Here is a 144,179-nt window from a genome sequence, read left to right as displayed (position 1 = left end):
GCAGGCCTCCTGTACCAGCTATTCCGCAATCTGTTCTGTTCTTGCAGACTGACAGGAGCTCATGGGAAATGGAGATGTTTAGGTAGTAACAGTGCAAGTGGCACAGATCATGAAATAGTCCAGATCCTGGGAACTACAGACTCAATTCTAACCTTGTCTTTAAACTACACTGGTCTTTTCATTTTATGCGGCAACAAAGTGTATAAAGGATTCCCACCTAATTGGTCAAGACGATGCGGACTTGGATACCTAGCTCCTCTGTCACCAAACACTCCACCTTAAATGCTAGCCAAATTACAAACTTGGGTTCGTTTGTTCATGAGATTGTGCCACATAAACGTGCCAGTCGAGAAATCGTGGAAAATCCACTTGTGTATCACAACTCCAAGTTCTTTTCAGCCTTGAGAGTCCTATTCCCCGGCTTTGGAGATTATGAGTTGGAGAAAGCAATATTAAAAATCTCTCTATAGTAATGGAACAAGAGTTCAACACCACCATGCAAACCTTAAACATACTCCAGTCAGAGATTAACAGCCTAGCATCTGTGGTGCTCCAAAATCGGCGTGCTCTGGACGTACTCACTGCCCAGAAAGGAGGAGCATGCGCAATCATTAGAGAAAAATGTTGCTTTTATGTGAATCAAACAGGTCAAGTAATATCTAACTTAAATCTATTAAAAGAGAAGATTGACATTTTTCATCAGATAAACGAAGCTCACACATTTTATTGGACTGACTTGTTTCCAGGATTGGGGGACTGGTTTAATGGAGTGTGGGGAAATGTGCTCCGATTTGTTCTTTTCTGCTTGTTCATCCTCATTCTAATCTATGTTCTTTTCTCTCTTTGCAGACTTCTTATCACCCGGGTACTAACACGATTTCTCTCTCCACAGTCACCAGCTCAGCTTTTAATATGTGAAACTTCTAGGGAAGTTTCAGAGGAGGGAACTGATGGTGCTCAGGGCAAGCTGCCCCAGGAAGCACCACTCTGGTATGCGGATTATTTCGAGCTGAAGACAATAAGGACTCAGAGAGCTCAGGAAAAATATTTGAGTTTCCCCTCCCAAACTGCCTAAAGAATTTAAAACCAAAAAAAATCTGTTTTAGGAAGGGGTTATTATCATGACTGCTATAAAAGATAATTTAGGATAGAGGTTACAATAGAAAAAGCACCAACAAGCCCATCTTATCGGGAGTCCTGTCTCTCTGGCCACATTCTTTGGATGGCCCTGCAAGGAATTGTCAGACAATCATTTACAAGGGAAGTCTCCATTTGTAAAGGTATCTCCCTCTCTGTATTGAGAAAAAGGGGGGGTGAGCTCATTTCTAGTAACTTATCAATGTGGAAGATGAGGCCTTGGGGCTGTATAATAAACCTTACTCTTGTTTACTGTGCTTTAGTGGTAATCTCCTGTAACTGACTCCCCCACCCCCAAAATCCTCCTTTGTCATTGGCTGAAAATGATATTTAAGACGAGAATTTCTGCTATTGTGTTGAGAAACGCAGTGTCCCTGCTTTCTCCCATGTATACATGTTATTAAACTTGGTATTATTTTCTCCTGCTAACCTGTCTTGTTGATTATTTGGCCAGCCAGAAGAACCTTAAGGGAAAGGGCAGAGGGAGATTCTCCCTCTTCCCCCGACATCCTCAACAAGAAAATACATCAGTGTATTTGACAAAATTCAGATTATTGATTCTGTGCTCAAGCATTTCTCTTTTAATGAGTTCTCAAATCTGGGAATTGATTCTAACATTACAGAAAGCATTGTTAAGAAACTAAATCTTTAACCACAAAAGCTAGATCACTGTCAAACGTTGGCGACACGACTCTCTTTTATTAGACAGAGAGGTGGCTGGTTTGAATAAGACACAAAACAGCTGACAAGAATACTAACATTTTGGAATTTATCCATTTGGCAAATCTAGCTAGGGTTGAAAACAGTTCTTTCCTATTCATTTGTGTTCAAGACCTCATTAAATTTGTTTGTTTTTAAATGCCCTTTAAAACTCTGTCTTGGGAAGCATTCCCTAATGAAAACCTACTTGGAGGATTAAGCTGCTTTTCTAGCTTTGTACTTGTACAAACTGAGACAGCAGCCTCTGGAGTTTCTGTTAAATATGGAAGCCAAGATCAACTCAGACATCCAGGCTGATGGGTAGAAGACCAAGAGCCGAGAACATGCCAAGTTCTGATACCAGCCCCATGTCTAAGCTGCCGTGTCTCCTTTGGAGTGAGTCACTTATGGAGGTGAGGGGGTGGGAGGATGGGAACTGTTGGTGTTAACTGCCTAGAAGTGGACAGAGGACCCAGTGAGGACCGCTCCTCATTGCTCCTCTGTGCTTCAGACGGGGTGGGACCAAATCTGCCTGGAGCGTGCTGTGGCGTATAGTGGGCACTTAATAATTGACCCCATGAGTGAATGAATGAATGAATGAAAACTTGGATTCTGCTTGACCATCTAAACTTCATCTCACACAGATTGGAGCATCAAAGAATATGATATCAGAGAAGCTTGTTCCTTTGTCAGGGCTGGCTAATTCTTTTTGTAAAATCCACTTGATTGAGATATGATTTGTGTTTGCCCATGTATATGCCAAATGTCAGTCGTCACAATCAAGAACATTTCCGTCACCCCAAAAGTTTCCCTTGTGCTCCTTCTAGTCAATTCTCCTTCACTCAGCTTCGGGAAACCACTGATCTGCATTCTGACGTTATAAATTAGTCTTTTCTAGAATTTCACATAAATGGAGACATACAGTAGGAACTCCTCTGTGTCTGTACGTATAATGTGTTCAGGATTCATCTCTGTTGTCACAGGTTTCAGGAATTTGTTCCTTTTTGTTGCTGAGAATTCCATTATTTGTCCATTCACCTGTTAATGAATTCTTGGCTGGTGTGTTAGTCAGGGCTTTCCAGGGGGGTTAGATACACATACATTCTCAGGAATTGCCTCACATGATTACGGAGGCTGACAAGTCCCAAGATCTGCAGTTGGCAAGCTGGAGACCCACAAGAGACAATGGTGTAAATTCCAGTCCAAAGGCCAGTAGGAACCCAGGAAGAGTCGGTATTTCAGTCTGAGTCTGAAGGCAAGAAAAAAAGCGATGTCCAGTTGTAGGGCTATGAGGCAGGAGAATTTTCTCTTACTCACAGGAGGGTCAGCTTTTTAGTTCTATTCAGGCCTTCAACTGATCGGGTGGGGCCCACCCACATTAGGGAGGGCGATCTGCTTTACTCAGTCTACCAATTCAGATGTTAATCTCATCCAAACACACTCTCACAGAAACACCCAGAATAATGTTCGACCAGATATCTGGGCACCCCGTGGCCCAGGCAAGTTGGAACACAAAGTTAACCATCACAAATGGTTTCCAGTTTGGGGCTATTATGAACATTTGTGTACAAGTCTTTGTGGAAACATATTTTCAGTTCTAAGAGTGCAATGGCTGGGTGTGTGGTGAGTTGTATATTTAACTTTTTAAAGAAACTGTGACGTGTTTGCAAAAGTGGTAAACAGAGAGGAAGAAACTCTGCCAACAGAGTAGTAGAGTTTCCTGTAGAGCTGTCTAATTTGGGGGAGATAAATATACATGGAAGATAAATACTTTTATTGAAAATAGAGGGATCTCAGATCTCAGATTTTCTTACATGCTGTTTTTATATGATTACTTACTTGATTATATCTTTGGCAGTTAATTCAGTGGAAAAGCAAAATCCAGAGTTCCCTTTCGGGAACCTGGGTGTGTCAGTTATTTATTGCCACGATGATGCTGCCTAACAAACAGTGGCATACAACAGTAAACGTCTGTTTCATTTATAAGATTGCAGGGTTCAGCTTCTCTGGGCTGGATTGTTGGTGTCAGCCGGCACTGCAGTCACCTGCAGGTTAGCCAGCTGGCCAGGCAGCTTTTTCATCTTGGCCGGGGTCGCTCGGAAGCTTGGCAGTTGCTGGCTGTCGGCTGATGTAGGACGCATCTGCTGGCAGAGACATGGGTGGCTCTTCTCTGGTCCGTGTGCCCGTCTCCCAGCAGGCTGACAGAGGCATGCTCTCAAGGCATTGGGAGAGGAGTAGAGTGGGAGTGGAGACACACCAGCACTTTCTCAAGCTTCTGACTTCCCATGGCCAAAGCAAGTCACACGGCCAAACTCAGAATCAAGGGGTGGGGTAAATTCTGTTTCTGAGATTTACCCATGTTGTTGAATTAAGCTGTAGTTTGCTCATTTTCATCGCTGTGTATTGTATTGCTATATCCATTGTATTTATCGTCTATTCTATTGTTGGTGGGCATTCAGGTTGTTTTCTGCTTTAGGCTAATATAGGTAAAGATGCTATGAACATACTTACACATGTCTCCAGGGCTCATGTGCAAGTGTATCTCTAGTTTATATGTCTGAGAGTATAATTGCTTTGGCATTTACATGTTCAGTTTCATTATGGAATACCAAATTGTTTTACAAAATGATCACAAACTACAAATAACCAGTATTAGTAATAAAGATTAAAAAGCTAAGAGAATATTATGAATAGCTGTACGCCAATAAATTTAAGAAATTACATAAAATTAAAAATTTCTTAATTTTCTTATTTTATAATTTTCTAAAACTGACTCCAGAAGGAAAAGAAAACCTGAAGGCTCCTATAACTATTAAATAAATTGAACCAGCAGTTAAAAATCTTGCCACAGGGGCCGGCCCGGTGGCGCAAGTGGTTAAGTGCATGCACTCTGCTGTGGTGGCCCGGGGTTCGCCGGTTCGGATCCCGGGCGCGCACTGACGCACCACTTGTCAAGCCATGCTGTGGCGGTGTCCCATATAGAGTGGAGGAAGATGGGCATGGATGTTAGCCCAGGGCCAGTCTTCCTCAGCAGAAAGAGATGAGGATTGGCAGATGTTAGCACAGGGCTGATCTTCCTCACCAAAAAAAAAAAAAAAATCTTGCCACAAAGAAAATACTAGGCCCTGATAGTTTCATAGGAAATTTCTCCCAAAGATTCATGGAACAGAGCATTCTAATCCTGTATAAACTTTTTAGATTTATCATATTACCTTTTCTATGCTAACCATTCTTTCTTGCATCTCAGACCTTTTCTTGCTTCCCGAAGTATACATCAGAAATTCCTTTAGTGAAGACAATGTCAGTAAACTTTCAGTTTTTAGTTATCTGAAATATCTTTATTTCACTCTAATAATAAGGTAGTTTCAATGTATATATTTTTGGAAATGTCATTCCACTGTCTTTTGATCTCCATTATTACGGTAAAAAGTTACTGGCTCAACGTAAGTCTAATTGTTATTCCACTGAAGTTCATCTGTCTTTTCTCTATAACCTCTTTTAAGAATTGTATTCTCTTTTCTTTGTTGTTCAGCCTTTTTATTATAATGAATCCATGCATAGATTTCCCTTTTGGATTTCTGCTTCTTGAATGTGAGGATTGCTGTCTATCATCAACTCTGGAAAATTCTTAGCCGTTATCCCTTCAAATATTGCCTCTTTACTTCTGGAACTATAATTAAACTTAGGCATTTTCACTAATTGCCTCTTTTTGTCTTTGTTAGTGGTTTTCTGTGGCATTTCCTCTAGTCCTCTTTAGCTGCGCCTAATCTGCTATTTAACCCATCCAGTCAGTTTCTAACTTCAATCAGTATAATTTTTAGTCCTAAAAGTTCTATTTTACTCACTTTTTAGTCTTATAAGTCCATTTTGATTGCCATATATTAATCCTCTCTTTGATTTCTTTAAACATTCATTTTATGCTTTCATATGACAATTCCAGTATCTTCAGATTTCATGGGTCTGCGTCTGTAGTTTATTTCTGCTGACTTTTACTCATTGCTTTCTGTGCATTTAGTGATATGTATTTGTGAGCTCTTGCTCTTTGAAACTCTTTCTGTTGGAATTTGTTGGGGTCGGGTTTTGAGCTCTGGGGGCATTATTAACACAGGAACCCTTTGTTCTATATTTTGGCTTAGGTTTTCTCAAACCACTCAAATAGTGTAAATTCTGACCACACACCATGTGAATCAAGGTTTGTGGTTTGTATTTCTCAGAAGAGAGTGGAACAAAGGTCCTCACCCTCATGAAGCAGCTTACATTCTAGTGGGGTGAGATTGATAAAAAATAAACACAAAAAAGGAGAAAATGACAATACTTAGAATCTGATAAGTGCATGCAAAGAAAAAGAAAAAGTAGAGCGGAGTAAAGGGATTGGGAGTCAAGTGAAGTGGGAAGGTTTGTAATATTTAATGCATTTGACAGGGTAGGCCTCACTGGAAAAGTGACATTTGAGCAAAGCCTTAAAGGAGGTGAGAAATATCTGAGTGGTGAGTAGGCCTTGTGTGGCTAAGGAAACACCAGGGGGTCATGCGGCTTGAGTGGCATGTGTATGGGGGCAGTAGTAGATTATGAGGTTGGAGAGGTCAGGTGTCTAATAGGACACAGTAAAAACTTTGTTTTTGCTCTAAGTGAAATGAGGAACCATTTCAGGGTTTGGGGCAGAGGAGTAATATGATCTGACTTATAAAAGGGCCACTCTTGCTGCTGTGCTGGGAACAGACCATTAGAGTGCAGGAGCAGAAGCAGGAGGACCAGGTAGGTGGCCTTACAGTAATCCAGGCTAGACATGACGGAGGCACAGATCAGAGGTCACAGTTAGTGTGAAGTGGTCAGATTCTAGACATAACTAAAGATAGAGCCATTATGATATTCTGTCAGATTCACTGTGCAAAATGGAGAGAAAGAAAGGAGTCAAGGTTTAATTTTAACCTCAGTTTTCATGGCCTCATGGGGGGCACTGGATTAAGGGTAAAGTCCAGGCCCCATCCAAAGAATTTAATAGGTACCCAAAAGCTGGCACTTCAAAGGACTACACACTCAGCTTAAAAATTAGAAGAAAAAATATGAATTAGAAATCCTTCCCTATTCCCATTGGTCTAGTGGTTAAGATTCAGTGCTCTCACTAACTCGGCCCAAGTTCGTTTCCCAGTCAAGGAACCACACCATTCATCTGTCATACTGTGACAGCTGTTTGTTGCTGTGATGCTGAAAGCTATGCCACTGGGATTTCAAATACCAGCAGGGTCACCTATGGTGGACAGGTTTCAGCGGAGCTTCCACAGTAAGGCAGACCAGGAAGAAGGACCTGGCCACCTACTTCAAAAAACTGGCCATGAAAACCCTGTGAATAGCAGTGGAGCATTGTCTGATAGAGCACTGGAAGGTGAGAGGATGGTGCAAAAACACCGGGCGGGGGGGCTGGCCCTGTGGCTTCATGGTTAAGTTTGGTGCACTCCGCTTCAGCGGCCCAGGTTTGGTTCCCAGGTTCAGACCTACACCACTCATTGGCAGCCATGCTGTGGCAGCAGCTCACATACAAAAAGAGGAAGATTGGCAACAGATGTTAACTCAGGGTGAATCTTCCTCAGTAAAATAAATAAATAAACCAAAAAGTTAAAAAAAGAAAAACACTGGGCAGGGTTCCGCTCTACTGTCCACAGGATTGCTAGGGGTCAGAATGGACTCCAAGGGCACTAACAACAACCCCACTCTGAAGACTGCAAGAAACTTTGCCTGCTTTAATCTTTGGTGCTAAGTGGACAGGGACATCCTGCCCCAGATAACTTATAACCATAGCTAGTTCTCACGCAGCCTGATTTGCAGTCTGAATTCACACTACTAGTTTGACAAAATCCCTTAACACTGAGAATTAGGTTTAAGGTGTCTCCAAACTGGGAAAAGCACCTGCAAATCCTCTCTAGAGGAATCTATCTTCATCCTTCATCTCAAAGAAACCCACAAATGATTTTCCAGTGAGTAGCTGTTGGAGAAGTAATGGTCTCTTTCCCTTTCAGCAGCAAGAAAAATTCATTTTTTTATTTACCCTTATGCAGTTCACAGATAAAACTCATTACGTGCACAAAAGAAATGAGGCTCAATGAGTGAAAATAAACAGAAACAACAGACAGCAGAACTAGACCTACGAACACTTCAGATTTTAGAATTATCAGACACAGAATGTAAAATAACTATGTTACTATGTTTAAAGAACTAAAAGAAAAAATTGAAAATATATGCGGAGAACCAAAAAATTATAATGACCAAAGAGAAGTTCTAGCAATTAAAAAATAATAATAACTGAAATTTAAAACTCAATGGGTAGATTTAACATACAGCTGAAGAAAGAATTGGTGATCTGAACAATATAGATACAGCTGAAGAAATGATCTAGAATGCTGCATGAAAAGTCAAAGAAATAGAAAGCATGAAAAAGAAGTTCAGAGACATGAAGGACAGAGAGAGAAGGTCTCATGTATGCCTCATCAATTTACTAGAAGGAAGGGAAACAGAGAAGGAGCAGAGAATATTTGAAAAGATTACAGCTGAGTATTTGCCAGGACTGATGAAAGATCCTATCCATAGATTCAAAAGCCCAATAAATCTGAAGTCAAAAAAATAAAAAATCTACACCAAGTCACATGATACTGAAAGAGCAAACACCAAAGTGTGAGGAAAAGCATCCAAGACCTTGACAATCTCACCACCCAGCATTTAGCTAACCTTTTTGCTAAAGTTGCTAACATTTTGATTTGCTTTCTTTGAGGCATATTCTAAGTTTATACTTAGACAAAATTAGGATCATACTGTATACTTATTCTGATACTTTTTACTTCTGATACTATGAACATTTCTCTGTGTTAATACATTCTCTCCAAAATCATAATTTTAAAGGCTTCATGATATTTCACCATATAAATGTATAAAATTTGTTTAAGCAGAATCCAATTTTTGGACATTTATTTCCAATTTTTGGCTATTTTAAATAATGCTTGTTGTACATAAATCTTTTCCACGTGGCTTATGAGTTCTTTAGGACAGATTCCTAAAAGTGGTATTGCTGGGGTCAAGGATACAAATTCCGTGAAGGCTTTTTTGTGTGTGTGAGGAGATCAGCCCTGTGCTAACAACTGCCAATCCTCCTCTTTTTTGCTGAGGAAGACTGGCCCTGGGCTAACATCCATGCCCATCTCCCTCCACTTTATATGGGACACCGCCACAGCATGGCTTGCCAAGAAGTGCGGCAGTGCACACCTGGGATCCGAACGGGGGAACCCCGGGCCCCCGCAGTGGAGAGTGCTCACTTAACAGCTTGCGCCACCTGGCTGCCCCCTGAAGACTTTTTGATGCATATTGCCAAACTGCTTTCCCAAAGGCTGTACTGGTATATCTTCCTGTCAGAGCCCAGGAGCGCACTTCTCCCCACATGAGAGGGCTTCTCTGGTGACTTCACTCAAGTAAGTTCAGGATAGTTTGCTGGACTTACTCCCAAAATGTTAATTCACTTTCATTTACACAGCCATCCAAAAACAAAAGACTGATGCTTATACACTAGTAAAAGAGCATCATTCACATCCCTTTTAAGAACTAAAGTAACCAAAGTCCCTTGGGAACACAAAAATATGAACATTTGAAACCCTTTTCAGCTATTTTAAAACTTTGCTTCCCTGTTTTCCGAAATGACCATGATTCGTTTACTTGAACAAAACATTTTAAAATGCAGTTGTCATCTATTCTATGCCTCCAAGAGCTGGGCAGTTGGTTTTATAATAAATGGTGGTCTTACTTTCATCACCATGTGATGAAAGGGCATTCAGCACACATTCCAGCCTCTAATCACTGTCTGTAATCTCGTTTTCACATTTCTCTCTGGTATATCCTACTCGACCCTGCTTATTAAAGCACTTTTATTGTGCTGGTTAAAAGGACAAGGGGTTGAGCAGAAACAAAAGTGAGGTCTGAGAATTGTTTTTATGCCATGTACCCAGTCCAGCTCTACAGCTAAATGATAGAAACTATCTGGAAATCAGCCAAAGCCACTTGATAGAAAACTCTGACTTCCAAAGAGTATTCCTGGTGCTTTTTAAAAGCATCGCAATTTGCCCAGGTTGAAAGAGAAAGGTCCATCTGTTCACAATGGGAGCACAGCTAGCTAAGGAGCCGTCAAACTTTCTATAAAGAGCTGGATAGTAAATATTTTAGATTTTGCGAGCCACGTGGTCTCTGATGCACCTACTCAATTCTGCCACTGTGGCGGGAAAGCAACCATAGATAATCTGTGAACCAATGGCTGTGGCTGTGTACCAAGAAGACTTTACCCAAAAACGCCTCACAAGATTTGGCCCGTAGGCAGTAGCCTTGCCAATCCCTGTTCATAAACTCAGAGTTACCCCTCAGGTCCCTTCCAACTCTGAAATTCTTTGAATCTGTCACTAGGGTTGGACCTTTGGGGTGTGTGGTATTTTGGATCTAGGTTGTCCAATATTGGCTGATGTTTGGGATGAGGGGGAGGGAAAGGGAATTCTACTATTCTCCGGAGGCAAACAGTTCATCGGCCAGTAAACCCGCCAGCTGGAGGAGGCTGGACACAGGGTTCTCTCTCTTTCTTTTTTGGCTTAGATGTTAACATTTGATTTTTTTAAAACTCAATTTCTGTTAAATTTCTTCAATCGGGTAAATCTTCCAGTTCCACAGACGTATTGACTCTGTTCGTCAACCATATGGTGATGAGAGGCAGACGATGGGACCTTCAGCTCCTTAGAGGACAGGCACACTACAGTGCGGACAGAGGAGAACCGTGGGCGCAGCCTGGCCCCCACCTCTCAAAGGCTTCTTTTTGAGGGAATATGAGTCAGAATGAATTGCCCTCTGACAACTGAAGTGCCTACTTCCAGGACAGCCTCCGAAGGGAGATTGAGTTCTGAGCTCTCCTCCTGCCTTCCACCAGCAAAATTCTCAGAGGGGTCAATGTTCCTTTCTCAACCTCCTAGTCTGTTTGACCCCGAGACCTCCCCCTCTTTTTTAACTCCCAGCCCTGCCCCATAGCAGTGTGTTTACTGACCATCTGGCTCCTGTTGTGCCCTATTTGTCTCTTCTTCTTAAATGTGGTCATTCCCCAAATTTCTATCCTTTGTTCTTTTCCTTTAAAGTTATCCTTCTGAGATCTCATCCACTTCTAGGTCTATATTTCTTTGTGATCAGCTCCAATCTCTTTCCCTTGAGCTTCAGTCTTCCACCTAGATCCCAAACTCAACATGTGGAAAGCTGGATTTAGGATCTGCCGCAAACTTGGTACTCCTCCTAGTGGTGCTGCTTCAGTTTGTGGCATCTTTCATCATCCCAAACTCAAAACTTAAAAATCACTGTTCACTTCTCCCTCTCTTTCCATCCCAAATCATACCCATTCTTCTGTCCCAGCTACTCTGCCTGGCAACCCTCATTTTCTATTGCTGCCACCTATTCCGTGGCCATTTAACTGTGTTCTCTGCCTGCAGACTGGCCCGCATTCAGCCAATCTTGAACAAAACCACTCAGATTAATATTTTAAAGCTCCATTTTTAAGTCACTCAACTATTTAAAAACCATCTGTGGCTTCCCATTTAAATAAAGCTTTGAGGCTCTCCAGAATCCAGCTCCATGCTGTTGCTGGGTTTCCCAGTACCATTTCCCCACATGAACCCTGCCCTTCAACAAATGTGGACCATTCATTGTTCTTCTAACATCCCTAACGATCCCTTCTTCAGTGACTTTGCTTTTTTTAATCTCTGATAATAGAATGTCTTTCCTCTGTCTTTCCCTATCCACTCCTCAACTCCAATTTAAAATCCAATCCCTCCATGATATCTTCCCAAATCACTGTGGCCGAAAAGTTCCTGTACCCTCCTACACCATGGCACTCAGCGGGTGTTCCTGCCGCCCCATGTGTCACATGGCGCCTGCGGGGCAGGTACCTCTCCTGGTAGGTGATGAGCTCGCTGAGGGCAAGAACTGACTGTTCTATAAGGATGCTTCTCACACAATGCCTTGTCCATTGTAGGTTTCCAATTAATATTGATCAAATGAATAAGCATGAATGAAAGAGGAATATTGTTTTTACCATTCCTGGAGACAAGATCCACAAAAGCATTTTTGTTTGAGGTTTTTGTGTGTCTGTGTGTCTTTTAATCCATTTCACAGACTAGCATAGAAATGTATTTCATTGGCAGGTCTTAATAAATATAAAATTAATCTTAACAACAACAACAACAACGAGTAAAACAGAATGGCCCCTTCCCAATGACCTTAAGCTTAAAAACATTTTTAAGGGTGTCATAGTAAACTACAGAAATATTTTATATAATCAATAATCCTCAAAGGAAATATATAAAGACACAATTTATATCAATAAAAAGGTGGAATATAAACATAATTGTATTTACATACAAATAATATGAACATATGGATAAGGACCAAATGGGGTAAATATTGATATGCTACAAGGATGAAATTTCAGATGTATTTGTTGTATTAAAATGTTTCCCCTTTATGGTTACAATTTACTATTCTTTACTGCTATTACAAAATAATCTGACCCCCCAAATTTTTAAATCTAAAGCAGAATATTTCACCAAGAAGAATGAGAATTGTCCGGAAAGCTGTTATTTAAAAATCCTAACTCCAAAAAGTAATGCATCACTTTCTACTGTCTCTGATACAAAAACTCCCATATCGTTTTTGCTTCGTGTCCTTGATTTCCTGCAGTGCACCAGGATATGTTTCCATCAGCTTTTCATTACACAGTGTCAATACGTGGCTGCAGTCCTTTGTGGTGTTAACCAAAAGCTTGACCACATGATTGTCTCAGACATTTAATTCAACAGGCTGGAGAAGCTTCTGGTCAACATCATCAGACTAGGGGGAGAGAAGAAAAAAGAAGAATGAGAATTTAAACAATTACCTCATTTCAGAAGGTTTGGTTTTTCATAGAAAAGTCTTTGAGCAAAACTCACCTAGGTTTCGAGGGCTTCTAGAAGCTACCACAGAATTGAGATTTCAGTTATAAAATAAACTCATTTATTTGCTGACGCTCCTCCATGTCACTAGCTGACAATGTCACTCAAACAAAGCAATCCATCACACATTGCCAAAGAGAAAAATTCTTTCCTTCTTTTACACGTTGGGGAAAAAACAGTTGTAAATGATGCCTGATCAATACGTACAAAGCATTCAAAATGTGAGGATTTGAAGTTGCTTGAATTATCCACCAACTTTCATCAAAACATATTGTTTTCTTACCAAAGAAGCAAGCTCAAGTACACCCTGGTGGTCTCAGGAGACAATAGATAATACTTAAATATAGATTTCTTTTTTCCTTCAGGTTCGAGAAAAAGGACACAGTTTTACTCCAGCAGCTTTTTTTTTTTTTTTTGGTTAGGAAGACTGGCCCTGAGCTAATATCCCATGCCAACCCTCCTCTTTTTGCTGAGGAAGATTGGCCCTGGGCTAACATCTGTGCCCATCTTCCTCTACTTTATATGGGATGCTGCCACAGCATGGCTTGACAAGCAGTGGGTGGCTGGGCCCGGATGGGAACCTGGGAACCCGGGAACCCGGGCTGCCACAACGAGCGCGCGCACTTAACTGCTGCGGGCCCCCTCATGCAGCTTTTCAACTGAAGAATTTGGTAAGCCCAGTCAACCTCCTGCGATAATACCAGTAGCTGCTCTTACTTAGCGCTTCCCGTGTGCAGACAGCGCAGCCTCTGCCCCGCCTGCGCGCACACTGGACTCTGGCCGAGAGCCAGGCGGCCGGCTGGACGCATGCCAGTCCAACGAGGGGCACTAAAGCCTGACCAAAAACGGAACCATCAGGGAAAACGCGACTTGGCAGAACCCCTCTCAGCAAGAGTGCACGCGCGGTAGGAAGAAGTGCTCTCATCCGCCGTCTGGGGAGACGGTGAGAGCCCCGAGGGCGGACCCGCAGCACCAGGGACGCCCCACTGCCTCCGGGGCGGGCCTGAGCTGACGGCCGGCGTCTGCCTGCTGCCTGCCGTGTGCACCTCTGAGGCCAGAGCGGACTCCTTGAGGACCCTCAGGAAGAGGCTGAGTCCTTCCTCCTGGCCTCCTATGGACTCACCACCTCTCGCAGGCCAGCATCTCTGTTAAATTAAAACTGAGAAATGTCTAAAGAATATTATTTTGCGGCCGCCCCGTGGCTTAGCGGTTGGGTGCACGCGCTCCGCAGCTGGTGGCCCGGGTTTGGCTCCCGGGGCGCGCACCGACGCACCGCCTGTCCGGCCATGCTGTGGCCGCATCCGCGTGCAGCGGCTGGAGGGATGTGCAGCTATGACATACAACTGGCTACTGGGGCTTTGGGGGGAAATAAAATAAATAAATAAAATCTTTAAAAATATATATATATTATTTTAAGGGGGTGCCCACCCAGCCACCCCGCGGCTCAAAGCCAGCCCTGCTTGCTGTGTTTCCGGAAAGTTGCTATTATTTCCAGACTTAAAGGCGACTGCGGTTCACAGTGCGGGCCGAGGGGCAGCTCCGTGGGCCTGCACCCAGACCCCGGCTGCCTGAGGCGCCCTGCAGAGTCCATGCCCGCCCTGCCGCCGGCGGGGGAGGGGAGCACACGACCACAGCCCGGGAAGAGGCGGGGCACACGACCACTGCCCAGGAGGAGGAGGGGGAGCACCCGACCACTGCTCGGGAGGAGGGGGGGCGCACGACCACGGCCCGGGCTGTGCCCCGCAGAGAGAGGCAGGTGGGTCTGCCGACACACCCGCGGAGCCGACAGGGAGCACGTGGTCAGGAGCCGCTTTCCGGAGCGGACAGCAGGGCGGTGGAGCCAGCCCCGAGCGGACACAGCCGGTGGTTCAAGAGCCGCCCCTGCACGCGGGCGGCGGCAGCGGCCCGTCCTGGAGCTGCAGAAACGGGCGCCCGCGCGCTCTGCATTTCCCGGCGCTGCCTCCGTCTCTTCGGGTTCGGCTGTGCCCGGCAGCGGCGGCCAGGCCCGGCCCCAGGCCGCCGCCAGCCGCCGCCCCGCCTGACCTCCGCGCGCGCCCTCCGCCCCTGCTGCCGCGGGCCCCTCCCGGCTCCGTCCCTGCTGGAACCCTCTCCGCGGAGCCTGGATCGACGCGGGGCCCCCCGAGCCCTCCTGCCGGGTGCTTCCGCAGCCCCCGGCGGCCGAGCCTCAGAGCCAGCCTGTCGCGGGCCTTGTTCAGCTGAATTCAACAGCAGGGCTTGGAAATGCAGCTTAGAGGTCAGCTCCTCCGCGGCGGTACAGCTGTGGACGCAGGAAGACAGGAAGGGTGTTCACAAGATGCTGGGCAGTCCCACTAGGCCGCTTCACCCTCGTTCCCGGGGCCGCAGGACAACGCTCCCTCACTTCGGAAGACCGGTTCCAGCTCTCTGTGATGCTTTCCCTAGTGTCCTCTCACAATATGTCACAGACTCTTTCTTTCCGTCTGTCTGTCTCCCCTGTTGGATCTTGGGGAATATTTTGAGGAAATACTATTTATCTTTGTTGACTCCGTGCCTAGCAGGCCTAATACATAGTAGGTCCTCAAATACTCCTTGAATGAAGTCTAATATGCCCTTTCAGCAAGTCACAGAATGCCGCGTTCAAAATTGCTCTTTGATATATATATATATATGTTTTTCTCTGGTGTGAAATAAAAGAGCAAGATAGTGTCCATGTAATACATAAGATAAAGTTAGGATAGATACCTTTGGCATAGTAAATAATAAATAAAATAAAATTCCCAAAATATCTCATTCTCAAGCTTATGTTTAAGTCATCAGGCGTGAATTAATGTTCTTTCTATCAGAGACTCATATTTGAATGCACCAATTTTATTAAATTTAAATTTTCTTATTGTGATAAAATATACACAACATAAAGTTTACCATTTTAGCCATTTTTAAGTGTACAGTTCAGTGGCATTAAGTACATTCACTGTGATGTGCAGCCATCACCACCATCCATCTCCAGAACTTTTTCATCTTTCCAAACTGAAACTCTGTCCCCATTAAACAATAATTCCCTATTCTGCCTCCTGAATTCTCTATTCAGCCCCTGGAAACCACCATTGTACTTGCTGTCTCTATGAATTTACCTATTCTGGTACTTCATATAAGTGGAATCATACAGTGTATGTCCTTCTGTGTCCAGCTTATCTCACCTAGCATTAATGTTTTCAAGTTTTACCCATGTTGTAGCATGTGTCAGAATTTCTTTCCTTTTGAAGGCTGAATAATATTCCATTGAATGGATATACCACATTTTGTTTATCCATTCATCTTTTGTTAGACATTTGGGTTGTTTCCACCTTTTGGCTATTGTGAATAAATTTAAAATTTTTAAGTAATACATTTAAATAATTTAAAAATAAAGCAGTACAGGGCCGGCCCTGTGGCTTGGTGGTTAAGTGCGCGTGCTGCGATGCTGGTGGCCCGGGTTCGGATCCCGGGTGCGCATCGAGGCACCACTTCTCCGTTCATCCTGAGGCCGAGTCCCACATACAGCAACTAGAAGGATGTGCAGCTACGACATACAACTATCCACTGGGGCTTTGGGGGGAAAAAATAAAAAAATAAAATAAATAAAATCTTTAAAAATAAAGCAGTACTAAAAGGCATATAACAAAAACTAGCAGTCTCCTGTCCTACTCCTGATTTCTGCCCTTTTGCTCCCCAAAGGCGATAACTTTCATATCATTTAGCTCTTTCTTCTGGTCATTACAGCTGTATTTCTAAATATACTTGTAGTGCCTTTTCTTGAGTTTTTAAATTTTAATGTAATCTACTGACTCCCCATCATAGAAGAGGTGGCTCTCCTACTACACACACCCTTCACATATCCATACAGAGACGTCTCCTCTCTACCATTGTCCCAATCCATCACACATTTTGGTAAAATATGTTTCAGTTTTTATAGTACCATGTGTGTTAGTCAGGGTCCAGCCAGGAGACAGAAACCACACCAGTAATATGAACAGAGAAAATTTAACAGAAAGAATTGTTAACTGTTAATTAGGGAATTGACTACTAAAAGAGATAAAGAGAACTCTAAAGAATACAGAAATATCAGGTGTAGGGAGCAGCTACTATTTCTAGGACAGAAGGAGAGTGCCCAAGGAAAGGTAGTTCACCCAAATAAGGGCTGTCTCAAAGAGCTCCCTCCCTTAGTGCAGCATGTGGCTGTGGCCTACTGGGTGGTGGAGAAGCTGTATGAGGTGCTGAGGCTGCTGGGCTGATGCCCAGGAAGCCACCACTGAGTTGCCAGTGAAACTCACTAGGAAGCTGCCCACTGAGGATCTGCTGGCTGTCTTGCTGTGAAAACAAGCACACCAAAGCCTGAAACTCAAGACAAGCACCTTCCTCTTGCAATGTCCTCCAGTGCCCTCTACTGACAAGGCTTGACATTGTGACATCAACAAAGGTAATGTTGACAGGGTCCAGCTCCAATATCACAAAGCAGGGCAGAGGGGGGTGGACGTGGGGCTGCGGGGCAATTCAGTGATAAGCAGCACACCATGGTTATGGAACACACTTGTCCTGAAACCCCCTTCACCAGCCTCGTCTCTCGTCTGGGTTGGATCTCCTATTTCCTAGCTGTGTATCTTCCTCTTTCCTCATTTACAATCTCATTTTGGTGGAAGAGAGTCACTTCTTGACAAAGCTTTCAAAGAGGCAAACTTTCTGAGAATTTGCATATCTGAAAACGTCCTTACTCTACCTAATAGTTTGGCTAGGTATAGAATTCTACACTGGAGATTCTCTTCCCTCAGAATTTTAAAGGTGTTTCACTGTTATATTCTAACTTCCAGCACTGCTGTTGAAAAACCTGATGACATTCTGATTCCTGTTCTTTTGTATGTGATCTGATTTTTAGATTTGTTTTTCTTTACTCAGTGCAACACTTTAGGATCTTTTCTTCATATCCAGATTTTTGAAATTTCACAATGATGTGTCTTGGTCTGAATCTTTTTACATTAATTACTCTGGGCACCTTGTGCCCTTTCAGCCTGAGTAATCCTGTTCTCCAGTTCTGGGAACTTTTCCCCTATTATGTCTCTGCTATTTTCTTCCCCTGCACTTTCTCTGATCTCTTTCTGGAACTTGTAGTTGTTTGATGTTGGACCTCCTCTAGTTGCTTGAGTTGAACCTCTAGTTTTCTCCTCTTTTCTGTCTCATACTTTGCCCTTTTTCATCTTTTGCTCAACTTTATGCAAAATTTTCAACGCGTTATCCAGTCTTTCTACTGAATATTTTGTTTCTGCTATAGTATTTTAATTTTTCAGTCTTTCTTGTTTAGTATTCCTTTTTCATAGCCTCTGATTGCTTCCTTTATGTTTATCTTTCTTTGAATATCACTTCTAATTTTTTTTTAAAGTTTTCTTTTGCTTCCTACATTCTGGCTTTTTCTTCCACCTTCCTTTTTATTTTATTTTGGTCTCTATCTTTCATGTTGAAAGCTTTCCTCAAAGTCCATTCTTACTTGAGTGAGAAAACACCTGAGAGGAAGTTCTGTGGGCACAAGTACTTTTTCCTGACTCTCAGAGTTCAGGGTGAGTTCACCGTGCAGGTTGTGATGTCAGCAACAGTAGGTATCTCTGTATTTTGTCTCGGGCTGGGCTGGTTCCCAGAGAGGAGTCCTCATATCTTCTTCCAGAAGGGCTAGAAGCCTGGTCTCAAGCATCCTGGGCACCCAGGGCCAAGGGCTCAATCCTTCTGTTTCCAGAGTAGCCTTTCACTCCTGCCTCAGTTATGCCTGGTATCTGAGTCCCAGGCCTCTCTGTCTCACCCTTCCCTAACCTCCTGAGGTTTTGTTAGCTTATCTTTTTGCAGACACATAAGTTTAACTTTCTAGAAACTGTAGTGCAGTGATTAAGCACACAGTCTCTGGAGCCCAGACAGCCTATGGGAACTGTAGTTTCATCACGTACTAGCTGGTGAGCTTGGCAAGTTATTTAGCCCCTTTGTACCTCAGTTTCTCCGTATGTAAAGTGGGGATAATAATGCCCTGTGATAGCTGATAGCAAGGGTCAGCACACTACAGCCACAGGCCGAATCTGGCCCACAGCGTGTGAGCTAAAGATGGTTTTTACATTTTTAAAGCGTTTGCAAACAAACAAAAAAACTCAAAGAAGAACATGCAACAAAACCTTAAGAGGCCCACAAAGCCTAAACTAGTTACTATCTGGCCTTTTACAGAAAAAGTTTTCTGATCTCTGGCTTATAGGGTAGTTGTATTAACGGAGTTAATGCACTTAAAGCGCTAGAACAAAATAAAGTCACTCATCCATTGATTCCCCAGGTGCAGATATCTGTATTTCATACACGTAATGGAGTTTTCAGTGTGTCAATGGCATTTAAAGCCAGTGAGACCACAGAAGAACCCCAAAGGATTAAGAGAGAAGAGGTCCAAGAACTGAGCTCTGAACATGCCAACTTTAAGAAGTCAGAGGATAAGGAAGATATTAGCAAAAAGCACTGAAAAGAGGAGCTATAAGAAGTAGGAGGAAAAAGCAGGCAAATGTGGAATACTGGAAACTAAGTTTTAAAAAGCATTTCAGAAAGGAGGAAGTGAACTGCAGTTTTAAGTGCTGCTGTTGAGCTAGGTAATATGATGACTAAGAATTCCTCATTGGATTTAACAATATGGAGGTCGTGGGTGACATTAGTGAATGCAGTTAGTGGAACAGTGGGACAAAAACCTTCTTGAAGTTTAAGAGAAAATAGAAGAAGAGGAATCAAAGACCATGAGGAGAGACAACTCTTTTGAGGACTTCTTCCCTTTGTAAGGAAGCAGAGAAATGGGGCCATAGGGAAGTAGAGTTAAAAAGAGGATTTTTTTACAGATGAGATCAACAAGAAATAGTATGCTAATGGAAACAATCCATATGCTTTAGGTGAGTGAATGTGATGGTGGGATTGATGGAAATCTCTTTTGATTGCTTTAACATTGCATTAATCTTTCTCGTTGACGTTAGAAGCAAAGGAAGCAGCTGAAGCAGGGGTTGGCAAACTGCAGGCTGCAGGCTGTCTTACCCACCACCTGTTTTTGCAGGCACACTAGCTAAGAGTGTTTTTTATATTTTAAATGGTTGGAAAATTAATTTAAAAAAATATTTCATGACACAAAAATTACATGAAATTCAGGGCTGGCCCTGTGGCCTAATGGCTAAGTTTGGCGCACTCTGCTTCAGCAGCCCAGGTTCACAGGTTCAGACCCCAGGTGCAGACCTATGCCACTCATCAGCCATGCTGTGGCAGCAACCCACATACAAAGTAGAGGAAGACTGGCATAGATGTTAGCTCAGGGTGAATCTTCCTCAGCAAAAAAGAAATTACATGAAATTCAAATTTCAGTGTCCACAAATAAAGTTTTATTGGAATATGGCCATGCTTTTTCATCTACATGTTGTCTCTGGTTGCTTTTGCACTACCAGGGCAGAGTTTAGTTGCAATAGAGTAGTATGTGGTGCTCTCCTAGCTTTGGGCTGCTACTCAGTGACATAGTTATAACATGATGACAGTGTTTCAAGTGCCACGTGTATTGCCATTCACCAGCATTTTATTTTATTTTACCAGTGCAAACCCATCATGTCAAAACAATTAAAGTGTTCTTCGAATGTCACACTTCTAAGGCATAGTGGGGTGTGCATTGTTTTGTTATTGAATTAGATGGCATTGTGTTTATTATGCAGTGACACTATAGCTGTGCTAAAAGAATGCAATATCCATCAACATGACCAGACTGAGCGCTCATCACGATATTTCCAACCCACAGGAAAGCAATGGTCAGAAAAATTAGAAAACTTAAAATGGAATATCTCATTCCAGCAGAATTTCCTCACAAAAATGAAAACATTCAAATGAGGCTGCAAACAAAATAAGTTTCCAAGTGGCTCATTTGTTATCCAAGCAAGCCATTTAACTATGGTAAATTAACTAAATCATTATTTGATTGCAGCAGCCAAAGAAATGTATCCAGAGAAAACAAGCTTAGCCTTTTGGCAAAAGAATTGCTGAAAGAGTTAAAGAATCATTTAAAAATTTTAAAACAAGACAAATGTTTTCAAGTGGCTTTTCTTAGCTGTTGATGAGTCAAAAGATTTTTTTACCAATATTACTTAGTTGTCTTTTCAAGGAGTCAATGCCAAGGCTGAAGTAACTGAAGAATTAGCCTCTATGAATAGTCTCTAGATAACAACTACAGGCAAGAGTATTTTCAAAGAAGTTGAGAAAACACTAATTCGGTAAAACCTGAAAGTGGAATCTGCTAAGATGTATGCAACTAATGGTAGCAAACATTTGTATGGAGTAGAAAAAGTCTTAGTTGAAATGTAAAGGTTTAAAGCTTATGCTTGTTCATGGTATCATTCATCAGGGGTACTTCGCAGTAAATATTTGAATTATCACGTGTTACTGAACCAGTAGTGTCAAGGATGAACTTCATTCACTCTCGTGGACTTAACCATCATCAGTTCTGTGAATATTTGTCAGATAAGAAAAGAAGCTGAATATCCTGACTTGCCCTACTACACAGCAGTCCAATGGCTTAGCAGTAATAAGGTAGCATTGTGATGTTCTGAGTTCAGGGCCAAGACTGACATTTTTCTGAATGAGAAGAACCACATTCAACCACTATTACTGAACACTGAATAACTTTGAAAATTAACTTTTGGGCCGGCTCCGTGGCTTAGTGGTTACGTGCACGCGCTCCGCTGCTGGCGGCCCGGGTTCAGATCCCGGGCGCGCACCGACACACCGCTTCTCCTGCCATGCTGAGGCCGCGTCCCACATACAGCAACTAGAAGGATGTGCAACTGTGACATACAACTATCCACTGGGGCTTTGGGGGAAAAATAAATAAATAAATAAAATTATAAAAAAAAAAAAGAAAATTAACTTTTGTTGCAGGCTTGATAATATTTCTTAATAAATTCAACCTAAAATTACAAGGCAAAACAATGCTTATATGCAAAACATATTGCAGTAAAGTAACTCCAACAACTAATATTGCTTGAATCACAGGTACCATCAAGCTGCTTCTACACTTCTCATGCTGTCAAAAGTTAAAAGAAGCAACATCTCCATTCCCACACACATTTACAGAAAATATATTTTCCAAGCTCAAACTACAGTTCCAGCTGTGTTTTTCAAAGATCAATGCAAGTGTGAAGGAAATTTCCTTATTTCAAAATTCATTTAACTGTGCAATTGAGGAGATTCCATCTAATCTTCAATTGGAAGCGACTAATTTGAAACATAATGACATGCTAAAAGGAAAATATCAAGAAAAGAATCTAATAGAATTGAATAAATGCCTTCCAAGTGATGAGTATGCTTGATTAAAATCATGCTCATGGACTGATATCAGTATTTGTCAGTACTTATGTTTGAAAAGACATTTTCATTTATTTTTTATTTTTTTATTTTTTTAATTTTTTCCCCCAAAGCCCCAGCAGATAGTTGTATGTCATAGCTGCACATCCTTCTAGCTGCTGTATGTGGGACACGGCCTCAGCATGGCCGGAGAAGCGTTGCGTCAGTGCGCGCCCGGGATCTGAACCCAGACCGCCAGCAGAGGAGCGCGCGCACTTAACCACCAAGCCACGGGGCCGGCCCTGAAAAGACATTTTCAAAAATTAAATACATAGAATCTAACAGACAAACATTTGCAATCAATTTTGATGATAGTGAACTACTAACTTTGAACCCTGCAATTAAGCAAAATGGATACTCCCCCAAAAAGCATTCCATTCTTCTCAAAAGCCCAACAAACAGGCTTTTCTAGGTTCCTCCCTGTCTACCTCCCTGTATTAAAAAAAGTTGTGCTCAATTATTATATTTTGAATTTTGTTAATACAAAATTCGTGGAAATTTGTCTTCTCTTGTAAGTACTTATATAATATCCTTGATGTTGTCTACAATATTGAGTCTGGTCCTTTACAGAAAAAGTTTGCTGACCCCTGAGCTTAAGGATGGGGGAGGTGTTAGAGATTTGAGGAGAGAGAAAAAGGTATGAAATAGTAACCTAAGAGAGTGAGACAATGAATGGACTAGAGCAGTGTTGGTCATGATTGTGTCTCTCTCTCAGGCACATTCAGCTACAATGTGCAGGTGAGGGGCAGGCAGAGGAAGTGCTCTGGGTGTGGCTATTATTGCCCTGATAAGTCCATCTCCACCTAGCCATCTGCTTTCTATCTTCCAAAATTTTGCTGCATGCTCACCTATTAGTTTTGTCTTGGCATATGCTTATTACATTTATTTTATCAGTGAAAAGCAATTCGTGGATGACTGGGATAGACTGGAAGGATTACCTATTTCATATGTGTAACAGTAAATGGACAGCAGAGGGGTTAAGGAGTACACATGATCTTTCCCATATAAAGACCTAAATTTGGATCAGAGCTCCACCACTTGCTAGTTGTGTGACCCTAAGCATTTACTGATCTTTAAACTGGGGATAATATCAACAATATTTCATGAGTTGTCACGCAGAAAGCACTCCAATAACCATAGTCATGCATCACATAATGACATTTCAGTCAATGATGGGCCCCATATATGATTGTGGTCCCATAAGATTAGTACCATATAGCCTAGGTGTGTGGTAGGCTATACCATCTAGGTTTGTGTAAGTACCATAGAGGAGGAAATTTTCCTCCACTCTTCTAGGTTCTTCTGGCTGTTCTAAAAATTAAATTGACATGAGAGAGAGTAACAGGAGAAAAACAAACATAAGTTTAATAACATGTATACATGAGAGAAACTCAGGAAAACCAGGTAACCTGTCAAAATGACTGAAGCCTTCACCTTGAATACCATCCTTGGCTAAGGACAAAAGATGTTGTGGTGGGGGAGAGTCAGGCACTTCAAAGGGAAAGAAGACAATTCACAGGTAGTTGAAAAGGAGCAAATGTTTGGAAAATCAATGTTTGGCCAGACAGAAACAGAAGAACACAGAGAGGAGCCCAACAAACAGGCTTTTCTAGGTTCCTCCCTGTCCACCACCTAGTTCATATTGTGCTAAGGTGATAGCTCGCTTCCTGAGACAAGTTTTTTAAATCTGAATTCTTTTTTTTTTTTTAGATTAAGAAAGTTCTCTTTAATTCCAATTTGCTGAGAGGTGTTTTGTTTGTTTTAAAATAATAAATGGATGTTGAATTAGGGCAAATGCTTTTATCTATTAAGATGATCATATGATTTTTCTTAGTCTGTTGCTATAGTGAATTACATTGATTGATTTGAAAATGTTGAACCAACCTCCATTCTTGGGATAAAACCAACTTGGTTATGATATTCTATCATTTTGGTACGTTACTGGAGTTGATTAGTAACATTTTATCGAGAATTTTTACATTAATGTTTCTGAGAGATGTTGATCTATAGTTTTCTTTTCTTGTGAGTCTTTGTCTAATTTTGGTATCAGGGTAATGCTGATCTCATAAAATGAGTTGGGAAGTATTTCCTTCTCTTCTATTTTCTGGAGAAGCTTACATTACAGTGGTATTAACTGTTCCTTAAATGTTTGGTAGAATTTGCCAATAAGGCCACTTGAGCCTGGAATTTTCGTTGTTGAACTGTTTTTAATCACAAATTCTATAATCTGAATTCTTTTAGGCAGTTAAGGGGGAGGTAACAAGAAAAACTTTCTGAGTCTTTTGTTTCTTAAAAATAATCAGCCTAAGGAGAGTGACATCAGCATCATGGCAGAGTGACCTCTTCCGTTAGTCTCTCCCTCCTAAGATATAATGAAAAGGACATTCATAAAGCAACAGAGGACATTCACACAACACAACAGACGTCTGAAAGATCCACACAGTCATACGTATGAAGGTGGGGCTGCTGGACACCCCAGGAGGCAGTGGAAGGAAGTAAGAGGATCTCCTCTCCCTACCTAGTGGCAGCAATCTAGGGTGTGGGACCTCACATGGCAGCCAGTGCATGACTCTGAGAAGAGAAGGGGGAAAAGGCAGCCCTCCAAAGGAATGATTTCACTCTCAAAGTTGCCTCACAGCCTGCAGGAATGCTCCACACCCAGGCAGCTAAGCAACTGCAGGGGCACCCTCACCAAGCTGAGCAGCCCAGGTGGGCAGCCAGTGAGTGCAGAGTGGGAGCACACGTGGGAAAGAAGGTGCCTCCTCTCCCCATCCTGCCTGATGCACCAGCTCGGCTGATTGGCCAGGGCAGGGGAACTGCCCCAGAGTGCCTGTGCCTACCTGTGTATAGCAGTGGTGGCCAGATGCAGAGAGTGAAAGTGGCACAGCTTCCAATGGACGGGCACAACTGCCAAGAGTCGCGGAAGACTCAGAAAACACAGCTCCTGCCCCTCAGTGGTGGCAGGTGTAATCTGTGACCAGATACTACCACTATGCGACAGCAGAAGTCCACTCCATCAAACAGTGTGAAGAAATGTATTAACACTCCAGACCAGAAGGAAAATGACAAGTACCCAGAAGCCAATCCTGAAGTCACAGAAATTTACAATCTAAATGACAGAAAATTCAAAATAGTTATCATAAAGAAACTCAATGAGTTACAAGAAAATTCAGGGAGATAGTTCAATGAACCCAGGAATAAAATTAATGAGCAGAGGGAATTCTTCACAAAAGAGATTGAAACTATAACAACAAATTAGAAATGCTGGAGATGAAAAACACAATGAATGAGATTTAAAAAAATCCAGAATCCTTAAAAAACAGAGCTGATATTATGGAGGACAGAATTAGTAATTTAGAGGACAGAAATATAGAAATGCTTCAGATGGAGGAGGAGAGAGAACTAAGACTAAAAAGAAATGAAGAAATTCTCTGAGAAATATCCGATTCAATTAGGAAATGCAACATAAGGATTATAGGTATTCCAGAGGGAGAAGAGAGGAGAAAGGAGCAGAGGGCTTGGTCAAAGAAATAATAGCTGAAAACTTCCCAAACCTGGGGAAGGAGGTGGAATTACATATAAATAAAGCTGATAGAATTCTTAATTATATCAATGTAATAAGACCTTCTCCAACGTGTATATTAGTAAAACTGGCAAAAATCAATGACAAAGAAAAAATATTAAGGGCAGCAAGGCAGAAGAAAATAACCTACAAAGGAATTCCCATCAGGCTTCCAGGGGATTACTCAGCAGAAACTTTACAGGCTAGTAGAGAGTGGAATGATACATTCAAAACACTGAAAGACAAAAACTTTCAGCCAAGAATACTCTATCCAGTGAAACTATCCATCAGATATGATGGAGAAATAACTTTCCCAGATAAACAAAAGCTGAGAGAGTTCAGTGCCACAAGATCCCCCCTACAAGAAATGATCTAGGAGGCTCTCATACCTGAAAAAAAAAAGAAAGAAAGAAAAGGTTTACAAAGCCTTGAGCAAGGAGATAAATAGACAAAATCAGAAAATTGCAGCTCTCTATCAGAACAGGTTAGCAAACACTTAATTATAACATTAAAGATAAAGGGAAAGAAAGCACCAAAAATAACTATAATCACTTCATTTTGATCACAAACTCACAACACAAAACGGAATAAGTTGTGACAACAATCACTTAGGGAAGAGGAAAGGGACGGAAGCTGCTTAGACTAAGGAGATAAGAGGCACCAGAAAATTGACTATCTCATCTACGAGATCTTGTATACAATCCTCATGTTAACCACTAAATGAAAAATCAGAACAGAGACATAAATGATAAATAAAGAGAAAACTGAGAAAACCACCATAGATAATCATCAAACTGAACTGGAATTCAGAAACACATGGGATGAGAAACAAGAGAAATACAGAACAACCAGAAAACAAGTGATAAAATGGCAGTATTAAGCCCTCATATATCAACAATCACTCTAAATGTAAATGTATTGAATTCTCCAATCAAAAGACACAGAGTAGCTGGATGGATTAAAACGCAAGACCCAACAATATGCTGCCTCCAGGAAACACATCTCAGCTCCAAAGACAAACACAGGCTCAGAGTGAAGGGATGGAAGACAATACTCCAAGCTAATGGCAAACAAAAGAAAGCAGGTGTTGTCATACTTAGACAAAGTAGACGCCAAGGTAAAAAAGGCAATGAGAGACAAAGAGGGGTAATATATAATGAAAAGGGACACTCCACCAAGAGGACGTAACACTTATAAATATATATGCACGCAACACAGGAGCACCAAAGTACATAAAGCAACTCTTAATAGACCTAAAAGGAGAAATTAACAGCAACACAATAATAGTACGGGACCTCAACACCCCACTTACATCAATGGATAGATTATCCAGACAGAAAGTTAAGAAGAAAATAGTGGAATTAAATGAAAAACTAGACCACATGAACTTAATAGATATATATCAAACACTCCATCCAAAAACAGCAAATACACATTCTTCTGAAGTGCACAGGGAACATTCTCAAAGATAGACCATATGTTGGGAAACAAGGCAAGCCTCAATAAATTTAAGATTGAAATCATCTCAAGCATATTTTCCAACCATAATGCTCTAAAACTAGAAACCAACTACAAGAAAAATGCTAGGAAAGTCACAAATATGTGGCGACTAAACAGCATGCTACCGAACAACCAATGGATCAATGAAAAAATTAAAGGGGAAATCAAAAAACATCTAGAGACAAATGAAAATGAAAATACATCATATCAACATTCATATGGAATGCAGAAAAAGCAGTTCTAAGAGGGAAAGTCATAGCATTACTGGCCCACCTCAACAAACAAGAAAAACATCAAATAAGTAATCTTAAACTACACCTAAGAGAACTAGAAAAAGAACAAACAAAGCCCAAAGTCAGCAGGAAGGAAATAATAAATATTAGAGCAGAAATAAATGAAATAGAAACAACAACAAAAAACAGTGGAAAGAATTAAGGAAACTAAGAGCTGGTTCTTTGAGAAGATAAACAAAATTAACAAACCCTTAGCCAGATTCACTAAGAAAAAAAGAGAGAAGCCTCAAATAAATAAAATTAGAAATGAAAGAGGAGAAATTACAATGGATACCACAGAAATACAAAGGATTATAAGAGAATACTATGAAAAACTATATGCCAATGAATTGGACAATCTAGAAGAAATGAATAAATTCTTAGACTCATACAACCTCGCAAAACTGAATCAAGAAGAAATAGAGAATCTGAATAGACCAATCACAAGCAAAGAGATTGAAAGAGTAATCAAAAACTTCCCCAAAAATAAAAGTCCAGGGACAGATGGCTTCTCTGGAGAATTCTACCAAACATTCAAAGAAGATTTAACCCCTATCCTTCTCAAACTATTCAAAAAATTGAAGAAGACAGAACACCTCAAAACTCATTCTATGAGGCCAACATCACCCTGATCCCTAAGCCAGACAAAGCCAAAACAAAGAAGGAAAATTATAGGCCAATATCACTGATGAACATAGATGCAAAAATCCTCAACAAAATATTGGCAAACCAAATACAGCAATACATTAAAAGGATCATACACCATGATCAAATGGGATTTATACCAGTGATGCACGGATGGTTCAACACCCGCAAATCAATCAATGTAACACACCATGTTAACAAAATGAGGAATAAAAACTACAAAACCATCTCAACAGCTGCAGAGAAAGTATTTGACAAGATCCAACATCTATTTATGATAAAAACTCTCAACAAAATGGGTGAAGAAGGAAAGCACCTCAACATAATAAAGGCCATATATGACAAACCCACAGCCAACATCATACACAAAGGGGAAAAACTGAAAGCGACCTCTCCAAGAACAGGAATAAGACAAGGGTGCCCACTCTCGCCACTCTTATTCAACCTAGTACTAGAGGTTTTGGCCAGAGCAATTAGGCAAGAAAAAGAAATAAAAGGTATCCAAATTGGAAAGGAAGAAGTGAAACTTGCACTGTTTGCAGATGACATGATTCTATATATAGAAAATCCTAAAGAATCATTGAAAACCTATTAGAAATAACAACTACAGCAAAGTTGCAGGGTACGTAATCAACTTAAAAAATCAGTTGCACTTTTATACTTTAATAACAAACTAGCAGAAAGAGAACTCAAGAATACAATCCCATTTACAATCACAATAAAAAAGAATAAAATATCTAGGAATAAATTTAACCAACGAGGTGAAAAACCTATACAATGAAAACTATAAGGCATTATTGAAAGAAATCAATGGTGACATAAAGAAATGGCAAGATATTTCATATACATGGATTGGAAGAATAGACATAGTTAAAATGTCCATATTACCTAAAGCAATGTAGAGATTCAATGCAATCCCAATCAGAATCCCAATGACATTCTTCACGGAAATAGAATAAAGAATCCTAAAATTGATATGGAACAAAAGACCCCGAATAGCCAAAGCAATCCTGAAAAAAAAGAACAAAGCTGGAGACATCACAATACCTGACTTCAAAATATACTAAAAAGCTATAGTAACCAAAACAGCATGGTACTGGCACAAAAACAGACACACAGATCAATGGAACAGAATTGAAAGCCCAGAAAAAAAACTACACATCCACAGAAAGCTATTCTTCAACAAAGGAGCCAAGAACACACAATGGAGAAAGGAAAGTCTCTTCAATAAATGGTGTTGGGAAAACTAGGCAACCACATGCAAAAGAATGAAAGTAGGGGCCGGCCCAGTGGTGCAAGCGGTTAAGTGCGCGCGCTCCGCTGTGGTGGCCCGGGGTTCGCAGGTTCGGACCCGGGTGCGCACTGACGCACCGCTTATCAGGCCATGCTGTGGCGGCATCCCATATAAAGTAGAGGAAGATGGGCACGGATGTTAGCCCAGGGCCAGTCTTCCTCAGCAAAAAGAGGAGGATTGGCAGATGTTAGCTCAGGGCCGATCTTCCACACACACAAAAAAGAATGAAAGCAGACCATTATCTTAAGCCATACAAAAAACTTAACTCAAAATAGACCGAAGGTTTGAAAGTAAGATGTGAAACCATAAAACTCCAAGAAGGAAATATAAGCAGTACACTCTTTGACATCAGTCTTAGAAGAATCTTTTTGAATACCATGTCTACTCAGGCAAGGGAAACAAAAGAAAAAATTAACAAATGGGACTACATCAGACTAAAGAGCTTCTGCAAGACAAAGGAAACCATGAACAAAACAAAAAGGCAACCCACCAACTGGGAGAAAATATTTGCAAATCCTATATCCAATAAGGGGTTAATCTCCAAAATATATAAAGAACTCATACAATTCAACAACAAAAAAAATAACTTGATCAAAAAATGGGCAGAGGACATGAAAAATTTTCCAAAGATATACAGATGGCCAATAGGCACATGATAAGATGTTCAACATCACTAAACATGAAGGAAATGCAAATTAAAACTACAATGAGATAATCACCTCACTCCCCTTAGAATGGCTATAATTACCAAGACATAAAACAACAAATGTTGGAGAGGATTTGGAGAAAAGGGAACCTTTGTACACTGCTGGTGGGAATGCAAACTGGTGCAGCCACTATGGAAAACAGTATGGAGATTTCTCAAAAAATTAAAAATGGAAATACCATACGACCCAGCTATCCCACTACTGGGTATTTACCCAAAGAACATGAAATCAACATTTCAAAGCAACTTATGCACCCCTATTTTCATTGCAGCATTATTCACAATAGCCAAGACGAAGCAACCCAAGTGCGCATCAACTGATGACTGGATAAAGATGTGGTATATATACATACAATGGAATACTACTCAGACATAAAAAAAGACAAAATTGTCCCATTTGCAACAACATGGATGGACCTTGAGGGTATTATGTTAAGTAAACTAAGCCAGACAGGGAAAGACAAACAGCATATGATTTCACTCATATGTGGAAGATAAACTAACACATGGACAAAGAGAATTAGTGGTTACCAGAGGGGAAAGGGGTTGGGGGTGGGCATAAGGGGTAAAGGGACACATATGTATGGTGACTGACAAACAATATTGTACCACTGAAATTTCACCATGTCATAAACTATTATGACCTCAATACAACTTAAAAAATAAATAATCAGCCTAAAATAATCCTCACGTTAAAGAGACACATTTTGGGGTGGCAAATTTTGATCCCCTTCAGTACACTCCATGATGTTCACAGGACAGTGAAATCGCCCAACGACGCATTTCTCAGAACCTATCCTTGTTGTCAAGCGACTCATGACTAGAGATCTGGGGTGAGTCCCAGAGAGCTGTATTTTATTGGTCCACAGATTTTTTAAAATGAAATGGAATTGAATGAAATAGAACATAATAAAGATATTTTCCTCATGAAACTTGTTTTGTAGTCACGTGTATTGGGTGGCAAAGATAAAATATATTTCTTACGTTTTCCAGTCAATGTTTGAAAGCCCTCCTCTAGGAAACTAAGAGAAACTCCACTTCTGTGGAAGTATTTGTTGTTAACGTGAGCCTATTTGTTTTCTTTTTTTTTTTTTTAATATTTTTATAATAGTTTTATTATTTTTTTTAATTTTATTTATTTATTTTTTTTCCCCCCAAAGCCCCAGTAGATAGTTGTATGTCATAGCTGCACAGCCTTCTAGTTGCTGTATGTGGGACGCGGCCTCAGCATGGCCGGTGACGCGGTGCGTCGGTGCGCACCCGGGATCCGAACCCCGGGCTGCCAGCAGCGCAGCACCCGCACCTAACCGCTAAGCCACGGGGTCGGCCCCCTCCTATTTGTTTTCAAATACCACTTTCCTAATTCTATCTACCTTGAGCTCGAGAGTCATGAACTGTGGAGACACGTGCTTTTCCTTTTGCCATAAGTGGCTAGTCAAAACTAATGTGGACTATTTGAGATAGACGTATTTCTCTGCCTGTTTTCCATAAGTTTGAGGCTTTTTTGTTGTTGTTGTAAGAATGGCTGTGGGAATAAGATCAACATGTACTAAATCCATCCCCAGGCAATAGGTCCAAAATCTGCATTTTAACCAACTTCGCAAGTGACTTTTACGTGTTTACATTTTGAGCACTACTACAAATCATCAAGCCCTACATCCTAATCCCCTTGGCCCTCATAAATGGAAGGCTCCAGGTACTCAAGTGGTACTAGCATATGCAGGGCAAATCACACACACAAACACAAGAGACAAGTGTTCAAAGGCACACCAAAAATTAGGCGCTATTTCATGGATCACAGGTCCTGCTTTCAATGGTTCTTTTATTTTCAAAGTTCTTGAATTTGAAAGTACTTTTAATCATTAATTCATTCAACAACTATTTCTTAACATCTAGTATGTGCCAGGACCTTCTCTAGGTGCTTGGGATACAACAGCAAACAAAAAAAAACTCCCTACCTCCATGAGCTTACATTCTAGTGAAATATATTCTGCTCTTGCAACATGGTGGCTGATGAAAACTCTATCAGTTTAAAACCAATTTAAACTGAAACTGAATTGAAAAGACTAATAACCTTTGAGAGCCTTCAGTGTGGTAGACGTTCACTGCCATTTTCCAGTCTGCCTCTCTCTCTGCATCCTAAGAGCGGTTGGCACCTCTCCCTGTCCGGAATCGGAACTGGATTGGTGTAATAGAGAAATCTGTAACTGCAGTCAGAAGTCAGAGTTAGGCTGAGAATACGACCTCGATAAATTACCTGACCTGAGCAGTTTCTTTACTTTATAATACAAGTGATCGTGCTCACTAAGGCCTAAGTCTCTATGTTATTCTGACATTCCATCACACTTTCATTTCTCCCCAACTAGACTAAGTCTTTGCGAGGAGGGCCTGGGTCTTATATCCTATTGTGTTCCCAGCACCTGGCTTAGTGTGCCTGAAAGAATCATCACTCAAATTTTGTTGAATGAATAAATGATTGGTTCCATGACTTGACTGCAGCTATTCATAAAGGTGTATCATTTTCATGTAAAATAATGATGCTACAAATATTGAAGCAAAATGGAAAGTAAAAGAAAGAAGTTATTTTTAAGTTTCAGAATTCAATAATGGTTCTAGAACTGCCATTTATATATATGCCTGTTCTATGCATCCATTGCATTTTTCTTTGTATCAAATATGCAAATTTTACAGATACTTCAGTTACTCTACCAAAACTAAGCAATAATAAAGTACTCGATATTTTTATTAGAAGGAAAATACCAGATCTGACATTAGTTTTTACTACAGGTCTGCAATTCCTGTTAACAGCAATTCTGAGACCTAGAAGTCTGAAAATCTAGTTTTTCCTGTTTATGACAAAAACTGATCTGAACTATGTAAAGCTTTCTCTAACCATACATACTTTACCCTAGTTACTACGAATATCTGATTTATTGCTGCAGAAATATTGTTTGGTGCTACCCCAGGCCCCATTGAGGGTGTTATGTAGTCCACAAGCATATATATTTTTGAAAAGAGAAAATTCTGAATTCTAAAACCCCCAAGGACTTCTAAATGATAAAGGATTATAGTATACTTACATAAACAAAGAGCAATTGAAGTCTTGTGCTGTGTACTATTGCCATCTGCTGACATCAATTTAGAACTACAAATCTATTCTAGTGGAAAGCTTTAATCTTGCTTATACGGTTAAGAGTAGCACACCCATGAGTTAGAAAATATTTCAGAGATTCTATTTTCAAAAGCAATTGCTATTAAAACATCCTTAGTGGATAAAGTTTTTAAAAACATCCATAATACATTGGACCTTGCATGTTCCATCCATACCATATAACCTAAAAGTTGAATTACTCACCTTGATTCAGTGTGGTTTAATACCTTCTAGAATTATCTCTAATGCATAGTGAGGGTACCCCAGCTACCCCTTTGGGTGCTATTTTTAACTACTCTTGTAATGAATTGGTCTGAAAGCCAGAGATAAGGACTAATGCCATCAAAAGAGAACCATTAAAATAATCAGAAATTGCTCCACTGACCATTTCTAACAGAGCTAAAAGCAATGTCAAGGTTACAAGAATGTTTGATAAAATCACAGGTGATGGTAATTCAATGAAACCTACTCTAGATCATAACAGCCTTTTACAGTATTTCTTAGTGTCCATAGTCTTCTCTGTCATCATCTAGTATGAATATATTCTCTATATATTCCCTAGGAGTTAAATATATGTACAGCAGGATATCTTGTTTACTCCCATAATTTTAAGCACTAATGCCTTCTTAATCTTTTCTTTTCTCTTCCTCCCTAACTACCAGGGTTGGCAGTGGTTCTTTGGCACGAAGGAAATATGTAACAAAACTTTGTTAAGTTTTGTGATAATGAATTTTCATGTGCTGAGTTTACTTCTGAAGAGTTATCTGAATAGGACGTACAAAATTAGATCTAACACTCTCTGTGTAAGGCTATTTTAAGAAAGATTTTTCCCCTCTCCAAGAAAATGTTTCTAAATAAATAAGGACTCAGACATAAATCTGCATAATTCACTACGAAGTATCTTCAGTATAATATCAACTGTGATTAATTTTAAACTCCAGAATCAGAAATCAAGGCAATGCCTTCATTTTACAGATGAAGAAACTAAGCCCAGACAGAATCAAGTGCCTAGTCGCAAGTCCCAGGAAGAGCTCTAATTGTTCTTTCCATTGCACTACAATAGTTAGGATTTCCACCTCCCCTCACTCAATGACTCTGACATGGACCCACATGGCCTGTGGCCCTCTCTTTGGTTCTATTCTTAATATTTTATTTTACAGATTAAATCTTAGCTTCTCTTCAGTTCTTGTTTGTCAAAAGGCCTAAATTCGTGAACTTGCTGAACTCAGTAATTAATTAGGACATTATCTGCCCAGACTTTAGGAACAACTTTCTCTTGACCAGTTCATTATAAGGCAGAGGATCACAGCAACTCATTTTGGGTATTCCTCTAAGATCTAGCTTCTAAGTAAAAACAAAATGGTACAAATTGAGAAACCCCTTTAAGTGTTTCTACTCTCAGACCCAGAGTGATACAGTTAACCTGTGCTGGACATCAACTTTTAAATTTATAAGATTTTGTTAGTAGTATCATTTTCAAGTATGATATACCAAGAAACAACAAAAAAGTACTTAACACTGGAAAACAGCATTAAAAATGGTGTATTCCTAAGAACACAGTAGAATGGAATAACTGAAATTCAAAGAACTTCTCTAAAAATGATTAAGGGAACTATTAAGGGGGAAAATCCAGAAGTACTGTAATTTAATTAAAGAAATTTATTCTTTAAAAATATTTTCATGTACACTTTCAGGACTATGTTGTTCGAGGGGAACAAGATTATCCTACAGCCAATGTTAACTTAGAACATAAGTGACATATGTATAACAATACATTTTGGAAATAACTGGCAAAATATAAGTGTAAATTTTTATAGTGATTTAAGACTGCAAGATATTTAAGATCTCAGATTAAATGGACCCACATTACAGCAGTACAAACCAAAAAGTTGCAATTTTATGACTTCTCCATTACTGTAATCCTTGATACTGTGCATAAAAGAGGGACCCTTCCCAAATCACAATTGGCCAGAACAAAGTGGAGTTCATCAGAAAAACAGTGATGAAAGTTTGAATGCATAGTACAATATGCATCCTCTGCCGATCTCCATATGTTTAACACGCGGCTAACAACTGCATATAATAAAAGAAACAGTTGAACTACTACTTAAACAAAAACTATTTTTATGGCCAAAAAAAAAAAGTTGAGCTTCTTGCCTAGAAAAATCCTTTAATATCTTATACGTATTACCTAATACAGTTAAAAGCCTAAAAAAATGTGTTAACGAAGATTCAATTTGCATGGGAAATTCACTATTCTCAACATGGATAAAAACTTTTTCATTGGTTCACTTTAAACCGCAAAATTGTCTTCAGGAAAAAACATATAGCATCTCCAATACACATCCAAAGATAATGAAGTTATATTTACAGGATGCTATAATCAGAAATCACTAAGAAGCAAAAAGAAACTGCTATCATTTTACTGTCCTTTTTCTCAGCAGTTAGCTACGACCACACAAACTAAGGAGACTCAGGAAGTATAAACGTGTATTCTAGGCGAAATAAGCTTCACAGGACAATTAATTCTCATAAAATAGTATCTTCTTTTTTCTTTTCCCCCTGAGAGTCAAGTTTATCATTCCTTGGATTGCAATTAAGACAAAGACAAGAGCTCTAAATCCTCACTCATGTCAAGATCAAAGTTATGTAGCCATTTCTGTTTAGAAAAGTGAAAATGTACAATAAATGTGCTGTAAATACCAAGACAAGGTGCTTAACAGTAGTACCATGGCAGAAATCTATGGTTTTTGGTAAAATATACAGTAAGTGACATTTGGGAAAAACTTTATTGCTCTCGATGGAATATAATAGCACCATTTTGAAGAATAAAAGATGGTTAGGATTAACCACCTTTTAATCAACAATATGCATTTATAGGAAAAGTGCTTAAAGTAGTAGTTCTGGAAAAAGGTAAGTATGTGGAAACTTTTGTGTTACATATTTTAAATAGACAATGAGCAATCTATTTTAATAAAGTAATATCAGATTTGCTAGTCAGTCTGATTATCAAATCAACAAATATAAAATTAAGGGACAAAAACATTATTCAAACTTATAAAACAAGTTAGAACATTATAAAGTAATTTTTATGCCAAAAATATTTCTGATAATTATTGCTTAAATATACAGTGATTACACTTGTGAAATTTTCCAAACCATGATTGAGAAAATTTTTTCTGAATGTTAACATTTATCCTAAGGAAGAGAGAAATATCTAAGGGATGGGTAGACATTGCCTAACCACTGTGGAAAATAGCCCAATTTCCCCCCAACAATTATAAAGACTAATGTCACCATGGTGATTCACAAATTAGAAACAAGAAAACAATATGACTACACACATGCCATATGAAGTCAGCCAAATTATTTATGGTAATTTGCAGCTAGCACTTTGCTCATGCTTTACAAAGCAGAATTTTAAAGTTAACTTCCTTGTTCTAAATGAAAAGGTCTGAACGGATAAATTGCTATGCAGAAGCAAAAAGTTTTTTAAATGTAATCTTCTATAAGAAGTAATTAAATTTTAAAAGCCAAACAATCTAACAAGAAGTGTGATTTCCTTTGAGATATAATTTATCAGTTTCTTTCCTTGTTTTTCAATCATCTCAAATAGCAGAATTACTACACTGGTAATCTTCATGGTAAAATGTGATACTATCTTATTTAAACTAGTTTGACTTTCTATAACAATTATTTCAGGAGTGACATTTCTAAAAATAATTTTATCCAATGTATGTATGCATCAGTCATATTTGAGGGCAGGCACAAGAATTCTAATAAAATTGGTAAAGTTTTAGAGTACTACTCAGGTATTACAACATGATCTGTATCCTCGTGTCGGGGGGATCAAATTTCTATAAATGAAGGGAACTTTGGATACTTAATGTTTGGCATAGAAAAGAAAACAGGATTTTATACTCTCAACAGACATTTTTACAAAGAAAATGTCTCGATGTTTTCAACATTCTTCAGATATATATGTGTGTGTGTGTATATATACACACACACACATATATATATATATATATACACACACACACATTTTATTATTGACTGGGGTAATGCAGAAAGCCACAAATAAGAAAAGGACACTAACGTTTTAATAAGGGGCAAAAAAGTTGTTTTCACCAGTATAGATTCACATTACAGTACACCAATATTGACAGCATTCTCTTGTCTATTTTGGTACAGAAGATGGTATCTCTCTACATAATCTTGTAAGGCTTCAGTAACTAAAATGTAAAACAAAACAAACAAACAAAACTCCCAAAAAACAAAACAAAAAACCCAGCCTATTAGTTTACAGTTTATTTAAAAAATTCTGAAAGACACTGCAAGTTCTAAACTTTTAGTAGTGCTACCCATACACACCCATCTGGTCAAGAACCCAGTAAAAGAGTCCCCTTTTCAAGGAAGCTTTGCAACAGTAAAGTTGTGCAATATGGATGTTTCTTACTACAAGAAAAAAAAATTAAACATGGCACATTCTCATTCATATTTTGTAATGTAAAAAGTTACAAACATACCTAATCAAATAAATAATAATAAAAAAAGAATTTGAATGTATTTGTTAAGTATCCTAAAACCACTACATAGAATAATGGCAACTTGCACTCACAGATTATTTACATGGTAATACCCAGTGTGGGTACACTGCTACAAAACTCAAAACAGAAGGAGTAAACTTGAAATGTTTTCCGTAATAAAGATCTAGCAGCATGACTATCTAATGCTGTTTTATCCCGATTGCTTCTGAAACGCTCCTTTTTAGTCTGTGTCTTCATCCAGTTCATAATTGTCTTTATCATAAATATCTTTTACTAAAAGAACCCGTACGAGCATATTTTCCAAGGTATTTCGGTCCAGTGAAGCAGATGTATACCAGACAGGGCTATCTGTAGAACCAGAGCATTCTGGTTGCAAATAAAAAACATCCATTCTCTGATTAAGATTCTGTGGACTTGGGGAGAAAGGAAAAAGTCAATTTCACAGTATATATACAAAATTCCCCAAAACTTTTTCTTCTTTAAGAATAATTCCACTACCACTAACAACATTATGTGGTCAGACTATATGCCCCATTACCTACATTAAATATTCTATCATAAAGATATTTTGAAAGTTAATTTCTGTGATAAAAGATTATTTTCCATCCATAATTTAAATTCTGTATTTCTCTGAATCCAAGAAACTACCAATAGAAACATTTTTTTTTTTTTTTTTGGTGAGGAAGATTGGCCCTGAGCTGACATCTGTGCCAATCTTCCCCTATTTTGTATATGGGACGCCGCCACAGCATGGCTTGATGAGCAGTGTGCAGGTCCGTGCCTGGGATCCAAATTCGAGAACCCCAGGCCTCCGAAGCGGAGTGTGCAAACTTCACCACCACCCTACCAGGCTGGCCCCTAGAAACATTATTTTTAATCATTATTTTAATAGTGCCATAAACGAGTAAAATGCTGCCAATTATAATTTTAAGATGCATCAACTATAACATCCCAGTCAACTGCATCCCATCAGTTATGCATCCCAGTTTCAGAGATAGTAAAATGTGTCTTAGAATTGATGAAATATGGTAGCACATGAAATAAAAATACTTAACAGCATTACCCAATAGAAACTTAATTTTTAAAATACCAACAAGATAATATTGAGATAAGGATTTCCAACTAACAAATAGTTACTACCATTGGAAGATCCTGATACTGTTGCAGCCAAATAGCGCCACCCCAAACCATCCTCAGAAATATTACTATCATCCTATAAATGACATTGTTTTTATGAGTTCTTGAGAGCTAACCTGATAATATATAAAACTGTTTACATAAGAAAATGCATTCTGAGTTCATGCTAACCTTTTGAAAATTACAGAGTGCACTCTTAAAATAACGGACAAGCATAAAATACTTTATGGTCTAAACATTTCACTAATTTAAAATTTTTTAAAATGTCTGTTGGTATCAGATTAAGGGAAAAAGCCGTGGTATAGTTCAAAAGTATGGTATTTTCAGAACACTATTATCTCTCTCAGACCTTCTTAAAGGGCTATTTTCTCTTAAATGGAAGTACTTCATTTTCATCCTCACCTATCTATCCTACCTTTGAACATACCTTTTCATCAGGTGGTGGCAAACTATAGCCTATTAACTTGTTTGTGTAAAGTTTTATTATAACATAATCATTTATATATAGTATATGGCTGCTTTCTGGCTCTAAGAGCAGAATAGAGTAGCTGTAATACTCTATAGCCAAAAAGCCTAAAATATTTACTATCTGACCCTTTACAAAAAAGGTTTGTGCCCCCTGCTTTACAGTCATTGGAATTGCTATAATTTATAAGATGACAATAATAGTAGTAATTTCATTAGAAGAGAGCTATTTCTTAACATATGCTTGAATCCTAAAGCATGAAGTAGAAGCTGGGTATTTTATAAAAATGAGATTAAAAAAGTTATAACTGAATGGACTTAGATATAAATGAGAAGAGAGAGAAATCAGTAAAAAAAATGTCACCTCGGGGCCGGCCCCGTGGTGTAGCAGTTAAGCGCGCACGCTCTGCTGCTGGCAGCCCAGGTTCAGATCCCAGGCACCCACTGATGCACCGCTTGTCAGGCCATGCTGTGGTGGCGTCCCATATAAAGTGGAGGAAGATGGGCACGGACGTTAGCCCAGGGCCAGTCTTCCTCAGCAAAAAGAGGAGGAGTGGCATGGATGTTAGCTCAGGGCTGATCTTCCTCACACACACACACACGAGTCACCTCTTGATAGTGTTAAATTCAAGGTAACTAACTTATACTACCATTTAAAAAATTAAATATCACTAACACTTACCTTTTAGATAAGTAGCATTCAAACATTTTCACAGGACATCTAGAAGGATTGGCTGTATTTTCAATTTGTTCAAATACTGGCTCATCATCTTCATGTTTTCTTTTTCCAGTAGTAATTTTATCTTAAAAAAATATAAATTACATAAACTTCCTAAGACCAATCTTGAAGACAGACAGTACTTTTACTCTATTCACTCCTAGTATCTGCTACACCAAAGAATGGGACTAGGTGTCCTTCAGAGTTCCAAGTTGTGGCTTCTGGTAATTTATAATTTTTCAAACAAAATGAACTGATATGTTTTAAGAAGATATAAGTTGTCTTATTTTATGAAAATGACAGTCCTTAGGTTCTTAACAAGTGACCCAGGTGGCCTTTAGGTGGTCTTTAATAAGGCAAGGTTTGGCTAGCCCTGCCACAGACAATCTCAAAATAAAAACCTGTTACACTACCTTCATTGTCTGTTCCACATAAGGAAGACACTTGGTATCGAAGACATGCTTTGTTTTCCATCGTTAAAGGATTTTTTTTCCAATGCCTAAACACAGTGCCAAAGGAAAGTCTTAAGTGTTGTTCCACTGTTTTCAGGCCAAAATACTTAGTGTTAAAGTAGAACAGGGTGTTCAGAAGAGCTACTGGAGAGTGTGATCCTAGTTGTTTTATCCTCCAGAGATAATCTTCTTCAACTCGAGAAAATATTGACCCTTAAATAGAGAAATATTTTAAAACAATTATAATAAACAAAATAGTTTTCATTTAACCATCTAGAAATAAAGTTAATTCAAGAACAAACCTATTCTAATCCTCCATTCACACTAGGTCAACTGGAATGAATTTCAGAATTACCTATGCAGCTCTCTAACAACACAGAGGCTAGGGAACACACTAGATTAGGGAACTAGCATCTCTGGAGTAAGGGACTAGATGTTTGCTTCTGTTCTTCTGCAGGACAAGCAGACAATGGTTAGAAAGGAATTTAAATCTGTAGAATTCCTGAAAAAAAAAAATAGGTGATTTCCATTCACAAACACATTTTCTTTACACATATAAAACAGAGGTTTCTTAGAGAAATTTACATCAGAATCTCTACCAGAGGGCTTAAGAAATAAACATCTAGTTTCTTCCTCCAGAGAAAGTAGGACACATTTATTACAAAGTTCTTCATAAACACTAGTTATCAACCATATTCATTTCTAGTTCAACAAAAGATGAACAGATGAGTTCATGAATAAGTACTCTGAAAAGTATGCTAATTTAAATTATTTCTTAATTATTTTTAATATACTTTCTGTAAAAATAAAAATTCCAGTAGCAAGTTAGCAACACTTTCATTTAAAAGAGCATTACCATCTGGAAGAATGCTTGGTTGCCAACTTCGGAGTATTTTATTCAATTCTTGCTCAAATGTCTGGTATCCTGGATCAATAAATATGTTGTCTTTTCGATTACTACCACACAAGTACTATAAAAAAAAAGAAATTCTTGAAGGAAAACCAGCTAATTATAAATAGTGAATATATTACTTATACTCTGTATTTCTTAAGAAAAAAATAAAGCTTATGTGTAAGAAAAACAAGCATACTAATATAACACGAGAGATTATTGGCTTTATCTATATATCTAGAAATCATAAAGAATCATGAATTACCAATTAATCCTTTGCTTAAAAAATTCAAAGCTGAAATACACCCAAGAACCTAGAATGTGAGAACTGGATGAGAATCTTCACAAAAAAACAGAGTATCTGGCTCCAGTGTTCACTATATAGTACATGGAGGAAATAAAATTAAAATTTAAAGTAAGAATAATTAAACTATCAATAATTAAAGAAAACTTCTGAATGGTAAGGATGGGATGAAGTGCTCCTTTGTAGCTGTCTGAAGACCTCTTCTAGCATTGGGACTTTGTAAGGCTAATGTTTTTTTCCTTATTGCCTCTCTATTCGTAACTTTCCTGTGAGTCATACAATTTACCAATCTTATTACTATGACAACAGTGCGAGTTGTTAAAAAATGATTTAAACACTAAAGTTTGCAAAGTCTGTCTCCAATGGATTTAAAAATAAAATAATGTAAAAATAAAATGTATGACAACACTAGCACAAAGAATGGGAGGTAAGAATTGGGAATACATCGTTGTAAGGTTCTTACATTATACATGAAGTGCTACAATAATATCTGAAGGTAAATAATGATTAATTGAAGATGCATATTGTAAATCCTAGGGCAACCACTAAAAAAACATTTCAAGAGGCATAAATAATAAACCAATAGTGGAGATAAAATGGAATCACAAAAAAATAACTAATTCAAAAGAAGGCAGAAAAGATCAAGAAAACAAAGAACAGATACAACAAATACAAAACAACCAGCAGGATGATAGATTTTAATCCCATGATAGCAGTAATTATATTAAATGTAAAAGGTTTAAACCAGGGTCAGCAGAGCCTGGAGCCAAATCCCCACTGCCTTTTTTGTAAATAATGTTTTCCTGGAACACAGACATACTTGGCATTTGCATATTGTCCAAGGCTGTTTTCATACCACAATGGCAGAGTTGAGTGCTTGCATAACACAAACAAGTATGGGTGTAAAGCCTAAAACATTTACTATCTGGTCCTTTATTTTTAAAAAGTTTGTTGGTCTAAACACACCAAGACAAAAACAAAAAAAAACAACAAGGCCCAACAACATGCTGCCTACAAGACATCTACTTTAAATATGGAGACACAGATAAGTGAAAAGTAAAAGGATGAAAAAATATATACCACACATACACTAAATAAAAAATTAGACTAGAGTATCATCATCTGAGTTGACCTAATGTTACTCCTACTAGTCAGAAGGAAGATTAGTGAGCATAATTTCAAGATGATAGAAAAAAAATCCCTAACTAATGCCTTTCAAAGAGATTGTCAGTCCAATTGCCTGACAATCAATGAAGTGACAATGTTAGATCCGTCTCCTGCTTTTGGGTTAGTCAGAGGGCAGAAGTTCTAAACATACCATTTCCTAAATTATCTGGAAATCCTCAACATTATGACTGTAGCATTAACTGGTTAAAATACAATACCATGATCCAATTATTTAATGGGACTAGAGATAGTTGTGTTTTTTTTTGTGTGTGAGGAAGATCGGCCCTGAGCTAACATCTGCCAATCCTCCTCTTTTTGCAGAGGAAGACTGGCCCTGGGCTAACATCTGTGCCCATCTTCCTCCACTTTTTATGGGACGCCACCACAGCACGGCTTGCCAAGTGGTGCGTCAGTGCGCGCCTGGGATCCGAACCTGCGAACCCCAGGCCATTGAAGTGGAGCTCACGCACTTAACCGCTTGCGCCACCAGGCTGGCCCCAGAAACAGTTTTTTTAAAGTTGGGTTCCTAGGTTTTTTTAAAATGTAAACTTAGTGCACATTATATAAAACAATCACAAAAATGAAATCCTCATGTTTTGAACAGTAATTTGTATTTTTGTTCTTACCATAAAGCAACATACATAATAAAAAATGAGGGAAATGATCCTGAAATAATTTTCAGCTACGAATCTAACAACAAGGGGAAAATCATTTCCATGGACATTCAGAACCATAACAATAACAAGCCAGAACTATGAAGCTCCCAACACAGCTCTACTCAAAGCAGGTCCTAAATGAAGTGCCACACTCGGTCCTTCTGAAAAGGTTTCCTTAGCAATTCAGGATAAATTAAAAGATCTGCTGCCCTTATTGTTACAGAAGGAATGATAATATGCTTTATTAGTCGTCGTTGTAGTATGAGAAACAATACCATATAATTATTGTTGTTGTTATTTTCCATTAAAGGCAGTCTCAATTTATCAACACCTAATCTGTCCCATCATTAAAGCCTGCAACCAATGGAAATCTGGTGAAGCAAAAAAAAAAGCTGTGGTTTCAGAAGCAGAGCAAAGGAGAAGCCATCAAAGACAGCAGCACCTTATAGGAAGTAACCCTGGAGAAAACACTTTGACAGAACAGGCCTGTCTGAATAGTAGTAATCTTAAAAAATTATCTTCACAGGAAGTCTTTTATTTGAAGAAATAAGTATCCTCTTTCCAGAATATAAATTCCTTTATAAAGGTTCTGGTCTCTCATTTTACTTAGATTGCTTTGGAACAATATTTGAGAGAACTAGAGATCCATAGATAACTTTGGAACCATTGTACAGAACAGCATTAAACAATAAAAATATAGTGGGGTCTACACATATAATTTTAAATTTTCTAGTAGCCACATTAAAAAAAAAAGAAAAGGAGGAAAGAAACAGGTATAATTAACATTTTACTTAATCCAATATATCTAAAACACATAATTTCAACATATAATAATATAAAAATTAATGAGATATTTTATATTTTTTTAAATACAAATTCTTTGAAACTTGTATTTTATACTCAGAGCACGTCTTACTTTGGACCACCTGAAATTCAAGGGCCTTGTTTCTTACAGATTAAAAATGCAAAGCAGCACACTGGTAGATATCTATTTACTTAAGTAGAAATTCCGGTATTGGGATTTGAGAAGTAGAATGAAAATCTCACATAATATAGTTAACAGGTAGTTGGAAAGCAAATATTTTAGAAAATAAAAGACCATGAACATGTTTGTCTGCACATGTACTGTCACCAATATGGGAAATATGTATTGTTTCAAAGAATATTTTGAAAAGCTAGCTAAGCAACAAACCTATTATGTGTAACAATATGCATAACAATTTATAAAATAAATGTTGGCAATATAAGACACTCATAATTTGAGGGCTATTAGATATATTTAAGAGATTCTACTTATAAGTCTCTAAAATTGGTTTTTATTAAATGCTATTTGCATAAAGCTTCATTAAGAACAATGTAAAATAATCCACCATTAATTTAGCTACAAATCTGTAGTTCTGCGCAATAATTTGCTTCAATGATAATATTCCAGCCTTCAGCTGCCTACCTCCAAGAAAGAATACCGAGTATGATCTTTAAAAACGCTTAAAACCTTTTCATGTTTCACCCTGGATAAAAGATGAGATCTAAGCATTTTATCAAGGAATACACGACCTTTGTGACATGACTCTTACTTACTTCATACCCCACCCCACCCCCAAAGCTCTCTACACTTCACATTCTATATTCCAGCCATGCCAAGCAGTTCCTGGAAAACTCTGCCTTTGCATATATTTCTCTCTTCTTGGAAGGCCATTGTTCTTCCCTCATCCTTTCTGCCTAGTAAATTTCTATTATACTTCAAACTGAATTTAAAAGGTCTTCTCTACTGTTCTATTTTCTCACATTACATTCTTAGGTAGAATCGATTAGTCTCAGTTCTGTACCACCAACACACTATACCATGAGTACAGCACTGTTTAAATATTACTTGTCCATATACTTCAAATCCTTGAGCAGAGCATATTATAGTGGCTTTTAAGTCAAACTGCTTAGCGGATTCAAAATTTATGAGCTACTTAACTCTGCTTCTTCATCAAAAAATGGTGATAACAGTAAGGTTGCTAAGAGGATTAAATGACATGTCAAGTACTTAGCACATTGCATGGAAAACAGTAAACAGTCAAAAACTGTAATCTCCAAAGTCTACTCCAATGTTAAATGTTCAGCATAAAATAAGCACTTAACTAACGTTTCCTGAATGAACCAATTAAAGAAGGATTAGCAAAACTCTGAATCCACCACATCACTGCTATGAAAAATAAGGCAAATTTAAGGCCCTTCTCAATCAAAAAAAGATTAAATAAGTTTTAAAATGTTATATGTATTTTAATAGAATTTAATTATCAGAAAACTATTTACATAGAACTCAAATTAACAAGCCATATAAGTGAGTTTACCACATTTTTTAATTTGGTTAATGAAGTTGACACTCTTCTTAAAAAAAAAAAAAAATTCCTCCAGATAAAAGACCCAGTACGTAAAAAAAATAAAAAATAAAAAACCTTGGAAAAAATGTGGGGATAACAAAGAATTACATCTAGAATAAACAAGGAATTCTCACGAACTGACAGGGATAAACAACCCAACAGACAAAGGAATAATTCACAGAAAAGCAAATCTAAATGGCTGATAAACATCAATAGAGCCTCAATCATTTTGGAAAGCAATCTGGTGATATCTTTTAAAATAAAAAATACCTGTTTCTTATGATCCAATAATAAGCTCATAGAAATAAAGGCACCAATTCTTTAGGATAATTATATAAGATTTGAAGGAGAAGGGGAAGAAGGGTGTACACTGTTTTTTTATATCAGCGAAATTTTATAAAACATGCAGTTAAGTCTGTTCCAGCTGACTCAGAGGGACTGTCACAATGTACTGGGAAAGAGAGGGAAGGAAAGTAAGACGCAAGCGTGTATAACATGCTTCCATGTCCTTAGCTGACAAAACTTCTATATCTTTTGCCATGTTCATAAAAAACAGAGAAGCATACACATCTAGCTAAGTGTGATGGGGTAGGGAAGATTAAGGAAAAAGGGTATCCACAATTCCACTTAAATTTCATGTGAGGGGCAGGTGTTTACATATGTAAGACAGTCTATGAAAGAATGATCATGATTGTGGGATCTCATATAATTTTCTTTCTTTCTTCCTCAAACATTTCCATATTATGCGAACATTTAACAATAACCATCATTCCTTATGCAATGAGAAAAAAAATGAGCTATTTTGTTTGTAAAGGAGGGGAAAAAAAAGCTCTGCTCCCCTTTCATATGGTAGTAAATATACATAATTATGTCTACTTTCTCAATACACAATTGAGTATAAGTGAGTACAACTGAGTATAATACAAAAGGCAGAAGTGGCTACCTACTTCCATGTACATTCACAAGATCTAATCCTTACAACTAAAGATGTTATTCCTTCTACAGACATATCTAATAAAAGCACACTTCTTCTTCAACATTATCTTATTTTTATTGTCAGATGTGGACAAAATCAATAGATGAGACCGAAAAATATGCACAATCTTCCAAAAATAGCTTCTGTTTCTGTACACACCCTTGAAGTAACATTAAACAGCAATGATTTCTGGAAAGTTTACTTTATTTATCTTATTTTTATATTGAGTTTTAGGATTATTTTTAAAGCTGCTTATAAATACCACACAGTCTTCTACAAAAATTAAATCAAGTCTCTGAAAATATGTCTGATGATGAGAACAAATAGTAAAACAAGTTTTTTCCAATTGTGGCAAAAATACACAGAACATGAAATTTACCATCTTAACCATTTTTAAGTGTACTGTTCAGTAGTAAAAAAATTTTTTTGAGGAAATATTTTTTTAGTACATAAAGAACCTATTTAAAAAAGGAAGGAAATTCTGACATATGCCACAACATGGATAAACTTTGAGGACATTATGCTAACTGCAATAAGCCAGTCACAAAAAGAGAAATATTGTACGATTTCACTTACATGAGATACCTAGTCAAACTTATAGAGGGTAGAATGGGGAGTTACTGTCTAATGGGTATAGAGTTTCAGTTTTATAAGATGAAAGAGTTATGGAGATGGATGGTGGTGATGTTTCCACAAGATTATGAATGTACTTAATTCCACTGAACTGTACACTTAAAAATAGTTTAAGATAGTAAATTTCATGTTATGTGTAGTTTACCACAATAAAAAACTGGGGGGAAAAATCCTATTTAAAGACATATCTTATAATCATTCATTATGCAAACCAGTTAGCTCTGAAACCTCTAATAGAATTTAGAGTTCTAATATTTAAATAATCCATCCAATAAAAAGCAATCCAGAGATTCAACTTCCTGTAATAGGGTTATGAGGAGATCAGCCAATTCCCTTTACTTAAGGAAAACGAAAATACAACATATAAAAATTTGTGGAATGCAGGTAAACTAGTTCATAGAGGAAACTTTATAGCTTTAAATGCTTTATTAGAAAAGAAGGTCTAAAATCAATGATCTTAAACTGGAAAAAAAGAACAAATTAAGAAAAGAAATAGAGATCAGAGACAAAATAAGAAGAGAAAACAGAAAAATAATAGAGAAAAATCAATGAAACCAAAAGTTGGTTCTCTGAAAAGATCAATAAAATAAAACCAATAAACCTTTAGCTAGATCATCAGTACAGGCAAACTACAATCCTAGCTCCATTGGGCTCAATCTCACTAGCCATTTGTTTTTCACAGCCTGTTAACTGAGAACTGTTTTTTCACATTTATAAGTGGTTACATTTTAAGTTGCTATCTATATAGCTACATAATATCCTAGATTGTTGCCTCTTGGCCTGCAAAGCCTGAATTATTTACTATCTCACCCTTTAAGAAAAAGTTTGCTGATTTCTGAGCTAGACTGTTCAAGAAACAAAAATAAGGCACAAATTACCAATATTAAGAATGAAAGAAGGATAAGCACACCCTACAGACATTAAAAGGACAATAGGTGAGGGGTTGGCCCGGTGGCATAGTGGTTAAGTTTGCATGCTCCGCTTCTGGCGGCCCGGGGTTCGCAGGTTCAGATCTTGGGCGCAAACTAAGCACTGCTCATCAAGCCATGCTGTGGCAGCGTCCCACATAAAGCAGAGGAAGATGGGCATGAATGTTAGCCCAGGGCCAATCTTCCTTAGCAAAAAAGAGGAGGACTGGCAACAGGTGTTAGCTTAGGGCTAATCTTCCTCACACACACAAAAAAAGATAATAAGTGAATATTATCAACTTTAACAAATTTGACAACTTTGATGAAACGCATAAATTTCTCAAAGGACAAAATTGCCAAAACGGACTCAAGAAAAACAGGAAACCTAAATAACCCTACACCAACTAAAGAAATTGATTTTGTAATTTAAACCATGGCCTAACTCTGCCAAGAAAAAAAAAAAAACAACAAAAACCCCAGCACCAAATGGCTTCACTGGTGAATTCTATCAAACATTTAAAGAAATAATACCAAAACTCACAAATTCTTTCAGAAAATAGGAGAAAGGAACACTTCCCAATTCATTTTATGAGTCCAATACTATCCCAATACCAAAGCCAGGGAAAGACAATACTAGAAAACTATGGACTAGTATCCTTCATGAAAATGTGCAAAAAACATTAACAGTAAATTAGCAAATCTAATCAGCAATATATAAAAAGAATAATATGTCATCATCAAATGGAGTCTATTCCAGGTATTCAAGGTTGATTTAACACCTGAAAATTAATTGATATGCCATTATTAATAGAATAAGAGAGAAAAACCATATGATTGTCTAAACAGATGCAGAAAAAGCAGTTGACAAAATTCAATAACATTTATGATAAAAACTCTTAGCAACAAAATAAAAAGTTGTTAGCCAACTAGGGATAGAAGAGAACTTCCTCCACCTGGTAACATGATGCTGTCAAAAAACCTACAGGCAGCATCATAGTTAATGGTGAAAGACCTTCCCCTAAGGATTAGAAATAAGGCAAGGGTTTCTGCTCTCACCACTTCAATTCAAAGTTGTGTGTGTGGTGGGGGAAAGGTCCCTAACCAATGTAATAAGGCAAGAAAAAGAAATCAAAGACATGCAGATTGGAAAAAAAGAAGTAAAACTGTGTTTATTCATAGATGATGTGATTATATATGCAGAAAATTCTAAGAAAAAGAAAAACCTACTACAACTAATAGTGAATTGGTACACACAGAATATAAGATGAACGAATATACAAAAATCAGCTGTGTTTCTACTGTATGATCTCACTCATATGTGGAATATAAACCAACACATGGACAGAGAAAACTGGACTGTGGTTACCCGGGAAGTGGGGGTGGGGGGTGGGGGGTGGGCACAAGGGGTGAAGGGAGTCATATATGGGGTGAAGGACAAACAAAAATGTACAACCCAAAATCTCACAATGTTAGAAACCATTAAAATATCAATAAAAAAAAAAAAAAAAAAAAAAAAAAAAAAAAAAAATCAGCTGTGTTTCTATATGCAAGCAACGCCAGAGGAAACAGCTAACAGAGCAAAAAACATCTGACTTTAGGGCAAGCAACTAGGTAGACTAGAGATGGGTGGGGCAGGGAACCCCCATTTTGTTGTCTTTTATTACTCTTTAAGGTTATATTATCTACATACTAGTTTTTAAGCTCAATGTCCAGCAGAAGCCATTTTTATATGAAATTTCATACAGAACTCCAAAACACATCAAAAAGTAAAGCTGGATTAAAATAACAGAATAAAAGCCCAGAACTCAATCCCTCCTTCCTGCTGAGTTAATTTGGCAGAATCTTAGTGCTCTCTTCAACATTTTAAAAAATGGTTGATCTAGACAGCAGAACTATTTCTAAAATGATGATATAAATGTTCTCTTTTATTTATTTTTTTTAAAGATTTTATTTATTTATTTCTCCCCCCTCCCCCCAAAGCCCCAGTAGATAGTTGTATGTCATAGCTGCACAGCCTTCTAGTTGCTGTATGTGGGACGCGGCCTCAGCATGGCTGGAGAAGCGGTGCATCGGTGCGCACCCGGGATCTGAACCCGGGTTGCCAGCAGCGGAATGTGCGCACTTAACCGCTAAGCCACGGGGCCGGCCCTCTTTTATTTTTTAAAAAGGCACAGAGTTATTCTTTGTGTCCCACCATGTTATATAAGTACACACACATGCACACACACACACACACACACACATACAGACAATAAAAAGCAGCAGAAAACCAGGTCTATAAGTCTACTGTATAATAGTCATGAGAATCGCCCAAGTCAATGAGTGCCTACTATGTGTTCAGCATGGTGCAAGACACAAGAGTAAGACCCAGCTCCTATTTGCTCTTAAGGGGATTTATATGTAATAAATAACTTATTCTGAAACCAGAGGATTGAGATGCTTTCACCTACAGCCAGCATTGTATTTATAAATGCTATTCTTGCTCTTTTTTACTACTAGGTAGAATAAAACAGAAAGGGGAAAAACACACAGGTCTACAAACCCTGAGACAAAACCACTGAGGCCAGATAACGTTTTGCAAATCATAATGTTTTCGATTTTACAGAGGAAACACAGGGCATGTACGTAATTATATAACATTCCTAGAGTCTTCTAGGGAAGGGCCCTATACTTGTTTAGAAACACTAACAATTCTATAGTTAATATTCTATGAATCAAACAACAAGTGTAACAAAGACAACAACAGCTTCACAACTCTTCAAGTCAGTTTTACTGCCAAATGAGTTTTCATGAAAAACTCGAGGGTAAAATCACTAGTTTTCAGAGGTTTGGGATTTTGCTATGGTGAACCTATTATCACCATCTAAACATGAGGCACAAAGTACACGTAAATCTGTCAAAGAAGAATAAGAAAAAGTAAGACCTGCTATATTTCTTTTAGGTTGCTACTGCAAAATATGTGATGGTCCTTGAATACACAGCAATTTACAGTACACAGGACAGTACAATACAGAGTATCATGTGCTACTTCCCCAGTACTGCTTATATAATCATAGGCAAATTTCTATCCTGAAGAGAATGTAAGTGAAATAAAAACTAAGACAATTCCAGTTGTCCTCAGTAATTTGTTTCAGTATCTACCACCTCTTAGCAGCATAACATTAAATTTTAGGCCTATACATAAAACCCTACATAAAAAGATCTCCTTCTATCATTTACCACATTTAAAAATACATAGGATGTGAAGCTAGGATCCTTCGTAGTCTCTGGGCTCAAACCTGTACAATTTGTTCAGAACGAGAAGTTGTTACCCAAAGCTGATCTTCATGTCTATTATGGAAAACAGACTCATGTGAGATTCACAGACATGTGGTTAAAGTTTATCTAAAACCTTTAAAGAATGATCTCCTTTTATAAGATGATTCCAAAGAACTAATGAGTAATTACACTATTTAACAAGTTAGAAACACGTCAGAAGTGTACAATGAAACAGCCCTACTTTTGCAGAGAGAAGAGATTTTTCTGCTTACATGTATATCAGCATGGATCTATATAGTATACATATATAGATCATGCCTCAGAATGTAAATTAACTTATTTGCAATTGTAAGGAGGAAATGATATCATTTTGATTATCATATATATGGTAACAAATATACACCTTTGTCAGTCCTGTTACAAAAGAGTTTTGAGTGGCCTGTCCATAACTCTATTTTTCACATACATTCTTTTTGGTTTTGGTACACAGTTTTGGAGAACTTGAGGATTTCAGAAACATGTCACATTACACCAGAAACACCTAAATACAAAGTAGCTAAGAAAATCCTTTGTAATGTTCTAGTATTTTCGAATAGATTAAATTCTTTCTTGTTTTTCTTGGTAAGCCAATAAATCATCATGTTCCATAAAGCTAATATTCTTGAAGCATAACATTTCTCTCTCCAAGAACTACCACAACAACCTTTCTTATTAACATTATATATATTCAAAAGTAGCCATTAAGTTACTGACCTCCTGTATTCCAAGGCAAAGATAATAGATGCTGTCAGGAGCATAATTCTCTCCATTCGGCCGTCTGATCTCATTGACAAAATGGGCTAACCCATAGTTAAGCTCAGCTGTGGTGTGAGAGAGTAGATCCTCTTTTAACTTTACTGATTTAGCTAAAAAGAAATTAAAAACTTAGTAATTATTATTATTCACTGTCAAGATTAAGAAACTTTCTGAAATTTATTCTACATGAGAACTTAGTAAAATAAAAGCTACATTTAAATGTACTTAAAATGTTCTAACCTACATGTATTTTTTTTTTTTTTTTGTGAGGAGATCAGCCCTGTGCTAACATCCGCCAATCCTCCTTTTTTTTTTTTTTTGCCGAGGAAGACGGCCCTGGGCTAACATCCGTGCCCATCCTCCTCCACTTTATATGGGTCGCCGCCACAGCATGGCTCGCCAAAGCAGTGCGTCGGTGCGCGCCCGGGATCCGAACCAGCGAACCCCGGGGCCGCCGCAGCGGAGCGCGCGCACCCAACCACTTGCGCCACCGGGTCGGCCCCTACATGTATTTTTTTTAATTAAAGGTAGTTAATAAATATCTTGATTTTAAAAAGGACGTAGGGCAAACAAAATCAGAATACTTACGAGATTTTAGCTCATCTAATACCAGAAGATCTTCATCAAGTTGCCTAGTTTTGACCCAGTGTTTCCACGCGTTTACACCATACGTATATTTGAAAGGAAAGCTGCATTCTGAATTGTCAGAACTATCATCATGAGACTGGTATCCTGATACAGCTTTTCTCTTGGCTCCCTATTAGCAAAACACCACTGTAAGATTTTCTTTTTTTAAGCCTATATTATTTCACGACTTCATGTAACCCATCTCTCAACAAATGCAAATCAAAGAGAAATATATTTATATGCTTAAAATTGACTAGTATTCCTGAATTTGAGAACAGTTACCTATAAAATTACTTGAAATATATCTCCAAGAATGCCATATTTCTACATAAACCACTTTGTACAACAAAATCATCTTAACTTCTGCTGTGAGAGTCACTAATGAGGAGAAAATAATTAAATATAAGACGTAATTAATAAACTAAAAATCTAAAATAAAAGGATTCTAAATATTAATGTAAGAGAGAAACTGAAGAACTTTTCAATGACTCTACTTTATAGAGAATGACCACTCAACTCCTTTTCACTGTTTTTGTTTTTTGGGTTTTTTTTTGGTGAGCAAGATTGGTCCTAAGCTAACACCTGTTGCCAATCCTCCTCTTGTTGCTTGAAGAAGATTGTCCTTGAGCTAACATCTGTGCCCATCTTCCTCTATTTTGTATGTGGGTCACCACCACAGCATGGCTTGGTGAGTGGTGTAGGTCCGCACCTGGGATCTGAACCGGTAAACCTGGGCTGCTGAAGTGGAGTGCACCAACCTTAACCACTCCACCACGGGGCTAGGCCCCTCCTTATCCCTTTTTTGATGGCATTGTTTGCTACACAAAAGTTTTAAATTTTGATGTAGTCCAATTCATCTATTTTTTCCTTTTGTTCCTTGTGCTTTGGGTGTCATAACTAAGAATCAATGCATAACCTAAGGAAATAATGAAGATTTAGGCCTATGTTTTCTTCTAAGAGTTTTATAATTTTAGTTCTTAAATTTAAATCTTATGACCCATTTTGAGTTAATTTTTGTGTGTGGTGTTAAGTAGGAGTCCAACTTCATTCTACTACAGGTACTCCTTTTTCAGTTTTCTTTCTTTTTGGGGGGAGAAATTTGTGAAACTCATCTTTCTTTTCTTTCTTTTGATCTTTCTTTATGTTGGAAATTAGACATATAGAAAGTTGTTGATAAAATATTTAAAATAGTTACACCTGTTAATACATTTAGATTTGGTCTGCCTGAATGATTAAACTGTCTAGCATGTCTTCCTATGTGTTGGCATGCTTAAAAAAGACCAGATATAATAAACTGTGTACCTCAATCTCACTGATTAGTCTCATCAAAAATAATGGTAGAATAAACAACTCCCTGAAAATACACTCAATTCGTGTCAAAGAATTGAATTCTTTTTTAACAACTATGTCAACCTTTTATCAAGACAAAATTAAAAAGAAAAAACTAAGTGGCAATAATATTCACTCTTCTTCTATGAAATTACAACTAAATCTGAGACATTTTTATAACTTAGAAATGAAATAATAAAGACTTTACCTCTCAAAGTCTTTTTAAATCTAGAAAACAAAAATAGCTTCCCATATTCTCAGGCACCACGGAAGATGACTGTATCCTCACTCTATAACTATATAGAGAGAGATTAGGTAAATGCAAAAATACTGTTAAATTTTATACCTTTTTTTTAGATCCAGGTCTAGGCTGTTCCTCATATTCTTCTCCAAAAACAGGTGGTAATAAAAATTCATTTTCCATATCAAGCTCCTCAGCAGCTGACAATTGAATCAGAAGAACTTTCATTGCAAACAGAATAGCACAGGCTTATGTCACACAGCCAACAAAGAACTAACCACAGGATGTAAACAGGCACTTGTATATGGGGATAACCTGTGTGCTGGTGTGGAGAGTGAATGATTTTCTGTACCTATCATGGTCTATGAGTTATGCTAAACCTGTTCAGACTATTAAAAAACATGTATAATGAATATCAACACAGAATTTTCACGGAAATGTTTAAGACATCAGGCAAATTACTACAACCCAAAATTCAATTATAAGATCTAAATGATTTCAGCACAAATCTGTTTCAATTTATTAAATCTTTTCAAAAATAAAATGCTTTACATTCTATTCAATGTGCATATTCAGGGGCTGGCCCCGTGGCTTAGTGGTTAAGTGTACATGCTCCGCTACTGGCAACCCAGGTTCGGATCCCGGGTGCGCACCAATGCACTGCTTGTCCAGCTATGCTGAGGCGGCGTCCCACATACAGCAACGAGAAGGATATGCAACTATGACATATAACTATCTACCGGGGCTTTGGGGAGAAAAAGGGGGGAAAAATGTGCGTATTAGCCATCCATAGATTAAGAAAATAAGTAATGAAAAATAGAATACCTTTCTTTTACAACAAAAGATATGAAAATAATTATTTACCTTTGAAGGTAAACTTAATTTTCAAAAAGGTCTTAAGAAAAATACTATCAATATTTCTTTGTGTGTGTGTGTGTGTGTGTGTGTGAGAGAGAGAGAGAGAGAGAGAGAGAGAGGAAGATCAGCCCTGAGCTAACATCTGTGCCCATCTTCCACCACTTTATATGGGATGCAGCCACAGCATGACCTGACAAGCAGTGCCTCGGTGCGCACCCGGGATCTGAACCCCGGGAACCCTGGGCCACCAAAGCAGAGCGAGCGCACTTAATATGGGCCAGCCCCTACTATCAATATTTTATGCAAATTTTTTAAAAAGACACAAACACTTCTTTATTCTTTTCTCTATCTTCAAAATTTTCTATAATAAATTACTTTGAGAAAGTTTCTTTTCAAGGCTCTAAGAAATTCTTTTTAAGTCACTACAATTCAATCCTGTGCCTCATTTCACAAGTTAACTGTTGAGTTTTATTTGGGTAAAAAAGAAAAGACAAATATGAACAACAAAGGTAATGACCCAAACATTAAATGGTTAATGATCAGAACCAGAGTTACGGCTCCATAACTAAATTCCACAACCATAGCTCACACTGAAAGAATAATAGCATTTTGAGTACCTCTGGGAAAATCTATTTCAATATCCAAATCTGGTTCATACGGTACATCAGGCATGTTGGACTGTGTCTCTGGACCAGAGTTCTTCAAGAGATCTGAACCAATTACGTCTGTTTCAATAATTATACCTGTAATCAATCCACAATATCATAAGAAATCAAAATAGAAAACCTCAACAGTACCTGTATTTAATCTGGCAAAAGGAACTCATTTAACTGTAAATACAAAATAAGAATAAATACTTATATAAACATGTCATAAAAGGAAAAGGCATATAGCTATCTTGAAATGTAAACTACTATAAACTTTATTAATCACAAGTACACAAAAAATTTTAATCCTCTAAGTTTTTGACTGCCTCTCTTCAAAAGTTAATAGGCGTGCTTCGATAGTAGAACAACTCTGATATGTAGAGTATTTCTAAAAGCAATTTCTTGTCAAAAATAAACTAATGAGGGTGGATAACTGTAATTTTCAACATTCTTTTTGAATTGTGACCTAGGTTTTCCACATCATTCAATATATGCTTATTTACAACTGTCTTCTAATGTTCTGATCAGTTGCTTTCAAATGTTTTTGTATTGCAATCCACAGTAAGAAATGCACTTTATCCAGTTGAGGGTGGTAGTAGGAGACAGAAAGACAAACGTAGACACATGCACACACACACTGGAAACAAAGGTTTCACAAAACAATACCCTTTCTAGGATGAATTCACACTGATATTTTTTTTCCTGTTCCATTTCATTTTTTTAAAAAACTGGTTGCTACCCACTAAATTAATTTCCCAACCCCCTAACCAAGTACTTTACAAACACTGTCACATTATGAAATAATTAGAATTTATAACGTTTCTACTGTGCTCCAGGGTAAAGGGAATTAAGCAGCTCATGGTTGAAATAGGACTCTGGGTGTCACCAGAGAATTAAGGGTAGGACTAAATATTCTAAGAGAAAGAATCATCCACAAAACATTCATCATCATTCATCTGGCAAGCACTAGCCTAAGAGAAGTTAGGATCAACACTGGTTTAGACAATGCAAATTACCTTATTAGCATAATCAATAAAACAAAGTCGGGAACAACCATTACAAAATAAAGAGTTTGGATCACTGTTAAAGCCTACTGCAAGTTAGTTTTGTGACTGAGCTAGTCCATTAAAACAAGAACAATTTTGAGTTGATTTCACAACTCAAATCCTGTTACAATTGAAACAGAGACTGTACAAATTCCTGCTGGAAACGGGGCTTGGCATAATAGAGCACCTGGCTAGATACAGTGCGGCTCTCTTGATATAAAACACATTTTTGTTGCAATGCTTCCCCGACTCCCACATCAAGTTGAAGCACAACGACATGCCCTGGAACAAACTATATCAATTACAACACATATTAAAAACCCAAGGCGTAATAGAGTGTAGCTCACTGTTGATGTTGGCAGCTTCTGTTTTCCCCTCATCTTCAGTCATCATATCTGTCATTGTAAGCAACTCTGCATCAAGAGGATCTGAAGAAACTTTGCTTTTTAGCTCCTCAACTGCTGCAGGGATCTTCTCACTGCTGTCCAATGAGGCAGGCAGAAAAACAGGAACTGGCACCTAATTAACCAAAGGATTTACTGTTAGGTTTACTCAACACTAATAGGTATTTTTCCAAATTAAAAACTACTCTGACATATGATCTACTTTATAATACCATACTGGATAAAAGCTTTGGAAAGAATACATATCAAAACTAAGATATCAAGAAAACTCAGAATACAAGCAGCTACTTTTTAAAATAAAAATAAAAATTAAACAAAACAATTTCTGAGGTATTTCTGTCCCCAAGGGGTCTACAGTAGCCAAGCGCTGACACAGTGTCCTGAGTATTGCAAATGACTTACGATGAAATAATGTAATGACATTTTACATGGAACTCTATTCCATGTTTCAGTTCTAAACCTTACAGCTTCACAAATCTTTCTAAAATGAACTCAAATGTAAAACACAGTATGCGTAAAGCAGTCATAGAAATCTGCTAAACTTCACTCTCAAGGATGAACATATACCTGATTAAACACAAAGCAACAATGACAGAGATTCCATCAAACCTAAGTTAACTGTTGAAGAAAGGCAAAGACTCAACCCTCTGCTTTTACTAGCTTCACTAAGGTAGCAACTGCAACAACATTCTCCCACCTATGTCTGATAAATCTCAAAATGAAAAAGAACTTAAAATATGACTTACAGGAACAGGAACTGTAGTGGGAACAGGAATGTTCTGACTGTACATGTGCATAGGTACTGGGATATACACAGGCACAGGGATAGGCACTGGGACATATTCTGTCTTCCAATTATCATCTAAAAGTACAAAGAGTGTGTAAGGAGCAATGTTAACTAACACTGAAATATAGCTGCTCAATATTAAAATAATTTGGTAACAAAGAAAACTTTAAGTGCCTCAGTATCCATTTAAAAGAAATTCCCAGTTTTCATAAAATTAGGTAACTTAACAAAATTGAATGCAGTAGCTGTTCTAACTTATAGAAAGCACAAAGAGAATTTAGACTTTTTTTTAACAGAAAGAAAATATCTTTTAAAAACTTTATATAGTTTCAGACACCCTACCAGATTCGCCTCACAACTGTTGCAAAAAGGTTTATTTCATCAAACAATTAGAACACAGCTAACATCTAAATTAGAAGAAAACATATTTTAATTACTGCACCTCACTCTGACAAGGAAACAGAATTATCTTCATTACAGACCACACTTAAAGATGAATTTCTCAAGAGAACACTGTCACTTCAGTGGGTCTTGGCCTCAAGAACATTTTTGATACAGCATTTTTTCACTGGTGACATAATTTGTATTCTAGGCTTTTATCAGAGATTGATTTTCACTGATGATTTTAAACAATATGCTGTATTCTCAAGGTAATATATAAAATTGGATAAGCAAAATCAAAAGAAAATGACCAAACAAATCTATTCTGTAGCCTGTTATTTGAGAAAAAGCATGAATTTCTTTAGGTAAGGTATAGGTATAGGGAAGCATATAAGTCAGATTTTCCTAAGTTACCTGTCTGACAAGATTTGGTCTGCATGTGAGGTTTACAGTAAGTAGCTTTTGTCATTGTTAAAGGTTTGCAAAGAACTGCTTTGTTCTTCATCTCTTTGTTAGGTGTTGGAGAAGGAGGTGGTGCTGAACCCTATAGAGAAGCAAAGAGAAACACTGTATTTTTGCCTCTAATTTTTATTACTTCCTGGTGTTAATGAAATACTGGTTTCTAGGTCCTGCAGAGGGAACACACAAGAGTGGAAGAGTACAACCAAATTATGCTATTATTACTATGTTTACCATAGTCTTAATCTGGTAGCATCAAGATGAACCTATCTTAACTACTGGCAAAGCAGTAGTAATCATTCATTTTACAGATTTGTGTTACCTTCAAAGGATACCATCAGCATATTTGTAAAAAAACATTAAAAGACAATTCTCACTTTTAAGTACAAAAGCAAGGTTGTTAACCTGAATTTTAAAAATAATGAGACTCTTTTAAATTTATTTGAGAAAGAAAAAGGTTCCTGCAGTTACCATGGCTATCTGGTACTCTATCTCCCTCTACTGGATAAACAGCTTATATATGGTACTAAATTTGAAAAGATGAGAAAAATGAAAATAATTACCAAAAATATTATCAAACTTTAAGTTGTGTATTTCCTGTGTCCCAGCAATTGCAATTTTAGAAACTTATCCTGTAGATACAGTCTCTCAAATGTTTTTACTATGTTCACCATAGCATTTATTTGCAATTGAAACACACACACACACACACACACACACACACACACACACAAATAAAATCTAAAATAAGCTGAAGACCTGTCCATAAGGAACTAGTGCTCTCCATACCACCTATTGATACGGGGGAAAAGGTACAGAACACTAATACAGTCAATTCTCAACATCTGGGGTAGTCAAGTTCTCTACAGTTGTCCCGAACAGTTGCCATGAACACTGAACCATTGCTCCAAAAGGAAATACAGGGTTAGGTTCCCGAGAGCCTCTGGTCACAACATTCTCATCAACAGATCAATGCATAACCTTGTTTATGTCGAAACACACTTTATTTAACATCTATTTCTTACAAATATTTAGATGCAGTATTTCTTTATAATACATTACGATTACAGCATTTTTGTGTAATGTTCTCTACCATACTGTGATTATTGACTTTCACTCAGACATGTACATACACATGCAGATACAGTACACACATACTGTACATTGTATAGTAATGCAAATAAAGTCCTGAAAAAAACCCAAAGATGAAGCATTTAACGTTTTATAAAAACATTAACATCTTACTATTGGTAGAGCTGCATAATGTACAATGGGGCAGTGCACTGTGTGGCTAAACCTCTCAACCTTGGTGTGCCTCAGGACAACCAAGGGAGATGTTAATGGAATTTGTTCTGCAGAAGAGGAAGATGTCGATGAGGGTGGCATGGTGACACCTGGCAGTTCTACCTCAGGAGTTTGGCTCTTGCAACTTGTTGACAGTGTCAGCGATTTTCCCTCCCAAACTGGCTTCAAAAATTAAGTCAGCTTTGTCTGCTTGGCCTTTCACCTCAAATCTTTTAAGCATCTTGATATAAGACACAAACACAGTAGTGCTTAAATTTGAGGCTTTGCTCAAGCGTAGAGTCACATTCTTCCATGTCACTGACAATTTTTCCCACGGCAGAATTCCATTCCAATATTTTAGCTGCTGTTAGAGGGACAATTTTCGGGAGCCTTAGGCTGACTTTCGTCACCAAATCTGACACCTTGTTTTGCCGTCTTGTCCAGGTCTTCATTGGTGGCCTCTAACTGTCTTCTCTGCCAAGACTTCATCCACCTCTTCTTCCTTCATGTCCCCAAAGCCCTCTCCACTTATTTGCGTACAATACGCATTATGTTTTTAACACTGTTCTTTTTATTTTCTTCAGTAACACCTTCAAAGACTTCGAAGTTTTTCACACAATCTGGTGAAACATTTTCTTAACAGTTATTCACAGTAGCCTGCTTGATGCTGTCCTAAGCTGTGCCGGCATAATCAATAATGTTGCATATAGTGACTGACTTCCAGTAGTCTATCATGGTGGTTTCCTTGTTGGTGTTGAGATCCTCCCAAGCTCTTTCATGAAGCAGGCCTTGAAAGCTTTAATTATGTCTAATCAAGAGCTGGATGAGAGACAGAGTATTTGAGGGCATGAAAAAGAACTACACTGAGGTGGGCATTTTGGAGTTCTTCATGGCAATGGGTATTATACAACAATAAAACCTTGAAGGCAAGGTTTTCACTCTGGAGATAGTGTTCAACATCTAGGATGAAGCTGTTGTGAAACCAATTCTGGAATATTTGAGACACCAATCATGCTTTTTTGTCCCGCCTACAATGGATTGGCATAGATTTAAGTTTTTTCCCTTTAACTGCTCATAGATTTTGGGCTCTGTACAGCATAAGAGGTTTGCACTTAAAGTTACCCTTGGCACTGGCACACAATAGCAAGGATGCAGGGTTTCTGAATGATTTGAAACCAGGGGCTTTCGAGACCACTTGTATTACTTCGGTTCATTTGCCAAAGATTTTACAAAAAAACAAGTCAGTCTCATCAGCGTTGAAAAGCTGCTTGCCCATATAACCCTTTTCCTGCAAAACACTTAGCAGTTATTCTTCCACAGCATCCTGATCTGCAAAATCCGCCTCTCCTGCAACTTGAACATTTTTTGCACCATATCACCTTAAAATGTGTGAGCCGGCCTGCACTAAGCAAGAAAGGTTTAACATTTTCCTGATCCTAGGTAATATACTGTGAGCAGAAAGTCTCAAAATAATGCTGTTCACTATGCTTTTTTTAAAATCAGTCATAAGCTCACGAATCCACAAATTTGGTTACTATCTCATCTTTTCCATAGCTTCATCACGCACAACAGATTTTACTTTAGCACTTGGAGTTGCCTCATCTACAGACTGGCGAATTTCTCATTCCTTTTTCTGGATGTATCATATTGTTGATTCATAAACACTGAACTCACACCCAACTGAATGAAGTTCACCTAAGACACTTATTTCCTTCCTAAGGCACACAGCAGCCTCCTTGTGCTTAGGAACACAAGAGAGAACTATGTGTTCTATGAGAGAACTATGTTAGTACTATGCTTGGGGGACCTTTTGAACAGCAAAATCATCAACAAAAAGCACAAAAATACATAAAACGTGGCACTAATTAGACTGTGAAAGGGATACTTGTTTATGGTATGAGCTGAGACAAGAAGGTAAAGCCTTGCCCTGTCCGACCTTGGCAGGAAGATGTGCCTCAAGTGACTCATTTTTCATCGCTCTGCACATGTCTATAAATGACTTCGGAAAGTGCCAGGGGTATTGATTAGGGGTTACAAATAAATTTTAGGCAGTACGAAAATTTGCAAATATAAATAATGAGGATCAACTGTACTAAAACAAAGCACTAACTATTTAGAAGTTTATCTGTGCATATTTAAAGGTCTGGAAGGGTATAAATAAAAAAAAACCTGTTTATGGTGGATATCTTATGAGTTACAAATAAATACATAAGCCAAGGGGGCCAGTACTGGTATGAGCTTATTCTAGATTCATCAGGATTTCAAACCACATAATTAATCAAGCTATAAAAGATAAGAGTCGTGAACAAAGAGCTAGGGAACTTGGTTCTAACACTGCTGCTGTGTAACGTGAAGCAAGTCACTCAATCTCTTGTGCCTCAATTTCCCCAGCTGTAAAATGAGCAGAAAAATTTAACAACTATTGAGTATCTACTACATACCAAGCACTGGGTAAGTTTGGTCTGAACTGGAAAATACTTTAGAATCCTCACTTAAGAACAAGGGGTCCAAAATCACAGATGTTCTAGATTACTCAATGTTTTGTCTCCTGTCATTCTGCAAATATTACATTATGTCAATTGAACTATGCCACCTGGTGAAAACCTACACTTGATAATGCTTCTTACTTTTCTACTAGTCAATAGTCAGGATCTATACCTATTTATAATGAATACTGAATAAGGACACAAAATAATAAAAATTATAATGGCAAAAGCCATCACCTGTTGAGTATTTGCCATATGCCAGGGACTATGCGCTAGAGACAATGTTTGTGTCCCCCTAAAACTCATATGTTGAAATCTAATCCCCAATGTGATGATATTGGAAAGTGTGGCCTTTAGTTGCTGTTAAGGTCATGAGAGCAGAGCCCTCATGGATGAGATTAATGTCCTTATAGAAGAGAACCCAGAGAGATCCCTTACCCTTTCCACCATGTGAGAACACAGCAAAAAGATGGCCATCTACGAACCAGGAAGCAGGCCCTCACCAAACACCATATCTGCTGGCACCCTGATTTTTAAGACTTCCCAGCCACAGAACTGTGAGAAATAATATGTTGTTAATAAGCCACCTCATCTGTGGTATTGTTTTATAGTAGCTCAAACAGACTACGACACTATGTAAAGCACCAAAGTTACCTAACTCATGATAGGAGTTATTAAATCCTCATAACACCATAAGAGGTAGGTCTTTTTGTCACTCCCATGTTACAGATGAGGAAACTGAGGCTCAGAACTTACACAACCTGGTAAAGGTGACAGAACTAAAAGTTCGAGTAGATTCAACTGATTATATTCTTAATCTCTATATATACTGTCTCTATGAGGTCTCGAATATAACAGCTACCATGTCCTTAGCACTTACTGTGTGAGAAACCTGGGGTAGGTACTATCTTCATCCTCATTTCACAAAGAAGAAAATTCAATCAAAGAACAAGACTTGCCCAAAATTATATGGCTAAGCTCTCATCTTTTGAAGTTTATGGGGGGCGGGGGGGGGGAGGGTAATTAAAAGATTCCAAAATCCTAAAAAGAAAAGATGGGAGAGGACTTTGTAAGACAAAAGGCAGTAGCTGCAATGGCAGACTGACTTATCCTTCCCTACTAATAATCCTCCCTCCATCCTTCTGTCTGTCATATAACATGGTTCAAGTGCTGTGAGAGGAGAAAAGTATTTAATATTGTGCTGGTAGAAGGGATTTCTTGAAGCCTTGGTCAAAAGTGTGCATGTCTGAAACAAGGTTGAGGGGTTGCTTTTTGGCTGCACCAAGATAACAAAATAGGGAGTGATCATCTCTATATTTCTCAGCATGGATGAAAAGTGCCTGCTATTAAAATGAGATGATTCAGCTGAATACTTTTATGTACTTCTGAATTACCTGACTTAAAAATACATTTCCACAAAGTGGGGACACACAGGGGAGGAAGCAAAGGAGAAAGCACTCTTACTTTTCTAGGATTCTATTAACATTAAAAATAAGAACTGAATGGAATAACACAAAAACACCAATCTTTCACCTATATCAGTGACCCTAAACTGTCGTTACATATTAAAACCACCTGAAGAACTTTTCAAACATACAGGATTTCTCAGTTGGGGCCCAGACACTGAAAAGTCCCCAGGTTATTCTAATGTGTAACCAGAGCTAAGAACCACTGATTTATTCTTTCTTATCAGGACAAGAACGAGCCCAGAGAATTACTGTGATGCCAATAAATGACTCCTGTAGAGCTCCCCCTGGACACAGATGCCAGAAATACCAGTATCCCAACACTGGTGATTATTGCTAGACTTAGCACGCAGAGGGCAGGCTCACTGCTCTTCAAAGTGTGGAAAAATGCTCCCTCTTCCCTTTCTTCATTACACACTAATGGCCACTTTAAAACCTACAAAAGTCTTCAATTGCTAACATAAAAGCAGAATTTGATGTATTACACTAAAAGAAAGGAAAAGACTAAAGAAAAAAAAAAAGCAAATAAAAAAACCCAGGACACATTATGGAAGTATTTCTCAAATTTTAAAAGTCACAAATCCCAGCCCCAGCATAGATCCTCAGATCCCTACTTGAGAAATAAATGCATATCTGGCCCAGCCTATCCTTTCTCCCTCATTTCCCATGATTCCACTCCCTTTAAGCTTGGCACTAATGAACAGTTTTGCCAAAAATACATGCCCTTTGCACATTATTACTCCTCCTTTTCATCCCTATCTACCTGGAAACCTTCTACTCAACTGTTTAGAAGACTTTTCACAGCTGCCACGAACAGATACAGTCAATCACTTCAAACATACTATTGCTACTGTCTTAAAGATGCATCTATTATGAGTGCTTCAACTCAAATACCATTTATATGTCTATCTCCCCCAGTGTAGGTTTAGGCCATAATTAATTCACCTTTATATTCCCTAGCATTATGAAAGTACCTGTTTTAATACCAGGTAATTCAGCTGCATACTTCAACAGTCTCAACAGAAGAAAGTAAAAAAATCTTTTATTATGATCAGATCAAATTGGACTAATTATTTTTTTATCCCCACATTATCAAAATCAATATTTAGCACTTAAGCAATACTTACTGTCATTTTGGTTCGGGACGTCTGACAACCCTGATCTAAAAACATAAACAAATTTAAAATAAGATAAATATTACTTTCTTCAGAATTTTCTAAATCCGTATTTCTCATTAAGTTTTAATGATTTTTACAATAGTTACTGAAGAAAATATTTTAAGCTATTTTAAGTAAAGAATATAAATTTGAGAGCTGAAATACATAGCTAAATAAGTGGAATTAACTCTTTTCACATTTTGTCCTCTCAGAAAGTAAACATTGCTTTGGGGACAATATTATGTTCTTAAATTTAACTCTTAAATAAGTCACAACTTCTAAACAATTTTTATCGTTCCTCATAACCTACCCCGAAGCACATACAATTTGCTAAAAATAGTTTTCATTTAAAATTGAAGATGAGGAGCCGGCCCCGTGGCTTAGCGGTTAGGTGCACAAACTCTGCTACTGGTGGCCCGGATTCGGATCCCAGGCGTGCACCGATGCACCGCTTGCTGAGGCGGCGTCCCACATACAGCAACTAGAAGGATGTGCAACTATGACATACAACTATCTACTGGGGCTTTGGGGAGAAAAAGGGGAAAAAAAAAAGGAGGAAGATTGGCAATAGATGTTAGCTCAGGGCCGGTCTTTCTCAGCAAAAAGAGGAGGATTGGCACGGATGTTAGCTCAAAGCTGATCTTCCTCACAAAATAAATAAATAAATAAATAAAATAAAATTGAAGATGACACATGATAGGTAGATGAATTTTTAAAAATTTTTGTTATAATTCTGTTTAGCTTCTCTGTGTCTCCAACTGGACTCTATTGCTTCAACTAGCACTAAGTTTTTAGAAGAGAATAAAATAAAAAGCAATACATCTAGAGAAACATCATACAGGGCACTTCCACCCAAAGAAACTACAGAAGTTGCTGTTAAACTATCTTCAAAGGCAACTATTCATTATCATTACTTTGAATTCAGATCTAAGAAACCAAAGGATACTGTATAGGTTTTTCAAGTTACTACTTAAATTATTACATACCATAATGTAAGTTTTCAGGTCCTTTCTGAGTTGTCATGTTGGGCTCGTTTTGCTGACAGTAGAAACGTAATAAGCAATGTTGATCACAGAAATGTTTCATTTCCCCACGCCACTGCACTCTCTCTTTAAGAGATCCTTGAGATTTACAACAGTCACACCTTGCAGCCTTAATAAAAAAAAGAAAGTATCAGACATTTCGAGTTAGAAAGTTTAAAAAGTCAGATATGTATTTTTAAAGATTTCTAAGTTTATCAGTGATTATTGCCAAATGATAAAACAATGTCTGATAAAGAAAAAATAAAATTATAATATAAATCGTAAACATACAGTAAAATCCACAATAAAAGTAAAAAAAAAAAAAAAAGGTAGCAATTTACCTAATTGTCAAAATCCCTTTCTATACTTACCAGAAGTCAAAGACCAGCAGTACAAACATAGGATAATCAAAAGGGGAACATTGGCAGACCAAACTGGTACAATATATTTTAATGTTTTGAGGGCCATAATGATATACTGATAGAAGTCTCCTACAATCATATTACATTGAAAATCTCTGATTAATGGATCAATTTCCCAGGTTCAACTGATAGTTCATAATAAATCAATTTAAAGAAGTTGTATAAGACCAGAATAATTTTGAAGCTCTTATGATGAGAAAATGATGGATGTTAACTTGAATTATTTTTGTTTCTCAACAGTTTAATATAACAAATCTGAAGAGCTCTAATAATTACACTAATTTAATTTTAATAACAAGAACTTCAGTTCATGTTTTAAAACACTCCATGTTTAAATGTTTAATTAATTAAAAAACAATTACATTTTAAGACAACAAATTTGATCTATATCTAGGAAAACAACCAGCTCTGACTGGTCTGCCAATATGCAAAATAAAACCGACTAAAATTCATACATTAAGAGTTATACTTTATGATGATGAATCAATACTCTAGAGACAAATTTTTATCTTTTAGTATCCCCTTTTCCCTCCATTTCGCCCATTTTCACTATTTCTTAACATCTTAATGAGTGAACCAAAAGATATAAATGATTAATTTCAAATATAGTTCCTTTAATAATTAAGTTTCTGATCTAGTTAGAGTAGAAGTAAATTACTATAATTTTTTAAATTATCCTTTGGTTTAACTAACAACTTAGAAGTTTTGATAAAGCAATAAATACTAAATATGTTGTAGTTCATAATAATCATGGCTGTAGCTTTTCCTCATTACTCTAAATAATCTAAAGGTTATACTGTGGGCTTTGAAACCTCTCACTTTATGTCTCAACAGGAGTTCAATGAGTACATACTATGTCAAAATTCCTAGTCAGGAGTATTAACAAATGATTGTGTTGGTAAACAGGTCTTATATAACAAACATACCCCAAGGTTAGAACACAGGCTCTTTTTTTTCTCCAGGTCAGGTATTTCTCCTGCTGAATAAATGTTAAATGAATGAAGATTTGTAGTATAAATTATGACTATTACGTGATGCCAATATCACATCTCTTGTCCAAAAAACTGAGCTCAAATCTTACACTGCTGCTAATATTATGTGGTAACCTCAATAACATTAACAACTTAATATCAACCAAGTCATTTTTACTCAATAATGAAAAAAGTCCCTATGTAAAATTTTCACCAGTCAAAAACTGTTCCTTAAAATAACCATTAAAAGATTCCAGGTTTCAAGTTTTTTCCCTTTTTATACTTTATACTCAAAGAAAAGACAAGGGCACCAAGGAAGGAACTGAAAGCTTAACACTCTATTCAGGAGTCTCAACAGTGCAAGAACAGAGCAAAAGTGAAGCTGTAGCCCAACTACCTCATTCATAGAGAATCTGAAAAATAAAAGCCCAGCAAGCTATATCTAATCTCTATAATCCTCACAACATTACTAGAAACTAAGGTCCAAATAGGTTAAGTGATTTGTCTAAGGCAAAATATTAAAAATGCAAAGACACGATTCAAAGCAGGCAATCCAAGTCAAAACCTGGACTTTATTTAGTACACCAAGTTATAAAGACAATGGAAAGACAGAATGAGTAAATATAACTAGAGAATAAAAATCCTAATAAAAGTAAAATGCTGCAAGAAGGTTCTCAATGTAACATCTAAAATCCAAATCAATTTGTATAAAACATATTCAAATCACTACATGTACTAGGCTGACTCTTAGTATATGTATATTACATATCAGATCTCTTGTTCAGAAAATTGTGAGCTCGAATCTTATATTGCTGGTAATATTATGTGGTAACCTCAATAACATTAACACTTAACATCAACCAGGTCATATTTTACTCAATAATGAAAAAAGTCCCTATGTAAAATTTACACATTTACACAATATTTAGAAGGCCACGGGCATAAAACCAAGCACATTCCACCCAAAGAATTGGAACAATGAAATCACTTCATTATTTTGTAATTATAGACATTTGGATTTTGTAGTAACAATACTTAAAATTCCTTTGTTCCAGAAGATTCAAAATAAATTTAGATGATTTCTCTCTATCCGGAAAAAAAAGGAAGCAAGATTAATGCCAATTTGCAAATGGAAACAAAATGTGTATATATTTTTTCAGGAAAGAATAATAACAGAACTCAATACTGATTCCAAATTTAATGCCATAACCAAAATTTTAGAGCTTGTGAACCTCTTTTGTTTCTTGTTTTTTCTTTTACAGCCACTAATGCAAACTCCTGGTAAGTGTTTGGAACTGAACTAAAATACAACGACTAATCTGAAAACATCATTAATGACCATCATTCCTTACCAACACCACTCCCAACCACAAGAGAGAACTCTTACGAAAGGTTAACATTTCTATAGCATAAGAACTGAAGTGTGACTTAAGTCTCTGGTTTAAAAGGTTTTCCTGGGCCGGCCCCGTGGCTTAGGGGTTAAGTGTGAGCACTCCGCTGCTGGCGGCCCGGGTTCAGATCCCGGGCGTGCACCCACGCACTGCTTCTCCGGCCATGCTGAGGTCGTGTCCCACATACAACAACTAGAAGGATGTGCAGCTATGACATGCAACATCTACTGGGGCTTTGGGGGTGAAAAAATAAATAAATAAAATCCTTAAAAGGTTTTCCTATCACTGTGGAAAATTGGGAATTGTATGTTATTTTGCAAAAAAAAAAAAAAAAAAAAAAAGGCCAGTGATTCAAACAAATCTAAATAATAGGCAGGTACTAAACTCTTAATTCAAAAACCTTAATCCAACCTCTCAGCTAATACAGAAATCTCTTCTTAATAGACAAAAGATCATTCAGCCTGTACTGACATAGTCCCTTACATTATTGGACAGTTTCAACTTTTCATTTTTAGTTGATGTATAGATACACACACACATCCTTGTAACTTTCCCATTCACTTGTTCCCCATTTCATCATTCACATCTAATTTTGTAAGGGGGAACCATGAACATAAATGAATTAGGGGATTTTACCGTCATTGTAAAAAGGCATTCTTTATGATATCCCAATATATCTTTCTGAGTACAACAGAGTTATTAAAAAAAAAAAAAGAATGCAGTGATAAAAGAGTAGGTGATTGGGCACTATGCAAAGCATTTAAGTGATAGGAATTCTTCAGTCACCCAAAAAGCACATTTAAAGCAAGAATATTAGATATTCTTTCTCAAATTAATTTTAAAAAACAATTTTTTTAAAAAAATCAGTATTTCTAGCAATTTATAGACAAAAACAGAAAAAATTTAAAAGCCCAATAATATTTTTCATTCAGCTATCATTTTATAACTAAAATTTACTAAAACTTTAAGTATTCATTTAATTAAAGCCCGTAAGTCATACAGTTAGACTATTACAGGGTGTTTGCACTAAAGAATTTAATATTGCTACCATTCACTACGGGTTTGTAAAACAAATCAAAACTTGTGTTAAAAAACTGTAATCTGAAGTAACAAGTTTAAGAAAAGCTTATTAGTAGTAGTAAGAAGTACTCGTACTCGACGTACTAGTACTTTCTTGGGAAACAGTGGACCTTTTGAATTATCTTCGCTATATATCAAACACCTGGCTATTACTGCATTACAATACTAAATCGTTTTTCTCCAAAAATTTTAAACTTACAGAAATCAAAAGAACTATCCTCCCATCTGGTTTCACATTATGCCTGGAAACATTTACTTTGAGGAAAAGTAAAATCTACTTCCTTCTAAAGAGTTATCTGGGAGAAGAAAAAAACAATTTTATTCTCAGCATTTTTTGGTTGCATGTTTTCAACATATTTTATATTCCAATTTAGAAGAGCGAGTATTTAATAATCCTGTTTTAAATCCAAAAGCAAACCATTATACAGACCAGAAAACACAGATATTCAAAATGTCTTGTCAAGTAAAAGAAACATAAGTAGTTAACTTCAAAATTATAATACTAAATATTTAAATTAAATTTAAATAAATGAAACTGAAGTTATTTATACTCTAGGTAGTCTCTCAAAATTGAAGCACAAAGACAAGAGAAAGTAAAACTCAATGCATATGCTCCTTCATGTGCAGGCAGCAAATGTTCATGACTAAAGGTAAAGTAACAACTGAACTGGCTAGCTGTTGCTTTTAGTTTCCCTGATGGGGCACTTTTTTTTAATTCCTAATAAAAGCTGGACTGACTTTTTTTTAATGAACTAAAGGACAATTTAATGAAAGTAAAGGACATTTTTTAATGAACTAAAATCTAAAACTCTGTAATCCTAAATTGAAAAAGTGGAAGCAGAAAGAAGGTCAAAAAATAATTTGGTTGGGACTCTATTTACCACATGTTCAAGATGATATGATGCTAGCAGTGAACAGAAGGGACTCATGAGAGGTATAAGAAAGTACAGTTTGATTCAATTAGAAAGCACACGGAACAAAGTTATTCTTTGATTATAATACTGGCTGTCTCCACAGAGAGGCCAACGACGAATCAGGAAGGACAACTCTTTTCTTCATTTTGAAAGTTGTATTCCTATTGATCATATATTTAATAAAACATCATTGTTACTTGCTTTACAAATTCACCGAGTGACAAAAATTTTCTTACCTTTATTCCTCAGATTAGTACAGTATGTAATAGTGCTATTGTGTATATTATACAAAAATGTATTGGTTTTAAAATAAGAAGAAATAATAATAAACATGTGTTTAATGTATAGAATACTAACATTAAACATAAACATAATTATAGCTGGTTATTTAACTAACATATTCTTATGTGCTGAAATGCACTGCCTCACTGAAATTTGATCATTGCACGATGCATGAATAAAAACATTATATGCAATTATCTTTTAAAATAAATAACAGAAGGGCCGGGCCGGTGACTTGTTGGTTCAACGCACGAACTCTGCTACTGGCGGCCCAGGTTCGTATCCCGGGCACGCACCGACGCACCGCTTCTCCGGCCATGCTGGGGCCACGTCCCACATAGAGCAACTAGAAGGATGTGCAACTATGACGTACAACTATCTACTGGGGCCTTGGGGAGAAAAAGGGAAAAAAGGAAGGAGGATTGGCAATAGATGTTAGCTCAGGGCCAGTCTTCCTCAGCAAAAAGAGGAGGATTGGCATGGATGTTAGCTCAGGGTTGATCTTCCTCACAAAAAAAAACAAAACTTAAAGTTTTAGATTCATGATTACACAATTAGGAAGAAATTTGTATAATAAAATAATGACAGGGAAATCGTCATTATCACATGGTAACAACTTCTGTATCAAACAATAAAATAAATGATGAAGAAGGTAACAGATAATAATAAAATGAAATTTCACATTTGTAGCCACTAAATAACAATTGTTTTGAGATTTATCCAAATTTTCAAAAATAAAACCACATAAACAACGGAGAAGGTGTATTTGTGTACGCTAAACTAAAATTGAGCATTTAAAGCCATTCAAGTAACATTTTCTGAGTGATTTCTCAAAATTGCTACTGTCTATAATAGAAGAAGACATTGGTTTAGACTAAAAGGTATGTACCGAGGGTGTTAGTATATTTGTCCTGTGTGTTTCTAAAATTTGAACCTTAATTCTAAGGCTTAAATTAGTTAGAAGCAACAGTAAAATAATGAAGTAACTTAAAAGTGCACCAAAACTCCTAGCCGCGACAACCTCTTACAATTTGGAAAGTATCTTCCTCTTTAAAAAAAAAACAAGTTAGTTAACATGTGGAGATATCTCGAGACAAGATGGCGACGTAAGCAGACTTGGAACTCACCTCCTCCCGTGGACACAGCCAATATACAACTACTCATGGAAGAACTACCCGAGACAGAACTGAAAACTGGATAAGAGGAACTCCTGCAACAACGGACAATCCTAACTGAGGTAGAAGAGGCAGAGGCTCCCTTCTGGAGAGGAAAAACGCCGCCTTCACAAGCCGCCAGCTTCACGGCCACTGGGAGCAGCTCACAGGTACGCAGCCCTCCCTGGAGGCGCGGGGCCCTGAGCCAGGGAGCGCCCCCGCTGTGGGCATTTTGTGGACCCAGCACAATCCAGACCAGCGGCATAATATCTGACTTTGCCTGCTACTAAAACATTTGGGAGCACCCCCAGAAAACCCGGTTCACAAAGAAACTAAAACCGGCTCTTGAAGGGTCCATGCGCAAACTCACCCGTTTCAGACAGCATCCTAAAATCACCAGAAAGAAAACTGCAAAAAGAGACTCACCTAATAGGCCCTGAGTGCATTTCGGTGAGGGGTGAGACCTCTCCAGGGACTGGGACATTGGCGGCGGCCATTGTTGTGGCCTGGTGTGGGCGTGCTGACACAGACGCCATTGGAGTTCTCCCTGAGGCCTGCAAGCCCAGGGTCTGCCCCACCCGCTACAGCACCGATTTAATCCAGCTCAGCCAAGGCGGGCAGCCCACCCTAGAGACTGGCCCCACCCAACAACAAGCCCTCAGGCAACTTGTGGGCCTGCATAGATTGGTGACTGGATTCTCGGCAGCCTGGAAACTGAGGCCACTTTAGCGGGGCAGGGTGTGCACAAGGAGCCAGTGGAGAGTGTGGGGCGCTGGCGGAGCGTGTGGGGCTCCCACCGGGGAGAGACTGGGTGCGCTTGGGGAGGTCGGGGAGCGCACACGGGGCAGGACTGTGTTGACTGTGTGTGTGGACCTGTGGGCGGCAGGGCTTATCAGCTGCATAAGACTTGTGCTTCTCAAAGAGCCACATACGGGGTTTGCCCCACCTTCCAAAGCTTGAAACCATTGGGTGCTCCTGTGCCTGAGGCCAGCCCCACCCAGCTGCAATCCTCAGCGAGCTGACAGGAGACCTAATAGGCTAAAGGCTTACAGCAATTGTAAGGCCCTGAGCCTAACAACCTGCCACGCTAGGGGCCTACTCACTTAAAAGAAATACTGCAACTCAAATGTGGTATTAGAACTTGCAGCCAACTGTGCTGGGGCTGCCCACACCTGATAAAGAGACTGAAGGGCCCACAACAACTACAAGCAGCTGAGCATTACAACAGCTAGCCAGGAGCATAACTCGGCCTCCCTGGGTGCCTACAGGGAGAGCAAACAGGCCACAACAGAAGGACACACGTAGCCCACATAGGGGTCACCCCTGAAACACTGAGAACTGAGGAAAGCACACTGGAAGCCTCCTAAGGCATCACTTACATAAGGTCACCTATCCAACAGCAGGAGACGTAGCTGACCTACCTAATACGTAGACACAAGCACAGGGAAAGAGGCAAAATGAGGAGGCAAAAGAATACATTCCAAGTAAGGGAACAGGACAAAACCCCAGAAAAGGAACTAAGTGAAACAGAAATGAGCAACCTACCTGACAGAGAGTTCAAACTAAGAGTGTTAAGGATGCTCACTGATCTGGGGAGAAGAATAGATGAACTCAGTGAGAATGTCAACAAAGAAATGGAAGATATAAAAAAGAACCAATCAGAAATGAAGAATACAATACTGGAAATGAAAAATTCATTAGAGGGACTCAAAAGCAGAGTAGAGGATACAGAAGAAAGGCTCTGTGAGCTGGACGAAAGACTACAAGAAATTACCCAAGGTGAACAGGTAAAAGAGAAAAGAATTAAAGAGAGTGAGGACAGTCTAAGGGACCTCTGGGACAACATCAAGCACACTAACATCCGTGTTATAGGTGTCCCGGAAGGAGAAGAGCGAGACAAGGGGGCAGAGAATCTATTTCAAGAAATAATAGATGAAAACTTCCCTAACCTAAGGAAGGAAACAGACATCCAGGTACAGGAAGCACAGAGAGCCCCAAACAAGATAAACCCAAAGAGGCCAACACCAAGACACATCATAATCAAAATGTCCAGAATTAAAGATAAAGAGAGAATCCTAAAAGCCGCAAGAGAATGTCAAGTTACATACAAAGGAAACCCCATAAGGCTATCAGCTGACTTCTCAGCAGAAAACTTACAGGCTAGAAGAGAATGGCATGATATATTTAAAGTGCTAAAAGGAAAAAACTTACAGCCAAGAATACTCTACCCAGCAAGGTTATCATTCAAAATGGAAGGAGAGATCAAAATTTTCCCAGACAAGCAAAAATTAAAGGAGTTTATCACCAAGAAACCAGTGCTACAAGAAATGTTAAAGGGACTGATTTAAGGAGAAAAGAGAAGACCACAAATAGGAAAAATTATCTATTTCCATGATAAGAACGTAATGGATACAAATGCACAAAAAAGAGCTTAGATATGATATCAAAAACATAAAAGGAGGGAGGAGTGGAGTTAATGAGTACAGCTTTCAGACAGAGGTCAAACTAAAGTGACCATCAATTCTGTATAGAAGAAGAAAGGAACAGAGAAGGACTACTAAAACACTGAGGAAAAAAAAAAAGTTAAAAAATGGCAGTAAGTACATACTTATCAATAGCTACTTTAAATGTCAATGGACTAAATGCTCCAATTAAAAGGCATAGGGTGGTTGACTGGATAAAAAAACAAGACCCATATATATGCTGCATACAAGAGACACACCTCAGACCTAAAGACACTCACAAACTGAAAGTGAAGGGATGGAAAAAGATACTCCACGCAAATGGCAATGAAAAGAAAGCTGGGGTAGCAGTACTCATATCAGACAAAATAGACTTTAAAACAAAAACTGTAAAAAGAGACAAAGAAGGGCATTACATAATGATCAAGGGAACAATCCAACAAGAGGATATAACACTTGTAAATATCTACGCACCCAATGTAGGTGCACCTAAATATATAAAGCAATTATTAACAGACATCAAAACAGAAATAGACAGTAACACAATAACAGTAGGGGACTTGAACACTCCACTTACACCAACAGATAGATCATCCAAACAGAAGATCAATAAGGAAACATTGGCCTTAAATGACACACTAGAACAGATGGACCTAGTAGATATATACAGAGCATTCCATCCGAAAATCGAAGAATACACGTTCTTTTCAAATGTACATGGAACATTCTCCAGGACTGATCACATACTAGGCCACAAAACAAGTGTCCATAAATTTAAGAAGACTGAAATAATACCAAGCATCTTTTCTGACCACAATGGTATGAAACTAGAAATCAACTATAGGAAGAAAATCAGAAAAGCCACAAATACGTGGAGATTAAACAAAATGCTACTGAACAACGACTGGGTTAACGAAGAAATCAAAGAAGAAATCAAAAAATACCCGGAGACAAATGAAAATGAAAATACGACATGCCAGAATTTATGGGATACAGCAAAAGCGGTTCTAAGAGGGAAGTTTATAGCGATACAGGCCTATCTCAACAAACAAGAAAAATCTCAAACAATCTAACAATGCACCTAAAGGAACTGGAAAAAGAACAAACCAAGCCCAAAACCAGTAGAAAAAGGGAAATAATAAAAATCAGAGCAGAAATAAATGAAATAGAGACCAAAAACAATAGAAAAAATTAATAAAACCAAGAGCTGGTTCTTTGAAAAGATCAACAAAATTGACAAACCTTTAGCTAGACTCACCAAGAAAAAAAGAGAGAAGGCACAAATAAGTAAAATCAGAAATGAAAGAGGAGAGGTTACAACAGACACCTCAGAAATACAAAAGATTATAAGAGAATACTATGAAAAGATATATGCCAACCAAATCGACAACCTGGAAGAAATGGATAAATTCTTAGAATCATACAACCTTCCAAAACTGGATCAAGAAGAAGTAGAGAATTTGAATAGACCAATCACCAGTAAGGAGATCGAAACAGTAATCACAAACCTCCCCAAAACTAAAAGTCCAGGACCAGACGGCTTCCCTGGTGAATTCTACCAAACATTCAAAGAAGACTTAATACCTATCCTTCTGAAACTCTTCCAAAAAATTGAGGAGGGGGGGAAGCTCCCTAACTCATTTTACGAAGCTGACATTACCCTGATACCAAAAGAGACAAGGACAACACAAAAAAAAGAAAATTACAGGCCAATATCACTGATGAACATCGATACAAAAATCCTCAACAAAATACTAGCAAATCGCATACAACAATACATTAAAAACATTATACACCATGATCAAGTGGGATTTATTCCAGGTATGCAGGGATGGTTTAACATTCGCAAATCAATCGACGTAATACACCACATTAATAAAATGAAGACTAAAAATCACATGATCATCTCAATAGATGCAGAGAAAGCATTTGACAAGATACAGCATCCATTTATGATAAAAACTCTGAATAAAATGGGTATAGAAGCAAAGTACCTCAACATAATAAAGACCATATATGACAAACCCACAGCTAATATCACCCTCAATGGTGAAAAACTGAAAGCTATCCCTCTAAGAACAGGAACCAGACAAGGATGCCCACCGTCACCACTCCTATTTAACATAGTACTGGAAGTCCCAGCCAGAGCAATCAGGCAAGAGAAAGAAATAAAAGGGACCCAAGTTGGAAAGGAAGAAGTGAAACTGTCACTATTTGCAGATGACATGATTTTATATATAGAAAACCTTAAAGAATCCACCAGAAAACTTTTAGAAGTAATAAACGAATATGGTAAAGTTGCAGGATACAAAATCAACATACAAAAATCAGTTGCATTTCTGTACACTAACAACGAAGTAGCAGAAAGAGAAATTAAGAATACCATCCCATTTACAACTGCAACAAAAAGAATAAAATACCTAGGAATAAACTTAACCAAAGAGGTGAAAATCTGTACACCGAAAACTATAAAACATTTCTGAAAGAAACTGAAGACACAAAGAAATGGAAAGATATTCCGTGCTCTTGGATTGGAAGAATTAACATAGTTAAGATGTCCATACTTCCTAAAGCCATCTATAGATTCAATGCAATCCCTATAAAAGTTCCAACAACATTTTTCACAGAAATAGAACAAAGAATCCTAAAATTTATATGGAACAAAAAAGACCCCGAATAGCTAAAGGAATCCTGAGAAAAAAGAACAAAGCTGGAGCTATCACACTCCCTGATTTCAAAATATACTACAAAGCTATAGTAACCAAAACAGCATGGTACTGGCACAAAAACAGACACACAGATCGATGGAATAGAATCGAAAGCCCAGAAATAAACCCACACAGGTATGGACAGCTCATCTTTGACAAAGGAGCCAAGAACATACAATGGAGAAAAGAAAGTCTCTTCAACAAATGGTGTTGGGAAAACTGGATAGCCACATGCAAAAAAATGAAAGTAGACCCTTACCTTACACCATACACAAAAACTAACTCCAAATGGATTAAAGACTTGAATGTAAGACCTGAAACTGTGAAACTTCTAGAAGAAAACATAGGCAGTATGCTCTTCGACATCGGTCTTAGCAACATCTTTTCAAACACCATGTCTGACCGGGCAAGAGAAACAATAGAAAAAATAAACAAATGGGACTACATCAAACTGAAAAGCTTCTGCACAGCAAAGGAAACCATCAACAAAACGAAAAGACAACCTAACAATTGGGAGAAGATATTTGCAAACCATACATCTGATAAGGGCTTAATCTCCAAAATATATAAAGAACTCATGCATCTCAACAACAAAAAAACTACCAACCCAATTGAAAAATGGGCAAAAGACCTGAACAGACATTTCTCCAAAGAAGATATATAGATGGCCAACAGACACATGAAAAAATGTTCAAAATCACTATCTATCAGGGAAATGCAAATCAAAACTACAATGAGATATCACCTCACGCCCGTCAGAATGGCTATAATTAACAAGATAGGAAACAACATGTGTTGGAGAGGATGTGGAGAGAAGGGAACTCCCATACACTGCTGGTGGGAGTGCAAACTGGTGCAGCCACTATGGAAAACTGTATGGAGATTCCTCAAAAAATCAAGGATAGAACTACCATATGACCCAGCTATTTCACTGTTGGGTATTTATGCAAAGAACTTGAAAACACCAGTGCGTAAAGATACATGCACCCCTGTGTTCACTGCAGCGTTATTCACAATAGCCAAGACTTGGAAGCAACCTAAGTGCCCATCAAGGGACGAATGGATAAAGAAGATGTGGTATATATACACAATGGAATACTACTCAGCCATAAGAAAAGATGAAATCCAGCCATTTGTGACAACATGGATGGGCATTGAGGGTATAATGCAAAGCGAAATAAGTCAGAGGGAGAAGGTCAAATACCCTATGATTTCCTTCATTAGGTAGTAGATAATAACAACAATAAACAAACACATAGGGACAGAGATTGGATTGGTGGTTACCAGAGGGGAAGGGGGTAGGGCAGAGGGTGAAAGGGATAATTCGGTACATGTGTGTGGTGATGGGTTGTAATTAGTATTTTGGTGGTGAACATGATGCAATCTATGCAGAAATAGAAGTATAATGATGTACACCTGAAATTTTTACAATGTTATAAACCAATGTTACTACAATAAACAAAAAATTATTAAAAAAAAAAAAATGTGGAGCTGTAGATATTCAAGAACTGCACTGAGAATTCTTACAATTCTCCTAAGTACATAGTACCATTTTACACTAGTCACTTTCATTAAGTGAACTAAATATTCTACATATTTCAACCATTTTACTGTTTGTTTCTTTAGCAGTATTTCACAATTTTGAAGTTATGATGACATCTGTATTCACACGCTTTAGAACCACATCCATATTGAAGCTTTAGCATTGAGATGGTTTTCCATGTTATGGACAGAGGAACTAATAACTTTTTCTTGGGTAAAAGCCAAGAAACTGAAGCCCAAATTTGCACTCATTTTCTTACCCAGAAAGAAACCAACGCAATGAAGCAGAGGGGGTTATCTTAACTTTTTTAGATTTTAATAAGACACACACATCACACACATGCTGATTTACAGTTTCAAATTAAATGTTTTTGGTCTCTATGCATATAGTGTCCTTTCAATTTGAAACTCTCCAAAGATCCACAATTAGAAAGACAAAAAAGAAAAAAGTGTTTTAAAACATATCCTAAGTATTCAAAACAATTACCTGCTAATGTTTAATACTGACAAAGCAATCATCAAAAATATTTCTATTAAGTAAAATAAAGACACAACAAATTTTAGAGAAATAATCTATTTTGTTAAACTACACTGCTGAAAATACAGATATATCCTAATTTTGGGTAATATCTAAGTTATAAAACAAGTAATAATACTATTTCAAGTTATAAACAACAAACTGAAATGACAAGAATTTTAATGAATTGTATCATCTGGGCCAGGCCTAATGTGTGTGCATTTTTAAAATAAATAACCTACCATACTCGTAATGGTAATAACTACAATGTTTTTTTTAAACACTGGTTAAGGTAGCTGCTGTAATAAAAATTTTGAGTTACTTGCCTTGTAGTACCAATCCTGAAATTTTTTACAGCAGTCTTCACTACAGAAATCTCTCACAACACCGTCAAGTTCTTTGGTTGCTCCCTTCTTACATAGTTGAGAGCAATAGTTGCAAGTAACACATCTCAATCCCAAACGTCTTGCAAAATCCTGTTTGTATAATAGTTTGCAGCCTGAAAAATATAAGGTTTTAATATTAAAACAGAAAACACTTTTTGAGGTGAGAAAGAGCTTATAAGTCAAATAGATCATTAGCTTAGGAAAGGATCTATAAATTGACATATAAAGTCCTTTCTCTCCTGATCAAAACTGTGAAATCTACTGTGATCAACACCAACCTGTAAAAATTGGAACAGAACATGGAATACTATATTAGATATCACATGGGTTCAAATAATTAATGCTCTAAGACATTCAAATCTAGTAACATCTCAGAACTTCGCTCTATTTAAATATAACGTTGCTTAAGTATCATATAGTAAACACACCATAAATAGGCATTTTAGAGAAATCAAACAATGTAGTCTGTTGATAGGCATTAAGTAAACAAGATATATTTGGCTAAGTAGGCATTTTAGCTGAATTTTTCTAGCCTTACCTGTCTCAGTCACCCTACATGGACTCTCAGGGAAGTATAACTGGTTTATTGACTTGTCCAGAGAAAACATTTTGTTATTCTATTCCTCTAATAAACTATTTCTTTTACCTACTACATAAATACATTATTTTAAATGTTTTTACATATCAATCTTATTTATTCCCTATAATATCTCTATAAAGATTAAATAATCTTCCACGCTTTTATTCATGCTATGCCACGTAAGAATAACCCTCCACTCATGTATTTACTGAAATTCTACCCATCCTTTAATAAGGAGCTCAAATTACACCTCCTCCACAAACTCTGCCCTCATCAACCTAATTTTAAATGATCTTTCCTACCTGTGAACTCAAATTGCAATTGTTTTCTATATAATTTATTTGGTAATTATTTACATACTGTCCTATAACTTCTTTTCTGTTACCTTGAACTATAAAAACATTTTTAATATTTTACCTTTATTAGCTTTCTCTTTCTAACTAGATTTTGATAGCAGTACCAGGCATTATATGTTTTGTTATTTCTGACAGGTTCCAGCAGAGAACTAGGTGCACTTAGAGAAAGCACAAAATATATTATTAAACAGGAAAAAGACACATATCCTTTTTAACCTTTTATTGCCCATCTTAAGTTATGAGTCCCTCCAATTGAAAATTATGTTCTTAAATGTCAACTATCTAGTGCTGCTACTTGTCTATTCATTCTAGTAAAATCCATATAATCCAAATGGTACAAGATCATTGATATGTATGTTAGCCATCAACACCAATACATTTAGACTTATGAATACATTTAGACTTATGAATAACTAAGAGTGTCACTGCACAAAAACTCAGGTGTAAAAAGAGTTAAATTAATGCAGAATCAATCTGTTCAAAGAAACATGTCACTTTTGATTATAGCTGTGATCTTAACAGTAAACATGGTTACCTTTCATTCCAGATGAAATATACCAATTAAACCTATATAAACAGGAACGTCTTGTTTTATAAGCAGTACTCTCTTACATATATAACCTTATACGTGATATGTATGATATATAAACGGAGGCACTAGTTGAATGGACTGATAATCTTTTGATATTGCTGTCATTCTCTACTGCTGGCATTTGGGATTTTCCAACCTTTTTCTTGCCCCTAACCAGCAGTAGAAATCCATAAAAAAAAGTGGATCCAGGAAAAAAAAAAAACTAACTGGAAAATAAGAGATAAGGATAGCAGATAAGAAAGCTGGGAGTTCAGTGCCTGGGGCCAAAAAAAAAAGAAGGAAAGAAAGTGAAAGCAGCTTAGACCAAGAATGTGACATCTGGGGAAAAGTAATAATAACAAGAGCCCAAATCCCATAGCTACAATCCTGGTTTCCTCTCTCTGCAGAATTAGAATGAGAACTGGAGTTCATTTCTATAATTTGCTGCCTGACACCAGAGCAGCAAAAGTATAAATGAGAGGAAAGAGAATTCTCCAATGTACTATTTAAAAAGCCAGTGTCAATCCTTATTCCCTGTAAGTATTCACTTACTGTATAAGTAGTGGTGCCACATGTGATTTTCTTTCTAGTATATTGAAAACCTTTGTAGGCTAGGCAGTAAGCTGGGCAAGGAAATGGATCCAATGGAACATAATTCTAATCCACTTGGAAAAACAACTTTCAGATCACAATTTATAAGTTTTGAAATGACACGGTATGATAATGCTCTTATTTTATCCTCAAAACTTCCTTTTAAAGGAAAAATAGGTTACCAAATTTTTAAAGATAAAACACCTTGAGGCCCAGAGGTCTACAAATACATATAAAATTAACAAAACAAGTCTGTAAAAAAGCGAACTCAATTTTTTTGTTCAGCTATGCTAATCTGTACAGCTACACTGGACATACGTAGTTATATATTTTGGCAAAAAATTAACATTTAATATTAATAAGAGTATGAACAACAGTGTATATACACTTGCCTTCACTACAGAAAGGTCTCTTAACGCCAGAGAAATTTACTGTTTCATGAAGAGTCTTCTCCTCTTGACAGTATTCGCAATATGTAACTATGCAATGCAACTTCTTATAGTCATCTGAACAAGTTTTGCTGCAGAATTGATGCACTTTGTTCTAAATGCACAATGGGAACCTTGGTAAGTATATGACAACCACCTCAAGAACAAGTTTAAGAAATAAACAAGCCACTTTTACAGAAACAAAGTTAAATCATTTACCTACTTAATGTTGTAATCTTGGAGGATATATTTCCTATACGCCACAGACACCCTGTGTAACTAATTCACTGCTATATTTAGAGACACCTCCACAAAATTCTATACCATTAACTACCCTAAAATTACTCCATGAAAGAGTTCAAGTATCACTAAAACAAGATGGCAGTCTGGTGTTGCTAAGAGAACTGGTAAAATGAGAAGAAAGCAATTGAAGATATAACATGGGTATGCCACAAAAAGATGAGAATTATGACATTAATAATGTTTTCACTCAAAAAGAAATATTCTTTGTTGAGTATAGTCAAGTAGGCTCAATCACATTTCTATCACTGCTTAATAGTAAGAGACCTATTAGGGGTCAAGTATCCAATTTGGGGCCATCATACAGTGTGCTGCTAAGCTTAAGACGGAGTTGGTTTCCTTGAACAGAGCAAGGTTAGAAATTATTTAGTTATTTCTCCCGGCCCCAAACCCACAATAGCCAGAGCTACTTTTCAAATATCCAGCCAAACAGGAACAAGTTAAAACTTGCGGGGCGGCAGCTTATCCCCCTCTGTTATTATGGAGGATGTAGGCTAGGTCTAAACCATCTACCTAACACTTAGAAAAGATATGTGAAGACCGAAACAAGAAAGGTGAAAGAATGTAGGAAGCTACTCAAGTAGTAAGGCAATCATCATGGAAAGTTGCCCCATCATGGACATATAACTTATAAGAGGAAAAGAGCAACAATGAAACCACAACTGCCAACCATGGAATGAGAAGCAAGAGGCCTCTGAATTCTCAATCACCTGGGCGACAGGCTCAACTCTCATTCAGTTTGATGATGTTTCTTAACTCCTTTCAACACTTAACTTCCATGTAAAAAAAAGCAACACACCAATGAGACTACAAAAGCGGAGTAGCACTAACACAGAGATGGTGGAAACGACTTCATTTTCATCTAGTTATTATCAAAATTCAGTTTATGCAGGATCTTCATTTCCTACATGATACAATTCTATGTCCTTGCTTATGGATATCTTTCCTCATTCCCCATCATTCCTTTATTCTCTCTTATTGGGGCTTCAATATTCTTCCTGTTGTGATTTAAAGAGGGTATTAGCCACTAAAAATCATCACTAGGTGCCAACAACAGTCTCAAAGAATAACTGGTTTAAATGCTCTTGAGACAGCACCAAACAAAATAACAAACTAAAAAATGTTCTAGGGACTAACGTGTTAAAACAATAAAATTTCATATTTCCAAAGTACTTTAGAAATCATGTAGTCCAGTTCTGCGTATCACCTTTTGCCTAACACTCACATACTAAGTGACTTGCCAACAGCCACTAATAAGTTTAGGCTCAAGAGCAGTCTGTTGTTAGTACTCCATCTTGTACACCATTTTATTATATACTCCATGCCCTCAAAAAAGGTGAAAATAAAGAGTGGCCAAAGATGACATTGCTCAAGAAAGAAATGTTCAGCCAGAGCCACCTTGTCCATCCATCCATATATTACTGCCCTCTTATTGAAACAAAAATTAATGATCACAGTTTTTGCAAAAAGATATGGCAAAGTAAATTAACAGACTAGTGAAGGCAAGAGTGATGAGAAAAGAAAAATAAATTTACATTAGGGTTCTTTTATTAAAACACAATTATAAAATGTCAAATGACAACATGGTACATGACTAATAAATTCTAATTTTTACAGGTAGCAGGCAATACAAGATATAGTTCACAGAAAATATTTATAAGGATGGGGGGAAATATGTGAAAAATACTGTACAGATACTCCAGATATGTAACTAAGCAAAATGACATTCTGTACACTATTATGAACATAATATACAGTGAATATGATTTCAATAATTTTTTGTGTGACCTAAAAAGAAACAGATCCTTTGTTGGTGCCACTCTCACATAAATAAGTAAATAATCCAATCATCACAAAATCTTAAAAAACTAATCTTTATCCACTAAGGAATAGATTCTCAAACGGAAATGCACAATTATTTTACTAGACTTTTATTTTAGCACTAAATAATGTACATAACAAAATATGACTTGCCTCCCATTCCAGGATTTCTGGCTTTGAACAAAAAGAATTTTTGCAATAGTTGCATTTCAACTGAATATCACTTGGGGCTACAAACTGGCCATTTGGAGATGACTGCATACTTAGAGCCTAAAATAAAGAACAAAACATACTGAGTCCAACATGGATTTTAGCATTTTTATTTGTGACTGTTGTCAAATACCAACTATGTCCAGAAAATAGTATGTATTTTGCTTAAATATTTCCTCAATACATAAAATCACATTTCTGAATTTTGTCTTTAAAAATTATACTAGGATACTAACTTAGTTTTACAAAATTGAAATTCATTTTTTACCACAGGATTACCGCTGTGTATTTAAAATAAAATAATATGAAAAAGGAAAAAACATCATACCGTTCAATTATAATTTTTTCTCTTTAAGAAAATGTAAACAAATAATAGTGATGCTAGTTAACCAAGTTCTGAACTAGTAAATAAATGCTTAAAAAACCTAGCTCCTAGTTCTCTCTCCAATAGCTAATTTACTAATGATTTGTCCCACTTGCCTTATTACCACCATTTTCATTTCAAGTCCATCAGTGAAAACAGTCTATATTACTTTTTAAAATTGATCATTTCTTATACAAAGGTAGAAAAAAAAGATTTGCAGACTGGTATTGATACCAGGAATTTATTTTAGTTTTATTAAATTTTTAAAAGTTAAAACAATTTACAGAATAGAAAAAGATATAAGCATATATGGGCTTAAAAATTTCATTATAATTTCCAACCTGAGTGGTGTGTACACTGATATTTATCATTCTTTAATCCACATTACATACAATCTTGTAAATGTGAAATAGTTAATGAAAATTTTTTCAAGCTGGCAGTGGAGGGAGAAAATAACATTTATCATTTTAAAAACTTCTATAAACGTTGTACAATACAATTAAAATTTGTGAGAAAATAAAACATGCGGATTTAAGACACTATCAGGTGAATAAATTCATACAATAAAAACCAGCAACATTACCCCTAGTGTTTCCAAAAACTTGAAGTCCCCCGAAGTTAATTATTCTTTCAAAACAAATGAAATACTATCCTATTATCTTACTTTGAAATGGAAAAACATCTAATGAAGACAAAGTTCAAAATCTATGGTTTGCTTTAAGATAAGAGAAAGGGAAAAATGCTGCTTTTCTATTTGTCAACTTTGTACTACTTTAATGCAGAGTCACAGAGTGATGAGGCTGCCCATAGGCTTATCTGGATGCCTATCTCCTCAGAAACGAGTCTAAATCAAGTGTTTCTTTAAAATATACAATGTACATATATGAATGGTCTCATTAAATCATGGATAGTAAAAGTTTCAATTAATCAAAAAAAGTAGTTAAAACATTTTTAATCAACATTCCAGTTCACCCAACATCAAAAAGGAATAAAGGAAATTAAAATCTGACAAGTAGCATGTCAAGTAGAAGCACACTTATTCTCTCATCTAATTAATCCTTATTCCTTAATTTCTAGTTTAAGAAAAGCCAGCAAGTCAGAAGGAATATTTACCACTCTAAGGATGTTTCAATGGCCATGATTCCAACTTTCAAAATAAAAGTTTAGTCTTGAATGTGGTTTATCACCTAAGCTCAGTAGAGGATATAACTATTAACAAAAACAACATTCATCTGGCTGAATTCGAAATCACCTCAATTTAAATGCTAGTAACTGTAACATACTTAAGAAACTGTATTTTCAGTTTAATTAAATTAACATAGAGCACAGTGCCTGCAATACAGTAGAATTGTTGGATGAATTAACTCATGAAGCATGGCTTTATGCACTCATTTAAACCTTTGAGTAATACTGTGAAATTTTCACATGAAACAGGTAAATCTACTCATACCACTTAACTAATGCTGAGTCCCCTCTAAACTATTCCTTCCTAGTGGTCAACTGGTTTAAGTTTGAATACTTCCAGTAATACTACCTTCTGAGACTAACTGTGCTTCAACAATGAAGAAGAACTATGTCAGCAAGTTCTTCTTTACATTTACCAAAATGAAAAATGTCTCCCTGAAACTGATCTTGTACTAAATTAGGGCCAATTGTAACAAGTCCAATCCCCTTTTTACATGGCATATTTATAACATACGAGGAAAACATTTATGCTTTTCACTTCCAGGCTAAATACACCTATGTCCTTCATTCATGTATCATAAAACAGAATTCCCCATAAGAGTCACATGTTATTCAAACCACCTACTAAGAAAATACTACATGTAAGGCACTGAGCTCAATTATATCAAAACTTATTTACCTTCTAAGTCTATATCATAAGTAACACTTAAAAAGTTAATTAGATTTTCTGTCGTAGTAGAGAGCTGGTGCAACTGTTTACTGTGACGCTAGAATCTTCACCCTCCAATTTGACCCTCAACAAACTATGTAAAAATTAGCACATTAAATAAAGATAAAGCATATTACACTGTTTATTTTCTATGTGTAGTTTATTGGGGGCGGGGGTAACAATAACAATAACAAACCTGAAATTTAGCCACACAACTGGAATTGCAAAAGTTATACAGTTTTCCATCAGGCATTGTGGCTTGATATTGAGGTAACGAGTTTCGCTTACAAAAATGGCAAATAATTCCCAAACCTAGGAGAGAAAAGGTACATATCTGATTTTTTTATAAAGCAATGAAAGGTAAAAAAAAAAGCAAACTTAATCGACCTCTGAGAATAGTTTAATGGAACCTTCCGTAAACTATTCTTTTATAAATTACCAAGATTATTTATACCTTAAAAAATACTGTCATAAAAGAAGAGTCTGCAGAAACATGAAACAATCTCGGTGTTAATAATGTTTGGATGGAAAAACAATTTTAGCTAAGAACATTGACATGGACAGAACTTCACCAATAAGTGAAAAATTAAAAGAAATATGGACTAATCAAAACTTTATTAAAAATCTTTGCAGTAAGAAAGTTTACTGTGATAATAAAAATAAACAGTTTATGCAGTTAAAAACAAGCATAAAAACAAAGTTAAAGGAGAAAGAGTAGTTAAGAAATTAGTCATGTTATTAAAGTTTTTTAACTTCCAAATACCTGAAACTTACTTTGTGATTTTGCATATTTTGTCTTGTGACTGTTCATGCAAGCAGTTGAACAATATGGCTCCATATATCCATTAGGACCTATACACTGAGTCATATCAAAAAACCTGCACTGTGTTCGGCAACCAGTACAGGTGGTCAGCTTTCCATATTTCTAAAATTGGAAACATAAAAAGATAATTAAGAAAAACACAGTTTAACTAGAAAAAAAAATACTGTATTTTTCGTTACACTTGCTCTTTCTGCAAAACAATTCTGTTTATCTCTAATCAAGTCTGGTGGGTCAGAAGTCCTCATCTGGATGCAAACTGTTAACTGCAATGCAGCTAACTTAGCTTCAAACAAAAGTAATGATCTCAGCTAAGTCTCCCTCAAAAATAGTGTTTTTCTCCATAAATTTAGTTTAACACAATCCCTACAAACTGGCAAGTAAAAACTGAAAATCAAAGAAACGTACAGTGTTTTCCGTTTACAATGACATATTTCCCTGTCATTTGACAGAAGAAATTAATGGACCTACAAAACGTAAGGCTTACTAATCAAATGACTACAGTCTTTCAGAGGAATAATTTGAAGATGTTAAATACTTTTTCCATTGAGTCACCACTGTTACAAGCACTTTTGGTACTTCTCTTAAAACTGTTTTACCTATCTACTACTTTTAAAACCTCATTTAACCAAATAAAGTATAAATTTTTTTCCTCCTCATTTTATCTTTCTATTCCATTCCATTCCTTCTCCTCTTTACTGTTTCATTTTATTTGTATTTGTATTCATTTTATTTGTTTAAATCACAAATCAGGAATGCTGGCTAGTCTTTTTCATGTATTTTTACACAGTCCTTAGTACTCTAGCACTTAGTACAAACTTTGCATGTTTGCAATAAATATCTATATTTTTTACTGTGGCAACATTGGTTTATAACATTATATAAATTTCAGATATATAAATTATAAATTTTTTTTCTACTTTTTAAAGTAAAAAAACCTCATTCAAAATGATTTTTTGGCTATTAACTATAAGTTAATAATTAGTCAATAGATAATAATAAAGTCAGTCCTTCTGCCAAGGGTGAATATTTGCCAATACTGACATAATTCAAAGAAACGAAATAAAATACAGTCACATGCTGCATAACATTTCGATCAACGACTGACCACATAAACGACAGTGGTCCCGTAAGATCAGTACCACAGAGCCTACGTGTGGAGTAGTCTATACCACCTAGATTTGTGTTAAGTACACCCTATGATGTTCACACAATAATGAAATTGCCTAACAACACATTTCTTAGGCTGTATCCTGTTGTTAAGCAACGCATGGCTCTACATGAAGGTAAGACCAAAGGAGGTATACTTTGAAAATTACTAGACAAAAGCAATATCATGGAAATATAGACAGTCTACAAAAATACAATTCAGATGAACCAATGTGCTTGTATTAAAAAATTAACTTGACAGTCACAATTAGAAATCAAACAAGGAAAGGCAAGCCTTTAAGTGCAACTTATATTTGATCTCTTCTGAGTGGTTACAAAACTGTCATAATCAGTTAAATCAAATATCACAGATCATGTTGCAAAAAAACTGTATCCATCTTTCCACCCTACGTTAAGATTATTTTACTCATCTTCATACCCAACAGCATCTAGTATAATATGATGATATAAGAAGCCTCAAAATGTTCCACGGATGGATGAATAATAGATGTCAGGGAAGATGACAATCAGGCCAAAAATAATATAAAATGGGCAAACTGCATGGATAAATTTCATGAGCACCACAGCATTTTAGAAAATAAAGGTAATAAATTGAAGGTAAAAACAAATAACTAACATCAACATCAAAAAAAGAAAAAGTCTTTCTCAGCATACAAGAAATAGAACAGGTATGAGAAAACATAGCTATTTATTCACCAGGAATGTACATTATATTCATTCTGGTACCACAAAAAATAACCCATGCTGCCTATTCCTCATTTACTCAAATGTCACTTAAAGGAAGCCCTAAGTTTTACTTTGCAAAGTGAAAATCAACTCATTCTTCAATCTCTGATAGGCTCTTATCAACAGCAAAAGAATGGTAACAAAGAACAAATAAGAACAACTGCAAACAAGGGCCAGCCCAGTGGCATAGCGTTTAAGTTCGCGCGCTCCACTTAGCCGGCCCGGAGACTGCAGGTTTGGCTCCCAGGCGCACACCGACCCACCACTTGTCAAGCCGTGCTGTGGTAGCTTCCCATATACAGCAGAGGAAGATGGGCATGGATGTTAGACCAGGGCCAATCTTCCTCGGCAAAAAGAGGAGGGTTGGCAACAGATGTTAGCTCAGGGGTGATCTTCTCACAAAAAAAAAAAAAAAAAAAAGAATAGCTGCAAATACATTAAGTCCAATTACGACTCTCCCAATTTACAAGAACAAAAGAGGAGAATGCTCTGTATTTTTTGTTTGGAATAACAACACGTTTTCCTGAGACCTATATTATAATTTAAGTTTTTATATTGGGAAAAGGATCAAAGAAAACATATCAATAAAACAATGGAAGATAAAAGAATGTTTAAAATCTGGCACCACAGTACAAATTAGGAACACTAAAAATATCAGGACACTTGCCATTGTATTGCAGGATTACAGAGAGAAAAATAAAGCAGTTCCCAGTAGATTTACTTATGAGACCTCCATGTAGCAGCACCTATAAAGTATTCTTTTACCAACATAAGTGAAGTCTAACCATCTAATCTAATCTTGGATTAGATTTTTTTTTTACCTTATTAGAAACATCCTTCAAGTTGACAATGATTTTATTGGGAGAATGGTTAAGTAATTAGTAAGCTTTATGACGTACCAATAAAAAGTAGACCAGTTGAATTGGGTCAAGTAAACAAGGAGCTAAGCAACTGGTCCACACTGACAAATACTTTTATCTGAAGAGAATGAGAAAGTACTATCAGAAAGATAGAATCATTAATATTGAAAATATTTTAACACAGCCACTTTCATAGCCACCACTACTTCAAAAGCAAAACGACCCATTTAATGGAAGAACAGAAGCAAAAAAGGAAATATACATTCATGCCATGTTTTCTCTGCTTCATATGTAAACAATCAAAATAATCATATTTAAACTTTATGCATCCTATAAACATGAATTGAGTGATTTAAAGGAATGAAATTAAGTGGAACAAATTCACAATTAATATACTCCCCATTCAGGCATGGGAAAAAATAAACCTACTTATAAATTCAGTGAAAAAAATGAGCTAAAATTGATTGAAACAAGATATAGTAAGGTAAATATACGGCGGAGTTTATGGCAAATTGGCTCATTTTCAGTCTACTAACTGAAAAACAGTGCCTTTCTTTTTACTTTAACCGATTCCACGTGAATAACAAAATTAACTATCACATGATTTTAAAACTTCCCAATTTTTCCTTTTACACATCAGTAATACATTTCATTTAGTACATTTTGACCAAGTGAGTAGACCACATGGGAACGTGCTCAAGAGATAAAGGCTTGATATACTTGTTACTGCACATCTAATCTAGGAAACGGGTACAAAGATACGGTCTGCACAGAACCTACTTCCTAGCCATGTTCAAATACAACTTAAACTTGGGTCCATGACGTTGTATAGAAAAAAACATTATCTTTATATTCATTAACATCTAAATGAAATGTTACATTCTCGTTCATTCTAATTGGAGGCAACAAACCACATCAGTCTTGGCAGAACCTGTGCCTTTGTCAAAAATAAAAATCCCCAGCTTTTCATGTAGTACTGGCAGACAGCTCAATGCATCATCTGTGTTCAACATTACTTCAAAAAATTATAGTTATTAACCACTATATCTTATTACTTAATGCATTGATAAAGTATATATATTACATTTCAAAATTTTAAAAAATATTGATAACTGTATTTTGATATAATTGGTTCTAATTATAATCATAGATATTTTATTTTATGCATTTAATAACATTCTGATAATTAGCCTATCCATATTACCAAGGGAGTTCAAAGTACAAAAATAGTGAAGAATTCTGATTAGAAGGAGATAAAACTTCAACAATGACATGATATTGTACTAAATTTTATACTAAGTGAAGATTAAGAGACAAATTCAATAAAACTTATACTCCATTTATTCACTAAAGTCCTGAAATTACCTGTTGCAAGATGTTTGTGCAGAGAAAAAAGGTCTAAAAGATATACACACAATAATGTTTTACTTTTCTTCACTATTGCATAGTTTACAATTTTTCTTTCAACACATATATACTACTTTTGTAACTTAAAAATTTTTCTAATTGACAATGGATGCTAAAAATAGTGAGTGAAAAGTTTGCTGAGCAACAGGATATTTACATAGTATCAAATATATCATCCCCAAAAACTTAATAAATACAGAGGGAAAAACAGCAACTTTACCCTAGAGAAATCTGACAGACCTCCCCTTGACCAAGTGAACCCAAGTAACATACAGTCAATAATAATAACAAACAGATATCAATCACGTGCCTCCTGGTAGAAGGAAACAACATCACTTATGAGGTATTCACGCCAAAAAATGCACTACCTCAATCTAATCTTGAGAAAATATCAGACAAATCCAAACTGAGAAGCACTCTACCAAATGCCCTAAAGTATTAAAAAATGTCAAGGTCATTAAAGACAAAGACTGGGGAACTGTTTCAGATTAAAGCAGACAGGACTTCCACTCCCAGCCATGAGTAAGAGACTAGATTTAACCTCTCACCTTTAATAACTGGAAAACTAGACAAAAGATATGAAACAATGCACTGCTCAAAACACGACATAACTCATTATATAATTTAAAAAAATCAACCTGTAGAAACAGAATTAGAAATGACAGATAGGAAAACAGTAGACAAAAAAGTTAAAAGAGCTATGATAAATATGCTGGTATATGAACGAAATTAGTAAAGAAAACATGAACGTAATGAGGCAAGGAAGAGAAGATATAAAAAAGACCCAGATGGGGGGCCGGCCCGGTGGCGCAAGCGGTTAAGTGCGTGCGCTCCGCTGCGGCGGCCCGGGGTTCGCTGGTTCGGATCCCGGGCGCGCACCGACGCACTGCTTGGTAAGCCATGCTGTGGCGGCGTCCCATATAAAGTGGAGGAAGATAGGCACCGATGTTAGCCCAGGGCCGTCTTCCTCAGCAAAAAAAGAGGAGGATTGGCGGATGTTAGCTCAGGGCTGATCTCCTCACAAAAAAAAAAAAAAAAAAAAAAAAAAAAAGACCCAGATGGAACTTTTAGAGATGACAAATACAAGATCTAAGATGAAAAATACACTGCATGGAACTAACAGTTGCTTAGAAAAGATTAGTAAAACTAAAGATACAACAATAGAAACTATCCAAAATGAAGCAAGGAAAAAAAGACTAAAAAATACCTCAATAAATAGAACCACAGTGACCACAGGACAATAGCAGGAAGTCTAATGTATCTGGAATTGGGATCTCAGCAGAAGAGAGGGGAAAAAAAAGCCAAAAATTTTTAAAGAAATAATGGACTATGATCCTGGATTGGATCCAAGGTAAGAAATAATATTTTTCCATTTGCTGTAAGGGACATTAATGGACAAAATTTGAATAAGGTACACAGATTAATCAGATAGATATTAATATAAAATTCCTTATTTTGATCATTGTACTAGTTATAATTATTCCTAATTGCATACATTTATTATTCATGTACTAATTTATTCATCTGGATTAATGGTAATACAGATTTGGAAATTTTTTTGAAAAGGTTTATCTTTCAGGTAGGCACAAAAGAGAGGGACACTTTTATATCCTATAATTAAATGCCTATTGTGGACAAGGTACTATGCATTAAAAAATTATATCTGAAAATAATTTTTTAACAACATAAATACCTAAAAGCAAATGAGCATATCACAAGAAAATACATGTAATCTTTAGTGAAATAAAAGTCTGTCTGTGTCTTAGAGATAAAGTAAGAAAACAATCATCGGACACATTTTAAGTTCATAAATTTTAATATACTTGAAAATTTCCATGATCTTTCAGATGCATAATAAAGAGAGTAGCAGTGCATAAAATTATCGGGGCCTTAACCCCAGTTACATTCCTGCTTACCTCAGGCTGCATTAAGAAAGAGTCCTGCATGTGATCTCGAACCTCCTTCAGGAAGGTTGGATGGCTACCTACCTAAAAAAAGATTTTAAAAGACTTCGTAAAACCATCTTTAAAAAACCATATAAAAACATAAAAAAAAAAAATCTCTGCTAAATTGAAAGGTAAATAAGCAATCTGTAAAAGTTGATTCTTAATTGCCTGTTTTGTGACTTACAAACTCATTCCAACTTTTAACAATGCCTATCTGTCCTATTCCCAATGCTACTGCCCAACTTACAGAAAAATTAATATATAATTTTGATTATCGTATAGAAGAACATCACCTAATGATAAAACAATAATATAATAACGTGGTAAGGAATTAAAAATAGACCCTTAGATTTGACTCACCTCTAAGTGAACCTTGCAAAAAATCTCTTATTTCTCTTAGATGATAATATATTCTAAGATCTCATTAAAGTCTATTAATAATACTTCTAATGATATCTCAAAGTCTTCTAAATTACATGATTTGGAGATTACACAGTTACAATTTTCATCATCTGCATATACGTTGTTTAGGGAACTCTTTTTAAAACACATGACGGGGCCGGCCCCGTGGCTTAGCGGTTGAGTGCGCACATTCCCTACTGGCAGCCCGGGTTCGGATCCCGGGCGTGCACTGACCCATTGCTTGTCTGGCCATGCTGAGGCGGCATCCCACATACAGCAACTATGACATACAACTATCTACTGGGGCTTTGGGGAGAAAAAGGGAAGAAAAAAAAAAAAGGAGGAGGATTGGCAATAGATGTTAGCTCAGGGCCTGTCTTGCTCAGCAAAAAGAGGAGGACTGGCATGGATGTTAGCTCAGGGCTGATCTTCCTCACAAAAAAAATAAAACTAAATTAAATTAAAAAAATAAATAAATAAAACACGATAGGTTCCAGCACATTCTTACTCTTTGCAGAAAGCGCCCTGCTTTCCATGAAAGTCAAAATACTACAGATGAAAATGGAAAATACTGAAAGACAAGTGTTAAACATTATACAGTCTCCACTGCCAGGATCTAGATTATTAATTACCTGTATCAATATACTCCAGAAACTAATTAAGCAATGGGAACACAGATAAACAATAATGGTAGCCCTGTTAAATGTTAGAAAGACAGGTCAAAAGATGAGGGGAGGGCAGAGTCAAGAAAAGATCACCATACAATTTTAGTTCCCAGGCTACAGGAACAGAAGATATTCACTAGAACACCTTGGGTAGTGGCCTCCAGACATGTCTGATTGCGTCCTTTATCAGTAACACGTATGCATGATTTCTCATTTATTTACTTATAAATTATGAACACACAGTATGCGAATTATAAAACATAAGAAAGTAATATTTTAAAGCATGAAACATGAAACTATTTTTAAATAATTTTTATTTTATTTAATGATAGTACAAAGATTATTTTCCGTATCCACTAGAGTGGAATCATTTGGTGTCAGTGGAGGCTCTATGGAGCACAGTAAGGAGATACTCCCTACTCCTCCCAGTCAGGGTGGAATCAGTCGAAGTGTAGAGGGGAGCTGGAACTCCACACTCACCCAGCAATAACAAGGAGCTCCTCTCCCCTCCATGGGTATCAACAGAGGCCAACTGGAGAGCCTCGACTTCTAAATCAACCTAGTAATAATGAGGTCGAGCCCTCCTTCCCCTGCCAGGGCAGTGTCAAACAAAGCCAGCTAAAGAAGACGGTTTAAATAAGATCCAGAGGGCCGGCCCCGTGGCTTAGCAGTTAAGTGCACACGCTCCGCTACTGGCGGCCCGGGTTCGGATCCTGGGTGCGCACCGACACACCGCTTCTCCGGCCATGCTGCAGCCGTGTCCCACATACAGCAACTAGAAGGATGTGCAACTACGACATACAACTATCTACTGGGGCTTTGGGGGAAAAAAAGGAGGAGGATTGGCAATAGATGTTAACTCAGAGCCAGTCTTCCTCAGCAAAAAGAGGAGGATTAGCATGGATGTTAGCTCAGGGCTGATCTTCCTCACAAAAAATAAATAAATAAATAAATAAATAAGATCCAGAGTGTCATAACATAAAACCCAAAACGTCCAGGTATCAATGAAAAAAATCACTTATCCTACCAAAAACTAGGACAACAACAATTTAAATGGAATAGACAATCAACAATGCTAATACCAAAAGCGTAGAGATGTTAGAACTACCTGACACAGATTTTTAAAGCAGTCATAATAAAAATGCCTCAACAAGGAAGAAAAACACACTTAATGAAAAAATAAAAATCCTCACCAAAGAAATAGAAGATATAAAGAACCAAATGGAAATTCTAGGACTGAAAAAACACCAGTAACAGAAATTTTTTTAAAAAAATCAGTGAATGAGATATGTCAAAAGACCACAGTGAAAATGCTCCCAATGGCCAAAGCCAGAAAATTTTGAGCAACAAAATAAATAAAGGAGTACTAAATCACAACCTAAAGTATAAAATAAAGATCCATGAGTCCACACAGCTATTAATAAATGACTGAATAAATTCTTAAGTATAGGAGAACAGACAAATCTCCTATGCAGAAAAATTTCAAGTATCTATGTGCTCTACCCTTAAAAGAGTGAGTGACTTCCTTCCAAAGAGTACAACAGGGAAATGGGGTTGGGGGTGGGAGGGTAAAGGAGAGTGTTAACTTTACAATGGAGAATCTTGGCAAATGCTACTTCAGCAAGGTAATCAATTTCAACAGTCATAAATCATATTGATAGACGTACCCTTGTTATGTGATGAAAAGGGCAAAAGTGTGAAAGGTAAACACCTCTGTGATCTTCCTCTTAAAAACCCATAGCCCCAGTCTGTCTAATGATGAAAAAAGAACATCAGATGAATTCCAATAGAGGGACATATTACAATATACCTGACTCCTAAAAACTGTCAAGGTTATCAAAAGCAAAAAAAGTTTAAAATGTCACAACCAAGAGAAGCCTAATGTGACAGGATTACTGAATATAATGTGGTATCCTGGACGGGATCCTGGAACAGAAAAGGGATGTTATGTAAAAATTAAGGAAATTCAAATAAACTATGGACTTTACATAATAATAATATATCAATATCAGTTCATTAATTGTAACAAATGTATTATGCTAATTTAAGGTGTCGATAAAAAGGGAAATGAGGAGAGGTTTTAACATGAGAACTCTGTACTATCTGCTCAATTTTTCTGTAACACTGAAACTGTTCTAAAAAATTAAGTATTAGTAAAAAACAGTAACAACAATAACAAAAACCCCAATGGATGGAACCAGGAGCAGAATGGAGAAGACAGAGGAAAGAACAAGTGAAAGGGAAAATAGAAATTATCCAATCTGAATAGAAAGAAAACAGACTCGGAGGGAAAAATAAAAAAGAACATAGCCTCAGGGATCTGCAGGACTATAACAAAAGATGTAACTTGCATGCCATTAGAGTCCCAGAGGGAGAGGATAAAGAGGACACGGGTGAAAAAGTACTCAAAGAAATATGTGAAAACACTGTAAATTAAAAGAGAAGCCTAATAGATAGAAGAAGCTGAGCAAGCTCTAAGAAGGAAAAACTGAAAGAATCACCACAATACATCACAGTCAAATTTCCGAAAAAAATTAATAAAATAATAAAATTAAAATTTTAATAAAAATAAAGACAAAGAAAAAAATCTTGAAACCAGCAAGAGAAATGACATACCTATAAGAGAAATACAAATGGAATGACAGCTTAGGAAGACAGAAAACTTTTAGACAATAGCCCCTCTCCGTCATCCAAACACCACAGAAAAAAATGTAGCACTAACCTCACCCACACCAGAAAAGGCCAAGTGGAGGGCCTAGTCTTCCATCTTGGCCGAGTTGCAATAAGGTGCCGCACCCCAGCAACCCAGCCAGGGTGATGTCAGAAAAGGCCAAGTAGGGAGCCTGAACTTCTACCCCATCAGGAAGTAACAAGGTACCCTATCCACCTACCCCCTCAATATGAGAACTAGTAGAGAGAGTCAAGACTCTCACCACAACTAGCAGTAACAAGGCCAAAACTGAACTTACGGAGTCTGAGGAGAACAAAAAAAAAGAATCAAGAAAAGTGAACAAAGCCTACGGGACCTATGGGACAGATCAAGCAGATCAACATGTGCATTATGCGAGTCCCAGAATAAGAACAGACAGAATAAGACAGAAAGATTATTTGAAGAAATAATGGCTAAAAACTTCACAAATTTGATAATGGACACAAATCTACAAAGCTAAGACACAAAACAAATTACAAGCAGGACAAACTCAGAGAAAGACACAACAGAACACATTATAATCAAACTTAAAAGACAGAATCGTGAGAGCAGCAAGAGAGAAGCTATTTGTCAAGTACAAGGAATCCTCAATAAGATTTTCCACCAATTTCTCATCATAAATCATGGAGGCCAAAAGGCAGTGGGGCAACATGTGGAAAAGGCTGAAAGAAAAAAACTTTCAAACAAGAATACTATGTCCAGCAAAACTATTATCCAAACATGAAAGAGAAATAAAGACATATCCAAATAAAAGCTGAGGGAATTTGTTACCACTAAACCTACCCTACAAGAAATGCTAAATAGTCAAAAAGACTTACGCTGAGATGAAAGGTAACTAGACAATAACTCAAGCAGAATGAAGGAATAAAGATCTTTTTTTTGTGTGAGGAAGATCAGCCCTGAGCTAACATCCATGCCAATCCTCCCCTTTTTGCCGAGGAAGAAAGGCCCTGAGCTAACATCTATTGCCAATCCTCCTCCTTTTTTTCCCTTTTTCTCCCCAAAGCCCCAGTAGATAGTTGTATGTCATAGTTGCACATGCTTCTAGTTGCTGTATGTGGGACGTTGCCTCAGCACAGCTGGACAAGCGGTGCACAGCTGGACAAGCAGGGCGCGCCTGGGATCCGAACCCAGGCCACCAGTAGCAGAATGTGCGCACTTAACCGCTAAGCGATGGGGCCAGCCCCAGGAATAAAGATCTTTAGTAAAGGTAATTACATAAGCAAATATAAAATGCAGTTATTATTGTTTTTTTGGTTTGTAAATTCGCTTTTTATTTCCTACATATTTTTAAGGACAAATGCACAAAAAATAACTGTATATCTATGTTATTAGGCACACAATGTTTAAGATGTAACTTATTAAAACACAAAGGGAGTGGGGCTATATAGGAGCAGAGTTTTTAAACGCCAGTTATTATCAAGTCATATTGGATGGGTATAAACTTAGGATGTTAAATGTAATCCCCATGGTAAACACAAAGAAAACATCTAAAAATTATACACAAAAGGAAATGAGAAGGGAATCAAAACAATTCATTAAAAAAAATCAACTAAACATAAAAAAAGGCAGTAATGGAGGGACTGAGTTACAAAAAAGATATTAGACATATAAAAAACCAAAAAGAATAATGGCAAAAATAAATCTTTCCTCATCAGGAATAACTTTAAACGTAAATGGATTAAATTTTCCAATCAAAAGGAAGAGACTGGTAGAATGGAAATAAAAAATGATCCAACTGTATATGCAGTCTCCAAGAGATTCGCTTTACATCCAAAATTACAAATAGCAACATGATGGAAAAAGATACTCCAATAGTAACTAAAAGAAAGGTGAAGCTGTTAGACTATATCAAACAAAATAAACTTTAAGTCAAAAACTGTTACAAGAGACAAAGAAAAACAATATATACTGATAAAAGGGTAAATTTATCAAGAAGATATAACAACTATAAACAATATTGTAGACAATTCTACATAACAGTTAGAGAATCCAATACATACACCACTTTCAATAATGGATAGACCATCTAGACAGAATTTCAATGATTAAATACAGGATTTGAGTAACACCATAAAACAACTAGCATGTAGAGTACTCCACCCAACAACGGCAGAATAAATATTCTTCTCCAGTGCACATGAAATATTCTCCAGGATAGGGCCGGCCCCGTGGCTTAGCGGTTGAGTGTGCGTGCTCTGCTGCTGGCGGCCCGGGTTCAGATCCCGGGCGCGCACTGACGCACGGCTTCTCCAGCCATGCTGAGGCCGCGTCCCACATACAGCAACTAGAAGGATGTGCAACTATGACATACAACTATCTACTGGGGCTTTGGGGAAAAAGAAATAAATAAATAAAATTATAAAAAAAAAAAAAGAAAAGAAATATTCTCCAGGATAGACCATATGTTAGGCCACAAAAAAGTCTCAATAAATTTATAAAGATTGAAATCACATAGAGAAATCTTTTTGAATCATAATAGAATGAAACTAGAAAATGAACAACAGCAGAAAAACTGGAAAATTCACAAATACAAGGATATTAAACTACACACTCTTAAGCAGTGGGTGGAAGAAAAAAATCACAAGGGAAATTTAAAAATACTTCGATGAATGAAAGCAAAACACCACAAAATACCGAAAATGATGGGGTGCAATGCAAACAATAACCAGTGGAAAATTTATAATTATAAATACCTATTTTTAAAAAGATCTTAAATCAATATCCTAATTTACATCTTAAATAAACTGAAAAAGACAACTAAACCCAAAGCTAGCAGAAGAAAGGAAATACAGACAGTCCTCAACTCACGATGGTTCGACTCAGGATTTTTTGACTTTATGATGGTGCAAAAGCGACATGCATTCAATAGAAACCATAGTTCAAATTTTGAATTTTGATCTTTTCCCAGGCTAGCAATATGTGGCACAACACTCTCCTGATGCTGGGCAGTGGCAGCGAGCCGTAGCTCCCAGTCAGCTACGAGATCACAAAGGGAAACAATGGGTACACTTACAACCATTCTGTACCCATACAGCCCTTCTGCTTTTCACTTTCAATACAGTATTCAAGAAATTACAAGAGGGGCCAGCCCAGTGCCGTAGCGGTTAAGTTCTCGGGCTCTGCTTCGGTGGCCCAGGGTTCGGAGGTTTGGATCCCTGGTGAAGACCTATACATCGCTCAATAAGCCATGCTATGGTGGTGTCCCATATACAAAATAGAGGAAGACTGGCATTGATGTTAGCTAAGGGACCACCTTCCTCAAACAAAAAGAGGAAGACTGGCAACAGATGTTAGCTCAAGGCCAATCTTCCTCAAAGAAAGGAGAGAGAGAGAGAGAGAGAGAGAGAGAGAAACAAAGAGAGAAAGAAACAAAGAAAGAAAGAAATTAACATGAAATATTCAACACATTCTTATAAAATAGGCTTTGTGTTAGATGATTCTGCCCAACCATACGCTGATGTTAAGTCTTTTGAGCACGTTTAAGGCAAGCTAGGCTAAGTTATGATGTTCAGTGTATTAGGTTTATTAGATGCATTTTCAACTTATGATAGGTTTATCAGGACATAACCCCATCGTAAGTCAAGGAAGATCTGTAATAAAGACTAGTGTGGAGATAAAATAGAGAATAGAAAAATAGAAGAATCAATGAAACCAAAAGTTGGTCATTTGAAAAGATCAAAAAAGTCGACAAACCGTTTAGTTTAGACTAAGAAAAACGAAAGATACAAAGAACAAAACAAGGAAATGAAAGCAGGGACAATACTACGGACATTCCTGAAAAAAAAGGATTGTGAGAAAATGCTATGAACAATTAATATACCAACAACTTGGATAATCTAGATGAAATAGACAAATTCCTTAAAACACACAAACCACCAAAACTGACTCAAGAAGAAAGAGAAAATATCAACAGACCTGTAAAAAGTAAAGAGATTCAATCAGTCATCAAAAACCTTGCAATACAGAAAATCTCAGGACAAAATGACTTCACTGGTGAATTCTGCCAAACATTAAAGAACTAACAAATTCTTTTCAAACTCTTCCAAAAGTCAGAACAGGATGGAACACTTCCTATCCCTATTCTACTAAGCCAGCATTACCCTGATTCCAAAGATAGAAAGACATCACAACAAAAAAAATTACAGATCAATATCCCTTATAAATATATATACAAAAATCCAGAACAAAATATTAGTAAACCAAATTTAGCAGCACATCAAAAGTATTATACACAATAACCAAGTGGGATTTACCCCAGTAATGCAAGAGTGGTTCAATGTAGGATAAGCAATGTAATACACCACACGAATAGCATGAAGGTAAAAACCACATGATAATCTCAAATGATGAAGAAAATTATCAACAAAATCCAACACTCTTTTATGATAAAAAATACTCAACAAACTAGGAATAGAAGAAAACTACCTTAACATAATAAAAGCCATTTATGAACAACTCACAGCTAACATCACACTCAATGGTGAAAGACACAAAGCTTTTCCTATAAGATCAGGAACAAGACAAGGATGTCCACTTTTGCCACTTCTATTCAACATAATAGTGAAAGTTCTAGCCAGAACAATTAGCGAAAAGAAATAAAAGGCATTCAAATTGGAAAGGAAGAAGTAAAATTATCACTATTTGCAGATGACATATAGAGGAAATCTCAAGGGATCCACAATAAAGCTGCTAGAGCTAACAAATTCAACTAAGTTGCAGAGTACAAGATCAATACTCAAATATCAGTTGCATTTCTAAACACTAGCAATGTAAAACCTGAAGAAGAAATTAGTATAGCAATTCCATTAACAAAAGTCCCTGAAAGAAGAAAATACCTAGGAATAAATATAACCAAGGAGGTGAAGACTTGTACACTTAAAACTACAAAAGACTGCTGAAGGACCATTAATGGGAAGACATCTCATGTTCACTGCTGAAATGTCAACACTACCCAAAGCAATCTACAGAATCAATGCAACAATTATCAAAATTCTAATAGCCTTTGCTGCAGAAAAGGAAAAGCCAATCCTTAAATTCATATAAAATTGGAATGGGTCCACAATATCCGAATGATCTTGAAGAAGAACAAAGTTGGAGAACTCATTTTCTGATTTCAAAACTAAGAGCAAAATCAACAGCAAAGTGATCCAAAAAACTACTGTACAGCCCAGTGTTCTCCTGTATATGGTTAAGCACTAGCTCTTGGGAGGTGAGGGAATGCACGATAATTTGTAGCATTTGCTGTGAAAATACTCCCACTATGGCTATTTTCAGGCTACCAAGAAGAAACTAAACCATGAAATTGGTAAGAGATGCACAGAAGCACACCACTACACATACTATTTCCATCATACAAATACAAGAGATGTAAATAACCTTAAGAGCACAGGTAATATTAAAATGTAATAAAATAATTAGGAAGTGTTAAGTTTTGAGTGTTGTTTTATTTGTTTTCAATATAGTTATGGTCTGAATTGTGTCCCCCCAAAATTCCTATCTTGAAGCTCTAACTCCCTAAGAGCCTATATTTGGAATAGGGACTTGAGGAAAGCAGTTCAAGTTAAATGTAGTCCTAAGGGTGAGGTCCTAATCAGATAGGACTGATATCCTTGTAAGAAGAGAAAGGGATACCAGAGACCTCTGTCTCTCTCTTTTTGCACACAGAGAAAAGACCATGTGAGGACACAGCAAGAAGGAGACCATCTACAAGCCTGGAAGAGCGACCTCACCAGAAACCAACCCAGAAAGGCACTTTGATCTTGAACTTCTAGCCTCTCGAGCTATGAGAAAACAAATCTCTGTTGTTTGAACCCTCCAGTCTTCAATTTTGCTATAGCAGCCCTAGCAGACTGATATAAATATAATTTATCCAGCTTCTATAGTTTAATTTTTCATAATGGGTGTTTTTAACAACTGGCTCATGGAATTCCTGAAAATTTAACTAATGCAGCCATAAAAAGAACGAGGAAGGTCTACATACACTGATAAGGAATGATTTCCAAAATACACTATGAAGTGAAAAATGGAAGATGCAGTATAGTACATACAGTATGCCACCTTTAAATAGAAAAAAGAGAAACTAAGAATGTATTATGTATTTCTTTAATTTTTCAGAAAGAACAGAAAACATAAAATAGTAAGAAATGAAAATCGATACCTATAAAGGATGAGTAGGAACCAAGAAGAGAAGATAGAAATGAGAGCTGGACTTCTCTAAGTGTATCTTTTTATGCACATTTTACTTTTGAACCATATGGATAACCTCAAAAATAAACTAAATAAAAAAGACCTTAAAATTGAAATTAACCTTAAAATTGAAATATAAATAAGATAACCGGGGCCGGCCCAGTGGCGCAAGTGGTTAAGTGCACGCGTTCCCCTGTGGCAGCCCGGGGTTCGCTGGTTCGGATCCCGGGCACACACTGACGCACTGCTTGTCGAGCCATGCTGTGGCGGCGTCCCATATAAAGCAGAGGAAGATGGGCATGGATGTTAGCCCAGGGCCAGTCTTCCTCAGCAAAAAAAAAAAAAAAAAAAAAAAAAGAGCAAGATTGGCAGACGTTAGCTCAGGGCCGAACTTCTTCACAAAGAATAAAAACAAACAAACAAAAAAAGATAACCATTCCTAAACTCAGCTTAAGCAATTTGAAAAGCCATATTTGTAACCCCTCTCCATTACCCAAAGAAAATTCAAAAGAGGAAGTATTCTGGTAGCATCTACCTTTATATATAAAATCACAAGTTTATTTCCAATAATCTACACATATTCATTTGAGATATGTCATTTCCAACATGTGAAGACAATAATGGAATTATTAATGAAATGAGATTCCAAGATAAATCTCGCTAATAAATGCTGTTAGAGTAAAACTATTACAGCAATTTAAAACACATTCAAAAGAATGGCCAATTTTGACTCGATCATGAATTACCTGTTTGTATTCACTGACACAACTTTGACAGCAAAACCTTTTCTGTTGACCATCAATCACCAGGACATTGTTTCCAGCACCTTTGCTGGGCAAGTACTCTCCACACTGTTCACAGCAATTCATTATTAAACCATTGGCCATTCTGTATCTATTAAAGCAGTGGTCACTGCACAGCTTATGAGTCATATTTTTAAAGCTAACTTCATGGCGAATCTAAAAGAAAAAGAACAAGTAAAATTTAAAAAAAAAAATGAGTATGACAAGTAGCTAAATAACAAGGTGCTCCAACAGAAAGAGAATGCCTCAATAATTTCTCAGTGGAAGGTTTCTTTATGGAAAAGGATAGACAAAGTACATTTTCACTATCCTTTGAACTATTTTTATACACACAAGGAATACACATATGGCCCAGGGGGCAAGGAAGGGAACCACCAGTGACATCACTACAAACTTCTCTAGAGGTATCTAAAACTGATAGGAAAAAATCCAGTTTGGATAGTGCTAGTTTTGAACAGACTGGAAATCTTTAGACATCCAAAAGGAACTATAAGTACACTGCTCTAGAAAAGGGAGGAGAGAGAGAACCAATGTTATAAATAATTTAAATGAGGTATATATACACAAGGTTTCTTTTTCTTTACTCAAATGCAAAAACTTTAATACCATATTAACAATGTGAAGTTTATCAAAAAATATTCCCTCCACTTGTTCTACTTCTTAAGCAAGATTGTTGTCTTTCCTGTGTAATCAGCCTATTTGTGTAAACACTCTGGTTTTGTCTAGAAGTACTGCCAACCTCAATAAAAAAGTCACTTAATACTATATTTTAATTTTTTCTAAATCAGTCTCTCTATGGAAGAATGGGATTACATAACGGGATATTGGTAAGATAGATTTTATATATTCTCACTTTTAAGGAAATATACGGGCCAGCACTGTGGCTTAGCGGTTAAGTGCGCGCGCTCCGCTGCTGGCGGCCTGGGTTCGGATCCCGGGCGTGCACCGAGGCACCGCTTCTCTGGCCATGCTGAGGCCATGTCCCACATACAGCAACTAGAAGGATGTGCAACTATGACATAACAACTATCTACTGGGGCTTTGGGGGAAAAATAAATAAATAAATAAATAAAAGGAAATATACACTGATGAAAAAGTACGTCATAACTGTTCAAGTTAAAAATATTCCCATTAGCTAGAACTAAGTGATAAAGCACAAAAATACAAACCTCTGTTAGTTTACCACAAATTGTACATCTTGATTTATTTAGAGCTCCTTTAGTAGGATTCTGCTTGTCTTCATAAAGAGACAAACAAGACGTACTACAGAATTCCTGGAAGGACTCACTTGAATCCACTTGAGCAACAATGGTTCCTTTCATTGTAGTTATATCTCTGAAAAATGAGAGGAATAACTTAAGTAAAATTCTATTTTAAAATAAATCAAATACACGAGTAATAACTGACACTCTTAATTTTCATAGATTGAATTCTGGGAATCAAACACCATTTTTAGATCCATTAAAGCATTTTTACTATTTAAAAACTCTTGGCAATAAAATATGAATACAGAAGATTGAGAAGCAAGACTACCTTATACTATTAAATCCTTGCCACTACCGAATTTATCTTCAAACAAGGCTTTCAGATATTGGGGGGAAAAAAAGACTGTTATTATTTATATTGAGTTTAATGTCAAGGCCTAATTTACTGAAGTATAACTTTACAATACCTATTCCTTTCCCAAGGGTAAGCAGAAATCATGAGATATCTAGGTTACAGGAATATGACATACATTCTACAGAGGATAATTAAATACACCCCCATAACCCAAAATAACTCCACCTACCATTCTATACAACTTTCCAACTGCAATCAGAAATGTCAGTAAGTGACCATATTGACAACCTTTGAAGTTTCCCTTAATTCTGAATTTCAAGATCGCAGTATACAAAGCAATCTAAAAACTGTATAACAATTGTTTCAGTAATTGAATTCATTAAACTTGTACAGAGCACTAAGCCCTTTGCAAAGTTCTAAGATCTAAAAATATCTTCACAAGCTTGGGCTGCTCCAAGAGATGGTACAGAAAATCCACCTGGTTTGACCTTGCACATAATATACCATTATTCCACTTACTTTTAACTAGCGAAACTAGGCCTAAAAAATAGCAGAAGAGAAGATTCTGTCTCTCCAAAGCTGTCAAAAACTGGTACCTAAGTCTTAAAACAGTGAGTATTCTAATAACTTAATGTTCAAAACAAACATAAACACATAAAATCCAAAGACTTGCCAATTTTAAATAATCTGAATATAAACATAGTATAAAATTTGACCTATACAGAACTAGTCATATATAAACTGCTTAACAATTTGACCCAGCTAGAACTAAATTCTTATAATTAATAATGTAAGTAAGCATGTATGTATTTTCACAAATTCAAGTTCAGTGAAGATTACAGACAAAATTAAAGGGCCTAGAGTATCTAAATCAACCCCAAAGCCAATCCAAATGCAAAATCTTTTCATCATAAGCCACCTGGGCTTGACAGAGAACCCTCCAAAGCCATTACAAAAGAGTTTGGCTTTAAGATTCAAACAACTAGCTTACCAATTTTTAAAACACAGTAATTCACCTCAAGACATTTTATACCACCAACATTCAACCATATGGAATTATGTTGAAAGGTAAACCTTACTTTTTACACATAACACAGAGTTTCTTTGGAGCAGGCTTGTGGGAGAAGGAGGAAAGGCAGGTGGTAGAACAAAAGAGGTGAGCAGATCCTTTTCGTTGATAAGCTGTCTGTCCCTTCTGTAAAGGTTTTTTGCAGTTTGCACAAGTGACTTTAACTGGTTTAGTGGGTTGCTGTTGGGCAGAAGGCTGGAAAATCTGTTTAGGAAGCGAGGCCACTGGTGATAAAGAATCCACCCCTGGCTGTTTCTGATTACGGGGAAATGAAGCTGACTGGGAGATCCAAGAATCTTAAAAACAAAATGCACAAGAAAGAGTAATGAAACAGGTATTTACAGACATTGAAATTTACATCAGAGAAATAGTTTTAACTTCCTATTTTGTACAAGTTTAAGACATTACTAAGGCAGCAGTATAGCAAAGAGGTAGAGGACAGAAGTTTTGCAGAAAGAATGGCTGGCTGACATTCAGGCTCCATCACTTACTGCACTAGGAAATTACTTAAACTCTGTGCCCAACTCTTCTCTAAACTGGAAATGGTACCAACCTCCTACAAATGATAACATTAAATAATACATGTAACAAACCATAGTGACTAGCATATAGGAAACACTAAAAAATATTAGACGTTAGTTATTAAACAGGAAAGATAATTTACAGAATATTACTTCAAGCAAGGAATACACACACCAACATAAAAGTATAACAAAATCTTGACCAACCAGAACCTTTGGCAAATATGATACAGGTCTGATAAAGTTTATGTATGATTATATTCAAAACATCTTTTTAAGAACAGCTTTTCTATATATATGTTTAGTTCCATGGCCTCTAAATATACCGCATAATATCAAAGAAATTAGAGTGTTACAGAGAAATGATGATGTTAAGGCAACATAATGTGACCAATCCAACACCATATTATGCTACCACTACGAGCAGTTTCAGCAGAGCTCAGCATTAAAAGATGTCTAACATTAACACTAGAATGCAGAGTTATTCATCTTTTCTCTCTCTTTTTTTTTTTTTGTGAGGAAGATCAGCCCTGAGCTAACATCTATTGCCACTCCTCCTCCTTTTTTTTTTTGCCCCCAAAGCCCCAGTAGATAGTTGCATGTCATAGTTGCACATCTTTCCAGTTGCTTATGTGGGACGTGGCCTCAGCATGGCCGGAGAAGCGATGCGTCGGTGTGCGCCTGGGATCAGAACCTGGGCCGCCAGTATCGGAGCACGCACACTTAACTGCTAAGCCACGGGGCAGGCCCCATCTTTTCTCTCTTTAATAGTAAGCTTCTTTGGTACTTAGCAGGAGGTCTCCAGCTTACAGTACTATTACTGTTCCACAGGCCTCTCAGCACACTACCAACACCACAACATTTTTTCATTTTGAAACCTTTCAAGCCATTGCTTCTAATTTCTTCTAAAAAAAGAATTTTTTTCCTTTCTAGTGTCTTCTGATTTTTAAACTTCCATACAGAAAAGCTGCACTTGCATTTGAAAAACAATTTTCTTTTCCTTCCACAGGAAGAACAAATACATCCAGAGCTCAGGAAAACTTCTTTACTACCAAGACGGCAATTTCCGGGTTCTGACCCAGTCTTATCAACCGAATGGTTTCAAGGGGCTACATACACTGCTATTCAAATTGTACCTTACTCCACAATATCCTTCCAGAAAAGTATACACTTTACACAGAGTAAACAGAGTGCATTCCAGGATCCTGCTATTCTGCTATCATCAGGGTATCTGACCAATTTTAACAAATAGGTAAAACTACTAATAAACACAAAGAAAGGAAATCACCGAAAGAACTGGCAATTCCATCTTATAAAGGGCCTTCAACCAAAAAATTATATTCCAACATATGCTAGAAGGAATAACTTTTTGCAACACAAATAATGGCTCCTTAGGATTATTTTGTAGGCTAATTATTTGACTATATATTCAAAGGAACCTATCTAAACGTAAGGGACATCTGTTAATTTTGAAAAACACACTTTCTTTTTCTTCCAACTTAGTTTTAGGCCCTATATAAATAATGTAATAGCTCTCTTTATCTATATTTCAGCTCTTATATTTCCCCTACTTTCAAGTTTTCTCATTTTCCAACATCAAAATACTTTTAGGAATAAGAAGGGACCTAATCACTTTATCTAAACCCTCTATTTTATAAGGGACATCAAGGGATAGCATTTTAATTTGCCCAAGTCACAACTAGTCCAAGAGGCAGCATAAATAGCCAAGATTTTATAACTCTCTATTACAAATAAAAACAGCACACAAACACAAGTCTAATTCATAAACGCAAGAGTAAGAGGTGTATTTGTTTAGTTTTTCTGATGAGTACTTTACATTCCCTTGTCTAAGAGTCTGAGTAAACAGGAACACAATTCTTATAATATATCCCTTTGACCGAGCAATATTCCTTAAGAAATAAGTATCCCAAGATACATATCCTCTTAAAGGGGAGCAAGAGGGGAGAGTTTGCAAAACTATATTATATTATGATCTCAGGTTAGAACTAAATGTACCATTCTCAATGGTGAGACTGAATATTTTCTTTTTCATACTCTTAGGTTTTTAATACATTTATAATTACAAGAAAGATAAAGTAGTTATTTTGAAACTAATTTGAGCATTATCATTTCTTAAACTTTTATGTGATCCATAAGTTTACAATGAAAGACACTCTAATATACAGCTGGTAGTAGTATAAATTGGTAAGAACCTGTGGAAGGCAATATGACAATATATTTCCACAACTTAGAAACACTCATACAAACTCACACATACATTCCACACATGCACTGACCTACTACAAATATATATATACACATATAGGTGGAAAGGGTCTTGGAGAGCATAAGAAATTTTCAAAACTGAGAAATAAGGAATATATTTCTTTCAAAATCACTATAAATCAGATATATTTTTTAAACCAAAAATCTTTGGAGGGACAGGGGTAGTGATATCCTTTGGCCCACTAATTTCACTTCTAGGAATATACTCTAAAGAAATAATCAGAAATTTGAACAAATATGTTCATCATAGATCTACAACTACCAAAATATAGGAAACAACTGCAAAAGCCGCACATGGGAATCGTATATACAGACCCATTGTGCAGCCATTAAAACTTTTGTGTATAATGTTAAAGGTATGAGAAAATACAATGTAATATTAAATCAGGAGAAAACAGGAAGCAAAATTATACAGAGTTGCATTTCAACCAAGTTAAAAAATACAAAGCAAAAGGACTGACTCCAAGTATTAACAGTGGTAATCTTTAGTTAATAAGACTATAAGGGATTTTTTTCCTCTTTTTTGTGAGGAAGATTAGCCCTGAGCTAACACTTGTTGCCAATCCTCCTCTTTTTTGCTGAGGAAGATTGGCCCTGGGCTAACATCTGTGCCCATCTTCCTCTACTTTATGTGGGACGCCGCTAGAGCATGGCTCAACAAGCAGTGCATAGGTCCGCACCCAGGATCCGAACCTGTGAATCCTGGGCCACCAGAAGCAGAGTGTATAAACTTAACCACTATGCCACCAGGCTGGCCCCATCTTCATTTTTTAATTATAGATTTTCCAAACATTCTTCAATAATTAGACATGAATCTCGTAACCAAAAGAATAACTAAAAAATAAAAATGATTAGCATTTCATAGAGCATTCTACACTTACTAGGTTTTAGTCATTTCTTAATATTCTCCACAATTCCTAGGCTGATAAAGTTGCTAACGAGCCTAAAATGATGAAAGAATGAAGCAGACACAGAGAGAGGGATATGAGAAAGACAGAGGTAGACAGACAGGCTTGGGGGCAGAGGTGAAAGGAAAAGGGACATAGACATGGTCATGAAAAAGCCACAGAGTTCTTATAACTTCCCTATTTTAATGTTTTCACAGAGCAAAGCTGCCCACAGAAAAATTTTTCAAATCGTCAAGAAATTTACCAAGCTTCAAATATTAAAAAGAAAAGTAATACAATGCTAATAAGTAAAAATTAAAATCAGATAGGCAGTCAAAATTAAACATAGGGAAAGTAAAGACAAATCTAAACTCAACTGTTATATATTATATTGCTCCTTAAGTGTGCTACTTATCTTACTGTTCTCTATTTACATATTAAAACAATACTACTAAAAATATATTAACAAAAAATGAGTATATGACATAAGATATCAAATTGTTAGACTTTAGTGGTGGTGAATGTAAAGAGTATTCTTAAAAATTCTTTAGATCTAAATTTCTGTGGTTAATTTTCTAATAATCTGCAGAGAAATACTCTACATGGTTTGACATCTCTTATTAGCTAAAATTTCAAACTTAAAAGTCAATAAAATAAATATATCTTACATGAATAAAACTAACTAAGGTAGCACCAATTACTACAATAAAAAAGAATCAGCCAAAGTTCAAATTCATTTATATGGGGTAGTAGATCACTTACTGCTTACCAGGATTATGATGAGTTGCAGATTCTCCATTCTGAAATACATCTCCTGCCACATTCATTCTACCAGGATTAAAAGGTCCTACTGCAGTCTTGGTCTGTGAAGTCAAAGATGGGGTGTATGTTTGTATATTAACACCAAAATTACTTGACTGCAGTCCGTTAGAGACATCTCCCAAGTTCGTATTCTGCAGTGATGTTACATGTGTAATCATTAAGTTCATATCTCGCCCGTCAGTATTTTCTAATTGGCCATCATTCACAGAGCTTACACCTGTTTCTAAGGTTGTAACATTAGCAATCTGAATTTCAGAGTCTGGTTCTGTGGTGATACCACTATTACCCATTCCTGCATTTACCTTACTTCTTGAAAAACTGGAAGTAGAGAAATCCACATCATTGGTTCTGTTTTTAGTCTCAGGAGGTCTCCGTTCAATAAAATTGGAGGAATTTTTCTCTTGCCCTTGATTTGTTTCTATGTCCTCTTCATCATCAATGACAATTGTCTCACTTATATTTCCCTTCTGAGAAGCCAACTCTTTTGAGGAAGGAAGAATTTTGGAATCATTTCCTTGTAGTTCTTCATTTTTTGATGATGTAAATGTTATGTTTCTTGGATCAGTTACCACTGGTGCAGAAGGTGCCGGAGGTTGTACAGGTTCGATAAAAACAACATCATCATCATCTTCCACTGATGAGTTTTGAAATTTATTAGATCTAGAAACTAAAGGATTAGATGGACTACTAAATGAATTTCCTACATTCGTGAGACTAGTTGCCATGGCCGTACTCCCTAATAAAACAGGAGTCTTATCAGTCAATTCTAATCCTCCTACTGAACCTGTGTCCATGCCAAAGAACCTGTTAAGAGATGGAAAAAAGAAAAAGAATACAAATGTCAGTATGATTTTTTATGTTATTCTAATTGAAGAATTTTTTAAAGGTACTTTTACTTTCTTTTTTATCCTAAATGAGAATGATTCTTATCTAACATCCAGGAATACTTTGATATCCATTCTGTGATCTTCTCTCATTCACTAATCATTTCATATATTTTACATGTGAACTTCTTGCAATATAAAAAGGTAATTCTCCAATTTTCAGTAATATGCAGTATATTCTCACCTCCATCATCTCCTTTCCACCACACTATTTACCCTATAAACTTTTAACACTGAAAATACAGATAAATCCTCCTACACACATCTGAACAGGAAAATAACCAAAAGCTGACAATAAAAATCCCTTCTCTATACATTTATCCCATTTATCCACTGTATTAAATAAAATGATATGGTCTAATCCCTAATCCCTTACTTCACCTTTTTTTTTTAATCCCTTCTTCTCATATTCCCTGTCTCCCATGTAACTGTATGATTAAATCCTTCTGGGAATCTGAAATCTCTCTTGACCCTATTCACAAAGTTTAAATCCTTACTTGCCAGACACTATGCTGTGTGCTTAATATCCATGTATCAGGCTGAATAATGGCCCCCAAAGACATCAGATCCTAATTCCTGGAACCTGTAAATGTTACCTTATATTGCAAAAGGGTCTTTGCAGATATGATTAAGGTTAAGGATTTAAAAATGAGATTACCTGGGTGGACACTAAATGCAATCACAAATGCCCATATCAAAAGGAGTTGGAGGAAGACTACAGACACAAGAGAGGCAATGTGACCATGATTGGAGGAGACCAAGACAAGGAAGAGATTCTCCCCCAGAGACTTCAGGGGAAGCATGGCCCTGATGACACCTTGAGCATGGGTCAACTGATTTCTGACTTCTGACCTCCAGAACCCTGAGAGAAAATTTCTGTTGTTTTAAGCCACCAAATTTGTGGTAATTTGTCACAACAGCAACAGGAAATTAATACAATCCACTTCTTAGTTACATCTTCAAAACAACCCTTGATATAGCTAAAATATTTGTCCCATTTTAACGATTAAGAAATTGTGGATTAGAGGGACCAGCCCAGTGGCGCAAGCGGTTAAGCATGCGCGCTCTGCTGCGGCGGCCCTGGGTTCGCTGGTTCGGATCATGGGCGCGCACCGACGCACCACTTGTCAAGCCATGCTGTGGCAGTGTCCCATATAAAGTAGAGGAAGATGGGTATGGATGTTAGCCCAGGGCCAGTCTTCCTCAGCAAAAAGAGAGGATTGGCAGATGTTAGCTCAGGGCCAATTTTCCTCACAAAAAAAAAAAAAAAGAAAAAAAAAAAAAAAAGAAATTGTGGATTAGAGATGCTACCTAACCTGCCCAGTCACACAGCTAGAACGCATACCTAGGTCTTTATAACTCAATAGTCCAAACTCATCATTACCCTGCTATATTCAACTAATATTTTCTCAGCACCTACTATATACGCAGGGCTGTGCTGAAACCAAAGAGACAGTAGAGTTGACAGTAAAGAGATAGAAAAGAAAGAAAATAAGTTCTTGACCAGATGGAGACAATGAAGTCATGGGCACAGGTGGTAGCAGAACTAATCTTGAACATGAATCACCTCAATCTCAGAGACTAAACAGAGGAAGAAACAACAACAACAACTAGAAGGGAAAAAAATGAAGGGTGAGTATATATAGCAGGTAAATTTGCAGATGGGATGGATGGGAATTTGACGTTGTTTATATATGGTAGCCTCATTTTCACAGAGTAGGTTTATCTGAGAAGCTGATGAGACAGTGGTTATACCAGTCTTAAAGACTGGTTCAAAAGCCCCAATGCCAACTCTTAAACCCTCTGTAATCCTCTTTCTCTAATAAAGTCACTTAGTCCAGTTTAAAAAAAAAAAGACTGGTTAAAGAACACTTACTACTTCATATATATTGCCATTTGCTTATATTGCTATAAAGAGCCTCTGGAAGGATAAAGAAGACAGTAATATAATTATCACTTTGGCAGATGGGTGACAGGGATGGAGAAATTGTCCACTGTATATTTTGTTACATTTTCTTAATTTTTGAACATGATTTCTCACTTCTTTTTAAAGCTAAGTTTATATTTTTTAAAAACAAAATGATAATAGAGTGAACAGTAACTACTTTACTTTGGTGATCAGAGAAGAACTCTTTGAGCAGGTGACATTTACACTGACATCTGAAAAGAAAAGAAAAATCCAACTGTGGGAAAATCAGCAGAAGGGCATTCCAGGCAAAGAAAACAACTCCTGCAATGAGGTTGGTGAATTCAAGCAAGAGAATAAAGGCCAATGTGGCTGGAACAAGGTAGGTGGGGAAGAATAGTATGAGATGAGATATAAAAACAGGCACAAAAAAACTCACCAAGGCCAACAAGTTAAATCATTAATTGCATACAACAAAGATTTACAGAGCACCTAGTATACAAAACACTGCCTTAGAAAAATCTATAAAGAAAACAGGTAAACATCTCTGCCATCAGAAATCATGAATTCTGAAGGCAAGAGTTTGGATTTGCCGAAATAGGAAACGTCACAGTGTTTTCACCAAAAGGCTGACATAATCTCATTTATATTTTAAATAGATCACTCTGGCTGTTATGTGGGAAATGGATTATAAGAGAGCAAGAGTGGAAGCAAAGAAACCACCTAGATGGCCGAGATCCAAGTGAGAGATGACAGTTGCTAAAACAAGGGTGGTGGTGACAGGAGATGGAAAAAACTGAATAGATTAGGGTTTTTTAAAGAGTAGATCTTGGGGCTGGGCCCCATGGCCTAGTGGTTAAGTTCAGCACAGCCCAGGTTTGGTTCCCAGGCGAGGACCTACACCACTTGTCAGCAGCCATGTTGTGGCAGCAACCCACATACAAAATAGAGGAAGACTGGCAACAGATGTTAGCTCAGGGCGAATGTTCCTCAGCAAAAAAAAAAAAAAAAAAGTAGATCTTACTGACATGAAAAGATCTACAAGATATCCTGTTGATTGAAAAAAGTTACAGAACACAAAGAGTATTACTACAATGTTATGCATTCCCCAAAACCCATACACAGACACACTATAATCTTCCTGAAGTACGTATATTTTTATGCAAATTCATGAAGGAAAAAAACTCTGGGAGGATCACACCATACTGATAGAAGTAGTTTGCTGAGGAGCAAGGAGTTTGAGTAGGGGAGGTGATCAACAAGTTGCACTTTAATTCTACATTAATCTAGAATTTCAGGCAGCTCAGCACCTAAATGAAGAACTGAGAAAAAACAGGAGTCGGTAACAGAAGATGATAGGAAGTTAACAAAGCACTAGTTAAAGATGAAGGGATTATCAATCTCCAGACACAAGAGGGATAGAGAACAAGCACTTTTCACAGACATTAAATACAGGTACACCAATTTTTTAATGAAACACTGTGGACAGACCATAAGTAACTTGTCTTCTCCTTGAATGTCTAGAGCCTAAAACAGTGCCTGGGGGCAGAGTAGATTCAACTGTCTCAAATATTTACAGAAAGGCCAGGCCAGAAGGCAAAAACCACTATGTTCACTTTAACTACCAGAGTTATTTTTAAGAAACATCATTATTTAACTGTGAAGGTATACAATCTAGTCTCTTATTTTACATGTATTGTGTTATTCTCTGACCATTAAGGATCCTAGTTAAACCAAGTTCCAGTGTCTGGAGGGCACCATATCCCATTCAACGTAGTAACAAAAAATGAAATGTTTTTAATAACTTATACAATATTTTATAGGAAACGTTTCGTTTTATTTTCACTTAACTATGACAACAATCCCTTTGAGTTAAATAAAACAGATATTAACTTTTTTCTATAATAAAACAGTAGCTCAGACATTAATTAAAACTGCCCAAGTTTCCAAGACAACATCAGGATTCAAACACTGTGTACAAAGCTCAGTTCTAAAACTAGTCTTCATTCCTCTTAGAGCAAGAGCTGTGTCTGTGTCAGGTTGGAAGATATGCTAATATTGGAAAAGGGCAAAAGATACATTTATATCTGCTTTAACAAAAATGGATAATTCTATTTTTTTTAATTTTATTTATTTATTTTCCCCCCAAAGCCCCAGTAGATAGTTATATGTCATAGCTGCACATCCTTCTAGTTGCTGTATGTGGGACGCGGCCTCAGCATGGCCGGAGAAGCGGTGCGTTGGTGCGCGCCCGGGATCCGAACCCGGGCCGCCAGCAGCGGAGGGCACGCACTTAACCGCTAAGCCACAGGGCCCGCCCAGGATAATTCTATTTAAAAACTTAAGGGGTTGGGCCGGCCCCGCACCTTAGTGGTAAAGTGCTCGCCCTCCGCTGCTGGCGGCCCGGGGTTTGGATCCCGGGCGCGCACCAACGCACCGCTTCTCCGGCCATGCTGAGGCCGTGTCCCACATACAGCAACTAGAAAGATGTGCAGCTATGACATACAACTATCTACTGGGGCTTTGGGGGAAAAATAAATAAATAAAAATTAAAAACTTAAGGGGTGACTATTCTGCTTTACCCAAAGATCTACAAATTACCATTCTATATGCTAAGACAATTTAAATATATTTTCAAAACTTAAAATATATACACCATTAGTCTAAAACAGCTCCTCAATAAAGAAGACTTCTTTGTGGTAAAACAATAATGTATGCTAGGGGAAACATTCACATAAGGCTTTCACTTAAGTAAACATGAGAAAATTTTTAACATTACTGCTATAGAAAGTTTTAAAAGTTGAAATATGCTGACTAACACTTTGGTTCAAAATTTTCATAATTTATTCGATTAAATTTTTTTTAAAAATACAAGTAGTTCATCCAGTAATAGTCAACATTTATTTAATGCTTAGTAAGAGCCAAATATTCATGTCAGTTACACATTAAAGCAACTCCATGAAGTAAAATCATTATTATCTCCCTTATACAGACTCAAAATAAAATACACAATCCTCAAAAGTAAGCTGCCTAAGACCGCAGCAGGGAAACAGTAGAGGTCAGGATTTGAATACTCATTAACTACTAATATGTAATTAAGTACTGAACCATAAAATAATATAGCACAGCTCTGTTTAAAAAAAAAAAAAAAAAAGACTGCAGCCATCCAATAAAACAATAACCAAATCAATATTAAAAATACACAAGTTTCAAAAGGAAGAAATATCAAGCCCAAAGTCCCAGGTTAAAGGGGATTTAAAAAACAAATGAAGTTGAACTTGTAGTTAAGATTCATTTGCCACAGGTAGGAAGTATCCTCATAAACGTAACAATTTTCAGAGGAATGAGGCATAAATCTACTGATGTTTGAAATGCATAGGCTTTTAATGCATGAGTTCTCTGGATCCTTTCTATGTTTTAGTGTACCTAAAACAGAAGACAACAATTTCCAGGACAGAAAAGCTAGAAGTGACTTCACGGCACCCTCTTGTGGCTGCTAGGTATCAATTCACTCTTCTCAGAAGAAAACAGGGGAGCACAAAATACGACTTTCGTTACCACACAGATAGTTCTACGTAGTAATTCACTTCTCAAAACAAAATAACTACTCAATTATAACACTTGTTTTCAAATCCTACACTGTAAACAAATTTGGTCACTTCTATACACTAATGAGAATATGTTTCAACCACCAAACATTTATTTAGTCCTATAAAGAAAAGACAATCCAATTAAAAGTGGTCCATTCCACATTATCTAAACAAAATCTACTCCATCTCACGTTTCTACATCAAGTCAATTCTAATTAGCTATTTTAACATTGAGCACATTTTAACTTCACTTTAACTTTAACTTCACTTTAGCTATTTTAACTTCACTTCTCTGAGCTTCAATTTTCCCTAGAGTAAATGGTATAAAAATAGTTCCCAAGTTTTTCTTAGAATTCAAAGAGACAGGGCCGCCCCGTGGCTTAGCAGTGAAGTGCGCCGGCTCCGCTACTGGCGGCCCAGGTTCTGATCCCAGGCGCACACTGACGCACCGCTTCTCCGGCCATGCTGAGGCCGCGTCCCACATACAGCAACTAGAAGGATGTGCAACTATGACATACAACTATCTATTGGGGCTTTGGGGAAAAAAAAAAGGAGGAAGATTGGCAACAGATGTTAGCTCAGAGCTCGTCTTCCTCAGCAAAAAGAAGAGGATTAGCATGGATGTTAGCTCAGGGCTGATCTTCCTCACAAAAAAAAAAAAAAAAAGAATTCAAAGAGATAACTGGATGTGAAAATTAGCACACTGTTAACTCCTAAACAATCACCGGCTAATTTTTGCCTGTACCCCAAAATTTTAGTAAATTTACTGTAAGTAATTTTTAAGCTCCTTTGTGATACTCCATCATTCCTATGGACCAAATGTTTGTCCCCCTCCAAAATTCATATGTTGAAATCCTAACCTCCAATCAGTTGGTACTAGGAGGCAGGGCCTTTGAGAGGTGATTATGTCACCAAGGTGGAGCCCTCATGAATAGGATTAGTGCCCTGTTAATAAAAGACACCCCAGAGAGCTCCCTTCCCCATTCCACCACGTGAGGACACAGCAAGAAAACGGCAATTGATCTAAGAACCAGGAAGCAGGCCCTCACCAGACACCAAATCTGCAAGAGCCTTGATCTGGGACTTCCTAGCCTCCAGAACTGTGAGAAATTAATGTTTGTTGTCTATGGTATTTTTATTACACCACCAGCCCAAATGGACTAAGACAATCATCATAAAGTATAAATGCCTTCACAGTTTTATTTGGTGTTTATTTTGATTCAACGAGAATCAATTAACACAATACCTGATGCTCTCAGGGAAAAAACAAAGGTGGTAGTTAAAATATAAAAGTTGACATTCATAACAAGAAAGTATCAGTATTTTCGAGAAAAGTTTATGAACTTTCAAAAAAACAAAATCACAAAGGCCGGCCCTGTGGCTTAGCGGTTAAGTGTGCGCGCTCCATTGCTGGAGGCCCGGGTTCAGATCCCGGGCGCGCACCGACCCACCGCTTGTCCGGCCATGCTGAGGTCGCGTCCTACATACAGCAACTAGCAGGATGTGCAACTATAACATATGGCTATCTACTGGGGCTTTGGGGAGAAAAAGGGAAAAAGAAGGGAGAAGGATTGGCAATAGATGTTGGCTCAGGGCCGGTCTTCCTCAGCAAAAAGAGGAGGATTGGCACGGATGTTAGCTCAGGGCTGATCTTCCTCACAAAAAAATAAAAAAATAAAAATAAAAATAAAGAAAGTTAAAAAAAGCAGAGAGAAAGCATTTCAAAGTGATTCAACAAAAACATTCATCCTTTTCTCACTGATAAGCTTACCTAAGAGCTTTCTAGGTACCATGAGAGTTACAAAGAAAGCTAAGGTAAACGCATCTCTATAGCAGAGAGTATTAGCCAATATGTGTTCATGGCACTTATGACAGTTCTGAGCCAGTATGACAAATTTAAAATTTTAAGAATAAAAATTCTTAATAAAATAGGAATAGATAGATGTATAAATATACATAAAATATCAAACCAAAAGATATCATCAAACTTAAAGAGAAATATTAAAGCATTATCATTTAAGTCAAAAATAAGATGAGGATATTCTTTATTATTACCATATACAGCACTGTTCTGGAAGTGCCAGCCAATGTGATCACAGTCATGCGCTGCATAACAACATTTCAGTCAACAATGGACCACATATATGATGGTGGTCCCCTAAGATTAGTACCATATAGCCTAGGTGTATGCAGGCTATACCATCTAGCTTTGTGTAAGTATAAGTACACTCTATGATGTTCACACAACGACGAAATCACCTAAGGACGCATTTCTCAGAATGTATTCCTGTCGTTAAGCGGCACATGACTCTATGTGAAAAAGAAATAAAGAGATATAAAAATTTGAAAGGAGGCAAAGTGTCATTATATGCAAATTATATTAGTCTTTACCTCAAAGACCCAAAATATTTACCTGAAATACTACTACAGTGAGATAATTTAGTCAAGTGCTGTGTATAAAACTAACACGTAGAAATTAATATTAAATTAACAGGATGGCCAATTAGAGACAGATATAAAACTTACTTCCATCCAAAGACCAACTAAATAAGATTAAAAAAAAAAAAGACAAACCCACAAGGACAGGGAGAATAGGGGAGAATTCAACAGCACCAAAATTTTGGAAAAGGGAGAGCAGATGAGCATGGATTCATGGTAACGGATTTAGGAGGGCTCAAAAAGGCAAACTCTGAACGCACAGTAAAGAAATTTCTGAAACGACTAGATTACAAATGAAGTTAAACTCGCAGTTAACATTCACTTATCATGAGATAGGAAGTATCCTGATCAACATAATCATTTCCAGAGGAATAAGGCAATAGGTCTTCGTAAGTATGACATAAAAAAACATAGATGAAGACAGATAGGCAAAAGCGGAGCGGGAAGCTGTAGGTATGGGTCCCTCCATTGAGCTGCATGGAGTACTGGAACCAACTATACTGGATCTCTGAAACCTGACTGGACACTTAAAACAACCAGGGGAGTGCCTGAGAAAGAGCCTGCTGATCATTCATAAGCAAGCAGCATGCATGATCCAGTGACTATCTTCCATTCCTCACTCCAGTTTGGTTATGGGGATAGCTTCCTGCATTCCTGGAGGGTCTGGCTGGACACAAGACTGGCAGTGAGGAAGTTCTAACAAATCTGGGATAGTGCATCTGGGGTGGGTGGTCTGAAGCAAATGCTTCTCTTGGTTTCAACCTTCTAGGAAGTAGCAGATTTCCCGGCGGCATCTATCAGATTTAATTAGACACAACCCTTTATTTCATTCTTTTTTTTCATCCAAACATTTAAGGAAATTTTTGTCAGGTCAGTAGCTTACCACAGGGATAACAGAGCAGGAATTTTAATGACCATAAACAACAAGAAGTACACACTTTGCAAAAAAAAATAGTTTAGAAAAAGTAAAAAATGAACAGTGCTATACCTCAACAACTAAAAAGCAGCAATCTAGGAAGATATCAAGAGTTACACATAATATACTCAGAATGTTATAAAACATACAAAGAAACAGAAAAGTATGCCCAATTCACAGGAACAAAAGAATGTGACTGAGGGCCCAGCCCAGTGGCATAGTGGTTAAGTTCTCGTGCTCTGATTTGGCGGCCCAGGATTTGCAGGTTCAGATCCCAGGCATGGACCTATATATCATTCATCAAGCCATGCTGTGGTAGGTGTCCCACATACAAAATAGAGGAAGATTGGCACAGATGTTAGCTCAGGGTCACTCTCCCTCACAAAAAGAAAAAAAAAAAGAATTTGACTGAAACCATTCATAAGGAATCTCAAATATTGGAATAATTAGACAAAGACATTAAATCAACTATTTTAAATATGCTCAGTGAGCTAAAGGAAAGCATGAACAAAGAACTAAAGGAAATGAGAAAACAATGTAGGAACAAAATGAGAAAATAAATAAACAAATCATAAGTAAGCAAGCGGAAATTCTGGAGATGAAAAATACAATAACAGAAATGAAAAATTCATTAGAAGAAATCAACAGCAGATTTGAGCAGGCAGAATCATCAGTAAACTGAAAGACAAAATAATTGAAATTATCCAACCTGAGGAGCAGGAAAAAAAAGAATGAAGAAAAATGAAGAGAGTCTGAGGGATCTGTGAAACACCACCAAGCATATCAACATATGTATCATAAAAACAGAAGGAAAGGGACAGGAATACTTTAAAAAATAATAGGTGAAAACTTTCCAAATATGATGAAGATAAATATACACAACCAAGAAGCTCAACAAACTCCAGGCCTGATAAACTCAGATATCCACACCAAGACACATAATAATCAAATTGCGGACCCCAAAGAGAGAATTTTGAAAGTAAGAGAAAAGTGACTCATCATATGCAATGGATCCTCAATAAGATTATTTAGATTATCAGCTTATTTCTCATCAGAAACCAGGGAAGCCAGAAGCTAGTGGGATGACATATTTAAAGTGGTGAACAAAAAAAACCCTGTCAACCAAGAATTCTATATCTAGCAAAAATTCCCCCCAAATTAATGAGAAATTAAGACATTTCTAGATAAACAAAAACAGACGGAGCTAGTCACCTACCCAAATGAAATGCTAAGGGAGTCCTTCAGGCAAAAACAAAAACACACTAGAGAGTAAACTGAAGCCAAAAGAAATAAAGAACACAAGTGAAGTTACTATACAAATCAACAGAAAGCCAGTATTAACATACTTTTGGTTTATACTACTTGCATTCCTATGACTTAAAAGGCAAATGCATAAAACAATAATTATCAGTATATGTTAATAAGCACACATATAAGGCTGACCCGGTGCATAGTGGTTAAGTGCACGCACTCTGCTGCTGGCGGCCCAGGTTCATATCCTGGGCGCGCACCAATGCACCGCTTGTCAGGCCATGCTGTGGCAGTGTCCCATATAAAGTGGAGCAAGATGGGCACAGATGTTAGCCCAGAGCCAGTCTTCCTCAGCAAAAAGAGGAGGATTGGCATGGATGTTAGCTCAGGGCTGATCTTCCTCACACACACAAAAAAAATTAAAAACGTTTGCGCTAATAGGAAAATACTGCCAACCAAGAATACTATACCCAGCAAAATTTTCCTTCAGAATCAAAGGAGATAAAGAGTTTTCCAGACAAACAAAAGCTGAAGTTCATCATCACTAGACTAGTTTGATCTTACAAGAAATGTTAAAGGGAGTTCTTCAAGCTGAAACAAAAGGACACTAATTAGTAACAGGAAAACATATGAAAGTATAAAACTCACTGGTAAGGCTGAAAAAAATATTTTAAATTTTGTGCAAAGAATACCACCAAGACAATGAAAAGACAACCCACAGAATTTGAGAAAATATTAGCAAATCACATACCTGATAAGGGATTAATATCCAGAATATATAAAGAATTCTTACAACTCAACAACAAAAAAAAACAAAACAATTAAAAAATGGTCAAAGGGCTTAAATAGATACTTCCCCAACCCCAAAGAAGATACACAAATAACCAATAAGCACATGAAAATATGCCCAACATCATTAGTCATTAGGGAAATGCAAATCAAAACCAGGAAATGCTATCTCACATTCATTAGGGATGGCTACTATCAAAACAAACACAAAGTGGGCCAGCCCTGCGGCTTAGCAGTTAAGTGCTCATGCTCCGCTACTGGCAGCCCAGGTTCGGATCCCGGGTACGCACTGATGCACTGCTTGTCCAGCCACGCTGAGGCCGCGTCCCACATACAGCAACTAGTAGGACGTGCAACTATGACGTACAACTATCTACTGGGGCTTTGGGGAGAAAATGGGGAAAAGAAAAAATGGAGGAGGATTGGCAATAGATGTTACCTCAGGGCCAGTCTTCCTCAGCAAAAAGAGGAGGACTGGCATGGATGTTAGCTCAGGGCTGATCTTCCTCATACAAAAAAAAAAAACACACACACAAAGTAATGAGTGTCGGTGAGGCGAAATTGGTTGGCTGGTTGATTCACTGAAGAAACTTGATCCCTTGTGCACTGTTGGTAGGAATGCAAAAAGGCACAGCAACTATAGAAAACAGTATAGAGGTTACTCAAAAAATTAAAAATTAAATATATGACCCAGCAATCCCACTTCTGGGTATATATCCAAAAGAACTGCAAGCAGGATCCTGAAGAGGTATTTGCACATTTATGTTCATAGCAGCACTGTTCACAATAGCCAAGAGGTGCAAGCAACCAAAACGTCCATGAGCAGATTAATGGATAAACAAAATGTAGTATATACATACAACGGAATATTATTCAGCCTTAAAAAGAAAGGAAATCCTGTTACATAGCTACAACATGGATGAATCTTGATGACATGATGCTAAGTGAAAAAAGACAAATACTGTATGATCACATTTACATGAGGTATCTAAAGAAGTCAAATTCATACACACAGAAAGTAGGATGGTGGTTACCAGGGGGTGAGGAGAGGAGTAAAGGGGGAATTGTTTAATGGGTATAGTTTTGGTTTTTCAAGATGGAAAAGTTCTGGAGATCTGTTGCATGACAATGCAAATACACTTAACTACTACTGAGCTTATACAGTTAAAAATGGTTAAGATGGTAAATTTTATGTTTTTTACCACAATTGTAAATAAAAAAATAAGAAAAGAAATGAGAGGGGCCGGCCCAGTGGCGCAGTTAAGTGCACGTGCTCCGCTGCAGCGGCCCGGGGTTTGCTGGTTCGGATCCCAGGCACGCACCGATGCACCGCTTGGCAAGCCATGTTGTGGTGGCGTCCCATATAAAGTGGAGGAAAATGGGCACAGATGTTAGCCCAGGGCCAGTCTTCCTCAGCAAAAAGAGGAGGATTGGCAGATGTTAGCTCAGGGCTGATCTTCCTCACAAAAAAAAAAAAAAAAAGAAAAGAAAACAATGAGATACCATTTCACAGCAATTAGGATGGACATAATTTTTTTAAATGCATTTGTCTGGCAAGGATGTACAACACTTCTGCATTGCTGGTCAGAAGGTAAAATGGTGCAGCCACTGTGGAAAACAGTTTAGAAGTTCCTCAAAAAGTTATATATAGAATTAACATATGATGAATCAATTTCACTTCTAGGTATACACCCAAAAGAATTGAAAGCAGGGACTCAAGTGAATATTTGTGTACCAGTGTTCATAGCACCATTATTCACAATCGCCAAAAGGTGGAAACAGCCCAAGGGTCCATCAACAAATGAACGGATAAACAAAATGTAGGTATACACATACAACGAAATATTATTCAGCCCTAAAAAGTAAAGAAATTCTGATACATGCTACACCATAAAGGAACCTTGAAAACACTATGCTAAGTGAAATAAGCCAGACACAAAGGGGAAAATATTTTATGGTTCTACTTATGTGAGGTACCTAGAATAGGCAAATTCATAGAGACAAAAGGTAGGAGAGAGGTCACCTAGGAGCTGGGAGGAAGGGGTATTGGGCATTATTGTTTAATGAAGTACAGAGTTTATGTTTGGGATGATGTAAAAGTTCTGGAAATGGAGAGCGGTGATTTTTGCAAAACATTTGTGAATACACTTAATGCCACTGAACTGTACATGCAAAAATGGTAAACTTTATGTTAGTATATTTTACCAGAATTTTTTTTTAAAAAGGAAAAATCTATGAGGGAAAATAATACCACAAATACAATGATTAACTACAAAGAAAATATCTGCAACTCATATTCTAAAAAAATCAAGACAAAGCAGTACTACAATCAATGAGATAAACCAACAACCAAAGAGAATAAAGGGCACAAAAAATGAACATAGTTCACAGAAAAGGAAATACAAATGGCTCTTAAATATACCAAATATTTAAAAATGCAAATTTAAACTTTAAGGGGCCACCAATTTTCTCAACACTGACAAAGATCAAAAGGTTTAACTATGAGGGCCGGCCCAGTGGCACAGTGGCTGGGTTCACACGCTCCACTTCGGCGGCCCGGAGTTTGCAGGTTCAGATCCTTGGCGCGGACTGACACACCACTCATCAAGCCCTGCTGTGGTGGCATCCCACATACAAAATAGAGGAAGATGGGCACAGATGTTAGTTCATGGCTACTCTTCCTCAGCAACAAGAGGAAGATTGACAGAGGTTAGCTCAGGGACAATCTTCCTCACACACACAAAAAAGGTTTAACTATGTATTAAGAGACTCGTACCAAAAATCTGTGTAAATTGCTACAACTTCTATGGAGGGCAACTCAAAAGAATATTTCTTTGACCAAGCAATTCCACTTCTAGGTATCCTTCCTACAGATATATTATCTCATCCTTTAAAGAAAGAAACATAGAAGGATATTCATTGTAAAGTTAAAAGATTGAAACACCCTCAACGTCTCTCAATAGACAACTGATAAAATGAATGATGATAAAGACCAACAATGAAATACTATGCAGTCCTGGAAATGAGGCAGCTCTAAACATACTTACACACTAATATGGAACAACCTCTCGTATAAATTAAGTACAAACAAGGTACAGGACAATGGATAAACACAAACACACATGCATAGAATATCTCTAGGTAAATATCTAAGAACATGACAACAGGGGCTGGCCCCATGGCCTAGTGGTTAAGTTCAGCACGCTCCACTTCAGTGGCCCGGGGTTCTCTTCCTGGGCGCGGACTCACACCACTCGTAGGCAGTCATGCTGTGGCAGCGACCCACATACAAAATAGAGGAAGACTGGCACAGATGTTAGCTCAGGGCAAATCTTCCTCAAGCAAAATGAGGAAGACTGGCAACAGATGTTAGCTCAGGGCAAATCTTCCTCAGCAAAAAAAAAAAAAAAGAATATGACAACAGTGTTTGGCTTCTAGGGAAGAGAACTGTGTGGATGGGTCAGGGGAAAGAGGAAAGAGTCTTCTCACTATTTACCCTTTTTTACCTTTTAAATTTGGTACCATACGCATATACACTTGGATTTGACTAGCGTTTCAATGAATTTAGAGATTAATCTGGAGATTAAAAAAAACCTAAATTTTCACATTATCAAAGTCTTCCCATCCAGACATATGTATATCGTTCCCTTCTGGTTTTCTTGTATGTCCTATGGCATTATTTTATAATTTCCTTCATAAAAGTCTTGCATATTTGTTTTACTTAGTCCCATTTCTTGCAATAATGAAATGGAGTCTTCTCATTACATTATAAAATGTTTACATAGCAAAGAAACACCATAAATAAGGTGTAAAAATATGCAAAATGAAACTATATATATACATACATATTTATAACAGATATAACAAAGAATTGATATTCATACTTTAGAAAGGACAAAAATTTAACTGTGTGATAATTTCCAGTGTTGGCAAGAATGTGGAGAAACTAGTGGAAATGTAGTCAATATAGTGGTCCAATGGAAGGCAACTTGTCAGTATTTATTAAAATATATAATACACATATACTCCGACTCCGCAATTTCTATTCTCACAATCTCCCCTGAAGAAAACACACATGAACCCAAAGATGCTATGCAAATATTCCGTGCAGCAATATCCATAACAAAAAATTTCAAATAGACTAAATGTCCATCAATAGAATCAAATTGTGTTAAATCCATGACATGAAATATCAGACAACAGTTAAAAAAGAGGTAGATATTCACATACTAACTCAGAAAGCTATCCAAGACATACCATTAAGTGAAAAAAGCAAGTTGCAGAAAGATACGTACAGCACATAGGTTTTGAAAATGCACATACAAGGGTTCAGCCCAGTGGCGTAGTGGTTAAGTTCAAGGGCTCTGCTTCAGCAGCCCAAAGTTCACAGGTTCAGATCCCAGGCATGGACCTACAAACCACTCGTCAAGCCACGCTGTGGCAGCAACCCACATATAAAATGGAGGAAGACTGGCAACAGATGTCAGCTCAGGGATAATCTTCCTCAAGCAAAAAGAGGAAGATCAACAGACGTTAACTCAGGGCCAGTCTTCCACATCATACATACATATATACATACATACATACATACAAACATAAATAAAATGATTAAAAAAAAGAAGAAACCATATCAGTATCCTGTCAAAGAAAACAAGTAGACAGATTATTAAAAAAAAAACACGCACACACAAAATTACTGTACTTCTTATGGGTACATGTTAGTATATGCACAGAAAAGAATTTGGAGTAATACACACTAAATTGATACTACTACTAACCTCTGGGGAAGTGAGGAAAGGGACCAGGGGACCAATGATAGATGACACAGATTATGCCCTCATGTCGCTTAAAATCTAGCCACAAAATCTTTTTCTAAAATATCCTTATCAGACATCTAAAACAATGCTACTCTGGCTTTAGAAGCTGATAGGAATCATTTAATTAATATACTAAAAAACCATTCAAGGATTATGATAGAGTCTAAACAAAAATCCCCTTTGATCTAATAAATAAGTGAATACATCAATTAATTCATTCAGGTCATCTCTAGAGCATAGAATTTTTAAGGATAAGGAATAATCTCTTCTTTCCCATAGGACCAAAATTTAACTCCAAGGTACTTTCAAGTAATTTTAACTTTCTTTGGGGATCTCATCCACTCCCACACTTTAAGTAATACTTAAATACCCTAGACTCCTTAATTTATCTCAGTCAAGATGTTTCAAAGCCCCAAACTGCCTACTCCCTACATCTAGTTATTTTAACTTGCTCTTTCACTCTGCATCTGCACCTCCTCCCACCTTTGCCATTTGGGGAAGTTATATGTCTAGCTACACATATCAGAAATCTGGAGGTCATTCTTTTTTGTGTGTGTGTGAGGAAAATCAGCCCTGAGCTAACATCCATGCCACTCCTCCTTTTTGCTGAGGAAGACCGGCCCTGAGCTAACATCTATTGCCAATCCTCCTCCATATTTTTCCCCTTTTTCTCCCCAAAGCCCCAGTAGATAGTTGTATGTCATAGTTGCACATCCTTCTAGTTGCTGTATGTGGGACACGGCCTCAGCATGGCCGTACAAGCGGTGTGTCGGTGCGCGCCCAGGATCCGAACCCGGGCCGCCAGTAGCAGAGTGCGCACTTAACGGCTAAGCCACGGGGCGGGCCCCTGGAGGTCATTCTTAATTTCTTCTCCTTTCTTTACCTACAACCACGCCATCCCCATGTCCTACCTACTTCCAAAAACAGTCTTGAAACTGCCCACTTTTATCCACCTCTTCTGACACCCATCTAGCCCTAGAAATTCACCATCATTTTTCTGCTAGATTACTGACATTACCTACTTTATTCCCAAGAATATCTAAAGATCTTTTTAAAAATTAAATCAGACTACACCAGTCACTTCTTACATGGCTTTCCAGTGCACTTAAGTGAAAACCTAAGATTCTTCCCCTGACCTGTAAGATTCTTGCCTGACTGGATCCCTGCCTACACACTAGGCTCAATTCCAGGACTATTTTTCCCCACCTTGCTCATTAAGCTTCTGCTAAACTAAGACTTCTTTTAGTTCATGGAAGGGTCTCAGTGGCCCTTTGTACATACTTTTCCTCTACCTGAAAGGTTCTTTTCCAAATTTCTTTCTAGTCTCAGCTTAAATGTCACTCCCTCAAGATCCTTCCCTATCAAACACTTCACTAACCCATCCCTGGTCTAAATGTCTTCCTTGTTATACTCTCATATCATCACACACATTTCCTCAGCTGCACCTATCCAATCTATAATTATGTTTACTTGTAATCTGTATCCTCCATTAGACTGGATGTTCCAAGAGGGCAAAGACCTATGTTCTTATTGCCTATCACTGTATCCTCTGAACTTAACATAGCGCCTAGCCAATAAATATTTACTGAATGAATCTTTTTCTCTAGTAAAAAGAGACAACTTTTCTTGGTTGTTTTTTGCTTCTCTCTCCCCTACTGCGCGCCCCCCCCACCAATGGAAGTCTAGCTCTATCCCTCCCTCCGCTTCTTGTGTGCCAAAGGACAATCGCTTCACCTGGAGCCTCAGTTTCCCCACTGTAAAACAGGAAATCAGGATAATTTCCTCAAAAGACGAAACAAGAGGCCAGCCCCGTGGCTTAGTGGTTAAGTGCGCGAGCTCTGCTGCTGGCGGACCCGGTTCGGATCCCGGGCACGCACCGAAGCACCGCTTCTCCAGCCATGCTGAGGCCGTGTCCCACATACAGCAACTAGTAGGATGTGCGGCTACGACATACAACTATCCACTGGGGCTTTGGGGGAAAAATAAATAAATAAATAAAATTAAAAAAAAAAAAAAAAGACGAAACAAGAAAAAAAATCTCTCTGCCCTATGTCTTTGGTCATGATTTTTTATTACTTCTATACTCAATCTACATAATTAGTAACATGGTCTGATCGTAGTCCCTAATAAAAGGTTATCATACCCTATCCCTTTCTTCCTCTTGACCAAAGTAGCTAAATAAACCCACACTTCCTTCTCCAAACATAGCTTAAAAACTACAACACCACAAGTAAACTTCAACCACATACATTAACTTGGAAATAAACATTCATTTATTCTTATGACACTTGGTATTCCAAATCTATGACCTAGTATAATGACTATTTTTGATACCAAATTTTCTATTTTTGATTTAATAATATTTCCCTGTTTTCCTTGTTTTTGATATCAAATTTTCCCATGTTTAAATACGATAGAGGGCTTTAAGAAGGATATTACCTTCTTTATATAAGTTCAAAAGTTCCATGATTAAGACCTCATCTAACCTAAAGAAGCAACAATACTTGCATCAATAAGCAAATGAGACCACAGATTCAAAAAGGCTAGACTTCAAGTACTAAGAATTTATTTCTCCAACACAGATCATTTCTAAATAAAAATCTATTGCCTCAGGGCTGGCCCCGTGGAGTAGCGGTTAAGTGCGCACACTCCTCTGCTTGTGGCCCAGGTTCAGATCCCGGGCGCGCACCAATGCACCGCTTGGCAAGCCATGCTGTGGCGGCATCCCATATAAAGTGGAGGATTGGCATGGATGTTAGCTCAGAGCTGATCTTCCTCACACACACACACAAAAAATCTATTGCCTCCATTTCATAGGACTCAAAACTCATAACAATTTTTACCAGCATTCTTTCCCAGAGATATGTTCCTTGGATGTTCACTGATTGATCTTAAAAATAAAAGGAATACAAAAAGAACATGGAGGGGCCGGCCCGGTGGCGTAGCGGTTAAGTGCACATGCTCTGCTGCTGGTGGCCCGGGGTTCGGATCTCGGGCACGCACCGATGCCCCGCTTGTCAGGCGATGCTGTGGCGGCGTCCCACATAAAGTAGAGGAAGATGGGCACCAATGTTAGCTCAGGGCCAATCTTCCTCAGCAAAAAGAGGAGGGTTGGCATGGATGTTAGCTCAGAGCTGATCTTCCCCACATACAAAAAAAAAAAAAGAGCACTGAGTATACCAAAGAAAATCTGTGTTTTTTTCTCCCTTAACAAATTTCAGAAAGTAAATGGACAATCCTACATATCATTTATAATTAATGTAGTTTTGTTTTCTAAATTATCTAGTAAATATTTAAAGCTCTGAAGCAAAGGCACTCAGTAAGTCTTGCTTCACTTTTCCCTTTTATTCAACCCCTTCATAACCTGAGTTTGGCTTTTTTGTCTCTGAATTTCATCACACGTCTAGCACAATAACAATAACAACTACAAGTATTTATAAAAGATATACTTGGGACCACACTCATCACAACTACCTTAAAATGTATCTTGTAACAGATATCCTAAATATATTATTATCCCATTTTGCAGATGAGTAAACTATTCTGTGTAATCAGGTAGCTTTCCTATGGCATATAGCTCTTAGGTGGCAAAACCAGAGTTTGTACCTAAAATCCACATATCTTTCATTATACCACATTATCCCTCAATCATATAGAACTGAGACTTGTACACTGATCTAAATACACTGACCACTAGAATTCAAACACTAATCAGCCAAAACTTTTCCCCCACAAGAATAGGGAAGAGATTACAAGTCAGACTCGTGTTGAAAATGTCAGTTGTTGATAATAATAGTATGTATGCAAAATATTAGTATGATGAACAGGGAAAAAAATCATAAGAATATATTTAAAAATGTAAACATGGGCTTCAAAAGAAATGGGATTATGGAGAAACTTTCATTTTCTATGTCACATATTTCTTTACTACTTGAAGATTTTAAGGGCATATTTCATTTGTATAACCAAAATGTTCTTTTAACAATTGTCCTTTCTGGGGCCAGGCCCAGTGGCCTACTGGTTAAGTTTGGTGCGCTCTGCTTCAGTAGCCCAGGTTTGGTTCCCAAGCACAAACCTACACCATTCGTCAGTGGCCATGCTGGGTCACATACAAAACAAAAAGACTGACAACAGATGTTAGCTCAGGGCAAATCTTCCTCAAAAAAAAAAAAAAATTGTCCTTTCTAATATGCATACAACTATTCATTTCTGTATATTGCATATTATGCTTCATTGTTTATATTTATTCATTTACATGACTGTCTCCCCAAACTGAACACTAAGAACCTACCTAAAAATCACCCATAACACATTTGCTAATTCATTTCTTCGTTTTAAGGGTTTTAAAATTCAGGCTTAGCTTGCGTTTAGTTTCACACGCCAACAAGAATCTCTCAAGTTTTTGCAAAGTGAGTGATGTGATCAGACTGGGCTTTAAGAAAAAGGAACGTGGCTGTAGACTGGAGTAATAAATAGGATGAAAGTGTCTTGTAAATATAATTTCCTATTTTCTAACACAATGGACTAAGGTCAAAGTACAAAACAAAACAGGAGAGAGCTGGGCCGGCCCCGTGTCTTGGTGGTTAAGTGCGTGCGCTCCGCTGCTGGCAGCCCAGGTTCAGATCCCGGGCGCGCACCGACGCACCGCTTCTCTGGCCACGCTGAGGCCGCGTCCCAAATACAGCAACTAGAAGGATGTGCAACTATGACATACAACTATCTACTGGGGCTTTGGGGGGGAAAATAAATAAATAAATAAAATTTAAAAAAATACTTTAAAAAAAAACAAACAAGGAGAGAGCTGAATACCTTAGGAAATAAGGACACTTAAAGGTCTCAACATTTGAGTCTAATGAGGGCAAGTGAGGGAGATGGTCAGAAGTATGACACCATGTTAAGTTCAAAGTCCCAGAAGTCAAGAGAATTTCAAGGAATGTAATATTAAATTTCAAATTTTACAGAATTAAGAGGAAAAAAAAAAGGGACTTAAAAGATTTGGCAATTAAGTCACTAGTGACCTCAAAAGAGCAGATCTGGTATAGTGTTGAGAGTGCAAATCAGTGAATTTCTTTTGGAAAGTACGAGAAAAGAACAAGTTTGGAAGATTGAAAAAGGTGCATAGATTCTGCAGGATAGAGCACTATAGCATACTAAATAACAATAAACTAATAAAGGAGTCAGCAGAGGGAAGTCAGTGGAAGATATAAATCCTTCTGTCTACTATCAGACGAGCATTCAGTGAGCTTACCATATCAATGGTGGCAACAAATTCATGACGTTTGGTCCATAAGGACAGCTTAAGAACCAAACTGCTGTTAACTGAGCACCTACTACTGGCCAGTCATATACCATACATTATTTTTAATCCGTATCTTGTAGCAATCTCAGGAAAGCAGGCATTACTATACTCATTCATCAAATAAATAAACTAAGGCTGAGAGAGGTAAAATGACTTACCTGAGATCACAAACTGGTAGATGGTAGAGCAAAACTGATTTTTCAGTTTTACTGAGGCATAATTTACATATGATAAAATTTACTTATTTTAAACAAAAAGTTTGATAATTTTCAGTAGATTTATACACTTGTACAGTCATCACCACAACCTGCTTTTAGAAGACTTTCATCGCCCCAAAAGTTCATTTGTGGGCAGGGTAGATTTGAACCCCAAACTGTCTGACTTCAAACTCATGTCATACTGCAAATCCCCTAGCAACACACAAGTGACAAAAATGGATTTTTTAGACAGAAAAACTTCAAAATTAAGTCCTACTAGTTCCCTTTCCATGTGAGGCCCCAACATACCACTAGAACCATACCCACATTCCATGATCTCACCAAATTTAAAAGTTTACTTAAATTTGGATAAGCCTCATGTAAGTATAGCAAAATTAGACTTAAGAACATAGGATGCTATTACAGACACTGTGTGGTGTTTTTCAAAAATGCAAAAGGAGTTAGGAAAGGGAAAGACAAACATTTAAGTCCAGGAGGAAGACAGGATGAAAACAGCTGGGCAAGGACATCAAAGATGGAAAATGTGATATACAAATGAAGAGAATAAGGAATAATAGAAATCAGAAGTTTGTGTCATGGAAGACAAAGACTAACTTAAACAGAAACCTCTCTTTGATGAGCAATGTAAAACTGTTTGGAGATATAGAATGGAATGACTTCCTAGGCAGGAGTTAAAACTTATTTGATTAAGAAACAGGATGATACAATATTAAAACAAAGAAACAAAAATAAAAATAGAAAGTGAGACAATATTCATGGTAATGAAAGGTGTAAAGCTAAAACTAGTTTAATTTTATAGTAATGATTTTAAATGTTTTTTTTTATTTATTTTTTTTTCCCCCAAAGCCCCAGTAGATAGTTGCATGTCATAGATGCACATCCCTCCAGCCGCTGTACGCGGGACGTGGCCTCAGCATGGCCGGAGGAGCGGTGCATTGGCGCGCGCCCGGGATCCGCGCCCAGCATCGGAACCCGGGCCGCCAGCAGCGGAGCGCGCGCACTCAACTGCCAAGCCACGGGACCAGCCCTATAGTAATCATTTTATATAATTAAAACAAGGACAAATTTTTCATTACTTCAAACAAACAAACACAGAACCATGAACATATAAGAAATCAGATACCACGTTAGGGCCGGAAATAATTAAAATAAACTAAAATAATTAAAATATGACAAGCTTTGAAGAAAAAAATACAAATATAAATCTAACACAAAGGATAAAATAAAAATTTAATTTAACCTAAATTTTCACTTCCACTCTAACATTTCTTTAGTTCTATAGAACTGCAAACACAAGCCACTAATTCGATAGTCATTGGGCCAACCAAAAACCTACAAATTCCAGATTAGGGTCCTGGAGTACAGCATTAGAAGTCTAGATGAAATGCTCTTCCAAGTGCAGAGCCAAAGAAACTGCTAACCAACTCTTAACAGAACACATCTTTTATGACTGCTTGAGATACAGTACATGTTATAATATACAATTTGCCGAATAAATTAGCTAATAAATGATTTCTACAGCACCCCGACTGATTACCCTGAACTATTATTCTCAGTCTGGTCCAGCTCAATAGTCCAAGAAACACCACTCTCCCTAGGCAAAAGACATGCCTCTTTGAAATGAATAATTATAAAACTGTTCTAATATTACAAGAAAAAGTTTCTTTAATGTTTTTAAGTTACAAAACCATAATTTCAGTTTCAAATTCTTACAATAAATCCAGACAAGGTATCTAGGTGACTACTGCTAAAGTAATAATATACACACGGCATTGCTATAAAGTAAAAAAAACTGAAGAATTTGTCTCATTGTATTAGTCACATTTTATAAACCTTCTTCTGTCTGAAACCTCTATCTGTGCATCACGATTTTACTTAAAATCGTGTTTTAATCATATTTTTCTTATCTAAATATATAGTTAGAAAGAAGTTTACTGTAAGAATTATAACAGGTCTTTCCCAAATTGTTTTAACAAGAGGTTGCAATAATTAATTCTATTCCTAGTAAACTTATCTTAAAATTACAATTTAACATTAACTTTTAATATCAGAATCATACTAAAAATTTAATAACTTCAGGACAAAATATTTTAAAACCTTTTTTTTTCATTGAGATAAAATTGACATACAACACTGTATTAGTTTTAGGTGTATTTTTTTTAACCTTTGAACTTTAAATTCACAAAAACAACTCTGACCTTCAAATTCACTAGGAACACTTAGAGAGAAAAAAAATCTAAAACCCTCTGGAGAAGTAAGAGAAACCTGATCCATCCTTAGCAGCCTTCTGATATTAAAGAGAATGGTTGAAATTCTGTAACAATAATTTGGTAACTCTTCAAGAAGGATAAACAAAAACAAGAAAACATGTAATACTGAAACAAATATGCAAAAGCTTTTTTTAAACCAGACCTACTAAATATTCATTACCTATTTATCCTAATATCCAAAGTTTAGTCTTAAATCATTTCTTGAAATACTAAACGTTAATAATTACAAGACATTGATCAAATCAATAAAAATAAAACCCCCAATATTCATATCCTTCTTTCAAATTAAAGACCATGAATTTTTCTTAAATTTTATTACTTCTAATTTTCAGTAGACTGCTATGAAGTTAAAAATAAAATTAGAACTAAGAACAAATCCCCAACTAGTCATGTGATCAAGTGATTTTGCAAACCTCTACACATTTTTTAACTCTAAAATAGATTTTTCAATGGTTTACAAAAATTTATTATGCAGTTCCAAAGTGCTTCAGATGTTACATATAACTTGATCCAAAACATTAATATATTTTAAAATATGCAATAAAACAAAAGATACACTCAAATGTGTTGTAATCCAAATTTTAACACACTTTAAGACGACCAACTTATCTTGTTACCAAGTAAATGTTTGGTGCTGGCCTTAATTAATTCTCTTCCTATCTCTATTTTAATAACAGAAACCGGATTACAAAGTGATTTGTTTACAAAACAACTTGCAGATATAAAAATTTGCAACTCCAACTATGTGAAACAGAATTTTCTTGCTGGTATACAACCAAAATAAAAAATAAAAATAAATTACAATTGTTACCCAGAGCCCCACAGTTCAAAATTATGGATTTATCCAACAGCAATTTTTCTCACTGACAACTTTATAGGTCTTACATATTGGAATTGTGCAAAAGAACTTTTAGATTTGAATATTTCAAAAGTCCTGTTTAATTCCATGCACTGACAGGAACAGAAGAAAATTAACCAAAACTGAAATCAAAAAATGGAAAACACATGGAGTCAAAACAATCTCTCTGTCTCCTTGTTTCCAAACTTAAAATGCCCTACATAAAATACTGTTAGAAAACCCAATGAGAGAAGACATTTGTATTTGGGTTCACCTTGTATTCCCTAAAAAAACACATGCAAGTTAAATATGCCAAAATCTTCTTATAATAAATGTTACTAAATATAATATATATGTTAATAATATTATTAAAAGGGGCAGAAATAGATATTAATGCCTAGAAAGACAAAAAATATAAAATCTCTAATTATACCACACCTTTTGACAACAAAGATAGAGCTCCAGCATTTCATACATATTCTTTCCTATAAAGTAATACCACAGCATCTGATTAAAGGTAAAGATTGACTTTGTCTCAAATACATTAAGTTTATGCACTTTTGTACCTCAAACAAGGGCAAAATACAATGAAACTTTAAGAATACGAGCACCATTGTACAAAGTGGTACATCAAGTTCTATATCCACACAAAAATCTGAAACATTCATGTCAGCACCTGGGTAATATCTGAGTGATTCAGAATTGTCTCACCACATGAAGTACCAAAGTCCAGCCCATGAAATTACATAAAAGTAGAACATGGAAAAGTAGGGACCACCCTGTATCTTTCCCCCAACTATTTAAAATGACAAGTGGGAGAAGTGGGGAATACATACTATTAAGGACGCACTAAAGAAAGGTGCCATAAATATGCAAAGTATTTTTAACTGTTAAAATATGAACTAAATACCACATCTAAAAGCACCTAATTCACATTAAGTGCACAATAAATATAAGTATAATAAAAAACTTATTTAGTCAAGGTCAATTAAAAATTGCCAGGTTATCTTCATTTTACTGTCTGGCACCATTAAAGCACCATTAGTTGGTGTTTTTAAGTAAAGGAACTTTTAATTCTGAGTTAAATCATTAGGCAAAACAAAATGTTTTGTTATTATTTGAAATTATTTGGTTATTATTTGAAAGAATCATAGCTTTCATTAGTATACATGTGTTGACACTACAGAAAAGTCCTGATTATACATTTGCATGTCCTCATCTCCAAATGCCTACTAAACATAACCAACTATTAACATAAATGTCTACCAAACATAACCAACTATCAAAATTCTCCCTATCAACAACACAAGTAAGAAGAAAGAAAAAAATCTGAGAAAGGTAAATCTTTTGTGAAAATATTTGATAATAAAATAAGCATTGCCCATTATTTGAAAGATCTGATTCTTGATCCATTATATCTGAATGATCTAATGCCTGTAAAGAGCTTTAAACTTATTAAAGAAGTTATATTCATTCAAGTTACAGTCTTTAGGAATTGTGACAGACCCTAAATTGTACACAAGACACTGAAAAAAGACAACATATTATTTCTGATTCAAACAGACCCTGCTAGGAAACAATATGTGTTGGAGAGGATGTGGAGAAAAGGGAACTCTCATACACTGCTGGTGGGAGTGCAAACTGGTGCAGCCACTATGGAAAACAGTATGCAGATTCCTCAAAAAATCAAGGATAGAACTACCATATGATCCAGCTATTCCACTGTTGGGTATTTATCCAAAGAACTTGAAAACACCAATTTGCAAAGGTACATGCACCCCTGTGTTCATTGCAGCGTTATTCACAATAGCCAAGACTTGGAAGCAACCTAAGTGCCCATCAAGGGACGAATGGATAAAGAAGCTGTGGTATATATACACAATGGAATACTACTCAGCCATAAGAAACGATGAAATCCAGCCATTTGTGACAACATGGATGGACATTGAGGGTATAATGCAAAGTGAAATAAGTCAGAGGGAGAAGGTCAAATACCATATGATTTCCTTCATTAAGTAGTAGATAATAACAACAATAAACAAACACATAGGGACAGAGATTGGATTGGTGGTTACCAGAGGGGAAGGGGGGAGGGAGGAGGGTGAAAGGGATAATTTGGTACATGTGTGTGGTGATGGGTTGTAATTAGTATTTTGGTGGTGAACATGATGTAGTCCATGCAGAAATAGAAGTACAATGATGTACACCTGAAATTTTTACAATGTTATAAACCAATTAAAAAAAAACAAAAACAAAAAAACAGACCCTGCTAGTTTTAAAATAAGACAGTAAAATAATCTAATTGATAACTGTGGTTCTATTATTTTTTAAAAAGGTACTCAGTAAGATTCAAGCATTTTATATTTGTTTACACACTGTTCTCTAGGAAAAGAACACAGACTGAGAAGATTCTAACCGTGGATTTTTTGTGTGTGTGAAAAAGATCAGCCCTGAGCTAACATCCATGCCAATACTCCTCTTTTTGCTGAGGAAGACTGGCCCTGAGCTAACATCCCGGCCCATCTTCCTCCACTTTATGTGGGACGCTGCCACAGCATGGCCTGACAAGCGGTACCTTGGTGCACGCCAGGGATCTGGACCCGGGCCACCAGCAGCGGAGCTCACACACTTTATCGCCACACGACGGGGACGGCCCCAAACCTTGGATTCTTTTTACCATTTCAATTTCTAAATTTGTAAAACAAGCATATTATGTAGTTTAAAACAGGACAGCAAACTTGCTGAACTTAGGCATTGTAATCAAACTGCTTAAGTGCAAATCCTTGCTTTACCAAATACCACTTCCTGGGTTTCTGCCTATGCCTGTTACCTCCTCTACAAATTAGGAATAAAAACAGTAGCTACATCACTGGGTTTTCTTGAGAATTAAATTAGTTAATATACATCAAAAACTAGTTTGGACATGTGTTGATAATTACAGAATGTAAATGACAGGTACACAAAGGTTCAGTATATTTTACTCACTCCTAAATGTGAAAGTTTCCATAATAAACCTTTTTTTTAAAACTTAGATTTGTCAGCGTATACAATAAGGGCTCAAGACAAGCAATTTTTATTACCCTGCAGGCTACTTGCTAAGACTAAAGGAAATAATTCATGCAAGTTCCTGCACTGTGCCTAGAATGGTGTCTATTTGAGTTGCCATCCTCTCATCATCCTTCACATCAGTATTCAGCAAATATTCACCATCAATTGTCTTTGGACCCATTTGAGACAATATTTAAGCATAAGCTCCTATACTTACGACTCACCTCTGACAGAGATCTACAAGTTACAATATCAACTGTCAATAGGCTCAAGAAATACAATGTGTCCAGAATGCTAACGTCACTGATATTTTGTAACTAATTTCAATGGACAGAAATTTTGACTGGTTATGTTTATCTTACCATCTAGCACATCACAAGACTGCCTTAGAAGCAACAAATTACAAGCATTAAATGATAACTCTCAGTTAACACATTCAACAATGACTCAACTGAAGACTAATGAGCACAGAAGATGACACTAAGAATGTAACTAGAGCAGTGCACTTGTCTGATAGCATACTAGTTGCTGAACTAAGAGTATCAGGAGTGGACTTCACGCTCTTTCCTAAGCAAAATATGAAAGAGATCTATCAACTCCTAATCCCCAAGAGTCAAAATTTGTGTTTTAAATCAGACACAAACAAAAAGTTAAGTGGTTCTTTCTATTTTTCCAATCTCTTCAATCAATTATCCATTGTAAAAGAAGAAAAAGTGTTAAAGATGGTTGCACGCATAGTATTTAAAAGGAAATACCTTCAATTCCCACTTTGGAACTCTAGAGGGCACCAGAAATATGCCCTCCTTCACACCACCCCTCCTCCCGGTAACGTGAGCAGCTGCAGGAGCCCGTCGTCTGGTTGCTGAGGTTGGTATTGCAGCAGCAGGAGACGTCTGCAGCGGTGGAAACAGCAGCGCCCACTCCCAGCTGCCTCACCAGCCATTACCCAGGCTTCACCTAGGGGCAGCTGCCACCCAAGAGAAAGCTCGTACCCCGAAAAACAACGGGGAGACGCAAGTCCCATGGCTGAACAACTACAACCTGACAACGTCCTCTAAGAGAAACAAATTAGAGGCAAAGGACTCACAATGGGGGTGTTTTCCTTCTCAGTTTCTGCCAGAAATACACCAGATAGGGTTGAAGGCGAGTCCTGGTCCTGGGGTAAGAGGAAAAATGAAAAATGGATCAAGAACATCTAACTAGGTGGGAGAACCAAGCCCTTTCCACCAGGAGGAGGCATAGACGAGAAGAGATCAAGGAGGTTCGGCCCTTCTATTATCACTCCCCAGCACGCGACTAACAACTCCCTCCCACATAAAGTGGAGCGAAACGGCGTAAAATACATATATGAGACCAAAACCCACGTGAAAGGCAAAATCTGGAGGGAGGAGGCGGAAGGGCACCAAGCCTGCTCCTGGGAAGGGAGAGGGGGAAGGGCAAACGTTGCCTCGACGCCAGCAGGAGAATTGTATTTCCTCCTAAATTTGCCCACCCAGCGTCATCCCCGTCACTCCGGGCACCAAACTGGAGGTAAGGGGCGGCTCCCGCCGCCGCTGGGCTGAAACCACCTCTATTTGCCCCAAGCAGTTGCCCTGGGCCCGAGACTTGCCCCCCCCCACACCGCCTGCAGTCGGCGACCGGCAGCGCTGCCTCCTCGTCCGCCATTAGAGACCCAGCCAAACAATACGTGAGGAGCAGGAGCCGCGCAGCGCAGCGCCGGGGAGGAGAGGAGGGAAGGAGGGGACCCGGTGGGGCAGGAGGCAGCACCCTCGCCCCGAAAAACTTGGGGACCTCCGGCCACGGCGGAGAGGGTGGGAGCGCAGCCCCGAGAGCGGGAGAACGAACTGAGGCACCCCTCCCCCCCCCCCGCAAGAAAGAAAGGAAAAACACCCCGCGACCTCCCACCGCCCCGGCCCGGGCAACCCCCGGCCCGGGCAACTCCCGCCTCTGGCGTCCGCCTCACCCAGCCCTCCCGGCCTCGCCCTCACTCTCGCAGCCCTTCGGGCCGCACGCGAAGGCGCCTCTGACATGAGCGGAGCCCAGAGCAGCCCCCGAGGCCCCGACGCGGCAGCGGCGACGGCAGCCGCGCCGCGGGGTATTAATCCTGGGTCGGTGGGAGGCTCCGGAGGCTGCCCTCACCCATCTCCGCCTCCCCCGTCGCCTCCGCCTCCGCCTCCTCCTCCGGAGGCTGCGCTGCTCCCGGCCACCCCCACAATCGGCGGACCTGGACTGGAGAGACAGCGGGGATAAGCCTCACCCGGTTCTGGCTGCGGCTCCGCGGAACGAACCTCCCCTCCCCCGGCCCACCCCCCTTCGGCAACACGCACAACTCCGCTCGGTCCAGTCCCGGGTTTAGCGCCGGTGAGGAGGAGGAGGCGGAGAAGGCGGAGGAGGAGGCGGCGCGGCCGAGCCCGGGGAGGCCCCGCCCTCCACGTCCCCATTGGCTGGGGGGGAGGGCGGGCCGGGGCGCCTCAGGCACGTCCATTGGCTATCTCTGCCTTCCTTCAGGACGCCCCTCGAGGGGGTGGCCCGCGAGGCTGTCCATCAGGCGCAGGCCACACCCCCGGCGTTTCCCTCCCACTCCCCCCCACCCCCGCCGCCAGCCCTCCGCTCTCAGCCGCGTCCCCTCCCTCCTTACCCCCGCCTCCTACCCCGCCCCCACCCCTGGGTCCGTCAGGGTCAGGCAGCCCGAGCTTCGCTGCCCGTTGCACCGGCCGCGGGCTCGGTCCCTGGGGGCCGGGGTGAGGGGGCTCTCCGGGGCCTGGAACAGCCCGAGAGACTGAGGGCAGGGCCGCCTGCCCTCGCTCGGGCCTGGGCGCCCAGGCCGCTGCAGCGGCTCCCAACGACCCTGCCCGAGGAGAGACGCGGCCTCGATGTCCCCAACGCCCTCCCTGTCCAGCTCCTTGAAGCCCCCCCATGAGGGGCGAGCCCGGACAGGGGCTGGAGCGAGGCAAAGTGGGAGGTTGGGTCAGCAGGTGAAGTGGATTCCCGAACGTTCGGAGGAGAGTGGAAGCACTTCCACCCTCGCCTCACCCCCGTGGGGAATTGTCCCCCCACCTCCCGTCATGGCTGCTGGAGGAGACGACGTCCTCCATTTTGTCGGGACTGCCGTGGGAACTTGGGACCAATTCAAAACCAAACCCCGTGGGGCTGGCAAACTTGTCCCCAGGAAGCCCCAACTGGACTCCGCCATTCGGCGGAGGGAACAGCCCCTGCCTCCAACATCTGCATCCAAGGGGCCCTGGGGGACAGGCGCGACGGTGGAGAGACCCAAACGCCGCTGCCCGCCTCCATCAACCAAGATGGAGGAAG

At 37.4% G+C, this 144,179-nt stretch overlaps 1 protein-coding gene across 2 annotated transcripts; it reads right to left on the bottom strand.

Moving 5' to 3' along the window:
- Positions 1-37,426: 37,426 nt before the first annotated feature.
- Positions 37,427-142,989, bottom strand: ZMYM2 (zinc finger MYM-type containing 2). Of its 2 annotated transcripts, XM_058547790.1 has the most exons (26): positions 142,831-142,989; positions 141,955-142,023; positions 112,905-113,406; positions 112,550-112,643; positions 108,097-108,382; positions 106,627-106,792; positions 105,401-105,613; positions 94,659-94,730; positions 88,534-88,684; positions 87,956-88,071; positions 85,445-85,561; positions 83,135-83,285; positions 80,585-80,757; positions 66,780-66,945; positions 65,764-65,798; positions 59,356-59,485; positions 58,520-58,635; positions 57,717-57,888; positions 56,294-56,419; positions 54,924-55,018; positions 53,210-53,378; positions 52,580-52,731; positions 41,520-41,634; positions 40,625-40,876; positions 40,176-40,296; positions 37,427-38,304 (listed from the first exon to the last, which is right to left on the bottom strand). In XM_058547790.1, exons 3-26 carry the CDS (start codon positions 113,394-113,396, stop codon positions 38,112-38,114), a joined length of 3,873 nt encoding a protein of 1,290 aa, XP_058403773.1. In that variant the 5' UTR covers positions 113,397-113,406; positions 141,955-142,023; positions 142,831-142,989; the 3' UTR covers positions 37,427-38,111. The 2 variants fall into 2 exon arrangements, with proteins under 2 accessions (XP_058403773.1, XP_058403772.1); XM_058547789.1 differs by lacking the exon at positions 142,831-142,989 and having other exon boundaries at positions 112,550-113,406; positions 141,955-142,371.
- Between the last annotated feature and the right edge of the window lie 1,190 nt (positions 142,990-144,179).

This window comes from Diceros bicornis, chromosome 9, assembly GCF_020826845.1.
Source record: "Diceros bicornis minor isolate mBicDic1 chromosome 9, mDicBic1.mat.cur, whole genome shotgun sequence".
Lineage (NCBI taxonomy): Eukaryota > Metazoa > Chordata > Mammalia > Perissodactyla > Rhinocerotidae > Diceros > Diceros bicornis.
Note: the sequence above shows the minus strand (reverse complement) of the source record. Positions and strands in the feature narration are given on the sequence as shown.

What these genes read in the sequence shown, in the direction of transcription:
- ZMYM2 (XM_058547789.1), bottom strand. Translation starts at nt 113,396, where the DNA reads ATGGACACAGGTTCAGTAGGAGGATTAGAATTGACTGATAAGACTCCT. An exon ending in GACCAAATCTTGTCAGACAG is followed by an intron (nt 58,636 to 59,355) that starts GTAACTTAGGAA and finishes TTGTACTTTTAG; the next exon opens with ATGATAATTGGAAGACAGAA. An exon ending in ATTAGATGAGCTAAAATCTC is followed by an intron (nt 52,732 to 53,209) that starts GTAAGTATTCTG and finishes ATTTCTTTTTAG; the next exon opens with CTAAATCAGTAAAGTTAAAA.